Source organism: Ptychodera flava (genome assembly GCF_041260155.1).
Source record: "Ptychodera flava strain L36383 chromosome 23 unlocalized genomic scaffold, AS_Pfla_20210202 Scaffold_23__1_contigs__length_28996876_pilon, whole genome shotgun sequence".
In the NCBI taxonomy this organism is placed as follows: domain Eukaryota; kingdom Metazoa; phylum Hemichordata; class Enteropneusta; family Ptychoderidae; genus Ptychodera; species Ptychodera flava.
Window position 1 is genome coordinate 22,908,380 of NW_027248277.1, and position 144,179 is coordinate 23,052,558.

General features: G+C 38.1%; 6 protein-coding genes and 1 long non-coding RNA gene across 15 annotated transcripts; 5 read left to right on the top strand and 2 right to left on the bottom strand.

Annotated features, from left to right (window-relative positions):
- The first annotated feature begins 20,069 nt into the window (after positions 1 to 20,069).
- On the top strand, positions 20,070 to 22,333 carry LOC139123624 (uncharacterized). Its single transcript, XR_011549734.1, has 3 exons — positions 20,070 to 20,336; positions 21,314 to 21,386; positions 21,830 to 22,333. It is a non-coding gene; the product is annotated as an uncharacterized lncRNA (long non-coding RNA).
- Positions 22,334 to 32,889: 10,556 nt separating this feature from the next.
- LOC139123625 (zinc finger protein 85-like) lies at positions 32,890 to 108,848 on the top strand. 3 transcript variants are annotated; one of them, XR_011549735.1, is made up of 4 exons: positions 32,890 to 33,125; positions 49,957 to 51,543; positions 60,712 to 61,647; positions 107,405 to 108,848. XR_011549735.1 is itself a non-coding variant. In XM_070689789.1 (3 exons), the coding sequence occupies exons 1-3, from the start codon at positions 33,036 to 33,038 to the stop codon at positions 61,150 to 61,152; spliced, it is 2,118 nt and encodes a 705-aa protein (XP_070545890.1). In that variant the 5' UTR covers positions 32,890 to 33,035; the 3' UTR covers positions 61,153 to 62,074. The 3 variants fall into 3 exon arrangements, 1 of the variants encoding a protein (XP_070545890.1); XR_011549736.1 differs by having other exon boundaries at positions 60,712 to 61,327; positions 106,919 to 108,848; XM_070689789.1 differs by lacking the exon at positions 107,405 to 108,848 and having other exon boundaries at positions 60,712 to 62,074.
- LOC139123626 (zinc finger protein 85-like) lies at positions 73,676 to 98,016 on the bottom strand. 2 transcript variants are annotated; one of them, XM_070689792.1, is made up of 3 exons: positions 97,858 to 98,016; positions 77,686 to 79,272; positions 73,676 to 75,851 (listed from the first exon to the last, which is right to left on the bottom strand). In XM_070689792.1, the coding sequence occupies exons 2-3, from the start codon at positions 79,258 to 79,260 to the stop codon at positions 75,417 to 75,419; spliced, it is 2,010 nt and encodes a 669-aa protein (XP_070545893.1). In that variant the 5' UTR covers positions 79,261 to 79,272; positions 97,858 to 98,016; the 3' UTR covers positions 73,676 to 75,416. The 2 variants fall into 2 exon arrangements, with proteins under 2 accessions (XP_070545893.1, XP_070545891.1); XM_070689790.1 differs by lacking the exon at positions 97,858 to 98,016 and adding an exon at positions 81,024 to 81,120.
- LOC139123628 (uncharacterized) lies at positions 92,583 to 96,145 on the bottom strand. Of its 5 annotated transcripts, none has more exons than XM_070689795.1 (3): positions 95,617 to 96,145; positions 94,426 to 94,542; positions 92,583 to 93,978 (listed from the first exon to the last, which is right to left on the bottom strand). In XM_070689795.1, exons 2-3 carry the CDS (start codon positions 94,436 to 94,438, stop codon positions 92,972 to 92,974), a joined length of 1,020 nt encoding a protein of 339 aa, XP_070545896.1. In that variant the 5' UTR covers positions 94,439 to 94,542; positions 95,617 to 96,145; the 3' UTR covers positions 92,583 to 92,971. The 5 variants fall into 5 exon arrangements, with proteins under 5 accessions (XP_070545896.1, XP_070545899.1, XP_070545895.1 ...); XM_070689798.1 differs by having other exon boundaries at positions 94,426 to 94,615; positions 95,234 to 96,145; XM_070689794.1 differs by having other exon boundaries at positions 94,426 to 94,545; positions 95,617 to 96,144.
- On the top strand, positions 97,226 to 108,848 carry LOC139123627 (zinc finger protein ZFP2-like). The gene is made up of 3 exons (XM_070689793.1): positions 97,226 to 97,371; positions 100,391 to 101,977; positions 106,303 to 108,848. Exons 1-3 carry the CDS (start codon positions 97,303 to 97,305, stop codon positions 106,531 to 106,533), a joined length of 1,887 nt encoding a protein of 628 aa, XP_070545894.1. The 5' UTR covers positions 97,226 to 97,302; the 3' UTR covers positions 106,534 to 108,848.
- A 3,939-nt stretch (positions 108,849 to 112,787) lies between these two features.
- On the top strand, positions 112,788 to 118,204 carry LOC139123629 (zinc finger protein 37-like). The gene is made up of 2 exons (XM_070689799.1): positions 112,788 to 112,897; positions 115,367 to 118,204. The coding sequence occupies exons 1-2, from the start codon at positions 112,829 to 112,831 to the stop codon at positions 117,638 to 117,640; spliced, it is 2,343 nt and encodes a 780-aa protein (XP_070545900.1). The 5' UTR covers positions 112,788 to 112,828; the 3' UTR covers positions 117,641 to 118,204.
- Positions 118,205 to 121,645: 3,441 nt separating this feature from the next.
- On the top strand, positions 121,646 to 138,410 carry LOC139123630 (uncharacterized). 2 transcript variants are annotated; one of them, XM_070689800.1, is made up of 3 exons: positions 121,646 to 121,956; positions 127,580 to 127,699; positions 132,191 to 138,410. In XM_070689800.1, exons 1-3 carry the CDS (start codon positions 121,755 to 121,757, stop codon positions 134,575 to 134,577), a joined length of 2,709 nt encoding a protein of 902 aa, XP_070545901.1. In that variant the 5' UTR covers positions 121,646 to 121,754; the 3' UTR covers positions 134,578 to 138,410. The 2 variants fall into 2 exon arrangements, with proteins under 2 accessions (XP_070545901.1, XP_070545902.1); XM_070689801.1 differs by lacking the exon at positions 121,646 to 121,956 and adding an exon at positions 125,433 to 125,933.
- The last annotated feature ends 5,769 nt before the right edge of the window (positions 138,411 to 144,179 follow it).

The following is a 144,179-nucleotide window of genomic DNA, read 5'->3' on the forward strand; positions in this document are numbered from 1 at the left end:
AATTATCATCCAATCCTGTTTTTCGCACGTCCTGTGTTTCAAGTCCATGGTCATTTGTTTGGTTTAACTAGCCTTAATGACTTTATGTCTTAATTTGCAAGTTTTTCTTGAAAATATTTGGTCCAACGCAGGACCGAATGGAAGCCGGGGAAAGATGGTTGACAGATTACTGTTTTAACAGCAAATGCACGCAGTGAATAAAAAGCCGCATGCATGATGGGAAAATAGTGTACTTGATCGTTTCAAGTTTCAAATCGTTTCAAAGATAGGATTACAATTTTTTTTCATTTTGTGTCACTATGTTAAGCAATAAATACAGGATAATAATTTGTCGACAGTGTTTATGACCAAAACAAAACCCCTCTTCAGTCACATCTGATTTTAGGTTTACAGTGACTGTCGAGAAAGAGTATTTTCTTAATTCGTTCATCTAATAAAGATTTTGAAAATTACACCAGTTGTCGCCGTAAATTCGTAAACAACATGATGTCATTTAGCTCGTCTTAATCAAAAATTGCTGAAGGTGTTCGCAAACCAAATACAAGCAAAAATATTTGTTTTTATTTTCAAAGTTGTAGCGATACTTGTTATCGGAATCGCTGGCTACTGGTATGTACTCCTACTTACGTAGGGTCGGGTCATTTGAAGGGTCTGCCTATAGTTCCATGTAAACTTTTTGCTGCTTTATATTTCACCCTTATTTTTTGTTGTGATGTCATACGAAAAAAAAACATCCCAGCAAAAAGAACAGCCAATATTTGCATTTCAGAGAGCGTTTGGTCATTTTGCAGAAAACATTTGATTCAGAGCGGAAGTTTAAAAACAGCCAGATTTGATAAAGTTGCAAAAATATTTCCTGGTGAAACAGGGATGAAATGATCCAATGCGATATAAAATGGTCAACCGTTATTTAATAAAGCCAGTGACTGAGTAGTGGATCAGTGAATGCTATATCCAGATATATTCTAATATGTTCACTGATATGTCGACTTGAAAACGGGAGCTGTTAAGATTAACATATCGACAGCGATAAACATTCCGTTGCAGAAGACGCAAAACCTGAGAACAAACCACGATACACTCAATCTTCACTGTCTATGCAAATCTTACTGGATTGCAGAAAAGAAACTGTCTTTATCTTATAGGGGTTATATGTGTAAGAACTGCTTGGTCAACTCATTATGGCTGGAAAAAACTCATCTGTGTTTTTCACTGACGCAGTGAATAATATGTGCAAAGCATTCACTTTCAAACTTAATACGATGTTATTCGACAACAACACTGACCTCGAAAACGGTCTTTCTATGTCAACCTACTCCAACAGAAAAGTATCTTCAAATTAAGAAAACAATCAAACTATGATTACACTTCTTGGACAACGTCTCTTTACTTTTACTCGATATATTCTCACTTAATCTTTCTAGACACGACAAATGATGCTCGATAATTTACGGAATTGTCCTTGTTTCTGCTGGAAGTACATTTTGAAAATTACCAAACCTATACCCCTATCTATAAAGCAATTATTCTATTTCATTGGGCTATCGTCCTTCATCATTGAGATATCGAGACTGATCAGTCACACACTCACTCGTACCACATTCTGCTCTATGAAATGTGCACGTACGTCCAATAGAGAAGAGTACCAAACAGAGGTAGTCAAATGATATTAAATATTTATTATTCTTTGTAGATGACATATATTTCACATTATACTTAGATATTATTCCCTAATATTTTTCTTCGTTCAGCGAAGGAAAATACGAGTGACGCAATGACCGTGTCACCACGAGTCGAAGACTCGTGGTGACACGGTCATTACGTCACGAGTATTTTCCGAGCTAAAAGAAGAAAAATATTGGGGAATAATATACTTATCACATGCACAAGCCAATAATTCGTTATTTTTTGCAAAATAAAATAAGTTTTCCATGACGATTCCGCGTTTAAACTTTTGAACTACTTTAGGAATAATATCAGTACGCCGTGAACAAGTTGTCAATCATTATCAGTCGTCCGTCGCATGCGTGAGCGTTCACGTTCGTTCGTGTGTGGAGCAAATGACAGCTCTCGGTCTACACGTAGGCTACCTTCCGCAAAGTTATACTCTATTTCAAAGATAGCATAGTCCTAGAAATTTATCACAGACGAAGATACGCTATTTTTCGGGAACAAATATCGACTGAATCTCGACGGCGCGAACACTGTAAACGTCGCGCCTGACCCTGTTTGCAATGCTTACGGAACCCACGGTAACGCGACCAGCTTCGAGTTCGTTGTTTCCGCAAATTATTCACGTAATTTCTTCGGAATATACAGGCGGTACACTCTTGTGTTTACATTGTTCGGATTATTAATGTCGTAGTCTGTGAAAATATCGATTTCATTACCTGACTTTTTGAGGCACGGACACCGCACTTGACCCCATTGTTGAAGTGGAAACCTTATGTCTACCGTGGTCTACCACATGGAAATACACAGTGCGTCGAAAGTTCAGGCGTCGGCGGGGTCCATACGAATACGAACCCCCATGCATATCGGCGACAAAACTCAAACACGAGGTCTCAAAAATTTGCCTTGTTGATGTATTGTCAGACTCTAATAATCATGACTAATGTTTGCGATATTTTCACGTCAGACACAGTTTGATCGTGGGAGAAACATCGGCCGCCATGTTGATTGTTTACATATTTGCAAGCACATCGAAGATCGACAAAAAAAGGTCCGACGCACCAAAATTGACGACATAGACGCGGGTTGTCGTGACGTAGAACGACCAGAGAATAAATACCGTATTTTTTGTTCGGAGACGACAAACTTGGCTTGTGCATGTGATAAAGCCTGTTTACTTAGAAGTTTTCATATTGTAGCGCAAGGCAGAATGAAACAAAAGCCTCACAATTCAAGTATTTTTCTACCGTTTGCAAAATTCTACGCATTGGTATATCATAAATCGGCGCTTATGTCATTTGTAATGCGTCAGACAAGCGACTTCGGCCCGTGTCTGACGCAGCACAAATGATACTCATGCTAATACAAAACAGGAAAAGGCGATATTTGCTAACGACATGTGTGTGTTACAGTGACAATGCGAAATGAGCTACATTAATTAAATATAATAATTATAAACAACTTGGTCACGTGATTGTGTCTGAAAGTACTTGTTCACGTGATTGCGTTTGAAAGCTATTGCAAAAGAAGGATGATCATTAAGCTGATTGTATTATGGATATGATAAGTTTTTAGCTGTTCTCTTACTTCAAGTGGAATGACGTCGTCAACTCAATAAAAGATAAACGTCTTTCTCAAACTAACAACCCTTGCAATTTTTCTGCTTGCTTTATTTTTGATGTTGCTGTAAATTTTCATGCACTTCCATATACATTTATTAAAACTATTGTTATATGTGTTCCTTCTAGTCGCCCAGAGGCATCGGCCGCATGTCGCGAAATGTACTGAAAATCCTCTTATTTACACATCTTCACAGGGGGCGAGGATGTCGCGTCAGTAATATATAATAATATATTAGCCTCCGCCACGTTGCACATATGTGTTTTAAATCTAGAATTTGCGTCACAGTAATATACCGTACCTACACTAATAAAGCAATCGTGAGAGAATGGAAAGTTGGCCTTTGGTATCGATCTTTTGAACCACTATTATCTCGACTGATGTAGGCAGCTTAGTCAAGAACACTCTGTGAGCTGTATTTATACGAGGTAAATACTTGTTTGATTAGCACGGCATTTATCTGTTGTCGGCCTGATTGTATTGTAAAATCATATGCGTCACTGATTAACGTTGCTGTATTATGGTGACGCAACATTTCCAATAGTCAAGAGTAGGGTTTCTTTTAACGTGTACCTGCACCATTCATTAGAAAGCTGGATACAAAAATACTGACGTTTTGCGTTTATATGTTTCAAGATAAAATGTTAAAGGGTTCCTTATTTGATTTTATTATCGGTCTGTACTGTTTAACATGTTTGAGTCGATATTTTTGTGCTTGTACATATGCATAGGACATGTACTTGTACACAAAGATTTGATGTTTTGTTGCTGTAAATGAAACATTAGTCGTTCTGCTCTCACAATTACGTTTCGACGGAAAGACCAACTGCCAACATTGGATTTACATTTTTTATCGGTGTATGACTTTCTCAATCTGATAATAAGAAATGTTATAATATTTCAAGTTAAACCTATCTGCCACAATTTCCATTGATCTTAATACTGTAATCTAGTGTCGAAATATCAAATGAGAGCAAACCTAGTTTAAACGTTTTTGGAAAATCACCATTCAAAAAGGACCGTGAGTTTAATATCATGGTGAGACTGAAAAGCGGCGCAAAAGTGGATGATTTTCGGCGAAAGAATCGAAAGTGAGATTGCAAATTATCAATTAATTAATCATTATCAATAAATAAATTATCAAGTAATTAATTATTAGTTAATTGAACAGAATATATATACCACAACCAATGATGACACATGACTCCGCATTACCTATTGACGTTTTCAACAATGACACATTCTAAATTTCTAAGGAGCTCATAAAATATCGGTGTCTCATAGAATGTTAACTCGGATAAAATGATTTAAGTATAGGATAAAGCCCGAGTACGAGGGCTCTTCTGGTATATAAAGTCCAACCCAACGATTAAATGTCGAGGCCGCAGGCCGAGACATTTTATCGTAGGGTTGGACTTTATATACCAGAAGAGCCCGAGTACGAGGGTTTTTTCCGACTTAAAAACTATCGCCCCTAACTGATATATTTTCGTTTTCAATTTGTTTACGTCAACCGTCCCCTTTGTCAATGTAACATGTTTAGGATACGAATTAAAACTTTTATTCGTGAAATAGCCTTCCAATGTAATGGAACATCCTATAAATGCCCTAGGGCACATTAGTTTATGTTTTTACCACAGCAGATTTTGTGTTGCAGCTGGTTTCCGCTGTGTTACCAAATTTGAATATTAGGGTAAAAACGTACCAGACGTCTACAGAATATGACATGTTCACCTTTGATTGGACAGTACTTTACTACGGCGCTGTCATTCGTTTCTGGAATTTGGTGACCAGGGCTTTACGAGTAAATAAAACACCCTGAATTGAGCACTCTGATTGGTCAATCAACAGTAGATAGTTTTTAAATTAAGTAATTAAGTAATCCATTATGGGCTTCAGGGCCATTAGGGGCCAAAGCAATCTTTTCAATAAATAATGTACAAAGCAAAATCAAGTACATTATAAAGATCAACTTTAGCTATTATAGGACGGGAAGGGGGTATATTATTGCTATTTTTATGGTTTTGGCAAAGCTTGTGTATTTGTGGACGTAGAAAATATCTGGGCCACAACACTGGATGATCGGATATATTATCTGTAATGATCGGGTAGGGACAGGTGGACGTTACAAAATCCACAGGTATTGACAGAGTTGAAAATACTAGGAATGCCAACACAAAATGAAGATCATACTCAGGAAACTATCCCTAAAGATCAATAGACATCAAATCAGGTCCAATAATCGTTATCATTCAAGGTAACTAAGAAAGTTACCAGGTCCAAGGAACATATTGAAAATGATAAAGGCAATGGGGTCATCTTGAACCACAAAATAGTGGTGGTACCAGGTGTCCGGAATGGGACATATTATTATTCGACATATCGTATATTATTTGATATCATTCTGCTGCCTATAATAGTATTTTGAACATATTTGCAGGAGAATGTAATAAAGAAACTATACAAGACATTTGGAAATTGTAATTCTTCTTAGGAGAAGACAAATCGATTGGCGAAGAAAGTGAATGTCGCATTATGGGCTTTAGAAACGGAAACGACAGATGTCAACTTTATAACTTCCATGTTGCCTGGGGACATTGGAAATCGAAAAGTCTTTTTGTTATGCTATCTACATCATGTCATATTCAATCAACACACATTACAATGGACATTTTACTTTGGACGTTTTTGTGCAAGGCTTTTTAAAATTACCACACAATATCTTTTCACACCAAAATGTTGAACTATATTTATTTTTTTCTGGACAGCCCCTCGCTGTTAATCATTGACTCGAGTAGTTGGCAGACGTTAGCCAAATTTACCCTCAGTGAGGACATTTTAAGTGAGCAAAGTGGGTGTAGAGCAGCGCTACAGTGGGTGTAGAGCAGCGCTAAAGAGGGCGGTAAAGGTTAACAAAGCCCATGGCCCGTAGTGTCGGCCTTGTTTAGCAGCTTTGAAGCTACCGCGATTCCACTTTCTTTTATAAGAGACGTTATTCAATTTAGATTCAAGCAATGGCATATGCTGGCAATTTTTTTCAAATGTACGTAGTCAACATTATATGCGAATCAGATGAAATACCACTTTCTAGCTATTGTTAAAATACGATAACGGTTTACTCTCGGCTTCCATCAGATAGTTTATCCGAAACAGGGATTATTTTTCCCTTAAGGTAAGGAGGTTGCCTGTTGTCTGGGAACACTGCTGGCGTCGGAATAGTTTATAGGGGTCGACATGCATTCTGAAATGCGACATGAATAATAACAGCAAAAGAACAAAGAAATAAATATAAAACAAAACCAACAGGCAAAAGATAAAATAATCGACACGTGTTTATTAAGCCCTAAGGAAAGGGTGGTCTACATATTCGCAACCCTCTCAGTATGCATCCAAGTAAATCTTACCTCGATCAGTAACTTTGTAACTCCTACACTATATAATGAACTCGACCATTTCGTCTATCTGGAAGAAACTTGGTAAACTATATAGCATTTACACAAAAAATAAAAAGTTGATGACGTACAACAGAGGTAATATGGATTTCTTATCTGTGCTGGTCTACATCACACAGGTGGCGATCCGGGCCACTTCATGTGATAGACTTACATATTACAGATACTGTATAGCGAGTTCTGTCAAGGAAAATATTCAATAGTTTACATGCAGACTACCGTGAGAAGTTAAATGATGATTTTTGCCTGAAATTTCAATATCGTACTTCTTCATATCTGAACTTTCAAACACCCTATTTGAATCAAGTGCATTTTTGTCGATTGCCAAAAACTTATAAAAGTAAACATTTAGTCAGTTTAGTATTATAAAAAATATTCAAAGTTTTCTCATAGACCAAAATATGCACACACTAAATCGACGTTCTCGGTGAAATTCTAAAATCAAATTTTTTTGTACGCATATTTACTTGTAACCACAATATTCTAATAAAGTACAGTTAAGTCACTTATCCAACGTCTATACATGCACAAATATTGCAAGTTTCAAATTGGCAAAAAATTATGAAGTTTTGTCATAGACTCCCATGTATAGTGGATAAATATTTTTGGTAATTCCGAAATCACATTCTTCAAATGTACAGAATGGTGACAGTGTATATTGTTTTTTTGGTGGGTAGGGGGAAATGTTTATGGTTTGTCAAATAGATTCAAATGTACAGAAATTTGATATTTTTGGTCGACGCACTAAATCTGCTACATTTTACCGTCTAATAGTTGCCCAAAAATGGCGACCTACCGCAAAGGCATCTGAGAAATTTCATGGCCCTTCAAAAGTCTGGCGCAAAAAATGCGGCCCTACTGTAATTCCTGTCTAATCGCTTTGAGGGGGTGGGGATTACAACATTATAGCCGGTTAGAAGCGGAGATTTGTACGCATTGTGAGTTTTTGTTGCGCGTTTTTCCGCCATCCCTCCCCCTTCAGAGGTGTTTGTGAATGCCGCCCAACTAAACTCTAGATCAAGTGTCTGTTGACTTTGACAGCACTCTCTTGCTTACCGTTAATCAGCATACATACAAGATATTTAGGTGGCAAAGTACCGATCACAGACACAAAAAATAGCGACATTGGGAAAAAGAATCTCCGCTTTAGCAAATAATTGCTGAAGCTTTCACGTTGTTATTATGCAAATGTACGTCCATCACATTGCATCCTAATCCTACTCTCTGCCTGTTTATGCCTATCTGGACTACAATTACAAGCTAACGTGCTGCTCTGAGAGTTAAGACTTCATTTATAGAACACAAATGCGGTAATCATCGGATGGAGTTAATGCAATCAACAAATTTGATACCAAGTATCTCAATAACGGATTTGACCAGTTCTCTACTCTTTGAAATTAATACACTCAAACAAGACAAAAACTATCTCAAATTTCATACGAAATCAAACGTTGAAAATCATACTTGGACTTCATCGATGAACTCTGTTTAGTTTAACCAACTGTCTTCTCTTTGATCTTAACAGTCTTTGCAGGCGGTGCGGGACAGTGAAGGATGATTTACGCCTTGTTCAATTTTCAACGCTATTATCGGCAAAGGAGTGCTTCCTCATTATGAAATTCCATATCTCGGTGTTGAATAGCAATTATCAGACATCCTTAGACTACGATGAGTCATCGATAGTAGACCCTTTACTGAGAATTGCCATTCAGTGTGAATTAATAGTCTAGTAGAAATTGAAAAAAAATGACTGCTCATTTCTCTTCTACTTTAAATGCAAAAGAGGTGAAATTACAATCGACTTTTTAAACACAGAGACGATATAAAAATGACATTTCATACAAAAATTATCATCCTGCTAATTTTAGGATTTTCATCATCTTAATAAAATTGCTCTTGTTATTCCATTTTGTAGGTTAAAGAATGGAACACAGAAATGTCTCTCATACACACACGCATGACCTACCAATGAAATTATTAGACGAAAATGAGGACAAATTAAACAATTTAAAACATTTATTGCTGATGAATGGCATACTTCATGGTTTCATAAATATTAATGGTTTGTACAGCTGGATTGAGAAAACATTTCCATTTCTTTTATTCGAAATTAAGATCAATTCAAAGATACTTTTGAAAGCAAGCCGAGAATAGTGCTTGTTGTTCAGAAAATGGATTTTTAATAAAGTTCAGTCGTCGACAAGGGAAGTATTTTTCACTGATATCAATTCTAAGTGTACCGTTCAGTCTCGTTTTAATTGCGTTTCAAGGCCTGCGGTCCATATAAAATGAGGGTGTGTGAGGAAATACGATGTTAAATGTTATTACTGTTAAAAATGTGAACAAAATCACAGAGGCAACGAAGATAGGTGTGTGGCATTGTGGTGTACATGTTTCAACATTTGCTAAAATGAATCAACGTTAACTATCATGACAAAACTGATTTTCTAAGCGACGGTGCTTGATAAATTAAGTTGCAGAGTTAATAACTTTTAATCCTTTCCTCATCTTAATATTGATGATATGCAACGAGTACAGCATTAAGAAATAATTTACTTGTGATGCAGCTTGATGAAATATCAGTATATTAAGGGCACTGGATTAGTGCCAACGTAACGAGTTCCCCTTATGCCTCTCCAGTCCCTTAAAAACAAAAACGCTAAAATGCAAAGTTGTGTTCATAAGGCATCATTCTATTTGGTCATCGTGACTTAACCAGGATTATGATGGTATTGGCGATCACTTGGTAGCGTGTCGGAGCCGGCAAGGATGGTATTCCGATGTTGAAGGGGTGTAAAGAGGACAGGAGGCAGCGAGTATTATAAACCTAAAATGCTGTTTTATTCCATTCATCATACACTATGCTACAGTGTATAGGCTGGTGACTAGCTGTAGACTAACCTGTACACAGATATACATGGCGTCATGAATGGCAATGACAGCTCATGAATAATAATGACATGACACTATGTCACATTAATTTGTCTCAAATGTGGTATATTTGCAGCTATATTTAAAGCAATGACATTATCAAATATGTTCAAATGTTTCAGTGACTGCAGAAAATCTCAAATTAAAACAATAAAGCTAAATAACCTCACAGGGCGTGACAAACTCGTCAACGATACAAAAAAATTCACAAGATGACTTACTAATTGACAATTCGCAGATACTTAAATTGAAGAAGAGCAACATTTTCTGATAACCATTAAAAAGATATTTTTCAAATGTTATATTTAACATGAATTGTGTTTATTTCCAATAAAAGCGTTACACAAAGAACAGACTGAAACTAAAAAAAATGTTGTGGAAAAGATCACATAATCACTTCATTCATGCAGTGTTAACAGACAACTAATAAACTTCGATTCTATTTCGATCCTCAAACATTGCCGTATAAAAAGTGCCATGTATATGTAATGCTCATACACTTTGTCTGCGTATGTGCGATGAAAATATTCCAACAGGTTTGCTATTCATGATCATTATATGTCAGGCCTCCAGATGAGCCTGTAGGTACGATGGCATTCTAGTAAATTTGTATTGTGTTGCCACGCTATGGTATAGGACATTGTCATTATATTGGATACTAGTTTATACTTTTATAAAGTAATCGTAAAACACTTGAGTTCAAGGAAATTTTACGAGGTGACAAACAATTGTAACACATATTTTACTGTCTCTCAAAATGAGAATATTTGTCATTTTTGCATTTTTGCTTGTATCTCCTATCCTTTTTTCTACTTTAATTGTTGTTCATTTCATTTCGTTTCATATCATTGTTACGTTGTATGAGTTAATATAACTAGGCTCATGCTGCGCAGAACTTTCAATTATTTTGTAATTCACTGTTGTCATTGTCTCTTTGAGTACAAGCAAACCATGAATAGAAGACTTTCTTAGCAGCTCGTCTATATTTCGAGTTGCACAGCAAATAGATGAACGGATTAATTGAACTTTGCAACAACTGTAAAAACGTGACAATGCCATGTATGATAAGAAAGGTGCACATATTAGAAAATAACGGTGAAAAAGTCAGATGAACGGCCAAGGTCGTGGCGACTTCTGTAATTGTGAATGGGAAAACACAGAGAATATACACAGCAGTTGTGATGACAACAGTCCTAAACACTCGCCTGGAATCCTTTAAAAGAGACAGTTGTCGAGGTAAAGTAGCTGATTTACCCCTGCAATTTATCTTTTTCGCCACCAAAACGTACATTATTGGCACAACGATCAAAGTAACCACAAAACAGATGGGATTACAAATATCAACTTCCAATACGGGGAACCAACTTGTATGCATCTAGGCAGAAAATACATGGGGAAAATAATACTCAGCAACCAAGTCATACAGACACCGATAACGATTATTCTCGCCTTCAAGTATACATGTGCCTTAAATGGATGGCACACGGCAATATATCGTTCAATTGCAATCAACATAATCGTAAAATTCGACTCAAGTAATGTGATCCATATGATAAGGTTTGAACATGAAACTAGAGCGTTGATATAACCATGCAATGCATGAACTAATATCAATGTAATGATGACAATATGACAAAGCATATCTGACACAGCTAAGTTAACTAAGAAAACATTTGACTTTGTTTGCATTTCCTTAGTTTGACATATTACGAGTACAAAGAAAACATTGTTAAGGAGCCCTATAATCGATATAGCCCCCTTTATATAGTCCGTATACGAGGATGTTTCGCAACCAAAACCAGAGAGGTCGATTGTAGAAGTGTTTCCTTCGTATCCTAAAGATTCACTCGAGGGGATGTCGGTGAAATTCATCGTTAGAAGTGTTTTCCAAGGATGCTTGCAATGCAGACGATGACAATGTTGATGTTTCCTGTTTTCAAGCGTCAAATCTCAGATCCTACTGGACGAGTATTACCTGTCCGAATTCTTCTCACGGGACGAGACGCTCAGTCTTTTGTACAGTCTAACAGTACATCTGATATACCGTGTTGCAGCTGAAGTCGTCCTTACGTTTGTAGTTTGATAAGAGCAAATTTATCCAGTGGTGCATGAAGCAGTCACTACCTATATACTGTAAATGCAGATATAATTTATTACGTTCATTCAACAAAGATTATTTTCATTGACAGCTTTAGCATTCTCGAGCCATTCAAATTTGACCTTTAGTCAGAAATGTGCATGTGAAATTTATTTGCAGGTTCATTGAATTGGAAAATACTGTTTGAGTACACATAAATTGCAGTAACCAATGATGTCTAGATCTCTCCCAAACATTAATGAGACAAGAAACATGATGGGCAACTAGTTACGGTAAATAACAGTAACATAGCTAACATTTGTGTTCAAAAAGCCTATATTTTTTAATTCTTTCTTCTCAAATTGACTTTGAACACACTTGATTCTGCCAATGCAATATTAGGTGTAAAGTATATGTGCAGTTTTATTCTTGATGAATGATCGCGAAAAGAAACGTTGGGAGAATACGTAATTAGAGCATCTGACCCGTCCCTGTAAATTGTGAGGTCATCGTAGAGAACGTGACCCAATTTCGCTAGAATGAGGTTTTTAAACGAGCTGAGATCCTTCCTGCGTACTTTACAAACCACGAAAGCCATGCGGATCAAAGGCTGAACAAGGACAGATAGGTCAGTACTCTCTCTCTCTCTCTCTCTCTCTCTCTCTCTCTCTCTCTCTCTCTCTCTCTGCTCAAATAGCAAATACATGTATCATGTTTCAATGATGTTGCGTGGCCTGACATTCGTTTTCAATTGACGTAAAATGATCTCTCTCTCTCTCTCTCTCTCTCTCTCTCTCTCTCTCTCTCTCTCTCTCTCTCTCTCTCTCTCTCTCTCAGGATTTTCAAAGACTAACTTACAAATACTGGCAAAACTTCCCTTGCCAGCGGTCTTGATATTGACATGTAGTACAAGCATCAAGCTCAGTGTTTCACCATGTCCTACATCACTGCATTGCTGAGTTGTGTCCGGTATGTAGTGAGCGAATCATATAGATACTCCTAAGTCACGTGCTTTGTCTGGAACCTATCAAACCATGAATTTGACGTCACGCTGTTTTTAATGCAGGGTCTGTCCTACTGTGGCAGTTTTGATGAATAAACATTGATTTGATAGCCTTAAAGATACGATTTGACAAACACAAGAACAGATAAATATTTTCCATTTCGGAGAATTAATAAAAAATAAAGATCACTGATGCTGCCGTTACGGTGAACTAATAGACATAGCAACAGGAAGAACAGCAGTTGTCAAGGTCACGATATGAACAAATACGCATGTCAAGAGCATGCATTTAGTTTACAATAGTAATGTGCAGGATTTGTTGTATGGAAGCAGAATTTCGAAACGCGTTGCTTAGTACGCATTTTTGTGGTCAAATAAATAAGCCTTCTTTAACGTCATTGCACCTCTCTCCAGAATAAGTGGACGTTTTGCTCTATTAAGAAAAAAAATCTTTTGAATTTTTTTATCTATAGTTAAAACAGTAAATAATAACACCATTTTATTTGTTACAAGTTTATGTCGATAGCAGATCTCTCAAATGAAATTTCTATTTTCTGTATCATTGTTTTGATTTTAAAACTACAACTGACAACAGCTTGACTTAGACCTACAGTAAACCAAACACAGGGTTATCTTGCTAATGGCCAAGAGATTGACAGAACACCATTTCATTCATATATATATAGGTGTCATATTAGTAATAAATTTTACCTGTTTACTTTCCCTACCTTAGAGAAATCGTCGTCTTGCGATCTGTGATGTATTGTTTTTACAACTTCTTCACTCAGGTTGAGGCGTAGGTTAATGCTGTGCTCAGACTTACACACTTTGTGCTGGCATATTATTTCATTATTTTTCTCTTTGACTACCTCGATACGGGTGCAACCTTCTTGCCCTTTGACGCATCTTTGAATAATTAAAACAGCGAATCTAGTCATATGAAACACGTTTTCATTCTATACAAAAAGTACGTTTGAATGAGTTAGTCGAGACAAATTTACCTCACGATTTATATGTCCTCAGACAAGACAGTACCCCGGAGACCTTTACTTTGACGCCCTAGTTATAGAAGCTATCGTGCGTACCTTGTGGATTACTCAGTTTATAAAATACGAACACTTTGAATATTCCTGTGTGGCTTTTGTTCCCTGTTTTGGTTTGATTGTTTCCCTGAGTGTGTACGTGTCCGGTGTTGCTAAACCTAGTTAAGCAGCAATGCATCGGCGAAATAGACAACGATAGCAACATTGGCAAAAAAATTACATCTGATACAAAAATGTTTACCTTAGCCTTTAATTTCTGAAGCCTTAATGTTATTAAGTCAACAACGATGCATCCTAGTCCTACTCTCTGCCTGTTTATGTCTATCTGGGCCACAATTACAAGCTAACGTGCTGCCCTGAAAGTTAGGGCTTTTTTTATAGAACACTAATGCGGTAATCATCGGGTCGAGCGAATGTAATAAACAAATTTGATACCCAGCGTCTATATGACGAATTTGATCTGTTAGCTTCTCTTTGAAGTTAATATACTCAGACGAAACATGAACTGTCTCAAAGTTCATTAACGATCAAACGTTGAGAATAATACCAGGACTTCATCGATACACTCTGCAATTAAGACATTGTCTTCTCGTATCTTAACTGTCTTTGCAAGTGATGCAAGATAGTGAAGGATGATTTACGCATTGTCTAATTTTCATCGTTATTATCGGCAAAGGCGTGTCTGTCCATGAAATTCCATATGTCGTTGAAAAGCAATTATCAAATATCCTCAGACCATGATGCGTCATCGATATTAGACCGTTACTGAGTTCGAAATGACAGTCTGAGTGGAAATTTCAAAAATGATTGCTCACTCATTTTCTACTTTAAATGCAAAATAGGAGAAATTTCAATCCATTTATCTCACAAAAAGGTTGATATAGAAATGGCATTCTACAGAAAAATTATAATCCTGCTAAATTTGTGATTTCTACCACGTTAATAAAATTTGCGCGCTGTCGTTATTCCATTTTGCAGCCTGACGAATGCTACATTGAAATGTCTTTCAAAACACATGCCTGACGTGCCAACGAAATAAAATAACATAACTGATGATTAACTAAACCATTTGGAACATTTATAGCTGATGATTTATGGCTTATTACATACCTCGATGTGAGTGCAAATCAGTGCATTGATTTAAAATAGGAACACCGGGGAGTTAGCGGGCCGTTGACTGACCGGTTTCCATGGTTACCCGATCTAGTGAAGCCCTTTGACGTTTTCGACGTCAAAGTAGACGCTTAACGCTAAATGTAAAATATTTTGACTTTCGTTCAAATGTGTTTGATGCTGGTCGATAATGGTAAAATTGTTTGAAAATACCCTGCATGTAACTGAATGTCATATGGCATGAACTGTGAATAAAAATGTAATACAAATATTATTGCCTGAATACATGGGTTTATGTGCCCTCGCAGCAGGAGACAATTTGCCCACCAGGCGACGGGCAAATTGTCACCTGCTCTCGGGTATATAAACTCATGTATTCAGGCAGTAATACGTAATACTTCATGGTTTCACAAATATCGATGGTGTTTATTGCTGGATTGAGAAAACATTTCAATTTCTTTCACTAGATATTAAGAACTTGCACTAAATTCAAAGGATATTTATGATACCACACGGAAAATAGTGCTTGTTGTTCAGAAAGTGGATTTTTGAAGCAAAAATAAATTTCAGTCTTCGACAACGAAAAGTTTTATTAGATTATATCAATTTTAAGTTTTAACGTTCAGTATCATTTTATTTGCATTTCAAGGCCTGCGGTCCATATAAAATGACGGTGTGCAAGGAAATACGAAGTTACATGTTATTACTGTCAAAATGTGAACAATGTCACAGAGGCAACGAAAAAGGGTGTCTTGCATTGTGCAATACATATTTCAACACTTGCTGATATATTCAAAATACAGTGCATTTTTTGTAGTTTGTCTTCATTTATTTCTCGTAAGAAAAAAATTCAAATATATTATGAAATTCTTCAAATTTGCAAAAATTGTGACAACAAATGTTGTTTTTTTACACAATTTCTTAATTTTGGGGCAATCTAATGATCCAAATTTAGTTCCATTTGTTTTTTAAAATAGAATTAACCTAAAATATCACAGCAAAATGATTTTCTAAACGACAGTTCTTGATAAATTAAGTTTCAGAGTTGACAATTTCTAATGAATCTCTCGTCTTCATCTTCATGACACGCAACAAGTACAGAGTTGAGAAATTATTTCTTGTGATGCAGCTTGATGAAATATCAGTAAATTAAGGGTACTGGATTAGTGCCAACGTAACGAGTTCCCCTTATGCCTCTCCAGTCCCTGTACAAAGAAAAACACTTAAATACAAAATTGCCTCTATAAGGTATCATTCAAATTGGTGATCGTGACGTGACCGGGTTATGATGGTGTTTTTGATCACTTGCTAGCGCGTCGGAGCCGACAAGGCAGGATTTCAGATGTTGAAGGGATGTAAGAAAGACCGAAGCAGCGAGTACTATACGTCTCAAATGCTGTTTTATTTCACTATACACTATGCTACAGTGTATAGGCTGGTGACCAGCTGGAGACTAACCAATACATGTGGTGCCCAGACAGATAAACATGGCCTCATGTATGGCAATGACTGCTCATGAACAATAATGGCATGGCACTATGTCACAGTAATTTGTCTCAAATGTCGTATATTTGCAGCAATGACAGTATCCAATATGTTCGAATGTTTCAGCGAAGGCATGAAATCTCAACTTAAAAAGGTAAATAACCACATAGGCCATGACTAGCTGGTCCACGATAACAAATAACTCATAGGATGACTTAATAATTGACAATTCTCAGATTTTTAACATGAAGGCGAGCAACATTTTCTGACTTACACGATATTTTTGAAATTTTATATTTAAAATGAATTGTGTTTATTTCCAATGAAGGCGTTACACGGCGGTTGATTTATACACTTCATTTTTATCGACTTTAATTTGACTTAGACATTTGAGGTTTCTTTTTTATTCAGTTTGATTATTGGCCTTGCATTTATTTCTTTATGTCTTTATGATGTTATATTTATTTCATTGTCGTGTTTGTTTTGCAGGTTTATTATTTCTTTATTCATTTTATTGCTGTTCTTTATTTCGTTTTCACTGCTGTTTTTGGTGCAGGTTTATACTTTCATATCATTTTTTTGCATTAGAACAGTTACTCGAAAGAGTGGCTGTTGAGGATGTGGATACTTCGTGTTTGATATTTATTGTTGAATTTTGTCGCTTGCTACTTTTTACACAATACCAAAGTTATGTGTTCACTTTTTGTCATAATGCAGCTTATGTGAAATATAAATTATACTATAACCCAAACGGGATTCGAAACCCCAAACACTCACGGCAACATCGCCTAGCTGCTAGGCCTCACACAAAACAGTCGGCCACTGCTTCCAACCCAAAAGAGTTGGTCACAGTAACATACTTAGATGTTTCAATTCTGTGCGCGACCGGACAACACGGTATGCGTGGAGCAGACGACACACAGACAGTACACACATATATAGTAATCGGAAAAGCACGAAGCTTTTTAGTGAGCTATCAGAAAATTGTCTATCACTGAATACGTATCAAATGCAGTTTTTCATTGCTATCGGAAGAGAACACGTTAACAACCTTCGTGGAAGATGTCACTAGAATGACATTATGAAAAGTCCACCAATTGATGCAGTGAGTTAATTACAGAAGCGCGCAAAATCAGCTGCCAATGTGTTATGAAGGGTGCATATACTGTCACTAGCACAGGATTATTTGTTCGTCAAGCTTGTGCATCCCAAGTGTCACACATCCCGTATGAACATATCCGGAGTACCCCTCCCGGACAAAATGGAGAAATACCCCAGCAAAAGCAAACGTTGTGAATGACGTACATAGCTGGACGTCGTAGGCCTAACAAGGACAACATTACCAAACGGCCTTCTTAAAGGCCAACACATACTCAAAGAGATAGTAACCGTATTAACACTGTGCCAAGCCTCATCACGCAAAAAGTACATGTAATACACTACATTTCCAAACAAAACCATTAAAGGAATATAGGAGGCCAATGTAAGATGACGCAGAAACAGAGAACAAAAAAGACACCACGTCGAAAAAATATCGCAATACACGACAAAAAGTCAAACTGAACATTGATACAAACAACAATCTCAAATTCATGTAAATTTCCCATTCCAAGACAGAATAGAAAACATCTCATGGCGAAGGCATGGCACTGAGAATACTACCACACTGCAAATTCTTCTGGCTTGAAATATAACCACTTGGTTTTTAGGTGGCTTGCGAGTAAACCAGTGTGTATATGTTTGAAATATTTCGGTTTGCCCGAAATCCACTAAGGTTTTTATGGTTTGAAGTCACGCCACCACACAGAGTATGGATGGCGTGTATTTCATACCAATACATTGGTGGCTTATTATCAAGCCCGTCATGGTATAAATTTAAGCCGAATGGCTTCTTTTTAAGCCAGTGACAATATAATTTATCAGTTTAAATTTGAGCCACTGGCATCGTTGGTTTGTTCATATACCGACAAATTCATTGGCTCATCTTTAAGCCAACCACAAGTGGCAACTTTGTGGCATGGTTTGAGTTTAAACCATTCAAGCTTAAGAAATTAATCGGCCTGTTTTCAAGCCATTGTCATCATCACTCATGGTTAATTTCTAAACCAGAATTTTTGACATCACGTCACGACTTGACAGGCCTTTCTACCTCCATGGGAGGACCATGCGCATTCAGTGCAACAGATTGGTTAGCTTAATTTTGGGCGATACAATTTTGTGAAGTTTTCAATTGAACAGAAGACATGGACTTGCTTGAAGTCTGTGGGCGCACACACTACCGGTACATATCAAAACAAATTGAAGGAATTAGGCCTAATTGACAATAAAAAACGTTGATCTCAAATGACGTCATGTTTCTTTCATTAACATGCAAAAATAAATGTAGGGCCTATACGTCGGATTGTCAACATTTCCAAGACAACGACGAAAGTAAAAACCACAATAATTCATGTTTCAGACTAAAGCTACCACAACCGTGAGTCACGCATGCAACAACAAACTTTGGCCGAATGCGCGTGTGCAGTCGTATCAAAGCTGAAATCGCGATCAATTCTATTCTCCGTAGGCCCGGATTGTAGCCTAGGCTAGCTGTGATATCGCAGCGGTACTTGTGGCGTGTGTCGAACGCGCTCGGGTCATTGGGGTCATCGCCACAGTCCCGCTGCGAGCCAACGCATAGGCTTCGTTGGCAGTTTACTACGACACCGACCGGTGTCGTAGATTTAGCTCGCAAAATAATGAACTATATTAGCTTTTGAATAAATAAACTTGTATCATCTTTATCATTGACTATCTGAGACTCATTCTGTACGCCTGCTAACTACCTTGACGATAAGAACACGTATTTTCGACCATTTCCCGTGAGCCGTCGACGGTTTCTGCGATGTTGGCCCGATCACGCGTACAACGCACTGAATACGTTGGAGGTCAAAAGTTCAAATTCGAGCAGGAACCATCGACGGCTCACCGAAAAACCGTCGAAAATACATGTTGTCACAGTCGGGTTCGTTAGCAGGAGTAGAAGATGAGTCGCAGGTAGTCAGTGATACAGTAGGTATAATTTGATTTATTCCAAGCTTTATCTATTTTATTATTTTGCGAGCTAAATCTAGGACACCGGTCGGTGTTGTAGTAAACTGCCAACGAAGCCTATGCGTTGGCTCGCAGCGGGACTGTGGCGATGACCCCAATGACCCGAGCGCGTTCGATACACGCCACAAGTACCGCTGCGATATCACAGCTAAGCCAAGGCATGTCCTGAATTTTTGCCGAGGCCACAGCATTGATCCTGGGACAAGTCCGACGCATTTTATTAATAAGGACATGTTTGAAATGGGTGTTCTATGCCTCTCGAATACGCCAAAATATACACAAGCCATAGCAAACGCAACTGATATTCAGATGGTCGTTCAAATTACCAAAACAGCGTACAAGGAGGAAGTCCTTAACCTTTGACCGTCGTTTCACCCTTTGTAACATTACACTTTAAAATAGTTCAATTTTACACAATGATTCACCAAGCCAATGTTTAAACTTCGTTATAGATATTATATCTCCGTGACATATGTAAGAATTATAGTACTTGTTGGTTAATCGTAATCTTAAAGGGACCGCTGGCTAGTGGAATCCCCATCCCTTCACTTTAGGCAGTTGCGTATTAATTCCTGTGTGGCACAGATACTGCTGGGCGCGAAAATTCCGAATTCCACTGGCCTTCGCACCGTAGCCGAGCATGCCGAGGCGTTATTGACGATCGTATCAGCGCTTACGATTCCGTACTCCGGCACAAGTCGACAGTAATGGCTTCCGTCACCGATGAAGAATTACTTCGCAAGCAAGAACTGGTTATGTACCTCAACGATAGCTATTCGCCACCACATATACACGGGTCATGATGCAAGTTGCAACCGACGTCTTGGAATGCACAGCCACAAATCAACGTAAGTAAGTTTGTTTTGCATATTCCGTGGAAGATTTGCAAAGTCATTGATTTAAACCGGGCTTGTTTTTTCCTCAAAGCATATCGGTTAGCTTGAACCATTTTTAAGTAACATACATGCGTTTGAGTATTGTTGGAAAAACTGAAAATTTCTTTGACATACCGCTACACCATCATGACCATGGACGGGTGCACCAGCGAAAATTGATAGCACTGCTCATTATCAATGATCATTGCCAAGGATGTAACAAATTAGCCTTCAATTCATTTTATCAGGCTGTGTTTGTCCGTTTTGTATGTTATCGTGTTTGTATGGCTTTTCACCACCGCGAATGAATGTTTTTCCATGACGGTGAATAATCAAATGCGTTTCCACTGTGTCAGCTGGTCAGCGACAAGGAGCTTTTCTAAGAGTAGCCCTGAGTACAGGTCTGTGTGTTTCCCGGCGTTATACGGCCTCCACCACTAGCTAGCCCTGCAACGGTCTATGGAGATAACTGGGGTTGTTGCAGCGAGATTCAAAATGGCGATCCCCATGGGTAAACAACTTGTCGAGTACGTTATGTTTCAGAAAACGAGCGGTTTTGGATGTTAGAAGTTAATCGCATCTTTCCTTGGGTTGGTAAGGAGGTAAAGGTAGGCAGGGAAAGGATTTTGGCCAAACAGACCGCGTTTTCGTTGCAGTCCTCATCCGGACCGCAGAGACCCCAGTTATCTCCATAGACCTTTGCAGGGCTGTGGCGGAGGCCGTATAACTATAAGTTATAACGCCGGGAACACACAGACCTGTACGCAGGGCTATTCTGAGAGGTGGATCATGGATGCGTCGTCCGGTGTACGTCGTCCGTAGTCCGCTGTACATTTAATAACCCCTTGCCATTGTCCATCCTGAACGGAAAGATGGCAATCATTTAAATTTTGTCATCCATCAGTTCACAGGAAAATTGCATTTAATAACCCTTTGTCATTATTGTATAGGACGGAGACACCAACAAATAGCTGCAACAAGAGCTATTGCCACAGTAAAGAGATGCCCATTTTACCAGAAAATGTGAGTAAAACTGCACATTTCTTTCACGCTACCTTTCTGTGTGACTTTCAGGCAAACTGACTTGCCACAGCTTATTTGCAGATATCCTCTTGCCATTCTTTCATAACAAACATAGACTGTTTCATGGATGATATTTCTTGTTTATGTTGATAATAACCTCAAACTGGCAACTTAGATGATTTAATACAGACACATACCTCACAAATCCTTTGGCCAAAATGATGTAATGGTTGATTCTGTTATTCAAGGCAAATTTATGTTTCCACAGCATGATTTGAACTTGGGTCCTTCAACATTGCTTACACAAATTTTGTGAGCCATCTTGTCACTCAAGACGGGTAAATATTAAAGTGATTCATTTTCAGCAAATAACTTCCTGTACAAATGTGACTATTGACTTCCACTTACCGGTAATAGATAATTATTTGTTTCTTTTTCAACAGATTGTCCAGGACATAATATACTTGATACAGAAAATGCCTTCAGCTCCACAAATTAACAATGGATTCTCTGAGTACAATGTGTAAGCAGAATGAAGACTCTGCCCTCAGATATGGAATTCAAAGAACGGATATAAAAGGTGATCAAGTATTGTTATGTGCAGTGATAATAATTACATCAGGCATGAATGTCCTCATATTGCTACATATTACACTAAACTTTGGGTTTTTTTAAATTTCAGCTGTTATTACAATGTACATATCTGTGACATATTATCTTTGTCGTGGTCACACAACAGACAGACATGTTTAAACTTTTTATTGTTATAATCAATCATATGAGGGGAGCCACTTGCTTGCACCTAGTTTATGATATTGAATCTTAGTCTGTTGTATCAAAACATAATTTGCCATTTCCCTTATTTTTAAACAGGCATCAAACATTTTGGTTCTCAAGAGTGTCTTTGGTGGAAAAACTGCAGATGGAAAAATGGTAACAATTGTGACGTAAGTATTGCTTGTTGAAAATTTTTTTTACTGTGATTCAGTACGAACTAGTCAAGGCACATAATGTGCCTTGACTAGTTTGCTCTGACATTAGCTGTAAGTTTTAGCAATTTTCAATCTTCATTGTTGTGTGTACAAACTGCAGTTTTGATAGCTATATAACAGTCTCTTGAATACCAGTGTTCTGCTTGACAATGTACTGTGTACATGCTTAACAACCATTGTTATTGTTGACAAATGAATTCTATTCCAGACTGAAATTAGATTTTTAACAATAACCATGCTATACACATATGAACTGGATTGATAATGTATGTTAGACATTCATTATGCCTTAAGAAGTAGAACAAGAAACTGCAGTATATACACACAACAAAACTACTTGGAAATTGCCAATGGCTGCAGCTGATGGAGTTTTCATCATGCTGGATTTATAATTTCTGTCTGATTCAGTACAACAACGTCTGTGTAACCCTACACTGGAAATCTCTCACAGCCCTGTTACATTCTGAGGGCTGGTTCAGGGATGTGCTCATACCTGTACCAGCTCTGAGAAGCTACAGAGACTACAAGCTATTAAAATACTATCCTCAGTATAGTATAGTCAGAAAAATAAGTACCACAGCTGCATTTCACATCCATGTACTTAGTGTGTAAACAGTCCTGTACAATAGTTTTGCAAATAGTACATGTAACATGGGTTTGAAAAAAGTGAACTTGAAAATTTGCTTCGAAATCAACCTTGTAGAAGCAATGTGTACAGTTCTGTAATAGGGAAATTCCAACATAACTGGTACATGAACGTCTGCATAGACACAATTGCACTTTGTGTTTACAATAAGGCTGGTACAGGGAGGTAAGCTTTATATGACCAGGGTAAAAAGGGGCTGAAAATTTCAACAGGGCTAGCTGGTATGTGGATGTGTTCATCACTGTGCCTCAAATGCTGAACACAGGTCCTGGTACAGGGAGGTGATCAGCACTTCTGGCACATGCATATAGTGCTAGGCAGGTCACATACCTACAGCACACATTTCTATATCAGGGCTGTGTATAAATTACCCCTGCTACAGTGTTGTCAGGTACATGGGGGTGGTACACAGAGTGCTCGTCAAAGCTGTGCTAGGATGTTGTACAAAGGACATGGCCATGTCAAATCTGCATTTGTCAATTTGTTTCAAGATAATTAGATATAATTCCCTAATATTTTTCTGCGTTCAGCGAAGGAAAATACAAGTGACGTAATGACCATGTCACCAAGAGTCGAAGACAAGTGGTGACACGGTCATTACGTCACGAGTATTTTCACTATGATGGCTGTTGCATAGCCAGAGTGATAAAATGCTTTCTCTCAGTCTTTTCAACTTCTTTGTAAGTCTCAAAAGCATATTGCACTGTGACTCTAATATATCTTGCCTTGTAATATATTCATTTTGATATTCTGGATTTGAAATTCATTATCATGACATTCAAACCATAGTTTTACACATATTTTGTCAGGGCTGTGATGTAGCAAGGCCTATGACATTGACAATAACTTGTAAGAGCTATCTTTTTCATGCTAAGAGACTTTACCCTGAGTAGTCATGTCAGATTATTGGTGCAACAAGAAAGACTTGATAATAGTGTACCTGCAGTCAAATATGTGTTTAAGAACATGACTGTAATTTAGAGTGCTACCAATGAACATTCCAATATACTTGTACAAATTCCCTAAATATACCAGTAGATAGGCCTTGCCCTCATTGTACTAGTAGCTTGGCACTGAGTGTTTTACCATGATCTAATCTTGTGCCTCAAATTTTAAATGTTTACATCTTTTATATTCCAGGATACTGGAAAACTCCGAGGAAGAGATGCAAAGCAGCAGCCCTGTTTAGGTATGCTTGTCTATGAAGGAGCAAGCAGTTTGTGTTGTTTCTTGAAGGTGTTATATTCTGCAGCATGGAAAGAGACAATGTTATGCTGGGTTTGCTTAGTTATCTCGGGTTTCAAAGTTTAATTACATCAGATGTCTGAAAGGAACTTGTCAATTTGTAGAGTACTTCTGGCTTGACAAAGCTGGGATGTGAACTAAATGTGCTGACAATTATGAGTGGTCTGTAATGCACAGGGGATTTCCCGGTGAAACAGCTAGCAATTTTGCATCAGATGCATGAGGTAAACTTTATAACATCAAATTATGTTATCAGTATGATCTTACAAGTAGCATTCATAAGAATATCATTTTCAGTGAGTATACCCTTGTAAGTATTAGATTTAATTATGTTGCATCAATTGCTGTTTCATTTCTTGTAAATTGCAATAAATGTTAATCTGAAATTCATTTTGATGATTGTTGTTGTCGATTTTTTAATGTAGCTTGCTAACTATTTCAGCTGTTGTTTGTGTTTCAGATATTTTACAGTCCTGCTTTGTGTAGCTCAATCACATAGAGGACCCAATAGGCCATTCCATGGGATGATAATCCTCTGTGTCTACAAAATTTGAAGACATCCAATTTAAATTTGAAGGATGGTCAGAAATAATTATCCCTCCCCCCCCCCCCCCCCCCCACCCCCAGCAATATTGCTAATATTGAACTGGTTTTTCAGCAAGCCATACAAAAGCCCTAGAGTGGCATGTCTGCAAGCCAGCTTGTAATGGCTTGTTGGTAAACCAGAGGAATCCGTATAGTGGCTTGCTTGTAAACCAGAATTAGTCAGAAATTGGTTTGTTGGTAAGCCACATTGCAGTAATATTGGCTTATCTTCAAACCAGATGGAACCAGAATTGGCTTACTGTTGAGCCAGAGAAGTGTGGTATTGGTTTACAAATAAGCCACTGTTCAGCATTATCTGGTATATGGGCAAGCCACAGTATCTGAACATGGCTTGCTAGCAAGCCTAGTTCATATAAGAGTGGATTGCCTGTAAACCATTGTTCAGTACAGACTGGCTTACTGGCAAGCTGAAGTGATCTTTGCTTGGCGTGTATATATGCCGTATCAAAAACAAAACTGGCATGCACAGAAACCAGACTTGGCATGCCAGAAAGCCAAATATAAGCCAAAATTCACAACTCGAAACAATCCGTTTACTGACAAACAAGCCGGTTTATTTTTGGCTTGAATTTAGCTGGCTGGCAAACCAGAAAAATTTGCAGTGCAGGAAATGATGAGATACTAATCAAACCGTTAGATAAAGGAAGTAAAACAACAATCTAAGTACTCTTTGTTCTGAAAGACCATGCGTGACGCCCTCTCGACACATTCACAATTGACGACGCTGATTGGTTGGTCTATACATATTGAAATTTCATCATCCCTCATTGACCGGTTCAAAGAAAAACAAGTGAAAATGTAAATAACAAAATTCGATATTTTACACTAACTATAACAGAACAGATTCCTGATGCAGTGGGTAAAAGCATATGAACAATATCGAGCAATAAAAGGAACCTTTGACAAATCCAAGGCCACAAGAACGCTGAACTGAAGTTGTTACTCTATCCATCGACCCCCGAGGGTCTATGGACCAACCACATTTAATGTGTACAGGCTAATCAGCAAGGAAGATCAATTGGAGGACAGGTGATATCACTGTGGCAATGCAAACAAAACAAAATCAATGTTTATTACACCTGCAAACAAGTGACCTTGCATGAGTAGTGTCTTGTTGCTTCTGTCAATATTGTAAACTTAGATTGTGTAAAGAGCGAAAAAATACTTGGCGTCATTAGCTTCATTATAACCCGGATTGGTCAATTTGAATGTAACAGAGGCCATATTTAATCAATATCCCTTTTTATTACATTATTATAAAAAGAAATAGTGATTCATGTTTACATAAAAATATCCATACACTCCCCTTACTGTTTTTGAGGATACTAAGCTATTCTAGTCGATTCGACATTTCATGAACCAAGAAATGATGTTTCCTATGAAGTTTTTTTTGTATTCAGTCACTCTCCTACAACTCACGGCTAATTTCAGGAGAGTGATTTTCAGCTCGCCAGTCATTTTCAAGTCACATGCCCTGCGATTGTACATTGTCATGTAGAGAACACTATACTCCATATAGAAAAAAAATACATGTCAGTGATAAGGAGATAATGAAATGCAAATTAATCAACAAACCAAGGGATTAGAAAAAGATACAAATTACTTTGTTTATTAAATGGTTTCCTAATTCCAGTTAAACCGTGGCCTAGACTCATGTGATATCGCACTGTATATATTTTTTGGATATAATTATCAAAAGTCAACCAAACGTGCGTAGTATTTGAGACCTTGAATCACTCAAACTTCGTGTGGCATCAAAAGCAAAGGCCTAGAAATTTACCTCATACAAAGTTAAGCTATTTTTAGACAACAAAAGTCGACTGACGATGGTTGCAATGCTTGCGGAATGATACGACCAGCTTCGAGTTCGTTGTTTCAGAAAATTATTCACGTAATTCCTTAGGAATATAAAGGCATTACACTTTTCCATTATTCGGATTATCATTGTCGTAATCTATGAAACTATTGATTTCAAGTCACAGCTTTAAGAGTCTCAGCATGCGGCCTGGGCGCAGCATTATTGTATACCTACCCTGTCTACTGCATGATGAAAGTACCCTGCGATACGGGTTCAGTTATGGCCTATACAAATACAAATTCAGATATTGGCGACAAAACTGAAACACAAGAACTCAATATTTGCCAAGTGAATGTATTTTGTCAGACTCCGATTTTTCAAAACATTCATGTCGGATAAAAATTTGATCGTGGGAGAAATACGGGCCGCCATGTTGACTGGTTAGGCCTACATTGACGAGCACAACGAAGATCGACGCAAGAAAAGTTCCGCTGCACTAAAATTGGTGACATGTAAACAATATAAACGGTGGTTGTCGTCATGTGGAGCGACTAGAGTATAAATCTTGATATAGACGAAGGAGCTCTTTACACTCTTTACGACAATTAGCACAGCCGAAAATGTACAGACGTCAAATACCTTTACGAACTGCAGCCGTTTATTCCGGAACGTTGATTTTACAAAAATACTGGATGTAACACCAACATTGTAAGCTCTTACATACCTCGAAACTCCGGAGCTCAATGCCCCTAAAGCTCCTAAATTCCGTAACTCCGTGAAATCGGTAAGTTCGTAAAAAAACTGACAAACTCACGGGCCGTGACCAAAAAGTCTGCAGTGGTCGATGCAATGCTTCTTCCCCCAATGTCAATAAACTAGCCCTATATGGCCGATGGGGGCGCACAAACTCGAACACGGGCAAATTTGGTTCGCTGATCACTGCGTCTCACGTGACAAGGTAGACGCAGCACTTGTCACTGAGGCGGGGACCAGCCAACAAATTTGGTTGAGGCGTCCATTGGTATTTTTGTTCACAGAGGACAATCTTGGCTTATGCATGTGATAACCGATGTTCACAACTCCATCGATGTTTTTTTTAATGACTGATGTTGCTTGGTATTGAAGGATTAAATGAGACAGCATTCAATGCTTAATATGTAGTCTTCAGTCCATTGGTAATTATATACAAACATTGTGGAATATATGGTTTCTGTAGATGACTAAATATATCGGAATAGATTATATATCGAAATAGATTATTTTATAAATGGGATTAAATATCTATTTGTCGTCAGATTTTAATTCTTTTTCGAAGACATATTAGAGCCACCGTCGACTATATCATTCATTAAATATTTTTCCTATTATTCTCTTCTCCTATAAAAGTCACGATGTGGTAACGATTTCATATTGAGTTCAAACACCTCAACTTTGTTGCTTAATGTATTTATACTCAAGCGATTCTTTCCTGAGCAATCACTTCATATGGTGCGCATTTGATGACAAAATTATTTACTACTGGCTTCAAGGACGGTCTTTCCTTGCCTGGTGCCGGGGAGAAAGAGAATTGCTGAAATAAGGAAGCAAAGAGGAGAATCATTTGATTAATTGCAACGGTTTCCCCTGGGCAAACACGACGTCCTGCAGAGAACGGCAGCATGCTGACAAGCTTTGGCAAAGCCTTTCCATCATTGTCCAAGAATCGCTCTGTAAAAGGATGGAAACATATTTAGTTTGATACCGACAAAACGTCTTATTACCTTGCATCTTCAAAATATATTTCTCAATTGCCAATACCTTTTATAATATCGATCATATCTTTTAGGCAGCTAGAGTAAAAAGCTAGGTGATTATAAAGGCGACAATTACCATTAACGCTCAAGAGCAACTGAAACAAAGCCAAGTCGCTGTATCACTTTGCAATTTAATTACCAAAACTACCATCCTATCTTTGGAGAGATGTCGTCGAGCCCCGCTATTAAGCCATATTGCCTTTGCAAATGCCAATTGCATAAATAGTGCTAGGTCATTTTAATTAAATTCAGACGCGTACGCATACATTTACATTGTCCAATTAAGTCTCACCTCGAAAAAAAGTATTTAGTCGTTAAAGTATACGTTCGTTCTTCATCAATGTTTGAAAATTGCCCTGGGGTCACAGATCAGTTAGCATTTTTACATAGCTGACATTTGATTTCGCATGATCTTATCGACAAAATTTAAAACGATAAAGCTAATGGGGTTGTGATAACAACCGTAAACGCACCGTTACTCGTGCGATAACCTATACATAACACTACACCGTCTTGACCTTGCAGTCGCTACACATGCTTCATTTTTTTACTCTCATAGCTCAACAACAAAAAACCCGGCTTTTTAATTTTCCATGACGTCTACGACATGACTGGTAGGTATGTTATTTATGGGTGTATAATCAAATATCTCTGTTGAAATACTAATCTAATTGCAGAAGCATTCTATATTGTCGTTACAGAGAACACGTACAAGCAGAAATTTGAAATCGGTCGCGTTTTTGTGAGAGAGAGGTCACACAAATACCTCGAAGATGTCGCATTCTGGAAAATAATAAGGCCATCAAAGAGGAGTGTGGCGAAAAATTGACGGGCCAGCTGGAAGAGTGTTAGCATGTCAAAATTACAAACACAGAATTCAAACACTAGTCTCCGTTACGTTCACCTGGAGGACGATCTTCAAGAGGGAGCAAGCATATCTTTGACATTTGATAACAAGTTGTAATATAAATTTGATAGGGTAAATATTGCTGTATTAAATTTATCTTCTGATGTCATTTGTTGCTCTGTCTTCTTTTGTTGCATCACATTAACGTGTTATTCCCGTCGCAAAGGCGCCAGCTGTTCAAAGTTGGACTCGTTTGCTCTGGTTCTGCAAAATCAGATATTGCACCAGTGTGGTGCAATATCTAGATATTGCACGGCATTGCTTTAATATCGAGTAATTACAGAGCGACTAATCAGATTCCCTCACGTGTAAACCCACCTTTATTGTTTTAACTGTGTCCATTTGAGTACCAGTATCAATGTCAATATCAGTAAACTTCTTTTGTCCGTATTTAATGAAAAGTAAAGCTGTTGGTGTTTTCCAGTCTCTTTCAATTGACCGACGGCAGCTGCATTGTATTTTAATTAACACATTGGCGATGATACAATAAAAGAAACAATAAAAGAAACACCTGTAATGATTAATCAAACAAAGACCTTCCACGTTTTACCGACTGCAAATGTTTCTATTCCCACCCACCAAGTCGAATGTTTGTCAAGGAATTAACATAATTATATATATCTCGTGTAAGACTTTTATCGAAAAATTACCATCGTAACACTACTGCCTACGGGCTGTGTCACTGTCACTGCATACCAGCAGTGACAGTGACAGGTCTGATGTCTGATGTACCGTAGTTTAAGAAAAGTTTGGGTCATAGTAGGGCCTACACTCAACTGACAGTGAAACATACAACATGTACTTGTACACAAGATCAGGCCAGAGAGCAACGCATAGAGACTGGGAGACTTAAACATTTACCATGGATTTTTGAATTCTGACATATGAGAATAATCAGACATTGGAGTAAAAAGATGGGGTAATCACTGGTGCTTGATTTTATACAAATCTACGATGAAAAGTCAGTTTTTTCTCATATCACTTAAAATCAATATGTAAGACAATTCATTTCAAGTTCATGCAGTCTCGATCCAGGGTCTTTGATGCTGCGAATGAAAGTTTAACATGTCATCGTACAGTAACAAAAAGTAAACATTTGAACACTGAAGAGTCTAATTTAAATGAAAGAATGTGTGACTGACTTAATGGAATCATACCAAATTTGCCATTATCACACCCAAAATTTTTGAGATTAAAACATTTTTTTGACGGATCCTTTTACCCTTTTGTTAAAAAATTGTCTTGTACTTTTGGTAAAAAAATTCGGTTCGTCAACCTTGCTCAGTTTGTCACTATTTGGCAAAATGTAGGAATTCACGATTTGTATACTCTCTTATGATTGTCGTTTTGTGTGCTTTTCAGCTGGTGTCATTGACCTGGCCAAAGTTGGATAAACTCAAGTCGGCTTGGACTGATAAATCCAAAAGTCCACTAATGTATTTAAAAATGAATCAATTTATATACAGTAAAACGTCGATTATCCGAACGTCAATTATCCGAATTGTTCGGTTATCCGAACCGCCACCGTGTCCCCCTGAAATAAGTCATTGTTTCCTGTCACTACAAACAGACGGCCGCCGCCCCAAGTTGCAGCAGTTCATACAGTTCTTTGTACTTTATCAATAAAGTTATTTCTTTAAACAACCTTACCGCCCATTCGCCTTTTGTTTTAAGTTTTAATGTGTGAATGTTATGAACCAGTTGAGTGCGATCGCATGACGTGTGAAAATAACACCTGGACAGAGTTGTCAACGATGTGGCCACATTCATGCTTTGTCGGCCTCACTGGAAGGTCACCGCCGAAGTCGCCCAACTTGGTCGTTTCTACGCCAAACGTTCGCGGCATTTACATCAGACCTTAGAAGTGTTAACTAGCTTGCTGGAAGGGTATAAAGTCTGGAGTTTTGAGCGATGTTGGCATTCGTAATTCCAAGAGTGATCTGGTAACATCGAATCGATAATCTCTCCGTGCTTCCGCTATAAACTTTCTGCAGCTTTCTGTCAACGTCATAATGGCTACGTCATCAGTGAAACGTAAGCGTCACGTGCTTGACCTCGACACTGAGTTATCCATCATCGATCGTCTTGAAAGCGGTGAAAGTGCAACCAAACTTTCGCGTGAGTTTGGTGTTGGTAAATCGACCATTACCGACATCAAGAAAAGTAAAGCAAAGAGAAGTTCATTTACATCTTTAGTCAGTCAGATAAATTACCCCTTGTTAAGTATATTTCAAGTACTTTACTTTCTCCCCCAGCAGCAGCTACAACCAGTGTTTGTCCAATGTTCTATGATATTCGTTTGTTTTTTTATCTTTTTATGTCTGTCTGTGTGTTTTTTATTTATTATGTATTTGTATGCTTGTTTGAACGTTTTTCATTATTTTGTTTGTTTGTTTCCCGAGTACCCTGTGGTGCACGCAGCGTATGCTTGGATAGTTGATCGACACAGGCGCTAGCTTGGTAGCTGAAAGTCGATCGATTTTCGGCTCGATCTATCGATCCTGTAGTCGATATGCCCGTCACTGTGAGTATTTAGGTTGCAATGGCGGGCATATCGACTACGGGATCAATAGATCGATCCGAAAATCGATCTACTTAGCAGACTACCCAGCTAACATTTAACATTTAATATTTTATTAGTACTCAACATACACTATCAGAGAGTGTTGTAAGGTACAGTACTCTTAGTACAAAGTGGAAAAAATTACATAAGTACATTACTGAAATGCATCAGTGAATGCAATAAATGCAACAATGAACATACCGGTACATGAGTAAACAACTTTGCAAAGTATCTAATTACCAACTTGGGCAGAGCTAGGAGCGCCTGTGTTGATCGAAGGCCCGGAATCGAAGTTTGATGCTGATCCTCGGTGGTAGTGTGCGCCATCCACTTCAATCCGGATCCCGGGCCTTCGATCGACTATCCAAACAGTAGACGCTGTAGTAGCGCAGGCCTGTGGTATTAATACCCACCCCATCCCCTGGCCTCCATGGCTCCTTGGGTCACAGTCACTCGTGAGCTATTTAGCTCTGGGACTATTCGCCCCATAGACGTGAGTACATAAGCGAGTACACACGTCTATGCACAGTCCCCTGTGATCTATTCCGCTCTTGGACTATGCACCCCATAGACGTGTGTACATATGCTTGAGTTTTCTCGCTTATGTACACACGTCTATGGGGCGAATAGTCCCAGAGCTGAATAGCTCACGAGTGACTGTGCTTGGGTCAACTTGACACAGCTTGTGAGACAGCGCATGCGCGTGTGGACCAAACATGAATCGAAATTGGCATCATCATCATCTTCAGATTCAGGTTCACAGACCATTTCAAGTGACCTGGTAGCTCTTGCATCCAATGTGTCAATTCAATGTGTCTAAACGTGTTCTGAATATTATCTAAATTGATCTAACATTTCATACACTAGGTGGGAATATTCAATTCGCCAATCATTCCGTCCGACAATGGACGTAAAAATACGTCCATGATCCTAGCTCAATGTGACCCCGAATCTAATTCCAATTCGTACGATGAAAGCAGTTTTCCTCCACTGAATGTGCATGTAGACTTCTGTTCTGCCGTTTCAAACATCTCGCCTGCGAAACTCTCCACGCTTCCCCAGCCCCCCACCCCACCCCCGGGAACAACGGAAAGTAACAATGGCCGAGCAAAGAACCATAGCCCAACCTCAAGACTTAGAAGAGACAAGATCTTCCAGGACATATATGATTGACGAGCTGTTCGATCAGGTACGTACGTATCATCGTTTATTACACCTCACGTATCATTCAGGTACTGTGATTGGCTGAGACTCACTCACGTGATATAGAACAAAAAGTGATAGAACATGGCTTAGGTGATATAGCCCTGTCGCGTGCGCTGATATAGCCCTGTCGCGTGCAGTGATATAGCCCGCTACCACGTTCTGGAATACCGCGCGTCCTTTCTGCGCGTACCACATCATCGCGTACATTTGCTTGGTATTTTCAGTAGGCCCCTAAAGCAATGTCTTTTGAAAAGGTACAAGAAATTAGCTCGACCTGAAGTACACGACCACGTTTAGTACATTAAACGAGAAAACCTTGAACAACACTTTCTTTGTTTTTAGACGTTAATTCAACTTCATGTAGCAGTGCGATCAAGCAATAAATAGAACGTTTCACTGTGGCGAGTCTCGATCGACACTTGACTGCATTCTGAGCAAAGTTTCGAAAACAAGTGTTTGTTCGGTGTAATAAAATTAATAACACACGCTAGCACGGGCAAGATCACGATTTGTTGCCTGCCCTCGGGCTGGTGCTCATGACGGTAATATTGATGATACCCTCGCCTTCGGCTCGGGCATCATCAATATTACCGTCATGAGCACCATCCCTTGGGCGGGCAACAAATCGTGATCTTGCCCTTGCTGGCGTGTGTTATTATTTAAATGTAATGTATACCGTAGCCCTGCGTACGATGCTGTGTGTTCCGCTACAGCTAATAGCCCCGCTCACCACAGCCCTGCAAAGACCCGTACGTAGAGTTGGCGACTTCAAATCCATTTTTGGACTTGACGTAAAAAGCCAAATTACTGCCGAAATTCAGCGTTCTTGGGCCCAAGTCGTATCCCTGCCTACCTCAGCTACTCGATCGCTTCCAAAAATGCCAGTCTTTTATTCTTTTTTCGTAAATAACCGTCGATGTCGGCAACTCTCTCGCTAGCCCTGCGTACGTACGCAGTGTACGCTGTGTGTTAGGAACGCACACAGGGAATGCCACAGCGTACACTGCGTACGTACGCAGGGCTAGCGAGAGAGTTGCCGACATCGACGGTTATTTACGAAAAAAGAATAAAAGACTGGCATTTTTGGAAGCGATCGAGTAGCTGAGGTAGGCAGGGATACGACTTGGGCCCAAGAACGCTGAATTTCGGCAGTAATTTGGCTTTTTACGTCAAGTCCAAAAATGGATTTGAAGTCACCAACTCTACGTACGGGTCTTTGCAGGGCTGTGGTGAGCGGGGCTATTAGCTGTAGCGGAACACACAGCATCGTACGCAGGGCTATGTATACCGTTGCTGCGGATCCGTAGCCCTACCACTCCCTTCGCTGGTTGTGTTGGGGGAGTGGGGCAACACAACCAGCAAAGGGGGTGGTAGGGTTACGGATCCGCAGCAATGTATACCGGTACTTGTCGTACGTGCACCCTTTGTCGCACCGTTGCGGTCTTGCGATGTGTGTGTTTATGGAGGTTGGAGGCGTACTACGCCGGGAACACACAGCATGCAGCATCGTACACAGGGCTAGGTCTTGCGTTGCTGCAGTTTCGTAGCCCCGCCTCTTGAAGATTCCCAACACAAAGAAATCTCCTAGGGGAGTTGAGAGGTTACGAAACTGCAGTAGGGTTTTGCGGTGTGTCCGTGCACAAAATCCAGTCCCACCGCGGTTATCCTCGTGTATCTCAGTCATTTGCATCTGTATGCTTTTATCAAAAGTAATGTAATCGCCTGGATCCAGCCAGGCCTCTCCTGCCTTCATTTTAACACCCTGATGTGGATGAACACTCTTGGGAATAGAGTATTTCTATCATGACACAGTCAGACCATGGATGTACTACCTCTTGTGGTACGCCCATGGTCTGACATGTCCAGTTCCAACCCAAACTATATTTCCATGGTCTGACATGTCCAATCCCAACCCAAACTATATTTCCATGGTCTGACATGTCCAGTTCCAACCCAAACTATATTTCCATGGTCTGACATGTCCAATCCCAACCCAAACTATATTTCTAAAGATGAGACGACTGAAGAATAGTGAACACATCTTAACCCTAACCCTAGGTTATCAACAATTCAAACGGAATTTCTTTATGTACACTAATCTTCAATCTTGCCCTAAAGTCTTACCAGTGGTGAACCTGACCCTATAATCTCTTTATTAGCTCACATTTGGTTATACCAATGTGAGTTTATGTATAGGCTGAAGTCGATGGTGTCTGTATGTATGTGTGTATGTATGTATGTATGTATGTATGTACAGTATGTCCGTCAACATCAAAAACATGCAAACCGCTGCACGTTTCAGCTTGATATTTGGTGTGTGGATGCATCCTGGGCTATAGATGGGATTTTGTCCAAATGAAGTCTGCATTGCCAAAATTATGCAAATGAGCTTACAAAATGTGAAAACGGTTAAGAATGAATAACTTAAGAACTGCTTTTTTGATTGCTTTGAAAATTTGTGTGCAAGTACCCTAGGTGAACCTTATACTAGGGAGTTCAGAATTCAATATGGCGGCCATACGAATTCTCCGCCGCAGTAACATTTTGGCAATTTTTAAAGTCGCTGTTTCACTTATTTTGAGCATCGTACTTCAGTAATTTCACGCTAAAAACGGAAAGAAAGTTGTTTTCCATTGATAGAATGCATAAAAAGATCGGTATGGTAAATGCTTATGGTATACTCCCGCCGGAAATTTTCTCCGCTGCTCAAGCCTGCACAGCCACTAATACACACGGCACTACAAATTTGAGGGGTGGCTGATAGAAAACGGGAAAGCAAACGGTGAGCCAATGACATAGAGGCTTTCAAATGTAGTTCAAAATATAGCCAATAAAATGAGCTTTAAGATGATGTCAGTTTAATAATTAATGACGCTTTTGAATATTTAGCAGAGCAGGTCAAAGTTTTCGCTCAGAGTTTTCTTACGGAAATACGGTATGTAATTTTTTTAAACGCAAATTTATGGGTAATTTATCATTTCTACCGATTTTAAAAAGCATTGAAATGATTTTCTACTGACCAGCTCACCGTTTTTTATTGCCGTAAAAATGTTGGTATCGGCGAGGCCTGGGGAGGTCAGGGACGTCCCCGCGAAACTGGGTCAAAATGGCCGGTACGCGACGACAACGTCTGTATTTCCGGGATCTTTGTCCCGCGGTCGGCCTTTTCCTGTCTACAAATGAACTGATTTCAATGAAACAGATGTAGTTTTGAGGCAACCTTGAGAGTTACTGACTATAAGATTCAAAATTTGACAGCATGCTTGTGATTTTGAGTGAATTTTACGGCGACGATCGTGTTGTGTCTCAGTCAGATAGTCATCAATGTTTTCCAATAGTCGGTAGTCTCGACAGACCGTAACGTACATTGTAAATTGACACGGTCGAGTTTTGTATTTCACTGAAGTCAATGTACCATGTAATGAGAAAAAAAAAACGCTTCAGTAAATTTTGAAAATGATAAATGTTTTTCAAAGCTTTGAAGGAGATTTTGTTGAGACTGCACAAAAGTGTATCAGCTGGAAAGTGAGCTTGGTGTTGCCATGGTAGCATTTTTTTTCTTCCCTTGTCAACAGTCAAGGTTCAGTTTTTCCCTTGGCATTTTGTTTATATTTCCCTTTATTGTATTTTATAGCCTTCTCCTCAGATAAATTTGTCATGATTAAATGTTATTATTTTTATTTTAGGGGTCAATTTTCTTTTTTTCCCCTATCACAAAATTGGTTTTGGAGTCTTTCAGTTTCAATATAATTTCATGTAAGTGTTATAGAATTAGTTAAAATGCAGTCACCTTGTATTTTTTTCCTAATTAGAAATATGGAGACAATACTTCAGATAAGGGATAATCTAGACAGCTTAGTGACAGGACAGAAGACATTAGCTGATATTAATTGTGAGGTTCCACTGACCTACAACTTGTATCTAAGTTTACATGATGGGCTGCAGGCAACTGGAATTAATATTCAGCAGGCTTTACCTCGCATCATTAAACTGTTTGATCCTGACATTGTTTTACCGGCAAAAATAAGTAATTTAACAAGGCAAGTTAGGAAGAGAGTAGAGAAAGGTAGAAGAGAAGGAAATGAAGACGAAGTACTGAACACCATTATTACAGGCCAGGCTGAGAGTAGGTTGTCAGATGTTTTCAGTGAGAATAATATCACCAAGCAGAATTTGCTCACTTGCAGCTTCTCAGATAGCCAGGATAATAGTATCAACCTTCAAATCAAGCATATACTTGAATTGAGAAATTTTCTTGTCACACACCACCTTCCTTGGGATCATGCGTTGAAATGGCTGCGACAGTTTATGTCTCTGAATGAAGACATGAAACCTAGCCTAACTGCAATTACTCGACAGTGGACAAGATTACATGATAAATATTTGAAACTGAAAATGAATAATCGTGAAAGTGAACTGGAGAGTTTTGTTGACCAAATATATAAACTGCCACAGCATAAGGTGTTTGCCAATGTACCACACACACATATGAGTAACATTATTGAACATGAAAGTGAACATGACACTGATGACATAGATTTGAGAAAGATGCTGGGAAATTTGACAAACAGTCTGATAGACAGTTACCAAGAAATAAGTATGTTAGGTGAAGCTATGGAAGAATTAGCGCAGGAGAAGATGGAAGTGTTAGAGAAGGTGAAAGAACTAGATAAGCTGAAGCTGAATTATAATAATAAGATCAATGATATCAGACAACTCAAAGAAAAACTTGCATCATTAGCACCAAGAAATGTAAATAAGAAATTAAAAAGAAGAGATGAGAAAATATCAAAGATGGAACTTCAGATGAGAGAACAGAATAAACTGATTGATGATCAAGTATTTCAGATAAATCTACTGACAGAGGAAGCAGAGAAATTGCAAGTGAAATTGGATCAAATATTAAAGGAAAAGACTAATCTACAGAAGAATAAAAGTTACTGGAAAAGGAAAGCCCAATCTACAGATAAACAGGAGTCAATAGAATTAAGAGGTGCTAGGGATCAAATCAGTCAGTTGGAAAATGAAAATCAGGAACTGCACGAAAAGATAACACAGATGATGAGTGACAATCACATACAGACATTTGAAAATGGAAAATACACAGACACAGTAAGACAGATTTATTATGATTTGCTCTCACACAATGTTTCAGTGGACAACTGCACATCAGTTGTGAAATCTGTACTTAAAAATCTCCTGAACATTGATGTTGAACGTTTGCCAAGCAAATCACTGACATCAATGTTGCAGGTAGAGGCACTGGTGGTTGCGCAGGCCCAAGCAGCTACAGAAATTTTAGAACAGGAAAAACACAATACTCTACACAGTGATGGCACAAGAAAAAAATTCATTGACTATGCTGGTCTTCAAGTGACACTGCCAGATAAATCTTCTCTGTCTCTTGGATTTCAAGAACTTTTGCGTGGCAGTGCCGATGACTACATAAATGCTACAATACAAACATTTCAGGAGCTCAGTGAAGCCATTGCTGAGGATGATAATGATAAATTGTATATATATGCACAACTACTCCTTCGTAGTAAAAACTTTATGAGTGATCGTCATATTGTAAATAAAAAATACAAAAGCAATTTGGAAGAACTCAGAGAAACATTACTACCAATCATTGAAGAAAACTGGGATAAATTAAGTGATGATGAAAAATCAAAAATGACAAAAGTAAACCATCTTCTGTGCGGTATGCATGTCTTAAGTAACATGGCTACAGCAGTGAGTACAGCTTGTGGAATCTTTGAAAATGAACACAAGAGTCAGATGAAAACAGAAAAGTCGCCATTCAGTAATCAGTCACACTGTTTTGCTCTTTTATATCAAGCCAGCAAAGGTTTCACTGACTCTGGATGTCAAAAATCAGGTGTTTACACTGATTTTGCCCCATATATGGATGAAGTGAAAGAAAAACAGTATTTAATAACATTTGAACATAATAGATTTAATGTTGCTTTTCATCAAGGTGCTGCTGTGTATCATCACAGACACCATATTTCTGAGTTTTTGAAGTCTGGGCGTTGTGAGTCAACAAATAAATTGATATGTCATGTTCAGGAAATTTTGGATGAATCCATAGTAATGGCCGAGTGTAGAGCTCTCGGAATAATATCTAAGTTAATCACTGGCCCTTTAATGCGCCTGCTGGAAAGAACAGATATACATTATTATGACATGAATGTCCATTGGTTGGAATTGAAAACTTGCCTGGCCGATAATTCATCAGATGCAACCCCTCTATTGAATGAAACAGTTTATTTGTCAGACACAACCACCACTAAAGATGAATTGTATTCAAGTCTGTTTGGAACAGAACGAGACACACATTTTGATCTTCTGACACTGGATGCCTTGCAAACATTTTGCAAGGCTATGTTACCTATTGTGGAAAGGCAGCTCGGCAACCAACTCCCAGGTGGGTTAGAGAGCCAACCATCTGACATACTGTGTGAGCAGGTAAAAAGTGCACCACTCACAAATATTCGATCAGAAAGTGATTTCTCTGACCTTGACAGACAGATTAGACATGCACCACAAAAGAGTAGGGTAGCCAAAGCTGGTGTCATTTGTTACAGCAGAAATAAAACTTCTGATTATCTTCATAAGCTACCACAACATATCAAAACAAAATATTTACGGATAGCTCGAAAGCAAGCACCAAAACGAAAAAAGAGAGAATTCATGCATAGTAAAGATCTCAATAAGAAAAGACTTGAACTACAGAAATCAAGAATGGAAAAAAAACAAAAACAACAACAGAAAAAACAGCAGAAACGACACCAGTTAGAGCAGAGAATTGTAAATAAGTGGGGTGTTTGGGAAAATGAGCCTGAGGTAGATAGGAAGCTGCAGGAATTAAAACTAAGTGAACAAACCAAGGCCATTAAGGACCAAATCATGTATAGAGTAACGATCCTTAAAGATTGTATACCAAATAAAAAGTTGACAAAGTGGCAAGACAGTGGAAGAAAACTCACTATTAAGCAACTAACAGAGAACTTAAAAACTATAATGCATGCAAACAGCAGTGAAATACCAGACTTTGCCAAAGAGATTAATGATAATTTAAGAAAAAAGAAAGCAGATACTGAACAAGTACATAACATGAAAAAGAAACACAGGAGTATCAGAAAAAGAAAAGCTCCTAAATTTGGCATACAAAGAAAATTGCAGGCTGGAATGTACATTGCTGTAGCCTATGAAAATTGTTGGTTTGCTGGTGAAATCAAAGATGTTTACTTAAATCCTGCAGGAAACCAACATGTCACAACAGCTTTTCTGTCTCGAACAGGTACAAATTCATTTAAATGGCCCACACGAGAAGATATTGCTAATGTTGAATCAAAATTTATCCTAAAGGAAATTCATATTGAACCGAGAGACTCTTTGCTTCGTGCATGGTCAGTCCATGATGTAACTGAAATAGAGCAACTGTACGAACAGTTTAAAAGTCAGTATTTCTGAACCACTGAGAATAATACTGATACTTACCTTTATATAATAGTGAAATTAATAATTTGCACTGAATAGCTGTTTTAACTCATTTTAGCAAAACCTTTGTATACTTCAGATTTTTTGCAAGGTATCACATTAAACAATTTGTCTGTTGAGTGTCATTAAGGTCACTCAAATATAGATTTGTATGCATATTTGCCATTTTCAAGTATGTCACTTTCTTTGTGTCAAAGATTAAAATAATCCATGCAATAATTTCTTTTTGCATGTCTACCACAGTCCTTGATGGTACTGTAAGTCAAGGTCGTGCCATATTGGGTCATAATACCGTGTTTACTAATGCTGAATTGTACGATGCTTTTCCTGCATTGTTTATTCCAAGTATTCTTATCAATAATAAGCCACTCATTCTCATGAGAAATAAATAGTACAGCTGATGTAAATAATGCAAATGATACATGTAATGTTATATTTGAAGGCTTACCAACATTCAGCAGTATTCCTCACAATTACCGTGAAAATTTAAGATTATACCGCCACAGCTAGCGCCCCTGGCAAATTCAGATAAAAGTGATTTTTTCTGATTTTCAAGCTGGATAGAATGTAAAACTACCTCTGTTTTTACATCCATGACATAGCATACTGAGAGTATAGGTAAATATTGGTTTCCACAGAAAATTTCATCAGGATTGTGTGGATAGTTTTTGAGTTACGTGTATTTAAATTTGGTGAATTATCTAGTTTTCCCATGGTGCCGTGCGTGCACTGACAGAAGTGATTTTTCTGATATTCAAGCTGGATTAAGTATAATAATACAAGTGTTTTTAGATCTATGACTTAGAGTACTAAGAATATGGGTAAATGTTGGTTTTCACTGAAAACTTCATCAGAAATATGTACATAGTTTTCAAGATACATGCTTTTGAAATTGATGAATTTTGTAATTTTCCCATGGTGCCGTGCGTGTAAAAACTAAGTCCAATAAAATATTTTTGAACTTTAAACTTGGATTTATAAATTTTTTTGTCAGAATTGAACATGATAACTTGCATAAGTTTGACAAAATAAACTTTCCAGTAGGTTTGACCCAAAAAATGAGATTTTTAACGAATGACATTCAAATTTGGAGTCTCAAAAGTTGCAGATTTCATAGTTTTTGCACATTTTTGTGCAAAATTTCACAAAAACGCCACTTTTTCGCAACATTTAAATTGCTGTAGTTCAAAAACTACTCAACGGATTTTTAAAATTTTTTTTTTGTTTTGTTTCTCTTACATGATATTTCAAAATTCATGTAATGCAATGAAGCTAAAATGAATTCTAAATTTTGCTTGAACTCCCTACTTATACAGTTTTATGAATATTGTGAAGATATCCTTAATTTTGTATTTTTGCTGAATTTTTTTGTGATTTTTCTCATTTTCAGTAAAAATTCTTCTACTCTGAAACCGCCCACCCAATCGCTCTGAATTTGGGTTGTCTCTTTACAAGGGTGTTACTCTTCTAATTTGTTGAAATTGTGACAAAATTGGGAAAATTACTATTTTCAAGCAATTTTGTCATTTTCGGTCAAAAAATCTTAAACTGTATTTCCTTTTTAAAAACCCTGGACAGACAGCTTTCATATTTGGTATGCAGACGTACAGAGATGACAATAGTTAGATATGTGGAAATTGTCCTGAAATATAAAAATTTGTATTTTTAAGACAATATTGTCATTTTTGGTCAAGAAAACTTTATCTCAAAATTACTTGTTTGATAGCTTTGTAATTTGGTATAAAGTCCCTTGTTTGATAGCTTTGTAATTTGGTATAAAGTCCCGAAAGATTTTATTGGGTAAATTTTCTGCTCAAAGTGTTGGGAAACCCCAAAATTTGTTTATTTTAGGTAATTTTCTCAGTTTGTGACCTTAAATGACCTACACTAACCCAGGATATGTTGTGAGACAATTTTGAAGGCTGTGAACATAATGTTGTCATATTTGGTATCAATTTGTAGGAAAATTTGATCCAGAAAACAAAGCTGAGATTGTTTTTTCATTTTGGACTAATTTTTGCAACTTTTCTTTGTAAGACATACAAGAACTGATGAGAAATTTGGATCCAGGATAATTCCAGATGTTGTAATCACCGCCAACAGTGGAAGGCATTTCACTATCTTTAACTACCTTAAGTGCTGTTTACATTAGAATGATAACACTCATGGCATTAATTAAAAAATCTCCAAGGTTGTAAATGTACTTCCTGTCATTTGGTCTTATGTAATACCAAGGGGAGAAACATTTGATATTCAGGAGGGAATAGGGTCTAGAAGATTAATGATGTAGCATTACTTTTTTACCAGATCCCTTGTGCATTTTTTACCCACTCCTACCTTTTCTTTTTATCAAGTCTTCTCTGTTTTTTGTTGTTGACATTTGCTCCCATTGCTATAGAAGTTGATATGCATGTTCCTAAAGATGACCTCCAGTACCTAAGTTGGAGACCTTATTTGCTTTTGTCATTCTTGTTTTTCCTGGTTTAAATATTTCTCGAATGGACCAATTCAAACCGAATGTGAGCACATAGTGTCCTTGACGGTATTTTTAGCTCCCATAGCCATATGTATATATGGCAATGGAAGCTATTCTTATAGGCTAGGAAAATGTCTGTATGTATGTATGTCTGTATGTCTGTATGTCTGTATGTCTGTATGTCTGTATGTCTGTATGTCTGTATGTCTGTCTGTCAACATCAAAAACTCCAAAACCGCTGTACATTTCATCTTGATATTTGGTGTGTACATGGATGATGGGCTGTAGATGAGATTTTGTTCAAATGAAGTTGTCATTGCCAAAAATATGCAAATTAAGTGAAAAAATGTAAAAACAGTCAAAATTGAAAAAACTCAATAACCACTGAGCAGATTACATGAAAAATTAGCATGTAAGTACTTTGGGCTGACATGAAATGATTGTGCGTATCTTGGGTCAGTATCTTGGACTTGCTATTTTTCATGAATTTTTTTGTAATTTTCTCCCATTTTTGGTCAAAAAATCTCCTGCTCTGAAACCACAAGTCCGATTGATTTGAAACTTGGTATGGAAGTGCATAGGAGTGACCTTTCCCAAATTTGGGCAAATCGTGGTGAAATTTGCATATTTTTAGTTTACACGTCCATAGACTCCCATGTATAAGGCAGATCTCCATAGACTCCCATGTATAAGGCCACAAAAAATAAAAATTTAGTTTCTCATCGTATTCATATTGCAAAAAGGAGGCAGTGACACAATTTTTAGTCCCCACGGATGAAGTCCAGTGAGCTTATAGATTGGGTCATGTCCGTCTGTTCGTCCATCCATGAGTCCATCCGTTCACGCAGATATCTCGGATATTTTGACAAAATGTCATGTGACCTTGATGACCTTTGATCTCAAATATACATATTTGTCCATAACTCAGTAACCACAAGTGCTACCACCCTTCATATATGGTATGATGGGACAGCTTATGACGCCACAAATTGTACCTCATTAATTATGCACATATCTAATTTTGAGCGAGCCAATAGAGCTAGAGGTCTGATTTTTGGTATATAGGGATAACTTAGCAAAACAATTTTTTTGACAAAATGTCATGTGACCTCGGTGACCTTTGCCCTCAAATATACATATTTGTCCATAACTCAGTAACCACAAGTGCTACAGCCTTCATGTATGGTATGATGGGACACCTTATGACGCCACATATTGTACCTCATTAATTATGCGCATATCTAATTTTGAGCGAGCCAATAGAGCTAGAGGTCTGATTTTTGGTATATAGGGATAACTTAGCAAAACAATTTTTTTTGACAAAATGTCACATGACCTCGGTGACCTCAAATGTTCATATTTGTCCATAACTCAGTAACCACAAGTGCTACAGCCTTCATGTATGGTCACAGGGGGCTGTCTACATGTCCGTCCCCAGGGGTGGGTAGGTGTTTCGTTATATCGCTAATAAAGATATATTCTACCAACCTTTGGTGTTTCGGTCTTAACTTAGCACTGCCCTTGACAATCTTGCGTATACGTTTTATCAACATGCTGCGTCTATTATCTGCCTAATTAGCCAAAGTAATCAAGGGTAAATTACTAATCTGTGGACGCTCTCACCAGATTATCACCGGATTAATTTGACAAAGTCAATAACGAACGCACCAGCAAGGTATAACTGAAGAAAGGGCTGAAACTCTCAAAAGCCGTGTCCAGAGGTGGTCCGTAAAACTAGTGGACACTTTATATTCATGTATTCATAAACAAACAGAAGGCAAAACAAACTTGAATATTCATTTGTAAACGAACAGGTCGGAAAGGAGGACCTCCCAGGAATGCGTGGTATGTGTTCAACACACCTTGGTAACGTATCGGAGATGTGTTTATACTCTTCCTGCATGCTGGCCCGGCAAAAACCACGTTGGTCGACGTGTCTAACACCGCATCGAACTGAATCAGACTTGACGGGTATATTGAACAATTCCGTGTTAGTCGAGAACAAGAACGGAAAAGACTTTATTAACTCGACGTTCGAGCTCGCCTTCAACTTGTCCAGTTTATCAACTGCGTTCTTGCAATACGTACACTTTTGTATTAGTCTTTTTTTTCAAATAACAAAGACATGTTTTACATACGACCGATTGTGTGCTCTGCAGTACAAGCAGTGTTGTGGGTTGGTGACTACATGCCTGCAGAATTATACACCGCGGTATTTTGCTTTGAATTTTTAGTGTCGCGGAATGATTTTCACTAGGTTTGAGAACTAATAAATAACTGGTCGTCAGTGTGTCTTCGCATATCAAATCGACAAGTGTATTACTAACTTCGAGGGATCACATCCTTCACTGTAAAGTTGTTTTTATACAAAACACATTTTCGAGAAAGCTGACGTACAAGGGAAAGACACAGCGACTGAGTCCGACGGAGGCGAAAAAAACCCCAGTGCATTCGCATTTGTGTCCGATGTACACATCTCTGTTATTCCATTCTATCAGTCAACGAAGCCTACGTCAAATTGTAGTGAACTCCAAGCAAAGTCCCACATAACATGTAAAGGCAGGCCAGTGGCCATATGATGATGGATTGCATAAACTTCGAAGTCTAACATCCTTAACTGTAAAGCTGCGGTTTTTATACAAAAAACACATTTTTGGTAAAGCGAATGTGCGAGGGAAAGACGGGGAAAGACACCGTGATCGCGCGACTGAGTCCGACAGCGGCGCAAGAAGTGTTTCCCCGACAGTCAGACATATACAGTATGCTATATCATGCATTTCTAAAGCGTGTCCAAACGTTGACATAAAAAGATATGTCCAAAAGGTTTTGTATAGTTATTACATTGTTACGCAGGGTTTCACGCGGGTTCAAAACTGACATAAAAAGATATGGTGTCCAAAAAATTCGTTTTATTCAGCTGACTGATTTATCGTCTTTGCTATATCGTCTTTGCTATGGCTTAAACATCCCCGTTTTCGTTCGACAAGACTGTGACATCAATATCTCCCCAACGTATAGATCAACCTGGTTGAGTATTACTATGCTTTCAATGTGTCTTTGCAGCTTTCATCTCGTCTGGAAACGAATAAGCATATATAAGGCATGAAAATACTTTTGCCGACTAGTCAGTTTTTACGTTTACAAGCGGCGACTTTCTTCCCGCAAACGATGACCGGCTGTAGTCAAAAATACATAGATTGTCATGTCCGTGTTTATAAACACCGATGAGCTTGACCCTCGATCCCAAAGCATGTTGGCTAATTTGTTTACCTCTATCGATCATGTGGGCTTAAACTAAACATTTCTAAGGTTAAAGGTTTGTAGTTCCGGCTTCCGGTCTGACGGACCACATCGGGACACTGACTCCACCGCTTCGATTAGCGTCCTACAGCTCAAAGAAGCAACCGACGAAGGCATAAATTGGCCTGTCCCCGTTTAAACATGTCAGAAAACTGTTGACGTTCGAAAAATTAGGAAATGTTTATTGTAAAGTAGATTTCTGTGAACACGGCTTTTGAGAGTTTCAGCCCTTTCTTCAGTTATACCTTGCTGGTGCGTTCGTTATTGACTTTGTCATATTTAATCCGGTGATAATCTGGTGAGAGCGTCTACAGATTAGTAATTTACCCTTGATTACTTTGGCTAATTAGGCACTCAAACTCATCAGATAATAGACGCAGCATGTTGATAAAACGTATACGCAAGATTGTCAAGGGCAGTGCTAAGTTAAGACCGAAACACCAAAGGTTGGTAGAATATATCTTTATTAGCGATATAACGAAACACCTACCCACCCCTGGGGACGGACATGTAGACAGCCCCCTGTGGTATGATGGGACACCCTATGACGCCACATATTGTACCTCATTACTTATGCGCATATCTAATTTTGAGCGAGCCAATAGAGCTAGAGGTCCGATTTTTGGTATATAGGGATAACTTAGCAATACAAATTTTTTTGACAAAATGTCACGTGACCTCGGTGACCTTTGACCTCAAATATACATATTTGTCCATAACTCAGTAACCACAAGTGCTACTCCCTTCATGTATGGTATGATGGGACAGCTTATGACGCCACATATTGTACCTCATTAATTATGCACATATCTAATTTTGAGCGAGCCAATAGAGCTAGAGGTCTGATTTTTGGTATATAGGGATAACTTAGCAAAACAATTTTTTTGACAAAATGTCATGTGACCTCGGTGACCTTTGACCTCAAATATACATATTTTTCCATAACTCGGTAACCACAAGTGCTACACCCTTCATGTTTGGTATGATTGGACACCTTATGACGCCACATACTGTACCTCAATAATTATGTGCATATCTCATTCTGAGCGAGCCAATAGAGCTGGATGTCTGATTTTTGGTATATAGGGATAACTATAGGAGAGAAATTTTTTGACCAAATGTCATGTGATCTCGATGACCTTTTACCTAAAATATATGTTTATGTCAATAAATAAGTAACCACAAGTGCTATGTCCTTTGTATTTAGTAGGATGGGAGACCTTATGACAACACACGCTTTACCCCATTAATTATGTACACATCTAATTCTGGGCAAGCGAATAGAGCTAGAGATCTGATTTTTTGGCATATAGGGATTAATTAGCAATATAATTTTTTTTTTCAAAATGTCATGTGACCTCGATGACCTTTGACCTTGATTATACATATATATGCATATTTCAGTAACCACAAGTTCTATACCCTGCAATTTTGATAGGATATTAGACCTTTAGATGTCACATCTTGTACCTCATTTATAATGCGCATATGTATTTCTTGGCTGGCCAATACTGCTAGAGGTCTGATCTTTTTTTCCCGATTTAGAACCATAACTTAGACATGCCTCATGTGTTTCAAATTGGGAACAACGACATAGACCTATGTGCCCATAGATCTCAACATATACACTCCAATGATACTTCTTAATGACCACATTTTCCTACCCCATCAAGACTAATACTCCTATTACAAGTGGGGACTATGTCATTGTAAATGACTTGTTGAGTTAATGGTTGTATTACAGTATTCGATATATCTAATTCTGTATTTTTTCCATTTTATATTCTGAATAATTACATTAAACATATTTCACTGTCTCCAGTACATTTCATTTAAATATTTTCACTTCATGCACTTTATCCCTTTCACACATGTTCAAATATCTGACCAGAGAACAAACACTAAATAGTCCAGGATGGGAGCTACAGTGTCATTGACGCTATTTTTAATATAGGACTTTGCAAAAATTGAGTCTGAGAGTTTAAAGGACTGCAAGTGAACTGGCCAGAATCGACCAGAGTAGGTCATCAACGTAAACAAAAGGGTACTAAGGCATGGACCATTAGAACTTGGGAGGGAGGTGGTCAAAAACAGAAAAAAAAATGTTCAAAGCAAAAAATTAGGGAAAAATATCTTCAGACTAGTTTGCAAAATAAAAAAGAAATCAATCATGCAAAAAAGTGATAAATCTGACAGTGTACTAAGAGAAAAAAAATTACCACATCATGACAATCGTAAAAAAAAAATCACAATTTCTGATTGTGACCACCCCCACCTCCCAAGATTTAATGGTCCGTCCTAAGACATCAGCTTGAGTTCTCATAACATCAGTTCTCCTATCACAACCTTTGTATGTCAGTGCAAGCATGGTCCCTCTAGTGGTGACAGTGTGCTGAAACCTCTCAATCTACCTCACAAGTAGGATACTGTCTGCTGTGCTACCTCTACACTGTGTGCATTCTGTGTGTGTGAACTTACAAAATTGATTCTATGTCATCTGCCCTGTTCCTTATCCTTTCTGGTAAGTGCGATTGGAGCGTTAGGTGTTCTGGATTTTCAGCAGGGATTTTGAACTTGTTGAAATGCCAAGTTGTTTCAGTATACAGTACCGGTATACTTTTGAGTTTTTCATTGAAACTTCTTTCTGTTGTCTGGCAGTTAGCACTACGTTTGGCCTACATCAACGAAGAGTACTGATGTAATTTGAATTGTATTTATGGTATTTATGAATCGTGTTTAAAGTAGAATGCGCCTTTGGGACCTGAAACTTTTACAAAAGCGTTGATCGCGATTCCGGGTTTGTTACTAAATATAGCTGCACGCGCGCAACTTTTGGACAAACATGCTGAAATTCGGACAAATTTTGTCGTTGTATGCGCGGCTGTTGTTGCAGCTTTTTCATACGAATAAGTGTGACGCTATACATGTATAGCCATTCTACATGTAACACTCGCAGGTTTTATTTTCGTCGTTTATGCTGAAAATGCAGACAAATATTTATTTTTGCATATTAATGAGAGAGAACTGTGACGTCATTCTTTTCTGGTCTGCCATATTTTTTCAAAAACTGAAAATTTTATGTTTCTCCATACAGTTAACGCAAGGATGGTGACCATTTTATAGGTGCATGGACCTTGAAGGGGCAGTCCTCAATCCCAAGTTTTTCATTGGTCCTTGTTGACATTAACCCTTTGAGTGCTGTAATTTTTCCCGCCAAAATTTAGTCCAACATTTTACCAACTTTTAAGGTTTTTAGTAATTATTTTGATAATTTTGGACCAAATGATATTACATTTCATTGGCTACAGTTTCTTATCAAAGTTGTGGCCAAAATGTAAAAAAATTTGACTTTAGGCTGCAAAAATTGACTTTAGCACTCAAAGGGTTAAACGGTGTCGGCTCTTAGTTTTCCATTGAAATGTTCCTCAAGTTGGTCATTTTACTGCTAGATAGCCTGCTCCTTTATACGGTATATTTGCATTTCACATGTAATTTTTCAAGCAAAGTAAACTAAATAATGTGTATCTTTTTCCAGGGAGAAGAATTAATGGAAAAACTTGGATGTCAGGTGTTTATCCTTGTCTCAGAAGATGGAATCTGTTCCAGTTTTATGGGAAGTGAAGTCTTCCTGAAAGAGTTCTGTTCCTCTGGACTGAAAATAAAACAACAGGATGTTCTCAGAATAGGGAAAAACATTGAGACGCAAACCAATTATTGGATTGCAGAGGACAATGGATGTGGACAACAAATATTACTGAGAAGTGTACTACAGACTTCATACGATGAGATGCCAGCTAACCACTCGACGAAGGAAAATGCAGCTGGTGTCACCATGGTAACAGGGACCAGTGTGTCGTCTTCAAATACAGGCAACATGGCCGATATTGAGCAAAGGTCGGTGTGTGAGGAGGGGAATGCTGTTGCCCTGTTGGAAAGCATGATGTGTGGTGCTTTGGAGGATGACAGTATTTCAAACGATGATGATGACGACTCTGGGGCGTCAAACAGTGCAGGCGAAGAAGGACAGCATGAAAGTAAGGACGATGCTACCGGGAAGGCGGGAAATCCCGTGAATGACATGGTAGACATGAAAGAAAATTGTCCTTTGAAGAAAGACACCATATCTCCCGTTAATGACAGGACGGAAAGGGAAGAAAGATGTTCATCAGACAAAGAGATCACACCAAGTAATAATACAGATTTGGTAAGAAAACAGCGTAGAAAAAGGAAAATCGCTCAAAAAAAACGACACCTCAGATACTACGAATTTTCGCCAAGTGATCCGGATAAACACCGCAGAGGAATACAGAAGGTGTTCAAAGAGTTTTACGAGACAAAACCAAATTTATGTGACAAGTGTGGATTTTCTTTTAGAAATCCCCATGGATTGGAAGTTCATCAACAGAGGGCGCAGTGCCCCGGACACAGATGTCACATTTGCGGTGCAAGTTTTCCATTCAAGCAGTGGCAACAACATATGCTCGATGAACATGTTGCGGAAATAAAAATTTATGAGTGCCACATCTGTGAGAAGCAATTCTTGCGATATTATGAGCTCAAATATCACCTGCAGATGCACGAGCCAGAGAAAACTTACACTTGCGATATTTGCGGAGCTATCTCAAAGACTGAGAATAGTCTAAATACACACAAACTTCTGCATCAGAGTAAGCAGTACAAGTGCGACTACTGCGATTATAAGATCTTCAGGAAATGTGATCTGACAGTCCACATGCAGCGACACGTTGACAGATCCAAATTGGAGTGCAAGGAATGTGGCAAGCATTTGCTCAATGCAAACAGTCTCCGGACACACATCAGGCGGTTCCACACCAAATTAAAATATCAATGCAGTGATTGCGAGAAAGAGTTTTCCCTGCCATGGGAGCTGCGACATCATGTGGAACGACACCACAGTGGCGACAAAAATCTTCTAATGTGTGAAAAGTGTGACAAGGGATTTCATACAAAGACACTGCTGAACCAGCATTTGACAGTGGTTCACAGTGAACACCCTGTGAAGTGTCAGATTTGTGAGAGAGAGTTTTGTCATTTCTCACGGCTTAAATCTCATCTCAGAGTTCACAACAAGTCAAAGGTCAAAAAGTCAGAGGTCAAAAAGGTAAAGTCTTAATTCTGTTCTGAATAAAGTATGATTTGGTTAGAGACGAAAACCTGTATACCAGTAATGCTATTGAAGTGATTGTACCCCATAATTCACAATTAGCTTGTAGTGGGTATTTGGTGTACAGGTAGATGCAGGGGTTGAGATGTGACGTTGTTCAAATGAACACGTCAGTGTCAAAAATGTGCAAATGAGGTAAGAAAAAGCAGGGCTTGACAATTCCCACTCGCCGACGCCCGGGACAAGTGAAATTTAGGTTCGGACAAATCAAAAATAAAATCTGGCCCCCCGCCGGACAAGTTGTTTATACAACTTGTGGTGCAATCAACGCGCACCTAAGTTGCGGTTTGTGCACATGTTTCCTGATTTGCGTTGTCGTTCACACAAAATAAATGTCAATCACTGACTTTTTATCACAACTGGAAGTTGTGATATAGAGGTGGTTTCAACCGGTGTTTGATGTCGTCCATTTCCGTAAACGACAAAAAGTCAAAAACTGCTGAACAGACTGCGTTGATATTTGGTACCAATACATAGACTGGTTCCAAGGTTCCAATTCGGAAAAATGGAGCCAAACAGAGCAGAGGTTATATAGTTTTGGGAAATTTCTAACCCCCCCTTTTTAACTAATTGATTTTAGGGGTCTTTCATATATGTAGTTTTGGAATGTACACCAATCCTGCATTGTGGACTGTTTTATGAGTTGTGGAACAGAAATGAGGTTTTGATGAATGTTAGAAATATGCAGGATGGCTGATTCAAAGTATAAGAGATTTCTATGCTCTTTTGGGTATCAAAAGCAATAAAAAAAAACATATTTCATAGTTTAGATTCTCACTTTTGAGATGACCCTAAGCATTTGTTATGTAAACATCCTTGAGTCAATATACAGACTTTGACATTCCTGAGATTAAGTATCAACGACCTCACATGTTACAGTCTTTCACTACCATGGTATGGCCCAAACCCATTGTTATCAATGGTGAGTGTGGACCTGTCTACAGGAAATTGGGGTGAACAGGTTAAACAATGCCGTTACAAGTTGTAGGTTAGTTATCAAGGTAGCACCAGCATAGAGTCCTAAGCATGTCCATGTGTTCTCACAGGAAATTACAGGGAAAAAATTATTTAGAAGTTTCTCTCCTTTAAATAGAAGTATATTACAATTTAAACCTGTCATGGATGGATGCTCTCAAATGATCTGAAACACAGTCTTCTGCTTTTTTCTCCATATACATATACATGTCCCTTTTCTCATAAAAATGGACTTAAAATCGCAATGTGAAAAATAGTCTTTCAGCTGTATGTTGCTCATTGACTTCGTGGTCTGTCTAATTAGTCCCAACGGACACCGTCCGGGGGGACTTATAGGTTTGGTCATGTCCGTGTGTGCATGCCTGCATCCGTGTGTGCATCCGTTTGTCTGTTCACGCAGATATCTCAGACATGCCCTGGTCAATTTCTTTCAAACTTTGCACAAGGATAGTACCCTACCCCATACAGATGCACGTCAATTTGGCCATGTTAGAGGACTTTTTAGTTTACACCACCATAGACTACCATGTATAAGTCAGCTGTCTATAGAATCCCATGTATAAGGCCAGTAAAATAAAATTTAGTTTCTCATCATATGATATTGCAAAAAGGATTCAGTGACACAGTTTTTAGTCCCCATGGATGAAGTCCTGGGCCTTATAGATTGGGTCATGTCCCCTCCGTTCACGCAGATGTATCAAATATTTTGACAAAATATCCCGTGACCTCGGTGACCTTTGACCTCAAATATACATATTTGTCCATAACTCAGTAACCACAAGTGCTCACACCCTTCATATATGGTATGATGGGACACCTTATGACGCCACATATTGTACCTCATTAATTATGTGCATATCTAATTTTGAGCGAGCCAATAGAGCTAGGTCTGATTTTTGGTATATAGGGATGACTTAGCAATTCAATTTTTTTGACAAAATGTCACATGACCTCAGTGACATTTGACCTGAAATATACATATTTGTCCATAACTCAGTAACCACAAGTGCTACACCCTTCATATATGGTATGATGGGACACCGCATGACGCCACATATTGTACCTCATTAATTATGAGTAGTTTCACAATGTGCCAGTTGTGATCAAGTGCCATTGGCGCTATTTTTTAGATACAACTGTGACGTTCTTCTGAGATTCATCTGCCGACTCACACAATGTTGCAATTTGTCGAAGATCAACATGAAATTGTTTCACAGTCCAATTAAAAAAGACGCTTAAAATTTGGCGTAAACAGCATTTCTTTGTTGTATGCTGACTGCTCCGCCCCAACAAATTAGGTAAAAAATTCCAAAACCCAATCATATTGCTTATCGGCAATGAACTGTGCAGTGTACTTCAAAATCATTTATGCGGCCTCACGAGGTAGACGAACATTGTTGGCAGATAGGGGTGATCGCTGTAAATATGAGTATTTTACGGTAATATTTCCACTAACGCAAACAAGGGATTGTGCATTTTTGCGAGCCAGGGCATAATTTTCGCTCCGCAGACCGACGCAAAAATCAAGCAAAGCTGTTGCCGCAAAGAGGTGTGTGGTTTACGACGATAGGCATTGTATAATTCTGAGAGCATGAGTGGGATCGGGGATCGGGGATCGTCTGAGAATCGACGGCTCGATTTGATGATTAGAACGATGTTTCTGACAAAAGATCTAAACATAAGCGTTATGATGAGGAAAAAGGCCATAGATGTTATCTCCTGAAATGGAAAGCACAGTGGTCTTGGTTGAAATATGACGGTTCCAAAATGTTCTGTACGTTGTGTCTCAAATAACCCACCATTCCCTAACCACTGGGAAAGCAAAATACTTTTCTTGACGGATGCGACATATTTCGCGTTGAATCGATAAGGTCTCACGAGTTTAGTCAACCACATTTGGACTGTTTGGCGCATCACCAGGGGTTTCATTAAGTTTTGAAGTAGGGGGCAAGAATGGAAAAGTAGGCGGCTTGCAGCTGCCATTACCACAGAGCGGTTGTCGCCGGGGGAGGGTCCGGGAGGGGGTGTCCCCCCTCCCAGCCGAAGGCCGGAAACCCTGTAAAATGAACTAAAATGTACTTTTTACAGCTCACAGTCACTTGAATTTCTAGTATTTTCAGGAGAATTGTGGGCAGTGTTCAAGGACAATTTGTGTTCATATCATAATCATAAAAGCCATTTTCCTGGGAGATTAGGCCTAAATATGATAATTCATTATTAAAAATGATAAAATGTGGTAATGTTGACGATAATTTGAACAAAGAAAACAAACAAGTCTTTAGAGCCTCTATACTTTTAGGAGGTAAACTATAATAATTCACTATTATTAATGATATAAATTTGATATGTACCGGTAGATGATATTATACAGCGTTACATCTAGACAGGGGGATAGGGGATTCCCCCTCTGCTGAAATGTTGGCACCCCAATTAATTTGTCAAGGGGACCACTCCCCCACTTCCATGAAATGTTGCCAGTCACAACTTAAAGGTACAAGTAGAACACATGAACTGGTGAAATGCCCCCGAAATTTTCTGGTAAAGGGGGGGAAATCCCCTTTATTGATGCCATCCTGGATGAAACACTCATAATGTTATGCTTGAAATTAAGAACCCTGATGTTTGGCATGGAAATCTGTAGATGAAGAATTTTGATACCACTGGGGAGGTAAAAAGGATAATTTATATAACGAATAATGATAAAAAATGACAATCATTACCATAGTTCGCAAAGAGAATCAAAGACCCTCAAGGTTATTTGACTACCGGGTATATGGGTATGCAAAGTAAGAACCTTGATATAGGATATGAAAATTTGTACGTTCAGAAACTCACATTTTGATTTCACCAGACGATCGCTTTTGAAGTAAATTTAGAGGTCTGATTGTATTGTAACCACTCCGAGCGACGTTCTTATTGGTGTCGATAGACCGAAGAGCAGTCCATATCATACGTCCAGCTGGTTATACTCCTTCACAATTACGCCTAACGCAGTGCAACGCACATCGGCTTACTGAAATTCCAACTGTAATCGGAAAGTTTTTCGTGAGAAAAAAATCATCTCATTGCCTTCGAAAACAGTTTGAATCCACGTAATTATCCTTCTCTTGTTTCTTGGTCCACTTCAAAACCGAGGATCGTACAGCGAAGCTTGACCTTGCGATCGCTTCCATCTTCATTTGTTCATTGACCATTTTGAGTTGAGCTAACGACGGCCGACAGATGTAGTATGCACGTTTTCATTAGCGTATATAAAGGTCACCAAATAGGAATCAGCAATTCAGGTAGCCAATAGAATCGTCAATTGCAATTCCGATTTTTATTGAGGCAATATACGCAAGACCGTGCTGCATCATAGTACAAGGCGATCGTAAGTAGTCGCTCGTCTTCTAAATTTTGTTTCACATAAAAGCCGTTGAAAAGTTTGATTAAACAGCTTGTGAAACTTGTCCCTATCATTTCAGAAGGTAAAAAATATTTTAGCTATGAAAGAGTTCAAATTTCAAAAAAAGTAGCCGGCAAAATCGTGAGAATAACCGGTCAATTTCGCCGGCTGCCGGCTCTTAATGAAACCCCTGATCACAGATGAGATCATGACGGTGACAATGATTGTGGAAATTTTGTGGGTCCCGCTGAGCCTGATACGATTTCACTTGCCAACACCCTGATCGCATGCACTGACAATGCGCAAGCCGAATGACGACGACCAGCGACAGAAACTGACCAATCTTTTTACGACGGCATTTATGCTTGCCAAACATGGGAAACTGATGTATGATATGTACCTTCAATGTTAGCCCTGCGTACAGGTCTGTGTGTTCCCGGCGTTAATATATGGCCTCTTGTGGTGGATGCCGCATAACGCCGGGAACACAGACCGTATGCAGGCTACTTCAATGTGAACTTTTGAGAAAAATTGGCGTCAACATCGGTGAAAATTACCAAAATAAGAAAGCCCTGAAAGCCGCTACGGAATTCGTCGCAAGTATTTTGGTCCTGATTATTACAAATGGAGGACAAGTAAAATTTTTTTGAGGACAAGTGAAATTGAAAATCCACTTGTCCGACGGACAAGTGAACTGGTAAAAAAATTGTCAAGCCCTGGAATAAGGGAAATTCCGCAAATGTTCAGGAGTGGCATGCCAATGACTGAAGCAGGATACTCTGGACACTGACCTTGAGTCATTTCCTGTCATTGTTTATTAACTGTTACATATTAACAGACCTGCTCAAACTAATGAACGGGCCATTAGATCTTGGAAAGGGGGTGGTCACAATGAAATTGTGAACATTTTCAGCTCACATTTCGTTTTACCAATGTGAGTTTATCGTATAGGCTGAAGTCAATGGCGTCTGTATGTATGTGTGTATGTATGTATGTATGTACATGTATGTATGTACAGTATGTCTGTCAACATCAAAAACACGCAAACTGCTGCACGTTTCAGCTTGGTATTTGGTGTGTGGATGCATCCTGGGCTATAGATGGGATTTTGTTCAAATGAAGTCTGCATTGCCAAAATTATGCAAATGAGCTTACAAAATGTGAAAATGGTCAAGAATTAATATCTCGAGAACCGCTGTTTTGATTGATTTGAAAATTTGTGTGCAAGTACCTTAGGTTAACCTTATACAGTTTTATGAATATTGTGAAGATATCCCTAATTTTGTATTTTTGCTGAATTTTTTTGTGATTTTTCTCATTTTCAGTAAAAATTCTTCTTCTCTTAAACCGCCCAATTGCTCTCAAATTTGGGTTGTCTCTTTGCAAGGGTGTTACTCTTATAATTTGTTGAAATTATGACAAAATTGGGAAAATTACTATTTTTGTGCAATTTTGTCATTTTTGGTCAAAAAATCTTAGACAGTGTTTCCTATTTAAAACCCCTAGACAGACAGCTTTCATATTTCGTACACAGACGTACAGAGAACAATACTTAGATATGTGGAAATTGTCCTGAAATATAAAAAATTGTATTTTTAAGACAATATTGTCATTTTTGGTCAAGAAAACTTTATCTCAACATTACTTGTTTGATAGCTTTGTAATTTGGTATAAAGTCCCTTGTTTGATAGCTTTGTAATTTGGTATAAAGTCCCGAAAGATGTTATTAGATAAATTTTCTGCTCAAAGTGTTGGGAAACCCCAAAATTTGTATATTTTAAGTACTTTTCTCAGTTTGTGACCTTAAATGACCTATACTAACCCAGGATATGTTGTGAGACAATTTTGAAGGCTGTGAACATAATTTTGTCATATTTGATACCAATTTGTAGGAAAATTTGATCCAGAAAACAAAGCTGAGGTGATTTTTTTTTCATTTTGGACCAATTTTCGCAACTTTTCTATGTAAGACATACAAAAACTGATGAGAAATTTGGATCCAGGATAATTCCAGATGTTGTAATCACCACCCACAGTAGAAGGCATTTCACTATCTGTAACTAACTTAAATGCTGTTTACATTAGAATGATAACACTCATGGCATTAATTAAAAATCTCCAAGGTTGTAAATGTACTTCCTGTCATTTGGTCTTATGTAATACCAAGGGGTGGAACATTTGATATGCAGGAGGGGGTAGGGTTTAGAAGATCAATGATGTAGCATTACTTTTTTACCAGATCCCTTGTGCATTTTTTGCCCACTCCCACCTTTTCTTTTTATCAAGCCTTCTCTGTTTTTTGTTGTTGACAATTGCTTATGTATTTAGGATCTGCTTCTCCCATTGCTATAGAAGTTGATATGCATGTTCATAAAGATGACCTCCAGTACCTAAGTTTGAGACCTTATTTGCTTTTGTCATTCTTGTTTTTCCTGGTTTAAATATTTCTGGAATGGACCAATTCAAACCGAATGTGAGCACATAGTGTCCTTGACGGTAGTTTTTTAGTCCCCACGGACACCGTCCGGGGGGACTTATAGGTTTGGTCATGTCCGTCCGTGTGTGCGTGCGTGCGTGCGTGCGTCCGTCCGTCCGTTCACGCAGATATCTCAGACATGCCCAGGTCAATTTCTTTCAAACTTTGCACAAGGATAGTACCCTACCCCATACAGATGCACGTAGATTTGTTTCACAATGCGATCAAATTTGGCCGTGTTAGAGGACTTTTTAGTTTTCATCTCCATAGACTCCTATGTATAAGGCAGTCTCCATAGACTCCCATGTATAAGGCAGTCCATAGACTCCCATGTATAAGGCAGTCCATAGACTCCCATGTATAAGGCAGTCCATAGACTCCCATGTATAAGGCCAAGAAAAATAAAAATTTAGTTTCTCATCGTATTCATATTGCAAAAAGGATGCAGTGACACAGTTTTTAGTCCCCATGGATGAAGTCCAGGGGGCTTATAGATTGGGTCATGTCCGTCCGTGAGTCCATCCGTTCATGCAGATATCTCAGATATTTTGACAAAATGTCACGTGACCTTGGTGACCTTTGACCTCAAATATACATATTTGTCCATAGCTCAGTAACCACAAGTGCTGCACCCTTCATGTATGGTATGATGGGACAGCTTATGACGCCACATATTGTACCTCATTAATTATGCGCATATCTAATTTTGAGCAAGCCAATCGAGCTAGAGGTCTGATTTTTGGTATATAGGGATAACTTTGCAAAAATACAATTTTTTTTGACAAAATGTCACGTGACCTCGGTGACCTTTGACCTCATATAGTCATATTTGTCCATAACTCAGTAACAACAAGTGATACACCCTTCATGTATGGTATGATGAGACACTTTATGACGCCACATATTGTACCTCATTAATTATGCGCATATCTAATTTTGAGCGAGCCAATAGAGCTAGAGGTCTGATTTTTGGTATATAGGGATAACTTAGCAATACAATTTTTTTGACAAAATGTCATGTGACCTTGGTGACCTTTGACCTCAAATATACATATTTGTCCACAACTCAGTAACCACAAGTGCCAAACCTTTCATATATGGTATGATGGGACACCTTATGACGCCACATATTGTACCTCATCAATTATGCACATATCTAATTTTGAGCGAGCCAATAGAGCAAGAGGTCTGATTTTTGGTATATAGGGATAACTTAGCAATACAATTTTTTTTCAAAATGTCACGTGACCTTGATGACCGTAGACCTTGATTATACATATATATGCATAACTCAGTAACCACAAGTTCTATAAGCTTCAATTTTGATAGGATATTAGACCTTCAGATTTCACATCTCGTACCTCATTTATTATGCACATATGTATTTCTTGGCTGGCCAACACAGCTAGAGGTCTGATCTTTTTTTTTAGAACCATAACTTAGACATGCCTCTTGTTATAAATTGGGAAAAATGACATAAACCTATGTGCCCATAGATGTGAACTTATACACTCCAGCGATACTTTTTAATGACCACATTTCCCTGCCCCATCAAGACTAATACTCCTTTTACAAGTGGGGACTATGTCATTGACAATGACTTGTTACAATTGTAAATTTCTAAAAAAAAATTTTCCAAATGAGAAAAGCTGTGCTAATTTTTTTTTCTGAGTAAATTTTTCAGATTTATAATTTTTTTTAGTTGGACACTGTCTGAGGATACAATGTACATCCAAATCACTGGCGCAAACAAGATTGCGTGCTGTAACTACAACATACATATGGCCTAGTGATTTATATTGCTGATAGATTCTGCAAAATGTTGCAGATCATCTTTTGACAAGCTGAGATTCTGTTTGCAAAAAATGTGGTGAAAATTCAATATTTGTGTTTTTAGGACAATTTTTGATCAAAACATTTCTCTGTAGCAGCATGTCCAACTTTTGTCATTTCTGTTTTTGTGGTTTAAATATTTCTTGTTGTCTTTCTGGTTGTACTTTGCAGAAATCATTGTCATAACATCAACGTAGAATTTTCTTGCACTGAACAGATAGGAACAACATTTGTCGTTGATCGTTGGTACCCATACTGGTATGTGCCAATTCTGATCAAATGTGAGCGACACCATATAATTGCGGTATTTTTTTAGGGTGGGGATTTGGCCAAGTAGTTTTGAATGTGATATCTTTGCTAGGTGACTGGGTGCTGTTCATGTACCCTGTGAGTTTGACTCCAATATACTGAATTTTTTGATCTTTTATCATTCCAGGCGGATACCGGTATTTGTCAGAATGGTTCATCTGGATCAACAAGTGGTGTTGCCATAGTAACAGATACAAATCAGTCCTCTTCAGATACAGGAAACACCGCCAATCAGCAAAAGTCAATGGATAAGAGAAAAGGCAGTACTACTACAGCGCCTGGTAACTCCAAGAAACAGAAGACAAATGCTGTGAAAAAGCACAAGTTTCCTGCCAAAAAGCCGAGGAAGAAACAGAGAAAAAGAAAGAAAACGCCCCCAAAATGTTCTGAGACCATCCTGAATGCATGCACTATGTGTGGATTTCCGTTCAAAAAACCCATCAGCTTGGATGAAGCAGAGACGAGCTCCAGACGCAGGTGTCACTATTGTGGAACAAGTATTCCAGTCAAAGAAAAGCAACAACATTTCTTTGATAATCATTCAGCAGAGATTGAAATCCAGGAGTGACATATCTGTGAGAAGCAATTCTTGCAAAATTTTCATCTCAGTAGGCAAGCTCATATGTGTAAACGAGTCCAAAAGAGATAATATTTATTTTATGAAAACTTTGATATATTTTTACATCTATAGGCTATGGCATTCATGCAAAGCAATGAAGTTTGTGTGATCACAGTGATTATAAGTTTTTCACAGAAAATGATCTGTAAAATCACACGCAGAGCCAATTACTATTATAGGAATATAGGAAAATGATCTGTAAAATCACACGCAGAGCCAATTACTATTATAGGAATATAGGAAAATGATCTGTAAAATCACACACAGAGCCAATTACTATTATAGGAATATAGGAAAATGATCTGTAAAATCACACGCAGAGCCAATTATTATTATAGGAATATAGGAAAGTCTGACCTTAATTAACAGGTGAAGCATTTGTTAAGCACTGACAGTCTAATCTTAAATATTCAGTTTGCCATGAGAGTTTCTAATTTTGATTAGGTGCAGTCAAAAAATAGGAACGATTTTTCTGTTCATCGGGATGTACAAAACTATGTGAAAGGACACCATAGAGGATACACAAAAACTTCACATGTGTGGAAAACTCAAGAAAGGATTTCATACACAAATCTCCGGCATAGCCATTTGAAAGTTTTTCACATTGAGCATTCTGTCAGACTTGTGGGGAAGAATTCAGACATTGCATGCTCAAACCTCATCTGCTTGCTCACAATGGGTCAAAGGTGAAAAAGGGCAAGAGTTAACATACATATTTCTGGAGAGCTCATCAGTTCAAACACACATACCACTACACCAGCATTACCATGGATGTATAATATAGTCAGCAGCAGGCAAATAGTGAGCTGACTAAAATTTGCTAGTTGTGACAATTATTAGTTTAATAAAAAACACTTCACGTTTGTACAAAGAGGATTTTATTCAAGAAAACCCCTGCACTGTCGTTCAAATGTTTGAGGTGTCCTGATTTGTGGAAAAATGACTTGGCATCATTCTATAGACCTCATCTGCTGGGTCACAATGGGTCAAAGGTCAAAAAGGTCAAGAGTTACCTTTTCCTGGAGAGTTTGTCAGTCTTATGCTACTGTTGCTGTAAGGGCGATGGTCATCGGAACGGGGCTCAAAGGTTGCTAGGGACCCGTACGACTGATATATACACTGTATCCAAGCTACATCGGCGATTGATGAAAGTTAAAATGTTTGTCTTAATATACTTTGTAAAATTTAAATGTTGCACCTATTTTGATACAATGCATCTATATACAGTGCATTAAACAATGTATGTTAACAAGAAGGTTGCACATATGCGCTGTTCCGATGACCACCGCTCTTTAAGCATTCTCTTATCATTAGAGTGGTAACAGGGTACTTGACTTGCTATTGGACAGCGCCCTCAGACATTAACAATGGATTGGGAAAATCCAACTGTACATATTTTCTAAATTAACCTTCAGCTAATTAAAGATCCATTAGCTCTAACTTTGGTCATTTTTAGCTACTATAGACTATAGTCTATAGAAGCTATTGGGATGGGTATCCGTCCGGCGTCAGTCTGTATGTATGTATGTATGTATGTCCGTTTGTGAGGCGTCCGTCCACTCAAATATCTTGAGAACTGCAGTACTTACTGATTTGATATTTGTTGTGTAGATGAAAAATATGATTTTGAGAAACTGTTTTTTTTAATTTTTTGATATTGTTGAAAATAGGCAAATTAATGCCAAAAAAGGTGTTTTTGGTAAAAAATCTTCTTCATAACCGCTGATCAGACAGCTTTGATATTCGGTATACAGGTCCCTAGGGATAACCCAACTTAGATTTGTTCAAATTGTGATGAAATATGCAAATGTGTATTTTTAAGGAATTTTTTTGTCATTTTTGGTCAAAATTTGACTTACATTGTATGTAATTCTTGTACTGTATAAACCCTATCAATTCACCCAGAAAAAAATAATTAATATGATTTTAAATAATTGAATTAATTAGGAAATCATCAAAGCCAAAATAATTTTAGTGTGGAATTAGAAAGTTCAACTTTTTTTGACAGTTCATAGTGAAATACTTACCATCCTGGAGGATTAAAACATGTAAAGGCAACTTTCCAGAATCCCAACTTTGACATATTCTGAACCACCATTTATGTTATCTAAAAGAAATTACTCATAACGGTTTGTCATGATAGGGTGGTCAAATAACTAGAGATAGAGAAAGTTCTAATTTCCATTTATGGTTGACTTGGTAAGGATATAATAAGATTACTTTTTGAGAGAAAAAATAGAGTGGTCAGTTAAAAGAGTGGTCAAAGTGATAGGGTCTTTATGGTAAAGCTAGGCTGTAAGATTCCTCATGTGCTATTTATAGCAATTATGCAATCTGTGTAAACAGTGCAATGAAAGTGTAACATGATTCCTTATAATGCTTTTGATGACCTTGAACTTCTTAAGTTTCAAACATTTGTCTCTTCAGTGTGCTTTCTCTGAGTACGTACAGTCTCAACTTATTCAACAGAACTTAATTACAATGTTAATTTGAAAGTTAAAATGTGCTTGATTAATAGGATGAAAATACTGATATTGAAAGATAACCAGCTCAAGATTCTTTATAACCTGACAGATATGCTGTTTTTTATGACGTAAATCTTGATTTAAGCAAGTCTTGTTCACTTTTATTAGAACGTAATTAAATCTTGTTTATTTGCTATTATAGACTAATGTAGTCTGATGAAATATGCAAATCTGTATTTTTACGGAATTTTTCTCCATTTTTGGTCAGGCCATCCTGAAATGAGCCATCAAAGATATCCACCTTCTTCATCAATACATGTGTCACAAAAGGTTATTCTCTACATAACACAGCAGAGCTCTGTCAACTGTTGAGTCGCTTGTTTTTTCAAAACCGCTGGTCAGACAGCTTTAATATTTGGTTTACATGTCCCTAGGATGACCTTAGTGAGATAATTTCATACAGTCAGGAAATACTTAATTTTGTATCCATGTCTATAGTAGCTTCAGGGACTTTGGCCCTATGTTTTTATTTTGTTTGTTTCTGTGTATCACCTGCAGTTTCTGGTTTGAATCCCTGAACCATGGAGAAATTCCTAATATTTAGCTCATAAATATACCCTATATGAGTATAATCTGCATTGTTATTGTTTAAATTTTGTATTCAGGTCCGGACTAGAATACATTTCAACAATAACAATGGTCATTTTACATATACCGGTACAGGCTGTGTTGGCAAGAAGGACACTGGCATTGGTCATGATGATCGGATTGTAGTAAAATTCTGTAGTTGATACATTGAAACAGAGTACCGGTAGTGAAGAATTAGTCAACAGTTACAGCTAACATCTCTTTTGCACCTCAAAAGTAAAAGACTTAAACTTTAGTTCAAATTTTCCTCAAGGAATCTTTCAAGCATTCACTTTCAAAATCAAGAATGAAAATTGGGGGTCACCTTGCAAATTTTGATCCACAGAAACAAATTACTCGAGATTTTATCAATATTTGAAATGCAAAAGACCTGCCATCAGTGTAATCAGTGTACTGAGAAATTAAAGTTTTTTCTCACTCAAAGAGCTTCAAAAAGTTCCCCAACAGGTGGTAGATCAGAATTGAGAGTTCAAATATCTGTCCCTGAGGCGCATTCTACTTAAATGAGAATTGTATGTCTACGCACACGACTACACATTATGTGGATACATGAAGGTTTTACACTATGGAGAATGCACAGAATACAATGAAATCTTATTAGAAAGAGAACACACTGACGAACGATGAAATGCTATGAGAAATGTATCCCCATACATGACCTTGGTGTTGAAGTTTCTTTACGAAAGTCACCTTTGTTTTGTAATGGGACACATACATATTTAAACATTCCAAAGACATTTCAGTATATGACTTCTTTGTCTCATTAGAAAGATCAAGTACAGTTTCATGCCCTCAAAAGTGAGTGACAGCCATTGCCTAAGACACCCTGTATCTTCCCAGAAAAAAAATCTTTCAGATGTTACCATTGCAGATCTCCAGAACAAGTGATATCAATGACATCAATTATTCAAGTTGTCATTATTGTATGTGTGTGCAGTGTTGCTTTTCACCGCCATGTTTATTCAGTGAGTTTACAGTTTTATTTGAGCATTGTATGTCTAAATTTGACATTTATTATGCTCGTGTGCTTCTAACCCCGGGCTTCTAACCTTTAGCATTCCTTACCGTAGAATGTGCCACCGGGGACAGATAGTTGGCCTCTAAAAATTTTACAGTTCTTTTCTGATATACCTCTTGTGGGAGCTAATTATAATCTACAAATTTGTGAAATGGCAAAAAAAGCAAAATGAAATAATAAAGAAACTGAAAAATAGAGAAATTCATACATTAATAAAGAAAAACTGAAAATATATCTAGAGATATAAATCCTACAAACAGGTAAACAGACTTGCGCCACTGGCTTTCCCCAATGTCTTATTACAGTGCCTCTATGTGGCTGAGGGACTGGATAGAATTATAGGGAGGGAGGGCCAGTGTTTTTCAAAATGACCCTCCCCAATTTTCATGTGCAACAAAGCTAGAGTACGTGACCCTCGTCCGGTGGATCACAATCCACGTCAATAATATTTTGACCCTTTCTCTTCTGGGCCATCTCTGTTTGATTGTTGTTGTCTATACCTTGCATGGACTCATAAGTCCATGGTGTATTCAATTCTTTTAAAAAAGTTCAAAATCTTGAAATAGGAGTAAGATATCGAAATAATTGAATTGTAGACTTGTTCAAGGCCGGCTCACATATTTAATGAGTTCTTTTTTGAGAATGAGTTCTTTTTTGAGGTAAATAAATTTGTTCTGACCTTAATAACAATAAAGGAAGAGCAGCATAACTGCGAATACCTTAAGTGGATATTTAATATTACAAAGTATTGGTCCAAAAAAGTAGCCATCTCAGTTGATATTAGACAGAAAAGTGCTCCAAGCGAGTCAATGTCTTGCTGGAGCGCCCTCTACGATATGGTTGGGATTGTCAGATAAGAAGGTCAGAGACGATGCTGAAATTAGACTCGGTTTCGAATTCGAATAACTGACAATAGTCTTATATTTCCAGCTTATGTTATTATTTTTTCGAAGGATATGATAACTACTGATACACAAGGAGATATTTTAACGAGATCACCTTACTGCACATGTTGCATGTATTTCATGACATAAACGTTTCGCACATAATCATAATCAATTTAGTTTAAAAAACAAAACACTTTAGGCAGTAGTGCAAGAAGCTGTAGGCATGAATTCACCAGACAAAACTGCTGAAAATTAGACAAAATTTACAACTTATGAGCAATTATGAGCATTGTGCAGTTTGGACTATTCAAGCTAACAGTAGTACGCACAATACAAAGAAATGCATTCAATGCAATCTTTTATTACACAACATATTAACTGATAGTTTAGTCTTGGAGTTTAGTATGACACATTAGCATTACACCATGTGAAATATATTGTGACATAGAAACAAATTAAAGTATAAATGTTTTTTTAAACGTCGTTTTCCTTGCTCGACACTTCCTTTCAATTTTGAATTAAAGTGCTTTGAAGTTTTATGTAATGTATAACTTTTAACCATTTTAATTGTGAATATATGCACACAATTTATGCTGAGAAATATATACTGCATCTGCCAACAGGTAATCCATTAAAGCTTGTTCTTGACAAACTTATTCATTTTTGCACACAAAAGTACTGTGGACTATTTTATTTTCACTAGAATTTATATTAGCTGAAAACAGATTTTCATTGTTTAACTGTGATATTATTTTCACTTCGTCTAGTCTGGTTGCATTTTAGTTTAGCCGATAAAAGGTCCAGGGAAGGTAACAAAAATATATTCTAAGTGAATAAAGTATTCCACCATACCGGTAGAACAAAATTAGCTGAAAATATAAATTTCTTTCAGTCACTCGAATCCTAAACCGAGTCTAACTTCAGCATCCTTCTGACAATCCCGACCATATCGTAGAGGGCGCTCCAGCAGGACATTGACTCGCTTGGAGCTCTTTTCTGTCTAATATCAACTGAGATGGCTACTTTTTCGGACCAATACTTTGTAATATTAAATATCCACTTAAGGTATTCGCAGTTATGCTGCTCTTCCTTTATTGTTATTAAGGTCAGAAAAAATTTATTGACCTCAAAAAATAACTCATTAAATACGTGAGCCTTGAAAGAGTCTACAATTCAATTATTTCGATATCTTCCTATTTCAAGATTTTGAATTTTTTTAAAAGAATTGAATACACCATGGACTTGTTAGTCCATGCAAGGTAGACAACACATGAGAGGTTAGATTCAACAATCAAACCGAGATGGCCCAAAAGAGAAAGGGTCAAAATATTATTGACGTGGATAATGTGATACACCGGACGATGGTGACGATACTCTTTGTTGCACATGAAAATTTGGGAGGGTAATTTTGAAAAACACTGGCCCTCCCTCCCTGTAATTCTGTCCAGTCCCTTAGCCACATGGAAGCACTGTAATAAGACAGTGAGGAAAGCCAGTGGCGCAAGTCTGTTTACCTGCTTGTAGGATTTATATCTCTGAAGATATATATTTCAGTTTCTTTATTTCTATGTTAATGTATGAATTTCTCTACTTTTCAGCTTCTTTATTATTTCATTTTGCTTTTTTTGCCATTTCACAAATTTGTAGATTATAACTAAGCTCCAACAAGAGGTATATCGGAAATGAACTGTAAAATTTTTAGAGACCAACTACCACATTCTACGGTAAGAAATATAGGTTAGAAGCACACGAGCGTAATAAATGTCAAATTTAGACATACAATGCTCAAAGAAAACAGTAAACTCACTGAATAAACATGGCGGTAAAAAGCAACACTGCACACACATACAATAATGACAACTTGAATAATTGATGTCATTGAGGACAAATTTAAGGTACGCCCTAGCGGAGCACACACTCACTGAGGTGCTCCCGAAAATTTTGGTGATATTCGCACACAAAGTTGGAGAAAGCCAGGGAGAACGGACTCGTATATTGTTGTGACGTGCCGAGGAGCGCCTGGTAGAAAATTTACAGTATGGGTATTAATCTGGAGGCATGGAGAGCAAAAATTGGAACTTTCCAGCAGCCGACCTCATGGCGTGGTGTTGGTGGACATATTGAAAATGATACAACACGTGGCAAGGTGGGCAACACCTATGATTCATGTCTGTGGTCAGCACTTCCACTGTTCCTTCTTCTTGTAATTGCATTGAATGCGTTGATATTATGTGCTGGGGACGTAGAATTAAATCCAGGGCCATCTACAGAAAAAGAAAAGTCGATGAAGTTACGTAGCGGTAAGGCCACGTCATCAGCGCCAGCATCACCTAGTCACCAGGCTGGTGAATTACCTAAACGGAGCTCAGTTACAGAGTCAGAAATAGAAATGAGTGTTGGAACAATGATTCTTGGTCAGATACAAGAAATGAGGAAGGAAATGAATGACAAACTGGAAGGAGTTGACAAATATCTTGGTGTGTTATTTTCTTCTAGGGGTACATGGGGTAAAGCAATAAATACCCTGGTACAACAAGCAAGTAAAAATTTGGCGACGGTGAGGACATTTTGCTACAAAATTAGAAATCTTCCTTTATCGTTATACTTTAAGTTGTTTGATTGTATGGTCTCCCCGATCTTGACTTATTCCGCTGAAATATGGGGTTATAAAAAACATGAAAATATTGAAAAGGTGCAGGCAAGATTTTGCAAAAACATACTGGCTGTAAGATCAAATACGTCAGGAAATGCAGTATTAGGTGAATGTGGAAGACTGCCAATGTATGTTTTATGTGTTAAGAAAGTTATTAAATATTGGTTGAAAGTAATTCACATGGATAGACACCGACTTCCTTTTAGAGCTTATCAAATGCTCAAAAGACTGGATGAAGATGGGAAAACAACCTGGGCAAGTCAAGTGCGTGTTGTACTTCAAAATTTTGGTTTTAATTATGCATGCATGGTTGGTACACGAAATAGGAAATCCTGAATATTTTTTGCAATTATTTATTTCAAGAGTGGTCGAAGTTTGTATTCAAACATGGTATATTAACATAAATAATGAAAATTCACTTTTTAATTATGTTCATTTCAAATTAGTGTTAGAACCAGAAAGATACATTAATATCTTACCAGAAAGACATCTGATATCAGCGATAGCTAGAATCAGATGTGCGGCGGAAAGCAAACTGGAAATTGTAAAAGGAAGGGAGCTCAAAATAGAAAGACAAATGAGATTGTGCAGATATTGTGAAGACGATGTTGTAGACGATGAATACCATTTTCTGTTGATTTGTAAATTTACACAAGATTTAAGAAGTGAATACTTACCTGTATACTACCGTGAAAATGTTTCTTATGTTAAATTTATTGAGTTGATGAAAAACAACCAAAAGTACGTGATTTTTAGTCTGGCTAAGTACATCCATAATGGTATTAAAAAAAGACAGATTGCAGATAGACCTCTTGAGTGAGACAAGTTTTATGTGTAAAAATCCTTTTGAGATGTGACCTTTGACCTCGAACTACATTTTGTGATCTGTAACATGTAACGAAAGGCCGGTGGCCTAGTGTATTGAAATAAACTACTGTAAAAACCCGATCAATTCGACCACCCTATTAATTCGACCACCCTATCTTTTTCACAAAACATAATTTTATTTGGGCCCTTTCAAATCGACCACCGACTAAAATTGGGACTTTCTCGATCTCTATTAATTCGACCGAATTACATACCCTTCAAAAACTTCCTTCAGTTGGTGAATGAACGATATTTCAAGACATCGAAAACCACCGTTACGAATACGATGAACCACGGGTCAGACAAAAAGGCAGAAATGAGAACAACAAAGGGCTTTGTAAACGGCTTCTAGATTGGTTTTCATTGGGTCACATGATTATTTTTCGCCAAGTGGGAAACCTCAGTGATTTAGTGAGCTGGATCTCAGTCGCCGCTTTCGAAATATGCGTGAAGTTTCAGCATGTGTGTGAAGTACCAACCCTCTATTCTCTGGTTTTGTAACTATTTTCTCACCTTAATATCGAAGAAGTAAGAATAAATTTCCTACTTTCTCCCTTTCTCATTGTCTTTTCCGAATTCTTACCATCCCATGTCGATTGAAATTTACAGACTCTTTCTGTGTGAATCAATATCCCTTCCTAATTTGACAGATATTACAGTATGTTCTAAACCACACGTTGCTTGTTCCTAAAACACATAGACAGATGTGCCCCGTGCACTAAAAGAACGAGTTTGCGAAATCTTTTGCGAACGCTGAAAAAATTGCTGAGGAAAAATCGATGTTACATGTCGGTAAATACGGCCGCCGCGCCGCGTGCGTTCTTACCGACTGGGAACAGACTAATATTTTCAAACGCAAATGGGGACAGTGTCAAGGAAAGAGTAAGACGACGACTTATTTTTTCAAGCTGAAGAAAATGCTCTTTCTGGCTGTTTTAATGACTCAATAGAATATTTTGTACCCTATTAATAAATCATAGACAATCTCAATTCTCGGTTTTGTGGCAATTTTTGTCGACCGATAAAAGTCTTTTCATCTTCAATATTCCATTCTAATTTCACCTATATAATATGCTAACCTCCTGTGACTTTCTTTCTAAACGTTGATTTGCCTTGTGCACCAAAAGAGGTGCTGTATTTTATGCCAAACGATGAAAAGATAGCTGAAGAACCATGCATCAGTCAGTACACCGACGGCAGGCGAAACCCGGACGGCCATACCGATTGGGGACAGAGAAGAGTAGATCGAAACGCAAACGGGGTGTTACTATAGGAAAGGCGGTGACTTATTTTAAAGCTGCATAAAATGCTGTCTCTGGTTGTGTAAGTCTGTCGATCGAAATATATATTTTGTTCCTAGTTGATTAATCATGGGGATGGCAGTCTCGATCACCCCTTTATGGATTGATATTTACTGACTCGTTCCTTCTCATTTTTGTCAATCGATGAAAGCATTTTCGTCTTCCTTATTCACTCTTACTTTGACCGATGTCATATCCTGACCTACAGTGTCATTAGTTTTGACCAACGTACAAAGACGTTGCCCATGCGCCCGGCTGACGAGATATTTTGCAAAACGGTGAAGAAATATTATTTATTTATTAGCCGTGTTCACAATAATGACACTGGTACTTATATATATAATTGATGTCATTGATATCACTTGTTCTGGAGATCTGCAATGGTAACATCTGAAAGATTTTTTTTTTCTGGGAAGATACAGGGTGTCTTAGGCAATGGCTGTCACTCACTTTTGAGGGCATGAAAACTGTACTTGATCTTTCTAATGAGACAAAGAAGTCATATACTGAAATGTCTTTGGAATGTTTAAATATGTATGTGTCCCATTACAAAACAAAGGTGACTTTCGTAAAGAAACTTCAACACCAAGGTCATGTATGGGGATACATTTCTCATAGAATTTCACCGTTCGTCGGTGTGTTCTCTCTCTAATAAGATTTCATCGCTATTCTGTGCATTCTCCATAGCGTAAAACCTTCATGTATCCACATAATGTGTAGTGGTGTGGGTAGACAGATACAGTTCTCATTTAAGTAGAATGCGCCTCAGGGACAGATATTTGAACTCTCAATTCTGATCTACCACCTGTTGGGGAACTTTTTGAAGCTCTTTGAGTGAGAAAAAACTTTAATTTCTCAGTACACTGATTACACTGATGGCAGGTCTTTTGCATTTCAAATATTGATAAAATCTCGAGTAATTTGTTTCTGTGGATCAAAATTTGCAAGGTGACCCCCAATTTTCATTCTTGATTTTGAAAGTGAATGCTTGAAAGATTCCTTGAGGAAAATTTGAACTAAAGTTTAAGTCAGACTCTTTTACTTTTGAGGTGCATAAGAGACGTTAGCTGTAACTGTTGACTAATTCTTCACTACTCTGTTTCAATGTATCAACTACAGAAGTTTACTATATTCTGATCATCATGACCAATGCCCAGTGTCCTCCTTGCCAACACAGCCTGTATATGTGAAATGACCATAGTTATTGTTGATAAATGTATTCTAGTCCGGACCTGAATACAAAATTTAAACAATAACAATGCAGATTATACTCAATGACATATAGGGTATATTTATGAGCTAAATATTAGGAATTTCTCCATTGTTCAGGGATTCAAACCAGAAACTGCAGGTGATACACAGAAACAAACAAAATAAAAAAATACCGCAATTATACGGTGTTGCTCAAATTTGATCAGAATTGGTATATACCAGTATGGGTTACCAATGATCAACAATAAATGTTGTTTCTATCTGTTCAGTGGAGGAAAATTCTACGTTGATGTTATGGCAATGATTTCTGCACAGTACAACCAGAAAAACAACAAGAAATATTTAAACCAGAAAAACGAGAATGACAAAAGTAATTAAGGTCTAACTTTAGGTACTGGAGGTCAACTTTAGCAACATGCATAACAGAAACAAGCCCCTCTTAGTTTAGTATAAACGGTCTTCCCCCATCTACTGTCTATGGTTGCAGCTGGTCTGTTAATATGTAACAGTTCATAAACAATGACAGGAAATGAGTCAAGATCAGTGGAGTTTGCCTGTTTCTCACTGGCATGCCTCCTGCACATTTGCAGGATTTCACTTTTTCTTACCTCATTTGCACATTTTTGACACGGATGTGTTCATTTGAACAAATTCACATCTCAACCCCTGCATCTACCTGTACACCAAATACTGAGATGGTAGCTTTGGCGGTATGGGAGCCTTTGTGTGTGACGGACATACATCCGCACATACCCACAAATATACAGACATACAGACATGCAAATCAGATGCAAATGAACTGATTTGATAACCTCACATTGGTACACCAAATGTGAGCTAAAAATGACCAAAGTTACAGCTAATGGATCTTTAATTAGCTGAAGGTTAATTTAGAAAATATGTACAGTTGGATTTTCCCAATCCATTGTCAAAGTCTGAAGGCGCTGTCCAATAGCAAGTCAAGTACCCTGTTACCACTCTAATGATAAGAGAATGCTTAAAGGGCAGTGGTCGTCGAACAGCGCATGTGCAACCTTCTTGTTAACAAACATTGTATTTCATGCACTATATATAGATGCATTGTATCAAAATAGGTGCAACATTTAAATTTTACAAAGTATATTAAGACAAACATTTTAACTTTCATCAATCGCCGATGTAGCTTGGATACAGTGTTCATATCAGTCGTAGGGGTCCCTAGCAACCTTTGAGCCCCGATCCGATGACCACCGCCCTTTCAGCAACAGTAGCATAAGACTGGCTAGCTCTCCAGGAAAAGGTAACTCTTGACCTTTTTGACCTTTGACCCATTGTGACCCAGCAGATGAAGTCTATAGAATGATGCCAAGTCATTTTTCCACAAATCAGGACACCTCAAACATTTTAACGACAGTGCAGGGGTTTTCTTGAATAAAATCCTCTTTGTACAAACGTGAAGTGTTTTTTATTAAACTAATAATTGTCACAACTAGCAAATTTTAGTCAGCCCACTATTTGCCTGCTGCTGACTATATTATACATCCATGGTAATGCTGGTGTAGTGGTATGTGTGTTTGAACTAATGATCTCTCCAGAAATATGTATGTTAAATCTTGCCCGTTTTGACCTTTGACCCGTTGTGAGCAAGCAGGTGCAACGAGCGTAAAGTTGGCGTCATACTCATCCTCAGCCTCAGTGGTCACGCGAAAATAAGGATGAGGATTACACTACAGCGTCAGCTTCACCGGCATCAGATCAATTATTCCTGAATGCGTCTGATGAAATTATAGGTGTAAAAACAACTTTAAAAATGTGCTCAAAGTTGTATATCACTGTAAATGTTAATCAAAACACAGTGGGGTTTGTATTTCATAATTTAGTAACCTCTCCTCTTAATATTCGTTTCTCACTATGTAGTTACAACGCAACATTCTCAGCCCTTAAAGTTCAAAGGTTATATGTATAATACCTTGACTTTTCAGGCCTCAAGTCATAGTTTTAGCATTTAATTGTTTTATATGTCCTCTGAATAATTAGGACTTTCATACCGCCTCTCATGGTGGCGATTTTTACACATTTCGGATCATGTATACCCTTTTTGCACCAATTTTTGGAAAATCTTAACGCAAGAGTTGAGAGGATACCAACAAACACATCCATTGATCTATGGACTGAAAATTAAGAATATTTCCAAAAACCTAGCCTGTATGAGATATTCTAACGATTAAAAATAACCTGCGAATCAGTTTTACGATTCAAAAGAAAGTTGAGAAAGAATGGAGTTGTTATTTTCTTAAGTTATGGGCAAATTTTATCATTTATCCATCATCGGGTAGCGTAACTTCGGCAATCTTCGGATACGATGCTGAAGCTGACGTTGAGTAGCATCATTTTCAGCGTCAGCTCGAAAGGTCACCTGAGGCTGAGGATGAGGATAAGGATGACGCCAACTTTATGCTCATAAGCAGATGAGGTTTAAGCATGCAATGTCTGAATTCTTTCCCACAAGTCTGACAGAATGCTCAATGTGAAAAACTTTCAAATGGCTATGCCGGAGATTTGTGTATGAAATCCTTTCTTGAGTTTTCCACACATGTGAAGTTTTTGTGTATCCTCTATGGTGTCCTTTCACATAGTGTTGTACATCCCGATGAACAGAAAAATCGTTCCTATTTTTTGACTGCACCTAATCAAAATTAGAAACTCTCATGGCAAACTGAATATTTTAGATTAGACTGTCTGTGCTTAACAAATGCTTCACCTGTTAATTAAGGTCAGACTTTCCTATATTCCTATAATAATAATTGGCTCTGCGTGTGATTTTACAGATCATTTTCTGTGAAAAACTTATAATAATTGGCTCTGCGTGTGATTTTACAGATCATTTTCCTATATTCCTATAATAGTAATTGGCTCTGCGTGTGATTTTACAGATCATTTTCCTATATTCCTATAATAATAATTGGCTCTGCGTGTGATTTTACAGATCATTTTCTGTGAAAAACTTATAATAACAGTGATCACACAAACTTCATTGCTTTGCATGAATGCCATAGCCTATAGATGTAAAAATATATCAAAGTTTTCATAAAAAAACAAATATTATCTCTTTTGGGCTCGTTCATGCATATCAGCTTGCCTACTGAGATGAAAATTTTGCAAGAATTGCTTCTCACAGATATATCACTCGTTGATCTCAAACTCTGCTGAATGATTATCAAAGAAATGTTGTTGCTTTTCTTTGACTGGAATACTTGTTCCACAATAGTGACACCTGCGTCTGGAGCTCGTCTCCGCTTCATCCAAGCTGATGGGTTTTTTGAACGGAAATCCACACATAGTGCATGCAGTTAGGATGGTCTCAGAACATTTTTGGGGCGTTTCCTTTCTTTTTCTCTGTTTCTTACTCGGCTTTTTGGCAGGAAACTTGTGCTTTTTCACAGCATTTGTCTTCCTTTTCTTGGAGTTACCAGGCGCTGTAGTAGTACTGCCTTTTCTCTTATCCATTGACTTTCGCTGATTGGCGTTGTTTCCTGTATCTGAAGAGGACTGATTTGTATCTGTTACTATGGCAACACCAATTGTTGATCCAGATGAACCATTCTGACTAATATCCGTCTGGAATAATAAAGGATGAAAAAATTCAGTAAATTGGAGTCAAACTCACAAGGTACATGAACAGCACCCAGTCAGTCACCTAACAAAGCCATCACATTGAAAACTACTTGGCCAAATCCCCACCCTAAAAAAAAAATACCGCAATTATACGGTGTCGCTCACATTTGATCAGAATTGGTACATACCAGTATGGGGTACCAAAGATCAACAATAAATGTTGTTTCTATCTGTTCAGTGCAGGAAAATTCTACGTTGATGTTATGACAATGATTTCTGCAATGTACAACCAGAAAGACAACAAGAAATATTTAAACCACAAAAACAAGAATGACAAAAGTTGGACATGCTGCTACAGAGAAATGGATGTTTTGATCAAAAATTGTCCTAAAAACACAAATATTGAAATTTCACCACATTTTTTGCAAACAGCTTCTCAGCTTGTCAAAAGATGATCTGCATCATTTTGCAGAATCTATCAGCAATATAAATCACTAGGCCATATGTATGTTGTAGTTACAGCACGCAATCTTATTTTTGCTAGTGGTATGGATGTATATTGTATCCTCAGACAGTGTCGAACTAAAAAAAATTATAAATCTGAAAATTTACTCAGAAAAAAAAAATTAGCACAGCTTTTCTCATTTGGAAAACAATTTTTTTTTGAAATTTACAATTGTAAAAAAATGTTCACAATTTGATTGTGACCACCCCTTTCCAAGATCTAATGGTCCGTCCCTTAGTTTGAGCAGGTCTGTTAATATGTAACAGTTCATAAACAATGACAGGAAATGACTCAAGGTCAGTGGAGTATCCTGCTTCAGTCATTGGCATGCCACTACTCCTGAACATTTGCAGAATTTCCCTTTTTCTTACCTCATTTGCACATTTTTGACACTGACACGTTCATTTGAACAACATAACATCTCAACCCCTGCATCTACCTGTACACCAAATACTGAGATGACAACTTAGGCGATATGGGAGCTTTTGCGTGTGACGGACATACATCCGCACATACCGGTACATACCCACATACCGGTACATACAAACAGACATACAGACGCCACTGACTCACCATATATGCTCTTTTTGGTATTTATATAAATACAAAATATGAGCCTAAAAAAGAGTGGTTAAATTACCAGGCTATAATTCACAGTCGTTTTAGTGTACACACTGTTGTAAAGGCATTCTGAATTTCACACATTGTATTTTGAGGGAATGTGTTTTTCTGATTCCAAAGTTAGCACGGAAACCCCTCATTTTTATTTTCTATGATGCAACAGAACAGTTTGAAGTTTCCTGAGAACAGTCATGGACACCACTTTCCACAGACTCCACTTTTTGTTCAAAATTTTGATAAAAAATCAGAAAAAATGTTTGGAAGTGAAAACAGCCTAGGATTTGAAATATCCCAACTTAATACATTTCTAGGTACCTGAAATACAACTTGTGAGTCAAAAAATTGTCAGGTGGTCGACGATATTTTTAATTTGGCAGATTTACAGAGGGAAACTATTCAGTTTGAACTGGAATTTAACGCCAGTACTGACTACCAAAATGTAAAGATGAATAACTTTAGCTAGGTTTACAAACACAGAACATTTTGCCGTGACACTTAATTCCAAAGCATTTAAGAGATCATGATGTAAAACTCTTGCTGTGACGAAAAGTCCACTTTTTACCCACAATGCCTATAAATACCACCTAGTTTGCCCGCCACTACAAGCTAATTGTGAATTATGGGGTACAATCACTTCCATAGCATCACTGGTATACAGGTTTTCGTCTCTAACCAAATCATACTTTATCCAGGACAGAATTAAGACTTTACCTTTTTGACCTCTGACTTTTTGACCTTTGACTTGTTGTGAACTCTGAGATGAGATTTAAGCCGTGAGAAATGACGAAACTCTCTCTCACAAATCTGACACTTCACAGGGTGTTCACTGTGAAACACTCTCAAATGGGCGTTCAGCAGTTTCTTTGTATGAAATCCCTTGTCACACTTTTCACACATCAGAAGATTTTTGTCGCCGCTGTGGTGTCGTTCCACATGATGTCGCAGCTCCCTCGGCACGGAAAACTCTTTCTCGCACTCACTGCATTGATATTTTAATTTGGTGTGGAACCGCTGGATGTGAGACCGGAGACTGTTCGCATTGAGCAATTGCTTGCCACATTCCTTGCACTCCAATTTGGATCTGTCAATGTGGCGCTGCATGTGCACTGTCAGATCACATTTCCTGACGATCTTATAATCGCAGTAGTCGCACTTGTACTGCTTTTTCTGATGCAAAAGTTTGTGAGTTCTAAGACACTCCTCAGTCTTTGAGATAGCTCCGCAAATATCGCAAGTATAAGTTTTCTCTGGCTCGTGCATCTGCAGGTGACAACTGAGGTCATAATATCGCAAGAATTGCTTCTCACAGATGTGGCACTCATAGATTTTTATTTCCGCAACATGTTCATCGAGCATATGTTGTTGCCACTGCTTGAATGGAAAACTCACACCACAAATGTGACATCTGTGTCCGGGGCACTGCGCCCTCTGTTGATGAACTTCCAATCCATGGGGATTTCTAAAAGAAAATCCACACTTGTCACATAAATTTGGTTTTGTCTCGTAAAACTCTTTGAACACCTTCTGAATTCCTCTGCGGTGTTTCTCGGGATCACTTGGCGAAAATTTGTAGTATCTGAGGTGTCGGTTTTTTTGAGCGATTTTCCTTTTTCTACGCTGTTTTCTTACCAAATCTGTATTATTACTTGGTGTGCTCTCTTTATTTGATGAACATCTTTCTTCCCTTTCCGTTCTGTCATTAACGGGAGATGCGGTGTCTCTCTTCACAGGACAATTTTCTTTCATGTCTACCATGTCATTCACGGGACTTCCTGCCTTCCCGGTAGCATCGTCCTTACTTTCATGCTGTCCTTCTTCGCCTGCACTGTTTGACGCCCCAGAGTCGTCATCATCATCGTTTGAAATACTGTCATCCTCCAAAGCACCACACATCATGCTTTGCAACAGGGCAACAGCATCCCCCTCCTCACACACCGACCTTTGCTCAATATCGGCCATATTGCCTGTATTTGAAGACGACACACTGGTCCCCGTTACCATGGTGACACCAGCTGCATTTTCCTTCGTCGAGTGGTTAGCTGGCATCTCATCGTATGAAGTCTGTAGTGCACTTCTCAGTAATATTTGTTGTCCACATCCATTGTCCTCTGCAATCCAATAATTGGTTTGCGTTTCAATGTTTCTCCCTATTCTGAGAACATCCTGTTGTTTTATTTTCAGTCCAGAGGAACAGAACTCTTTCAGGAAGACTTCACTTCCCATAAAACTGGAACAGATTCCATCTTCTGAGACAAGGATAAACACTTGACATCCAAGTTTTTCCATTAATTCTTCTCCCTGGAAAAAGATACACATTATTTAGTTTACTTTGATTGAAAAATGACATGTGAAATGCTAACATACCGTATAAAGGAGCAGGATATCTAGCAGTAAAATGTCAAACTTGAGGAACATTTCAATGGAAAACTAAGAGCCAACACCGTTTAACCCTTTGAGTGCCAAAGTCAATTTTTGCAGCCTAAAGTCAAAATTTTTCACATTTTGGCCACAACTTTGATAAGAAACTGTAGCCAATGAAATGTAATATCATTTGGTCCAAAATTATCAAAATAATTACTTAAAACTTCATAAAAGTTGGTAAAATGTTGGACTAAATTTTGGCGGGAAAAATTACAGCACTCAAAGGGTTAACGTCAACAAGGACTAATGAGAAAACTTGGGATTGAGGACTGCCCCTTCAAGGTCCATGCACCTGTAAAATGGTCACCATCCTTGTGTTAACTGTATGGAGAAAAATAACATTTTCTGTTTTTGAAAAACTATGGCAGACAAGAAAAAACTTGTAAAAGTTTGAGGGTCCAAATACATGTCCCAAAGGCGCACTCTACTTTGAACACGATTGATAAAATACCATAAATACATACTCTTCATTGATGTAGGCCAAACGTAGTGCTCACTGACAACAGAAAGTAATTTCGATGAAAAACTCAAAAGTATACTGTATATTGAAACAACTCGGCATTTCAACAAGTTCAAAATCCCTGCTGAAAATCCAGAATACCTAACGCTCCAATGGCACTTACAGGCACACAGTCCATGTAGCCGACAATGAGATGCAAATGATATGCGGTCAAGGTCCCCTCGACTAACTTTCAGCTGGTTCTTCACTTTCTACGAATTTTATAGTATTTTATACTAAGGCACAGACTTATTCTACCTTCAACTTCAAACTGATAGTGGTTTTGTAGCTCATTCTTTACTATTTTTCATAGTTTTTAGTAGCCGGTAACAGACACTTCGTGTTCGTGTCGGCTACATGGACGATCTGCCCACTTACCAGAAAGGATAGGGAACAGGGCAGATGACGTAGTATCAATTTTGAAAGTTCACACACACAGAATGCACACAGTGCAGAGGTAGCACTGCAGACAGTATCCTACTTGTGAGATAGATTGAGAGGTTTCAGCACACTGTCACCACTAGAGGGACCATGCTTGCACTGACATACAAAGGTTGTAATGGGAGGTCTGTGTGTTCCCGGCGTTATACGGCCTCCACCACAGCCCTGCAATGGTCCATGGAGATATAAACTGGGGTATCTGCAGCGAGATTCAAAATGGCGATCTCCATGGGTAAACAAACAACTTGTCGAGTACATTATGTTTCAGAAAACGAGCGGTTTTGGACGTTAGAAGAAGTTAATCGCATCATTTTTTGGGTCGGTTAGGAGGTAAAGGTAGGCAGCGAAAAGGAGTTTGCCCCGATAGAGCAGAGTTTCGGCCAAAAAGACCGTTTCTTCGTTGCGGTCCGGATCCGGACCTCAGAGACCCCAGTTTATCTCCATAGACCGTTGCAGCGCTGTGGTGGAGGCCGTATAACGCCGGGAACACACAGACCTGCACGCAGGGCTATGATGGAGGCCGTATAACTCCGGGAACACACAGACCTGTACGCAGGGCTAGCGATGGATATGCCAGTCTGCAACAACCGGCATGCTGTCGGCACGACAAAATGCCCGATTTGCAAAGTGCGCGATTTGAGAAATGGATTTTTGAGGATTTAGCATGCATGTCTGAACTTGTACTTACCCGATCGAAAAGTGAATTTATCATATCCATCCTTGACGGCAGAGAAGCAGATACGTTTTCTCCTGCCATTGTCGACACTCACCAGGCAGCGGGTGGGCTGACTTGCAGCAGTTTCGAAGGTTGTAGCTGGTTGGCCGATTCAAATTATATAATTTGCATATGTGCATAATTTACCTAGAAGCAGTAATGCATTGACGGTTGTGGGCTCTGTTCAATGTTGTCAATTAAACCACAGTAGTAAAAAATTGGGATAAGCTAAGTGTTCTTAACTATTTGTGCGTCTATTTTTTTTAAATGTAAATTTGGTACGCTTGTTCTACACTTGTTTTTTTTTTTTTGAGGGATTGTGTTGTTCACGACAGCTTGTTCATGCTTTAAACTTGCGTTCTTTTCTGTTGATCATAGCTAGGCTTTTTCTGTGTTGAGCACTGTTGATTGTGTTGATCACAGGCTTTTCTGTGTTGAGCAGTGTTGATCACAGGCTTTTCTGTGTTGAGCACTGTTGATCATGTTGATCAGTGTTAATCACAGGCTTTTCTGTGTTGAGCAGTGTTGATCATAGCTAGGCTTTTTCTGTGTTGAGCACTGTTGATCATGTTGATCAGTGTTGATCACAGGCTTTTCTGTGTTGAGCACTGTTGATTATGTTGATCACAGGCTTTTCTGTGTTGAGCACTGTTGATCACAGCTAGGCTTTTTCTGTGTTGAGCACTGTTGATCACAGCTAGGCTTTTTCTGTGTTGAGCACTGTTGATCATGTTGATCAGTGTTGATCACAGGCTTTTCTGTGTTGAGCACTGTTGATCAGTGTTGATCACAGGCTTTTCTGTGTTGAGCACTGTTGATCATAGCTAGGCTTTTTCTGTGTTGAGCAGTGTTGATCAGTGTTGATCACAGGCTTTTCTGTGTTGAGCACTGTTGATCGTGTTGATCACAGGCTTTTTCTGTGTTGAGCAGTGTTGATCATGTTGATCAGTGTTGATCACAGGCTTTTCTGTGTTGAGCACTGTTGATCACAGCTAGGCTTTTTCTGTGTTGAGCACTGTTGATCATGTTGATCAGTGTTGATCACAGGCTTTTCTGTGTTGAGCACTGTTGATCGTGTTGATCACAGGCTTTTCTGTGTTGAGCACTGTTGATCACAGCTAGGCTTTTTCTGTGTTGAGCAGTGTTGATCATGTTGATCAGTGTTGATCACAGGCTTTTCTGTGTTGAGCACTGTTGATCACAGCTAGGCTTTTTCTGTGTTGAGCACTGTTGATCACAGCTAGGCTTTTTCTGTGTTGAGCACTGCGCGATGTTGATCATGTTGATCAGTGTTGATCACAGGCTTTTCTGTGTTGAACTGTTGATGCAGCTAGGCTTTTTCTGTGTTGAGCACTGTTCATGTTGATCAGTGTTGATCACAGGCTTTTCTGTGTTGAGCACTTTTGATCGTGTTGATCACAGGCTTTTCTGTGTTGAGCACTGTTGATCACAGGCTTTTTCTGTGTTGAGCAGTGTTGATCATGTTGATCAGTGTTGATCACAGGCTTTTCTGTGTTGAGCACTGTTGATCACAGCTAGGCTTTTTCTGTGTTGAGCACTGTTGATCATGTTGATCAGTGTTGATCACAGGCTTTTCTGTGTTGAGCACTGTTTGCTAGGCTTTTTCTGTGTTGAGCACTGTTGATCATGTTGATCAGTGTTGAGCACTGTTGATCATGTTGATCAGTGTTGATCACAGGCTTTTCTGTGTTGAGCACTGTTGATCACAGCTAGGCTTTTTCTGTGTTGAGCAGTGTTGATCATGTTGATCAGTGTTGATCACAGGCTTTTCTGTGTTGAGCACTGTTGATCACAGTTAGGCTTTTCTGTGTTGAGCACTGTTGATCATGTTGATCAGTGTTGATCACAGGCTTTTCTGTGTTGAGCACTGTTGATCACAGCTAGGCTTTTTCTGTGTTGAGCAGTGTTGATCATGTTGATCAGTGTTGATCACAGGCTTTTCTGTGTTGATCACAGGCTTTTCTGTGTTGAGCACTGTTGATCACAGCTAGGCTTTTTTCTGTGTTGAGCAGTGTTGATCATGTTGATCAGTGTTGATCACAGGCTTTTCTTTGTTGAGCACTGTTGATCGTGTTGATCACAGGCTTTTTCTGTGTTGAGCAGTGTTGATCATGTTGATCAGTGTTGATCACAGGCTTTTCTGTGTTGAGCACTGTAGATCACAGCTAGGCTTTTTCTGTGTTGAGCACTGTTGATCATGTTGATCAGTGTTGATCACAGGCTTTTCTGTGTTGAGCACTGTTGATCACAGCATAGACTCGAGAGAAATCTCGAGGGTCTATGATCACAGCTAGGCTTTCAGGGCTTTTTCTGCTGTTTTGAGCACTGTTGAACATGTAAGTAAAATTTGCCAACGAACATAACACGCTACCTTAAGTGTGGTTTCAACAGAATATGACTTGATTTCCATCATGACATCGAGTGAAAAATATAGGCAAAAGTTACAGCTACTGTGACTTCAACAGTGCCAGCATGGTAGAGTTGACTTTTCAGATCCTCAGATTCAGATCCTCAGATCTCAGACCTCAGATCCTATAACTTCAAACGCAGATTCGGAATTAAATAAATAAAATATAATTTAGATTTGAAAAGGCTTTAGAAATTATTTTATTTCTATCTTGTATCTTGAACTTAAAAACTTCGATCTCAGAATCAGAATGTCATCAGTCGAAGACACGGTGCGCAATGACTCCACTTGTTATGTCATCACGTGAACGTTCCCTCACAGAGATCAACACACCCGCGATCCAAACCATCAAGACCGCGATGATCATGTAAATGCTGGCTATCGACAGTCCGTATTTTACCATCGTTCGTAATATTGATGGCGAGGAAACTAACCAATCTATGTTGGAGGCCAGTTACCCAGGGCTAAATCAGAATTCAGGGGTCGGAAGAAGCAAATTAGCTAATCTGTAATTGTAGACCCGTGTTCGTTGAAACTTGTTGAGCGAAAACGTTTACGTAGACTTGTTTTATTTTCATAACTGCCTTGTACATGTCATATTCAAATCATTTAATTTAATATTGCAATCATACTGTTAATACGGGTATTGTAAAAGGCTTGTAAATTCGAATCTGCATCTGAAGCTATAGGATCTGAAATCTGAGATCTGAGGATCTGAATCTGAGGATCTGAGGATCTGAATCTGAGGATCTGAGGATCTGAATCTGAGGATCTGAAAAGTCAACTCTACCGTGCCAGCATATCTATTAAAGCTTAGTCAGTGTTCTCGCTAAAACTTAAAAGCCGGCTGGGCAGCCGGCAAAAACAACGGGCAAAAAACAACCGCCTGGTTTGACTAAAAGTCGTGTACGTGACTTACCGGCTACTTTCAGAAGTTTCATCACCCAAAATTGTTACTTAAGTATTTTTGTGATCTTAAATTATATGTTGAAGAGTAAATGGCGAGAAAGCTTGAAAATCGCAAAGACGATCCCACTAAAACTCGTGTGAGCCGCATTTACAGTGCTTATTTGAATGTCATGACCTTGTAGAATTACCTGAATGCGTGCATACAGCCAATCACAGCGTCTGTTTTAAACAGAAGATTTGTAACGCATTGGGATTCCATGCGTGGGAGATGTAACCCATGCTATGATTGGTCATCGTGTTGTCATTGCAACAAGAGGACGTAATTCTTCGTCACATGAACAAACAATCATGGCGTTTTAAGTTCAGCGGTGGGAAAAAGAATTCCCAGCATATCAACTTTTCGTAAGAGACTAAAAAGAATGAAAGTAAGTACCACAATTATGTTTCAATTCAAGGGTTTTTCATATGAACTCACAAGGTAAATAAAGTGTGCATTGCCGATCGCGCCCCACTAAGCTGTATCGATGATAGATCATGCACGTAAAATAAATCACTTTAATCATTTTATTGCGTAACAACACACTTCGGAAAGTGCAGTATAGCAAGACAATAAACTATACATTAAATGAAACATTCTTGTTGATGTCTTTACCTTCGGCTGCTGGGGGAACTAAAGTCTTTCTAATATACTTCATTAGAGACAATGTGTCGTCTGAACTTAAAATATACAAAAACTTCTCTCTTTCATTTAAACTATCAAACATTGGATAATACAGATTCATTGCAGAAAAGAGAACTTCTCTATCACTACATCTTCGACAGAAGTTTTACAAAACTTACAATATCTTGATTCAGGTGGAATTCTTGGTTTTGACCTTCTACCCAACTCTATTTGTAAACAGTGATCAGAAATACGAAGTTTTGTGACCAATTTTTTGCAGTTAATGTTCTTAATATCTAGTAAGTAATTTTCTAAACCAAATTTAGTTTTAAATTCTCTGTATGTTCTGAGCTTATTGTTTCCCTTCCCAAGAGTCTTGTTATCATTGAATAAGTCACTGTACCAAGAAGCTTGATAATGTTTGCGTAAGTTATTCTGAACAGTTTTAACAGTCATATTAATATTACAAACAGCTGACCAAATATTACTCTCGCTATAAGTATCAAGTATGTTTTGAATAATAAATGTCGGGTCGGGCGGGATGTTGAACGTCTACTTGTACACGGACCCGTCCGATTGAAATAATGTGCATCGCGATCGATCGTATTACATGTACAAGAACACTTGGTTTACGGAGTTTGTTCACTTCGAAGTGGTTTTAATTTCACATGTCTAATCGAGGAAGCCGGTCAATGTGCTTTGAACTTACAGAAACGAGCGTATACGTAACTTGTAGGACGGAATGATCACAGCATTCTAATAAAACTTGGAAGTTCATGTAAGATGTTTTGGAGTAAAATTTCAAATAAAAACGTACCAATTATATTTATTTAATCATGTGTGTGTTCCTACTGTTTTACTTTTTTTGTATTACTATTTCATTTTTTGTAGTTCATGTACCGGGTATAATTTTTTTTAAAGTAGTGACTGGACAAGAAGTTACAAACAGCTAATATCAGTAAATTGAAAGGGACAAAGTCACTATCTTTTGACCTTTTTTAATTTTAACAAGCGACCTAGCGGCCGATAGAGCTCCGCTGTGTTTGTGTAGAGAGTAACTATTTTTGACACATGTTGATGAAGAAGGTGGAAATCTTTGATAGCTCAATGCAATGGCCAGAAAAAAGTGGCCAAAATAAGCTGCAAAAATACACAATTTCATCATACTTTGAATATATCACATCGGATCATCCCTAAGAACATGTCAATCAAAGCTTTCCGATGAGTAGTTTTTTGAGAATGTAATTTTCTGACCAAAAATGGCAACATTGCCCCAAAAATACAAAATTACAGATTTCATCAGAAATTCAATATATTACTTGGCTCATCTGTAGAAACCTGTATACCAAATTTCAAAGCTATCAGAACAGTACTTTTTGAGAAACACACTTTTTGACCAAAAATGGCAAAAATTGCCCCAAAATTACAAAATTACTGATTTCATCATAATTTCAATGAATATCATTAAGGTGATCTGTAGGAACCTGTATACCAAATTGCAAAGCTATCAGATGAGTAGTTTTGGAAATACACATTTTTTGACCAAAAATGGCAAAAATTAACCCAAAATTACAAAATTGCAGATTTCATCATAATTTCAATAAATATCATTAAGTTTATCTGTAGGAACCTGTATACCAAATTTCAAAGCTATCAGATGAGCAGTTTTGGAAATACACATTTTTTGACCAACAATGGCAAAAATTGCCCCCAAAATACAAAATTACAGATTTCATCAGAAATTCAATATATATTACTAAGTTCATCTATAGAAACCTCTATATCAAATTTCAAAACTATCAGACCAGTACTTTTTGAAAAAAAACATTTTTTGACCAAAAATGGCAAAAATTGTCTAAAAAATGCAAATTTGCATATTTCTGCACAATTTGAACAAATCTGAAATAGATCATCCCTAGGGACATATGTACCAAATATCAAAGCTATCTGACTTGTAGTTTTGAAGATTTTTAAAGATTTTATACCAAAAATGACAAAAATTGCCTTAAAAATACAAATATGCAAATTTCACCACAATTTGAACAAATCTGACTGTAGTCACCCTAAGTAAACTGCATATTAAATTTAAAAGCAATCGGACAAGCGGTTTCAGAGAAGAAGATTTTTTTACCAAAAACAGCAGAAAATGCCCCAAAAATACAAATATGCAAATATCACCACAATTTGAACAAACTTAAGTGACGTCACCCCAAGTGAACTGCATATAAAATTTCAAAGCAATTGGACTTGCGGTTTCAGAGGAGAAGGCAATTGTTGACGGACGACGACGGACGACGACGGAAAATCAACCTATTTGATAAGCTCCGCGTCGCTGACAGCGGAGCTAAAAATACATTATTTTCTGGATAGTTTTATCAAATTACGATGGTACATAACTAGCGGAAAACCTCTCATTATGCTTAACGCCAGGAGAGTATTTATTCATTTATTTTATTTTAACGTTTTCTGCTACTTACTCTGTAGAATTTTAATAATGTTTTTTTTTATCTATATTTCAACTGTTTTCATTTTTTACTCAGCAGAAATTTTCTTCATTTTTAATCCATTTACGTTTTTAGCATATTATGATTATTTCTACATTTCTTGTTTGTCATGTTTTGCTGGTATTTTATCTATTTTAAATGTGTAAAGCGCACTGAGACGTATGTGTAGTGCGCTTTAAAGAAATAAATATTATTATTATTATTATTATTATTATTTTGTTCAACTCGCAGAAGACATGAACCATTTCTATTCCAGAGGTTTCAGTTATAGACAACTACTGCTACATTGTAACGAATGTTGTCCTTATCACTGTGCCAGCAGCCACACAGTAAAAACATTGTTACAAATGCCTGCACGATATGTTGCAGTTTGTATTCAAACATTCCTGACATGACCGTTATATCAGGCTCGGGTTAATACTAGCCTAGCGTTAACCCCTGACGAGAGGGTTTTTTTTATACAGTGTATGCAAGCGAGACCGAAGTTGTGTACCGTCAACCGTTTTTGAGACCTCTCTCCAAAAGTCTAACAACATCAGTAACTTGACACTAGCAACAATATTTGTGAAAAAGGGTAAAAAAGATAGTGACTTTGTCTCTTTAATAGTGGTTCATCAGATAAAGATGACGATGTTTGTGATGTACAGTTGATGATCATATTAAAAGTAAATGAATAATAATGTAACTGGAATGTGTCATTGTCAAACCAACGCAGATATTTCTTTAATAAAAAAATTACATTATTAAAAACTACCAAAACAACAAATTTTCATAGATCCATAGTAGATAAATTTTATAAAAATCAGGTATTTAAATGCCAACAAATCATCACAAATGGAAGCTCAAAATAAAAAAATCCTCAACGGTTGGGAGGGGGGGACACCCCGGGCCCCTTTCAAAACCCTCCCTCCCGCTCGGTCGCTGCGTTCCCTCGCCAGCTACTGTTTTTCCTTTTGCCGCCTGTGAAAAATCTTAGAGATAACCCTGAAATTACTAAATATCGCAAAACTAAGCCATCATAGTGGGCTGTAACTATAACTATGTCATATAACTATGACTGTTATGACTAACAGTCATAGTTCCTTGGTAAATTACATTGGGTAATGCAGAAAATTGACCAAAAAATAACATTAGGCCAAAACTAACTTTTAACTTATTTTAGACTTTATTATAGTCATCATTAAAGATATGAAAAAAACAGTACCTGGTGATTAAAAGATTTTTTTCTTTTAAGTCAAAACAAAAACTTAGTACAAATACAAGAAATACCATTTCAGCATAGACAGTAGAGACCACTGTCTATGGTTTCTGACACTATGTCCTTCACCTGCATCACAAGACGTGAACATACACTGTTGAGTACAAGTATTCTGTGAAAAAAATAATACAAATACAAGAAATACTATTTATGACTCTGTGTCCTTCACCTACATCACAAGACGTGAACATACTTGGTGATTAAAAGTATTCTTTAAAAAAATAATACAAATACAAGAAATACCGTTTATGACACTGTGTCCTTCACCTACATCACAAGACGTGAACATACTTGGTGATTAAAAGTATTCTTTGAAAAAAATATAATAAATACAAGAAATACCGTTTTTGACACTGTGTCCTTCACCTACATCACAAGACTTGAACATACTTGGTGATTAAAAGTATTCTTTGAAAAAAATAATACAATTACAAGAAATACCATCTATGACACTGTGTCCTTCACCTACATCACAAGACATGAATATATACCTGCTGATTAAAAGTATTCGTTGTAAAAATATACAAATACATGAAATACCGTTTATGACACTGTGTCCTTCACCTGCATCACAAGACGTGAACATACTTGGTGATTAAAAGTATTCTTTGAAAAAAATAATACAATTACAAGAAATACCGTTTATGACACTGTGTCCTTCACCTACATCACAAGACATGAATATATACCTGCTGATTAAAAGTATTCGTTGTAAAAATATACAAATACATGAAATACCGTTTATGACACTGTGTCCTTCACCTACATCACAAGACGTGAACATACCTGATGATTAAAAGTATTCTTTGAAAAAAATATAATAAATAACTTCACCTACATCACAAGACATGAATGGTACAGAGATGCTGTATGGGGATGGCCACAGAGCTACAGTTGAGTTTGTCAGACACTTTGACAAGTTTTTTGATTGTCTGAACCTCCGTAGTATGACTGAAGGATTCAAGAAGAGGAAACCAATCTTGCTGCCCTACAGATCTCCAAATGATGAGAGATTAAGAGTAAGTATTTGATTTTGTAATCAAATAATCAAATCACAGTAATCAAAACATTATGTGGCATTTATTTGCATGCTTTCTCAGTGAAAAAAAACTTGCACATGTAGGATCACTTCCATAGCTTAAGCTAGAGTAATTTAATGCTATGTTCTGTACTGTACTATCATTTTTAAACATTTTTAATACAAATTTTGAGCAAGGACACTTAATATGTTTCAATTGCTTACAGTGGCTGGAAACAGACTTCTTGAACTATCTACAGAACTGGGATGAGAGAGTTGAAGCAAGGGAACACATATCAAAGCAGAACAAGAACCTGATGAAATTAAGCAGAGAGACTTTAGAGGGTCTTCGAATGACAGGTATGTGTAATGGTAAAACAAGGTACAACCAGCCAGATAATTGAGCAAAATTTAGTGTTGACTATGATGTAATCCATATGCAATTACAATTTCCTGGTCATGTGAATATGGCTAATGTATCAATGAGGAAAAAAAAGGGTGTATAAAGAACAAGTCATTGACAATGACATAGTCCCCACTTGTAATAGGGGAGTATTAGTCTTGATGGGGCAGGGAAATGTGGTCATTAAGAAGTATCACTGGAGTGTATATGTTGAGATCTATGGGCACATAGGTCTATGTCGTTGTTCTCAATTTGAAACACATGAGGCATGTCTAAGTTATGGTTCTAAATCGGGAAAAAAGATCAGACCTATAGCTGTATTGGCCAGCCAAGCATATGCGCATAATAATGAGGTACAAGATGTGACATCTTAAGGTCTAATATCCTACCAGAATTGGAGGGTATGGAACTTGTGGTTACTGAGTTATGCATATATATGTATAATCAAGGTCAAAGGTCATAAGGTCACGTGACATTTTGAAAAAAATTGTATTGCTAATTAATCCCAATATGACAAAAATCAGACCTCTAGCTCTATTCGCTTGCCCAGAATTAGATGTGTGCATAATTAATGAGGTAAAGCGTGTGTCATAAGGTCTCCCACCCTACTAAATATAAAGGACATAGCTCTTGTGGTTACGTATTTATCGACATAAACGTATATTTCAGGTCAAAGGTCATCGAGGTCACATGACATTTGGTCAAAAATTTCTATCCTATAGTTATCCCTATATACCAAAAAACAGACATCCAGCTCTATGGGCTTGCTCATAATTAGATGTGCGCATAATTAATGAGGTACAGTATGAAGCATCATAAGGTCTCCCATCATACCATATATGAAGGGTGTACCACTTGTGGTTACTGAGTTATGGACAAATATGTATATTTGAGGTCAAAGGTCACCAAGGTCATGTGACATTTTGTCAAAAAAATTGTATTGCTAAGTTATCCCTATATACCAAAAATCAGACCTCTAGCTCTATTGACTCGCTCAAAATTAGATATGTGCATAATTAATGAGGTACAGTATGTGGCGTCACAAGCTGTCCCATCATACCATATATGAAGGGACTGAGGGTGTAGCACTTGTGGTTACTGAGTTATGGACAAATATGTATATTTGAGGTCAAAGGTCACCAAGGTCACGTTACATTTTGTCAAAATATCTGAGATATCTGCGTGAACTGATGGACTCACAGATGGACTCACGGACGGACATGACCCAATCTATAAGCCCCCTGGACTTCATCAGTGGGGACTAAAAACTGTGTCACTGCATCCTTTTTGCAATATGAATACGATGAGAAACTAAATTTTATTTTTCTTGGCCTTATACATGGGAGTCTATGGACTGCCTTATACATGGGAGTCTATGGACTGCCTTATACCGGTACATGGGAGTCTATGGACTGCCTTATACATGGGGGAGTCTATGGAGACTGCCTTATACATGGGAGTCTATGGACTGCCTTATACATGGGAGTCTATGGACTGCCTTATACATGGGAGTCTATGGAGACTGCCTTATACATGGGAGTCTATGGACTGCCTTATACATGGGAGTCTATGGAGAATGCCTTATACATGGGTGTCTATGGAGGTGAAAACAAAAAAGTCCTCTAACACGGCCAAAATTGATCGCATTGTGAAACAAATCGACGTGCATCTGTATGGGGTAGGGAACTATCCTTGTGCAAAGTTAGAAAGAAATTGACCTGGGCATGTCTGAGATATCTGCGTGAACGGACGGACGGACGGACGCACGAACATGACCAAACCTATAAGTCCCCCCGGACGGTGTCCGTGGGGACTAAAAAAGATACCATTTAGTACCAGTTTTTTTATATTAAATGTTCCTGTACAATTTGCATTGGATTTTAAGTATGCTGGCTGTGGTAATGTTTCTTTACATTTTCTTTTTTCACAGTCAAATCATGTGTTGACCTATCAAGATATTTGCTGGGAAGACCTGGGGTCCATTGCGTCCTTTCAGAGAAATTCAACCAGGATCCATTGGAGTCCTACTTCGGTAACCAGCGCAGATGAGGGGAGGGAATGAAGCACCATCCGTCTTGCAATTCTGCCAGAATGCCAATGCCCTACGACTCAAATCATCTCATCTGTTAGCTGTGAGAGGGGCCAATGTTACAACGTATGCTGATGCACTTATTGACGGTACAGCTTTACCACGACGCTCATATACAGATCGAAATAATCGTGGACACATATAGAAATTCATTGAATCTGAGGACTAGTGGGACAATGTTTCAGATAACATGCAACATTCCATTCTATGTGTATGTACTTGGACAGCTCTTCGAAAAAGAAAATGATGCAATAAACACACGTTTTTTAATACAAAACAAAATAACGTGGCTTTTATTGAATTACATACTTCCACTAAACTTAAAAAAATATATTGATTACAAATGTATTCACTTCCTGAGAATACACAAAAGAACAAAACTGAAATTCAAAGTTAAAATAAAACAGCTTGGCTTTCATTGCAAAAAGTACCGGTACTAGAACTTAAGATAAACAAAATTGTCAACTTCAAAGTTAAAATAGCTTGGCTTTTATTTCAAAAAATACTTGCACCTACAAAAGATCTTGATTACCAATGTATTATCTTCTGGAGAATACATGAACAAAACAAAACTAAGTTACCTATCGCACACTTGCTTTTGTTAGTTTCAATTGTCATTATCTTGTGAGCAATTGATAATATTATAGTATTCTAATCTGACTTTTGATTTTTGAGTTCTTTTCTAAGTGCTTTATTACTTCTATTCTTTGATCCTTCACCAACTTTGAATTCTTGTATCATTTTCCTGGCAGTGGAATGGCCCCTGATATTTATCCACATTTTAGCACACATTAACATCAGTTGCAAAGAACACTTCTCACTCAGTCCTATTGCCAGTTTGGACCAGTGCTCTAGAGTTGCCATGTCATCTAAAATTTCATCACTGACTAACTCATGAATATTGGAAGCATTGTTGCTCAACAAGACCCTATTATGTTTTCTTATGAAAAACTCCACCCGTCTAAAAAACAGATATGCTGTGTCATTCACAGTGTATAACCCTCCCCTATTTTCTTTATTAACCCATTCAGTGGTGTAGGAGAGAAATGTTGCAGCAGTCTGACCTGAACCCCTCATACCTTGAAGACATTTGACCATTGAGCTAAATTTAGGCCCACGCTTTTGTAGCTGTGATATCAATGCCATAGGTATATACCCACATGCATATCGAAGAATATTTTCTTCAACTGAACTCATGCTGCCATCACAGTTGCCATTAACTTTGATTACTTTTTGTCTCTGACTGACAAGACTTTCAAAAATATGCCTAGCTAGTAGCATCATAACTGGTGGCGAAACTTTCAACCCAGCTTTCTGGCAAAGTGTCCTCAAATGTTCACGTAATTCTGTTGAAGTTCTCAGTAAATGAAATGCCCTGAACATTGCTTCACGTCTACTTGATGTAAGGCGTTGTCGGTCACCAGCAACAACTGCTACCCACAGAGTTTTGACAACATTTTCCAGCTCACACTTTACAGTCGTGGGGTTTTCTGTCAGGACTTCACACAGAGTAGTTGCCATAGTCTTCACTTCTGCCACACCAGGCAAAGTTTTGCTGTTGAAGATGGAATTTGTCTTCAAAGGTTCCATGGCTGAGCAGACTATACTTGGTGCATCCTTGATAGCATCTTCAATCGTCATCAGTGATGTGGTCGTAGCTGATATTAGAATTGAGAGAGTATTTCGTAAATAAATCGTAGTAGGAAAATAATTACATTCATGACCTATAGAGATATCTAAAATTATTCATGTGTAGCATTTTGTTGTGAATTTTACCCTATATCTATCATATCACAATCTTACCTGCATAAGTTCACATCAGACAAAAAAATTCTACCCAACATTTACATCATAAAGAAGTTTTGAGTTTCCCCATTTTGCATTATGACAACAAGTAATAAAACTATTATCCTGGTACTACAGTAATCAGGAGATCAGATTTTAATATAGAGTAATTCATTAGTATATGTAAAAATAGTTTACTTAGATATCTCCCTCCCTTCTACTCTCTATGATATGACCAAGACAGTAGACTGTCTGTGATTTGACATTTATATTTGAAATTATCTTGTTTCCATGAACGATGACAAAAAAATGATTCTTACCTTTGTTGCCCATATCATGGTTTTGCAGTTGCTGGTTTTTAGGGCAAGCATAATCTGTAGCCTGACGTTTAGGTAGTTTGATACCATGTTTTACAACGTTCTCCTTTTGTGATTGATCTGCTGAAAAAAAATACATGTATTGGTCAGTGGAAATCACAAACTAGGCAGAACATTCACGTTCCGGACATAGCTGCAAATTGTAGCGCTACGGTGAGCGGTCGGTGATTTTTGGTTTTTGCGACTTCGCTCACCAGTAGCGCTACAAGGCCGATGGCCCTGGGGAGTATCATATAAGCGCGTCGTACTCGACCAGGCGTTTTGATGTGGAATGCAACATATTTACTGCATTTGGTCGTACCGATTTATCACTACTGAAGACTAAACAGTATACTGCACTAACTTTGACGTTTATGGGGTTTGGAATTTGTTCAACACGACGATCGCGTTCTGAAACATTGAGCGTGGGGCGTCGGTGTTTGTGGGAGCCGCCATTACCGGAAGTTGGTAATGACGGCTCCCAGAAATGTTTCGGAACGCGATCGTCGTGTTTGAACAAATTCCAACCCCATAAATGACAAAGTTAGTGCAGTATACTGTTTAGTCTTCAGTAGTGATAAATCGGTACGACCAAATGCAGTAAATATGTTGCATTCCACATCAAAACGCCTGGTCGAGTACGACGCGCTTATATGATACTAGTCCCCAGGGCCATCGGCCTTGTAGCGCTACTGGTGAGCGAAGTCGCAAAAACCAAAAATCACCGACCGCCTCACCGTAGCGCTACAATTTTGCAGCTAGTTCCGGACACTACTTTCTCAGCTTTGCTCATTTATTTCATAACGACCCCGATCTACCGACAACTCAATTGGGAGACCGGTGATGCCAAACTGAAAACCACATGCTCACAAATGAACGCCTCCGGACTCAACCTTTTACAAAAGAGATGAAGTTATTCTGAGGCAGGAGGTGATATAAAATAGGCGAACCATGGTTAAAATTCCAAATTGCATCACTGCCATCGGACTACATCATGTCATATCATAGAGTTACGGTAGAGTGCAGTGTAGTGGAGGGTTCACATTCAGTATGCGTTGTTCAGTGAAACTTTGTCGCCTGACAAGACGTGTCATTTTCTCGACCATCCCGTAAGTAAAGTTGACAAAATCAGCATGTGTAATTTAAATTACATACCAACAATCTTGTGGGCCTTCAGTAAATGTTGTTTGCAGCTCTGAATTCGACTGAATGATTTCTCACAAACGTCACATTTTACAGTCTTCGTGTCGATACGCCTCAAAAAATTTTCCAAATAACGCAAGTCCCGACGCTTCGTTGGTTGGGGCTGAAAATCATTCTCTTCTTCGCTGAACGAACTATCACAGTCGTTTCGTAATCATCAGTTTTTAAAGCAGAAAACACGTCGGCAAATTCACTTTCAGAGCTCGTGGCGTCCATCTTGACTGGCAGTGATCGCTTCACAGCTATTTTGCAGAGTCACATATGCGTGAGATCGCGATATTTTTTACGAAGACAGGAAGCCCTCGAAGTTAAAACTTCACGGGGATAATCTCGTTACCGGGAATCTGATTTAAGGATTACAACATAGGTTATTTGAAAAGAAATGCGGCAGAGACGCGTCCGTCTTCCCCCCTCCACTGTCTATGGCAAAACATATAGCAGGCTCCACAAGGATTGGGATTGCGTGCTATCCTAAAACCGTTGGGGCGGAGCCTGTCACTCAAACACACCAACCATCAGATCCAACCTTGGAAAATCGCTGCGAGTCAGCAGCAGCGGGTAGTTGAGAGCTGATGGCCTCTGACCTACGATGCTGAAGTTAGACTCGGTTTCGGATTTGGTTTCGGATTCAGTTTCGGATTCGGTTTCAGATTCGAATAACTGAGAATAGTTTTATATTTCCAGCTTATGTTATTATTTTTTCGAAGGATATGATAACTAGTCATACACAAGGAGATATTTTAACGAGATCACCTTACTGCACATGTAGCATGTATTTCATGACATAAATATTCGCACATAATCATAATTAATTTAGTTTAAAAAAAACAAAACACTTTAGGCAGTAGTGCAAGAAGCTGTAGGCATGATTACACCAGACAAAACTGCTGAAAATTAGACAAAATTTACAACTTATGAGCAATTATGGGCATTGTGCAGTTTGGACTATTCAAGCTAACTGTAGTACGCACAATACAAAGAAATGCATTCAATGCAATCTTTTATTACACAACATATTAACTGATAGTTTAGTCTTGGAGTTTAGTATCACACATTAGCATTACACCATGTGACATATATTGTGACATAGAAACAAATTAAAGTATAAATGTTTTTGTAAACGTCGTTTTCCTTGCTCGACACTTCCTTTCAATTTCGAATTAAAGTGCTTTGAAGTTTTCTGTAATGTATAACTTTTAACCATTTTAATTGTGAATATATGCACACAATTTATGCTGAGAAATATATACTACATCTGCCAACAGGTAATCCATTAAAACTTGTTCTTGACACACTTATTCATCTTTGCACACAAAAGTACTGTGGACTATTTTATTTTCACTAGAATTTATATTAGCTGAAAACAGATTTTCATTGTTTAACTGTGATCTTATTTTCACTGCGTCTAGTCTGGTTGCATTTTATTTTAGCCGATAAAAGGTCCAGGGAAAGTAACGAAAATATATTCCAAGTGAATAAAGTATTCCACCATACAACAAAATTAGCTGAAAATATAAAATTTCTTAAAGTCACTCGAATCCGAAACCAAATCTGAAACCGAGTCCAACTTCAGCATCCTAGGTCAGAGGCCATCAGCTCTCAGATGAGCAAGCTTTTACTGCTTAGTGAGTGTCGACAATGGCAGGAGAAAACGTATCTGCTTCTCTGCCGTCAAGGATGGATATGATAAATTCACTTTTCGATCGGGTAAGTACAAGTTCAGACGTGCATGCTTAATTCTCAAAAATCCATTTCTCAAATCGCACACTTTGCAAATCGGGCATTTTGTTGTGCCGACACTCCGACAGCTAGCCCTACTATCTATAGTACGAGTATGGCGAGAGTGTCCGGCTTTGGCTATGCTGTCCGGAGGTGGGAGGCGGCGTAGCCAAAGCCGGACACTCTCGCCATACTCGTAGGGCTTTCCGACAGCATGCCGGTTGTTGCAGACTTGCATATCCATTGCTAGCCTAGCTGCAAAATTGTAGCTCTACGGTGAGGCGGTCGGTGAGTTTTGGTTTTTGCGACCTCGCTCACCAGTAGACTGTAGAGCTACAATGCCGAAGGCCCTGCAGCATACAAAATAAGCGCGCCACACATGGCGCGGCATTTTCATGTGAAATCCCACATATTTACTGCATTTGGTCGTACCGATTTATCACTACTGAAGATTAAACACTATACTACACTAACCTTGTCGTGTATGGGGTTTGGTATTTGTTCAAATACGTCGATCGCGTTCCATAAACATTGAGCGTGTTTCTTGGAGCCTCGCTGTCTCGCTGCCTACCTTTACCTCCTAACCGACCCTAGAAATGATGCGATTAACTTCTCCTAACATCCAAAACCGCTCGTTTTCTGAAACATAATGTACTCGACAAGTTGTTTGTTTACCCATGGTGATCGCCATTTTGCATCTCGCTGCAGATACCCCCAGTTAGTTCTCTGCATGGCAGGGCTTGTGTTACCGGCGTTACACGGCCTCCCACAGCCGTGTAACGCCGGTAACACACAGCCCTGCCATGCATCGCTGCAGATACCCCAGTTATCTCCATGGACCGTTGCAGGGCTGTGGTGGAGGCCATATAATGCCCGGAACACACAGACCTGTACGCAGGGCTAGGTCTAGCTGAAAAATTGTAGCGCTACGGTGAGGCGGTCGATGATTTTTGGTTTTTGCGACTTCGCTCACCAGTAGCGAGCGAAGTCGCAAAAACCAAAAATCACCGACCGCCTCACCGTAGCGCTACAATTTTGCAGCTAGGCTAGGTCTTGTGTTGGTGCAGTTTTGTAGCCCAGCAACTCAAAGAAATCTCCGAGGGGAGTTGCGGGGCTACGAAACTGCAGGAGGGTTTTGCGGTGTGTCCATGCACAAAACTATTATCCAGTCCCACCATGGTTATCTTCGTGTATATCAGTCATTCGCAACTGTATGCTTCTATCAAAGGTAATGTAATCGACCGGATCAAGCCAGGCCTCTCCTGCCTTCATTTTAACACCGGGATGTGGATGAACACAATTCAGAATAGACTATTTCCATCATGACACAGTCAGACCATGGATGTACTACCTCTTGTGGTACGCCCATGGTCTGACATGTCCAGTCCCAACCCAAACTATATTTCCATGGTCTGACATGTCCAGTCCCAACCCAAACTATATTTCCATGGTCTGACATGTCCAGTCCCAACCTAAACTATATTTCTAAAGACGAGACGGCTGAAGAATAGTTGACACGTCTTTAGTAGCGACAGAAAAAGGATTTTCTTAGAGGCCCAGGGCTCTAAATTAACCCTAACCCTACGTTATAACAATTCAAACGGAATTTCTTTATGTACATTAATCTTCAGTCTTGCCCTAAAGTCTCTGACAATAGTGGTGAACCTGACCCTATAATCTCTTTAGTTAAGTATAGAATTCTGTGCAAAAATTGAGAGTTTATAGGACTGCAAGTGAACTGGCCAGAATCGACCAGAGTAGGTCATCAACGTAAACAAAAGAGTACTAAGGCATGGACCATTAGAACTTGGGAGGGAGGTGGTCAAAAACAGAAAAAAATGTTCAAAGCAAAAAATTAGGGGTAAAATCTTCAGACTAGTTTGCAAAATAAAAATCAGAAGGCAAAACTGATAGATCTGACAGTTTACTTAGAAAAAAAATTAGCACATCATGACTCTGATCTGAAAAAAAGATTTCAAAAATTTACAATTGTGAAAAAAAAATATTCACAATCTAATTGGGACCACCCCCAACCTCCCAAGATTTAATGGTCCGTCCTAAGACATCAGCTTGAGTTCTCGTAACCACAGTGCTCCTATCACAACCTTTGTATGTCAGTGCAAGCATGGTCCCTCTAGTGGTGACAGTGTGCTGAAACCTCTCAATCTACCTCACAAGTAGGATACTGTCTGCAGTGCTACCTCTACACTGTGTGCATTCTGTGTGTGTGAACTTACAAAATTGATTCTATGTCATCTGCCCTGTTCCCTATCCTTTCTGGTAAGTGCAATTGGAGCGTTAGGTATTCTGGATTTTCAGCAGGGATTTTGAACTTGTTGAAATGCCAAGTTGTTTCAGTATACAGTACCGGTATACTTTTGAGTTTTTCATTGAAACTTCTTTCTGTTGTCAGTTAGCACTACGTTTGGCCTACATCAATGAAGAGTATGTATTTATGGTATTTTATGAATCGTGTTCAAAGTAGAATGCGCCTTTGGGACATGTATTTGGACCCTCAAACTTTTACAATTTTTTTCTGGTCTGCCATAGTTTTTCAAAAACAGAAAATGTTATTTTTCTCCATGCAGTTAACACAAGGATGGTGACCATTTTACAGGTGCATGGACCTTGAAGGGCAGTCCTCAATCCCAAGTTTTCTCATTAGTCCTTGTTGACGTTAACCCTTTGAGTGCTGTAATTTTTCCCGCCAAAATTTAGTCCAACATTTTACCAACTTTTATGAAGTTTTTAGTAATTATTTTGATAATTTTGGACCAAATGATATTACATTTCATTGGCTACAGTTTCTTATCAAAGTTGTGGCCAAAATGTGAAAAATTTTGACTTTAGGCTGCAAAAATTGACTTTGGCACTCAAAGGTTAAACGGTGTCGGCTCTTAGTTTTCCATTTAAATGTTCTTCAAGTTGGTCATTTTACTGCTAGATATCCTGCCCCTTTATACGGTATGTTTGCAAAGTAAACTAAATAATGTCTGTCTTTTTCCAGGGAGAAGAATTAATGGAAAAACTTGGATGTCAGGTGTTTATCCTTGTCTCAGAAGATGGAATCTGTTCCAGTTTTATGGGAAGTGAAGTCTTCCTGAAAGAGTACTGTTCCTCTGGACTGAAAATAAAACAACAGGATGTTCTCAGAATAGGGAAAAACATTGAGACGCAAACCAATTATTGGATTGCAGAGGACGATGGATGTGGACAACAAATATTACTGAGAAGTGCACTACAGACTTCATATGATGAGATGCCAGCTAACCACTCAACGAAGGAAAATGCAGCTGGTGTCACCATGGTAACAGGGACCAGTGTGTCATCTTCAGGTACAGGCAACATGGCCGATATTGAGCAAAGGTCGGTGTGTGAGGAGGGGAATGCTGTTGCCCTGTTGGAAAGCATGATGTGTGGTGCTGCCGAGGATGACAGTATTTCAAACGATGATGATGACGACTCTGAAGCGTCAAACAGTGCAGGCGAAGAAGGACAGCATGAAAGTAAGAAGGATGCTACCGGGAAGGCAGGAAGTCCCGTGAATGACATGGTAGACATGAAAGAAAATTGTCCTGTGAAGAAAGACACCATATCTCCCATTAATGACAGGACGGAAAGGGAAGAAAGATGTTCATCAGACAAAGAGATCACACCAAGTAATAATACAGATTTGGTAAAAAAAGAGTGTAGAAAAAGGAAAAACACTAAAAAAAACCGACACCTCAGATGCTACAAATTTTCGCCAAGTGATCCCGATAAACACCGCAGAGGAATACAGAAGATGTTCAAAGAGTTTTATGAGACAAAACCAAATCTATGTGACAAGTGTGGATTTTCTTTTAGAAATCCCCATGGATTGGAAGTTCATCAACAGAGGGCACAGTGCCCCGGACATAGATGTCACATTTGTCGTGTGAGTTTTCCATTCAAGCAGTGGCAACAACATTTGCTCGATGAACATGTTGCGGAAATAAAAATCTATGAGTGCCACATCTGTGAGAAGCAATTCATGCAATATTTTGAGCTCAAATATCACCTGCAGATGCATGAGCCAGAGAAAACTTATACTTGCGATATTTGCGGAGCTATCTCAAAGTCTGAGGATTGTCTAAGAAGTCACAAACGTTTGCATCAGAAAAAGCAGTACAAGTGCGACTACTGCGATTATAAGATCGTCAGGAAATGTGATCTGACAGTCCACATGCAGCGCCACGTTGACAGATCCAAATTGCAGTGCAAGGAATGTGGCAAGCATTTGCTCAACACAAACAGTCTCCGGACACACATCAAGCGGTTCCACACCAAATTAAAATATCAATGCAGTGAGTGTGAGAAAGAGTTTTCCGTGCCGGGGGAGCTGCGACATCACGTGGAACGACACCACAGCGGCGACAAAAATCTTCTGATGTGTGAAAAGTGTGACAAGGGATTCCATACAAAGAAACTGCTGAACCAGCATTTGACAGTGGTTCACAGTGAACACCCTGTGAAGTGTCAGATTTGTGAGAGAGAGTTTCGTCATTTCTCACGGCTTAAATCTCATCTCAGAGTTCACAACAAGTCAAAGGTCAAAAAGTCAGAGGTCAAAAAGGTAAAGTCTTAATTCTGTTCTGAATAAAGTATGATTTGGTTAGAGACGAAAACCTGTATACCAGTAATGCTATGTAAGTGATTGTACCCCATAATTCACAATTAGCTTGTAGTGGCGGGCAAACTAGGTGGTATTTATAGGCATTGTGGGTAAAAAGTGGACTTCGTCACAGCAAGAGTTTTATGTCATGATCTCCTAAATGCCATGGACTTGACCCTTTCACCACCATGGTTTGTCCCAAATCCATTGTTTTCTATGGTAAAGTTGGACCTGTATACAGGGAACTGGGGGTGAAAGGGTTAAGTGTCACGGCAAAAAGTTTTGTGTTTGTAAACCTAGCTAAAGTTATTCATCTTTACATTTTGGTAGTCAGTACTGGCGTTAAATTCCAGTTCAAACTGAATAGTTTACCTCTCGGGTCAGTCACAATCAGGGTGCGCTAGAGTGTGTCACTTAGGTCAAAATTTCAAGTTCATGATAACTGTCCAGTTAAATAATATGTTGAAAGGTTATTGTATGGGGCATATCTTCCTAAAATTTGGTGAAGCAAACGTCATTAGTTTTACCACAGTGCACGTTGTTTTATATGGTCGACACAGTGTCACGGACGCTACAGAAATGTTGTACATGAAACACAAATGTCATAATAAAATTTTAAACAATGATTTGTTAATGCTTTCTTATGTTATTACAATATAAAAGATGCATATTGGCATTAAAATAAGCTATACTTGGTATGATTTACTTAATTTTTCCATGAATAAACACAACCTCAAGTTTAGTGAGAAATACAACAATATTGATCATATTTTTTAATAGGACTTTCAACTTCTCTATGTCCTTCCGCTGGTATGCCGTATGTAAAAGTTTTATTGTCATGAATTAACCATGCTATAGCAACAATATTAATACCATTCAGTGTTATCAAATGAACTTCTTTCTAAATTATTTTCTGTTTAGTATGACATGTAATTTTGTCACGGACGCTACCAAAATCAAATTTGAAAGTTAGGTCAATTTGAAATATAAAAAGCAATCAACAATCTGGTTTTTTCTTTCTCTTTTCTCCAAAACCTTTCTCTATCAAACATTTAAATTGTGAAAATTGTGTCAAAACATTGACAATTTCTTTAAATTGAACAAGAAAGCTATAGCAACTACTGCAAAATCAGTTGGAGTATGTGAAAAATGTCCATACCAGTAATAAACTTTCAATACGTCAAAAAACACAGAAGTTAACATTGCTTGTGCCTTACTTAAAGTGTAAAACCAAGATAAAACTAGACACCTAGATCAGGCTAGAGGGACAGGTTGTTAAACTTTGACCTGTGGTCCCACAATAAAATTTGCTACACTGACACACCACCCAAGAAATCCAAATGGCTTGCAGCTGTTCTAACACACTGTCAGGATGGGGGGCACACACACCTAGGTGAGGCTGGAGATCAGAGACGTAGTCTGCCAACCTTTGACCTCTGTTCTATAATATATCTGTACTCTCTGACGAGCGTAAAGTTGGCGTCATACTCATCCTCATCCTCAGCCTCAGAGGTCACGCGAAAATGAGGATGAGGATGACGCTACAGTGTCAGCTCCACCGGCGTCAGATCTGATTATTCCCGAATGCGTCTGATGGAATGATAAGTGTAAAAACGACTTTAAAAATGTGCTCCAAGTTTCATATCACTGTAAATGTTAATTAAAACACAGTGGGATTTGCATTTCATAATATTTAGTTACCTCTCCTCTCAATATCCGTTTCTCACGTTGTAGTTATAACGCAACATTCTTAGCCCTTAATTTCCTTAAAGTTCAAAGGTTTTATGTTTAATATATTGACTTTTCAGGCCTCAAGTCATAGTTATACAAGTTAATTGTTTTATATGTCCTTTGAATAATTAGGGCTTTCACATCACCTCTCATGGTGGCGATTTTTACACATTTCGGACCATGTATACCTTTTTTGCACCAATTTTTGGAAAATCTTAACACAAGAGTTAAGAGGATACCAACAAACACATCCGCGGATCCATGGACTGAAAATTACGAACATTTCCAAAAAACTAGTCCATATGAGATATTCTAACGATAAAATATTACCTGCGAACCAGTTTTAGGATTCAAAAGAAAGTTGAGAAAGAATGGAGTTGTTATTTTCTTAAGTTATGGGCGAATTTTATCATTTATCCATCATCGGGTAGCGTAACCTCCGCAATCTTTGGATACGACGCTGAAGCTGATGCTGAGTAGCGTCATTTTAGCGTCAGCTAGAAAGGTCACCTGAGGATGAGGATGAGGATGAGGATGACGCCAACTTTACGTTCGTACTCTCTGCCTTCATAATATGTGAAAGTGGTGGAGACAGAGTTAACACAAATGTCATTTCTTACCCCCTTGATTTTTTAAAATTCAAAATGTGATAACAAAACAATAAAATGTGATGGTTATTTCACATTTAGATTGGCTTATAATCTGAAAAACAATGTTTGCATTTTATTGTAGCATCCGTGACATAATGAATTGAAATGGAATACACAATAATAAATGCATATACAGCACAGAATTCATTGTTCTTTTCACTAGAATTCTAATAACATATTCAATATAATTACTGCATTCTTAAAAACACCAATCTAAGTGTTACAGTTGAGGCTCAACATAACTTTTTGAGTGTTTTATTACTTTTTAAAAAATCAATTTTGTGCAAATTTACAATTTTATGCCTTGAAGACATTTTGTAACCCAACTCCATGTATGTACACACAATACACACTAGTATTTGTATTTTCAGTGGATTAACTGCTTTAAAATGTTTTAAATAGTTATTAATTATTAATAATGTAGTAAACACCGTCACGGATGCTACACCGTCACGGATGCTACATTTCCATATTTTAGGAATATTATAGTGAATGCAAGGGACAGCAATTATATAATTTATTTATTTAAGGTAGGCACCTATTGACACTTAGGCCTGTGACATCAGATCTTTTATAACTCCCGTTGTCCTTAAGATATGAGTGTGTCACGGACGCTACAAGAAATTCCGACCACAACTATCTCCATTTTCATTTATTCACAAAACAATACAATATGCAATTTTATTTAATTTTGGTGTATAAAATGCTTGCCATGGATGTTGAGGTTGGAATTAAATTCAATATTACAATATTTTACCCATTTTCCTACATATAAACTAAAGGTATATGTACTTATGGTCATAAAACACAAAAAACATAACGATGGTACAGTTTTGGTAAAATACCACAGTTTCTGTTCCGATGCACATAATCACATGAAATAACTTGTGAAAGAAAGATTAGGTATTCTGCAATAACATATGTAAGCTAAAAATTCCACAATTTTAACACTGTGTTCCAAAAAAACATTTTGAAATTAAGTACATTTTGAAGTGAAACAGCATAACGCTACTTTTTACAGTTTTAAAGGCATTTTTGTGGATGTACAACCAAACCTGCACAATATATGCAATATTTCTTTATGTGACCAAGTTAGATACAACTATTACTATTTATTAGAAACAAATAAGCATATAATATCAGTCTGAATAGCAGATATATGTCCATAACAAATGAAAATCATCTAGCGCACCCTGATTGTGACTGACCCGTCTGTAAATCTGCCCAATTAAAAATATCGTCGACCGCCTGACAATTTTTTGACTCACAAGTCGTATTACAGGTACCTAGAAATGTATTAAGTTGGGATATTTCAAATCCTAGGTGTATAAAGGAATAGGTATAAAGAAACAGAAAATTGGTCATGCTACTTTTAACTTTCTTGAGCGTCCCAAGGCGACTCAAATGCAGTTTTCACTTCCAAACATTTTTTCTGATTTTTTATCAAAATTTTGAACAAAAACTGGTACCTGTAGAAAGTGCTGTCCATTTGGTCCAAAATGATCAAAAGAATTATGGAAAAAATTACAAATATTGGTAAAATGTTGTACTAAAATTTTGGCGGGAAAAAGTACAACACTCAAAGGGTTAATTCACTGTTCTCAAGGAAACTTCAAACTGTTCTGTTTCATCATAGAAAACTAAAATAAGGGGTTTCCATGCAACGTTGGGAATCAGAAAAACAAAATTCCCTCAAAATACAATGAGTGAAATTCAGAATGCCTTTACAACAGTGTGTACACTAAAATGACTATGAATTATGACTTGGTAAGTTAACCACTCTTTTGTAAAAGGTTGAGATTTGGCCAAGTAGTTTGACTTTGATATCTTTGTTAGGTGACTGGGTGCCGTACCTTGTGAGTTTTAATCCCATTTACTGAATTTTCTCATCCTTTTTTTTTCCAGACGGATATAAGTCAGAATGGTTCATCTGGATCAACAAGTGGTGTTGCCATAGTAACAGATACAAATCAGTCCTCTTCAGATACAGGAAACACCGCCAATCAGCGAAAGTCAATGGATAAGAGAAAAGGCAGTACTACTACAGCGCCTGATAACTCCAAGAAAAGGAAGACAAATGCTGTGAAAAAGCACAAGTTTCCTGCCAAAAAGCCGAGTAAGAAACAGAGAAAATGAAAGAAAACGCCCCAAAAATGTTCTGAGACCATCCTGAATGCATGCACTATGTGTGGATTTCCGTTCAAAAAACCCATCAGCTTGGATGAAGCGGAGACGAGCTCCAGACGCAGGTGTCACTATTGTGGAACAAGTATTCCAGTCAAAGAAAAGCAACAACATTTCTTTGATAATCATTCAGCAGAGATTGAAATCCACGAGTGATATATCTGTGAGAAGCAATTCTTGCAAAATTTTCATCTCAGTAGGCAAGCTCATATGCATGAACGAGTCCAAAAGAGATAATATTTGTTTTTTTTTATGAAAACTTTGATATATTTTTACATCTATAGGCTATGGCATTCATGCAAAGCAATGAAGTTTGTGTGATCACAGTGATTATAAGGTTTTTCACAGAAAATGATCTGTAAAATCACACGCAGAGCCAATTATTATTATAGGAATATAGGAAAGTCTGACCTTAATTAACGGGTGAAGCATTTGTTAAGCGCAGACAGTCTAATCTAAAATATTCAGTTTGCCATGATAGTTTCTAATTAAGCAATAAAGCACACCCAGCGATGGTATACCACGAGATTTTGACCAGTTCACAACATATATGCACGAGTGATAGCGAGTGTATATATGAAGTGAACTGGTCAAAATCGAGTGGTATACTGTCGCTGGGTGTGATTTATTGCTATTATATCATAACAGTATATTGAAATTGTCGCATAGAACGCCCAAAAAAAAGGATTTTGGCTCTTGACGAGAGCTCACGCCTGTGCCAGCCATGGTATATCGCCAATATACCACGGTTCTTTTCGCATCTCGACCCTCAGATCGCTGCATTTGCGCGTTCAATATACTGGTATTATATAATAATGACTAGTGCAGTCAAAAAATAGGAACGATTTTTCTGTGCATCGGGATGTACAACACTTTATTACATGCCTCGTATATCGAACGTTGCGCGCTCCATAGGATTCAATGGTAACTCGCCGATGACGTCGCGGGCCGCATAGTCATCACTGGACTGAAAGTGAACCGGAACTATTTTCAATTTGAAAACTTTTCGACATAAAGTCTTGAAATTGCATGTTTTGCACAGAAAATCCGGTTTTTGGAAAATTTCGCATAAAAATATTGATAAACCGCATAACAGTGGTTTAAATATATCAATGCGCCATTCGATGATGAAAATCGTTCTATTTTTAACCGTTTTTCGTCTAAAATGAAAATAAAGCATTTGACTATGATTTGCCAATAAAGGTAAATATTTTTGGTGCAAACTGAGTAAGAGAGGCATGTAATAAAAACATTACAGCCCAAAAAAGGGACTATGTACCCTCGGGGCAGGAGACCATTTGCCCTCCTTACGTTGGGCAAATGGTCACCTACCCTCGGGCACATAGTCCCATGTTTGGGCTATAATATATAATGTGAAAGGACACCATAGAGGATACACAAAAACTTCACATGTGTGGAAAACTCAAGAAACAATTTCATACACAAATCTCCAGCATAGCCATTTGAAAGTTTTTCACATTGAATATATTCCGTCAGATTTGTGGGAAAGAATTCGGACATCATTGCATGCATAAACCACATCTGCTTGCTCACAATGGGTCAAAGGTCAAAAAGGGCAAGAGTTAAAATGTTACTTGAGAGCATGTCAGTTGGAACACACATACCACCAATGTTACCATTGATGTATTATAGTCAGCAGCAGGCAAATACAACGGGCTGACTAAAATTTGCCAGCTGTGAAATTTTTTTGTTCAGTGAAAAAACAACATCTTCACTTGTGAGGAAAAATTTAAAGGATTTCTTCCAAGAAAAAACCTGCACTACCATTTGAAAGCGTGTTATAGTGTGTGAGCATTCTGTGATCAGATTTGCTGGAAAAATGTAATGGCATCTTTCCATGTTCAAACCTCGTCTGCTGGTTCACAACTGGTCAGAGGTTGAAAAAGTCAAGGCCAACTTTTTCCTGGAGAGCTCATCAGTCTTTATTCTACTGTTACTATATTGTTACCTAACCATAGAGTGGTTATGGGGGCAAACATGCTATTGGATGGCGCCCTCAGACATTGACCTTGGATTGGGAAAATCCAACATATTTTCGAAATTAACTTTCAGCTAATTAATGAGAACTGTATCTGTCTAGCCACACCGTTACACATGAAGATTTTACATCATTGAGAATGCACGGAATAACGATGAAATTTTATGATAAAGGCATCCTCAATGACATGACCTTGATGTAGAATTTTCTTTACAAAAGTCAACTTTTTGTAATGGGACACATCCATATTAAAAACGTACCAAAGACATTTCAGTGTTATGACTTCTTTGTCTCATTAGAAAGATACTTGATCCTCAAGTACAATGTCATGCCCTCAAAAGTTAGTGACAGCCATTGCCTAAGACACCCTGTATCTTCCCAGAAAAAAAAAAAATCTTTCAGATGTGACCATTGCAGATCTCTAGAACAAGTGATATCAATGACATTGATCATTCAAGTTGTCATTATTGTATGTGTGTGCAGTGTTGCTTTTCACCACCATGTTTATTCAGTGAGTTTACTGTTTTCTTGGAGCATTGTATGTCTAACTTTGACATTTATTATGCTCGTGTGCTTCTAACCTATAGCATTCCTTACCGTAGAATGTGCCACCGGGGACAGATAGTTGAACTCTAAAAATTTAAAGTTCTTTTCTGATATACCTCTTGTGGGAGATAATTATTAGTCCCCGCGGACGAAGTCCGGCGGGGACTTATAGATTGGGTCCCGTCTGTGCGTCCGTCCGTCCGTCCGTCCGTCCGTCCGTCCGTCCGTCCGTCCGTCCGTCATCAACAGTTTCTCAGACACTGCTGAACCAATTTCGTTCAAACTTGGCACAAAGGCATAGCACTATGACCTACAGATGCACGTCGATTTATTTTGTGATACGATCGAATTTGGCCGCGAGGCGGCCATTTTGTTGCGATTTTTCATGTCTTTGGACCATAACTCAGACATCCTTGAGCAGATTATGTTCAAACTTGGCACAAAGGCATAACACTATGGCTTTCATATCCATGTCAAATAATTTTGCGATATAATCCAATATGGGCGCGAGGCGGCCATTTTGTTGCGATTTTTCATGTCTTTGGACCATAACTCAGACATCCTTGAACAGATTCTGTTCAAACTTGGCACAAAGGCATAACACTATGGCCTACATGTGCATGTCAAATTAGTTTGCGATACGATCCAATATGGCCGCGAGGCGGCCATTTTGTTTGCGATTTTCGTGTCTTTGAACCATAACTCAACATCCTCGAACTGATTCTGTTCAAACTTGGCACAAAGGCATAACACTATGGCCTACACATGCATGTCAAATTATATTGCGATACGATATATATGGAGTAGCAGCCAATATGGGTCGTGAGGCGCCATTTTGTTGCGATTTTTCTTGTCTATGGAGCATAACTCAGACATTCTTGAACCGATTCTGTTCAAATTTAGCACGAAGCAAAACAGTATGCCCTTCATATGAACACCAATTTATTTTGTGAAATGATCCATATGGCTGACAGGTGGCCATTTTTTTGCGATTTTTTCATGTCTTTGAACCGTAACTCAAACATCCTTGAACCGATTTTGTTCAAACTTGGCACAAAGGCAAAGCACGTACTATGGCATGCATATGCATGTATCAATTACCTTGCGATAGGATCCAATATGGCTGCAGAACTGCCATTTTGTTGGAATTTTGCATGTCTTTGAAGCATAATTGAAAGGTCATTACACCCATTTTGTCCAAACTTGGCACAAAGATCAAGCACTATGGCATACATGTCAATTTACTTCGTGACATGTTCCAATATGATGCCAGATTGTAATTTTTTTCCAATATCTCTGCCCGATGATCTTTTTTGGATTTTTTCATGTCTTTGAGGCTTAATCATATGCAAATATTCCTTCACCAATGTTGTTGAGACTTGGTACAAAGATAAAGTACTATGGCATACATATGCATGTCTACTAATTTTGTGCTATGATCCATATGGTCAAGAGACAGCCATTTGATTTCAATTTTGGTGTGATTTTTTTATGTCTTTGAAACATAAACATAGGTCACTGTCCCTCGATGGACTGATTTTGTTCAAACGTGATACAAGATAAAATACTATGGCTGCATTCTTGTGCACATTAAATTGTTGCATTATATGATCCGAAATGGCTGATGGCTGATTACAACAACATACCCAATCCCATAGCATTTCGAAAATTCCACCAAACCATGTGTATAGTATGTGCCGTCATGACACTAGAGGCAGTGAGGGCATCGTTATGTGTGATGTAATCAAAAGTTCCTTCAGTGGTCATTACCGGCAGAGATGAGTCATTTATTGAACGTTCCTCAGATTACTTTATTATGCAAGTCACAGGCCTGATGCACCCGTTGCATCAATGTCATTCCACAGCGACCTAGACCATAGCTACCTAGACACCAAAGATTATAACAAAATGGACAAGCGGGGACTGTGTCATCAACGATGACTTGTAATCTACAAATTTGTGAAATGGCAAAACAGCAAAATGAAACAAAGAAACTGAAAAATAGAGAAATTCATACATTAATAAAGAAATAAAGAAATTGAAATATATATCAAGAGATATAAATCCTACAAGCAGGTAAACACACTTGTTTGTGCCACTGGCTTTCCCCAATGTCTTATTACAGTGCCTCTATGTGGCTGAGGGACTGGATAGAATTATAGGGAGGGAGGGCCAGTGTTTTTCAAATTACCCCCCCCCCCAATTTTTGTGTGCAACAATGAGTAACCCTCTCCCTATGTGTCACAATCCTGCATGGTCAATAATACCGGTTTTGGACCCTTTCTGTTTCGGCCATCTCGGTCTGATTGTGCAAACTCACAAAAGAAAGAACTATGGTTTCATGGTACAACTTGCATAATTTGACAACTCGCAACCACTACTGATTTTATATTGATGTTTGGTCATGATATCTTTAACCCTTTCACCCCCAGTTCCCTGTACACAGGTCCAACTTTACCGTAGAAAACAATGGATTTGGGACAAACCATGGTGGTGAAAGGGTTAAGGACCTCCAAATAGAATAAGGCCTGTAGTTGTGCAGGTTTATGATTTATAGAGATTTGAAGAGGATTGTCCAGTTGGCTTTGCTCTGATAAAAGAGATGTGCTGTACCAAGGAAAAGTATATCTATAGTACTATAACCCTTTGAGTGCTGCAATTTTTTCCCGCCAAAATTTCAGCGCAACATTTTACCAATTTTTATGAATTTATCTGTAATATTTTTGATAATTTTGGATCAAATGGACATCATAGTTCATTGGCTACAGTTTTTCACCAAAATTTTTGGCCAAAATCTGAAAAAAAATTGACTTGGGCACATTTTATAGCGGTGACAAAAATTGACTTTGGCGCTCAAAGGGTTAATCCTTTTGCATGTAATAATCCGGTAGTAATACAGTCAAATAGATATTTTTTTTTTCTTTATTATTTATGGAGGAGTGACATGTATATATGTGTGTCTGTTTGTTTTGGTAGTCATCAATACCTACAGACAGGAGAATAGCTAGGAACATCAGAAATATGGCATCCGGCCATTGGTGGGCTGAGCTTTGATAGGACATCCATGTGTCATGTCTTCAACAATCTACGATTAGCCAAACTTACATTAGTTATGAAACTGTAAAACTGCTGTATTCACAGCTGATGTGAGTGTGTGCACAGTACAGTGTAGACAGTGTTTGAGATGCAGTGTTATATTCCTGACTGAAGTACAAGTAATACAGAATTTTCTTATCTTTCAATATATATATATATATATATATATATATATATATATATATATATATATATATATATTATATATAATATAATTATATATATATTATATATATATATAATATTTTTTTTTTTTTTTCTCCTTCCATCATGGTCTCCTGATCGAACTTGGTCTAACCTCTCAGGTTTTTTCCTCCTTGCATGGACTCACAGGTCCTTGATGTATTTAATTATTTAAAAACAAAATCGAAAATCTTGAAGTATGAGTAAGATATTGAAATAATTTAATTGTTGGACTCGTTCAAGGCTCAAAAGTAGCCATCTTGATATGAAATAGGAAAAGAGCTCCAAGCTGTATCCAAGTGAGTCTATGTCCTGCTGGAGCGCCCTCCACGATAGGGTGGGGGATTGTCCGATCAGAAGGTCAGAGGTCATTAGCTCTCAGCTGAGCAAGCTTTTGTTGAGTGTTGACCCGCGGTGTTGACAATGGCAGGAGAAAACGTATCTGCTTCTCTGCCGTCAAGGATGGATATGATAAATTCACTTTTCGTTCGGGTAAGTAAAAATTCCGACATGTATGCTAAATTCTCAAAAATACATTTCTCAAATCGCGCACTTTGCAAAACGGGCATTTTGTCGTGCCGACAGCATGCTGTTTGTTGCAGACTTGCAGATCCATTCCAACCTCCATCTGTATCACAGGAAAGTGTATGTGATAGACATGGTCCAAGTCTGTGAATAAAAAAATACAATTAGTAAATGTGATACCGCTGCTGTTTTCTTTGTGACATACGATATAGTGTAGTTAGGAAAAAATAATTTGATTTCTGGGGGGGGGGGTGTTAGAAAAAAATAATTTGTCGGCAGGTGAAGAAGAAGAAAAAAACGATTCAGTATTGTCTTGAGAAAAAAAATGATCATAGCCAAGCAAAGGAAGAAAAAACTCTCAAAATTTGGGAACTCTCAAATCTCTCAATGCCTGGAGGTGTGCTGCCTTTGCCAGGCTAACATTTTTCAAAATACACGAGCAAGTAAAATGTCTTCAGTGTTGAATTGTTGACGAATGTTACTCCAACACTGATCGTGCAAAACATATAATAAAAATATCAGTGTCCAATGTCATTTTGAAACAGCCTTAGTGCAAAACAAATTGAAACACCTCAGATTGCACCTGGTCCATTGTACACATCAATTTCTCAATTTTTTTGTGCCAGAGTGGGGACACCCCCTCTCGTGCCCCCCCTCCCCCCTTGGGTGTCCTACCGGTATGTCATTTTCAAATAATTTTATCTAGTGCAAACATATTGAAAACGCCCCTCAGATTGCATCATTGCCATCATCGTTTTCAAATTTTGTTATGCGAGAGATGGGACACACCCTCTTGCGCTCTCCCCATGTGGTGTCCTATATCGTTTTCAAATAGTTTTATCTAGTACAAACAAATTGAAACACCAATCAGATTGTACCAGATTGCATCATTACACATATCAAGGTTTCATCATTTTGGACGTGAGACATCTTTGCCCCCCCCCCCCCCCCCCCCCCCCCCCCCCCCCCGCAGCCTCTTGGACCCCCACACCATACTCTGATAGTTTTTCCTTTTTATTTACTATTTAATTTCAATAAAGAATTCATTAGAAACAATATTTTGTAAACCTTAGTTTTACAAAATCTCTGTCTTTTAATTTAATATCATCTCTGTCCTGTGCTCACTATTTGAGTACCTGGCCACTGGTTATTTTTAGATTGTGCAGCTGTTAACCAGTGACAAAACAACATATCAAAAAAACTGGCAATCACAAAAAAAAAAAATTGCATTGCTTCGACATTTGGAAAAAAAAAATTGATGCAGGGCACACAATAGCCAAATTGCCGCCACAGTGGCGGGAAAAAAATTGACATACCCATTTCCTCCCGCTCCCCCTCCCTCCCGCTCCCCCTCAAGATCAAATGATTGTCCCCTTATCACTTGTCTCAATTGACAGTAAGATACCGGTACAGTTAGTCTAACAGGATGTTGTCTTGCATTGCAATAAGAAACTAAAGGATATGTACTTAAGGTAGAACGTGCCTAGGGGACAGATATTCAGACTCTCAAACTTTTTCAATTCTTTTCTGATCTTCTGCTTGTGAGGGGTCATTTTAAATCTCTTGATGTAAGAAAACTTTTCACCATCTTAGTTTTTCGAAATTCGAAAATTTAACAGTTCTTTTCTGATGTACCACTTGTGGGAGCTAATTTTAATCTACAAATTTGTGAAATGGCAAAACAGCAAAATGAAACAAAGAAACTGAAAAATAGAGAAATTCATACATTTATAAAGAAATAAAGAAATTGAAATATATATCAAGAGATATAAATCCTACAAGCAGGTAAACACACTTGTTTGTGCCACTGGCTTTCCCCAATGTCTTATTACAGTGCCTCTATGTGGCTGAGGGACTGGATAGAATTATAGGGAGGGAGGGCCAGTGTTTTTCAAAATATCGAAATAATTTAATTGTCGGGCTGACGTTCAAGGCTCACATTGAATGAGTTCTTATTTTGAGGTAGGTAAATTTGTTCTTACCTCAATAACAATAAAGTAAGAGCAGCATAACAGTAGAGTTAACCCTTTCACCCCCAGTTCCCTGTATACAGGTCCAACTTTACCATAGAAAACAATGGATTTGGGACAAACCATGGTGGTGAAAGGGTTAAATCAGGGATGGTGGCCATTTTGAATTTCAAATATCGGTAAATCTTGGGTTATTTGTTTCTCTAGTTCCAAAATTTGCATGGTGACCCCCAATTTTTATTCTTGATTTTGAAAGAGAATGGTTGAAAGATTCCTCAAGGAAATTTTGAGCAAAGTTTAAGTCTTTTCACTTTCGAGGCGCAAACTGCCTTAACATTAATTCAAGAGACAATTTAACTGTCTATGACATCTCTGTAGCTATAATCACACAGGAATGATAGCTGTGCTTTAACTTCTTCATATTTTAAAGTCAAAGTACAAATATTGTGTTGTTTTTTTTTTCCAGGGTGAAGAATTGATGGCAAAGCTTGGATGCCAGGTGTTCATCCTCGTCTCAGAAGATGGAATAAAGTCCAATTATGCGGGGAGTGAAGTCTTTTTGAGGCAGTTCCATACTTGTGGGCTGAAAATAAATCCTGGCGATACCGAGAGAACTCAGGAAAAAATTCACACCCACATGTTGAGTGAAAAAAGTGTGTACAACAGAGATATAACATACCGGTATGGAAACTCACAACGTGTACTAGACAGTATCGTGCAAAACAATCAGTCTTTGAACTTCCTGGTAATAAAAGAAGAGGAGCCTCCGTACTCAGGGTGTGCAGTCTCCGTGGTAACGACTGAGACTCCAAGGACAGACAGTTACCTAGCAACGGATGTGGTGTCTAACGTTGCAGCAACTGAACAAAAGGATGACAATATTGATGCTGATAACAAAAGGCAAATAAGTGTCAAGGAATATTTTTCCGCAAACAAGTCTGTCCAAGGGTCAAACGTTGATGAGGAGGAAATGGCAACAAGTGTTACCATGGAAACTGATGCCAACATGAAAACTTCAACTCCTGAAAGTTCATCATTTACTGAAGAGGAATCAAAGTATGCAGAAAAAGATGAGAAAGATGATGCTGTGTTGTTGCCAGGTAACCAGAGCTGCTGTGAAGAAGACTCGGAGGGTAGTGATACAAGTGATGGAAAGAAAGTGTTAGGAGATGATGAAGAAGAAATAAAAGAAAAAGATGAGAGCGATGATACTATGTTGTTGCCAGGTAACCAGAGCTGTGGTGAAGAAGACCTGGGTGGTCGTGATACAAGTGATGGAAGGAAAGTGTTAGAAGATGATGAAGAAGAAATAAAAGAAAAAGATGAGAGAGATGATGCTGTATTGTTGCCGGATGACCAGAACTGTGGTGAAGAAGACCCGGATGGTCATGATACAAGTGATGAAAGGAAAGTGTTTGATGATGATCAAGAAGAAACAAAAGATGAAATACAAGACATGCAAGAAATTCCAAGCGAAAAGTTATATGTCCCCCTGGAAAGTGGAATTAAATTTCCATTGAATAAGAGGAAATCTAAGGAAGGTAGTTTTACAGAGATGAATTTGAGGGAGAGAAGGCCAGGCAAGAGAGAGAAAGAAAAATTCAAGGCAACTGAAGGAAATTCTCCAAAAAGGAAACCCAAAAATCAAAAGAAAGGGGATGTAAACAAAATGAGGGAAGAGCAATCAGGATCAGTTTCTATGGAGAGAGAATGCCTGAAGCGTTTGAAATGTGACGAAGCAGACGATCCTGAGAAATTCAGAGATCTAGTGAAGAAAATCTTTACGGAATCAAACGAGAGTAAGACAAATTTGTGTGAAAAATGCGGAATTTCATTCAAGTCGCCCGGTGGATTGGAATGTCATAAAAAAATTGTCGACTGTGCTGAACGTAAGTGTCAGTATTGTGGGTTGACTTTCTGGTTTAGACCATGGCAGCAGCATGTTATTAACGATCATTTGAGACGAATCGTCATCTACGAGTGCAACACTTGTGGGAAGCAGTATTTGAAGCGTTTAGATTTCAACATACATTACGAGACGCACGAGCCGGACGAGACTCCTTGCGTGTGCACCATATGCGGACTGGAACTCCAAAATGTAAGGTCGTTAAAAAGCCATGAACGATTCATGCACCATGTTACAGAGATGAAGTGTGACTTCTGCGACTACAAGACTGTGAGGAAACATCAACTCGTCAAGCATATGCAGCGCCATACGAATGGCGACAAATTTAAGTGCAAGGACTGTGGCAAGCAATTGATCAGCGGGAACAGTCTACGTCGACACATGGAACGCTTTCACCTCAAATTAAACTACCATTGCAGCGATTGTGGTAAGGCATTTGCTTTGAGGCACGCGTTGAACTTGCACGTAGCCCGCCACCATCAGGAGAACCCGACACTTTTCATCTGCGAAAAGTGCGGGAAAGGGTACCACACCAGAACTCTCCTAACTTCCCACCTGAGAGTAACTCACAGCGAGGAGACTGTACAGTGCGAGATTTGTGGCAAGGCGTTTACACACGTCGCCAAGCTGCGCCAGCATCTTGTGATTCACGACAAGGCCAAGTTCCTGACGATACCGTGCGAACGTTGTCCAAAAAAATTCAGACACAAGTCACGCCTCAAAAGACACATGGTCGCAGTCCATTCTGACATAAAGTATCATTGTGAATTCTGTGAGTATTGGAGTAAAGTCAAAGGTAACGTAAAAAAACATATGAAAGTACACAAAAGATGAAGACATGTGTATTTATTATCGTAATGGCATTGCTTATAAACGACCAGTAGCTGTACATAACTTATTTATATTTTGCTGATTCAGGCCTGTGACAGTCCCCCACAGAGCAGATCAGAAAGATCGACCATTGACAGACCCATAGATCAGAGCTGTTGCAGTTCAGTTCTGAACGATCAGGCCTGTGATAGTCTGACAGATACGACCTGTTGGAGACCTCACAGCATGCATACTAGACCTGATACAGGCCAATACTGTCAGGCGTAAGTTTCACAGCATACATATCAGACCTGATACAGGCCAATTATGTCAGGTGTTAGTTTCACAGCATGCATATCAGACCTGATACAGGCCAATACTGTCAGGCGTAAGTTTCACAGCATACATATCAGACCTGATACAGGCCAATTCTGTCAGGCTTTAGTTTCACAGCATGCATATCAGACCTGACCTGTGCCAATTCTGTCAGTTCTGTCACAAGTGTGACAACATATTTGGAACATGTGGTAAACCACAGGTTGCACGCACATGGGTGTCAAGTCAGATGTGCATCATCTGTAGTAGGTAATCACGTGGCAGACCTGTTACAAACAGACACTGACACAGCTCTGTCAATCTGTGTGGTCTCAACTAGACTGTATTCATTGTACACCGATTGTTTTGTTTGTAGGGATACACGTTACGCTGCACTTTGTATTTTAAAGCCCCAACGGCTGCGAATTTTATGCATTATTTTCATAATTTTCAAACCAAAATTGGTTCGTGTAAATGTGCTAACTGAAGGATGTGTACAGAAGTATCACTGCTCGCTGATTTGGACCATGCCTACACGTTTTAACAGGCTGAATAATAAACGAGTGCCGCACTCATAAAATAGCGCCCTCAGTGGAAAAGTACAAAAAACAGTATTTCGTGCACATACGCATCCTGATCATACCAGAAAGAAGCATGGTGCCGTTGCCTTGAATTCACAACACACGATGGCCAACATTTTGTTGTTGTAATCTTTATTTTCTCTGTCATACAAAAAATGTATGATTAGTTTTTGGCGGGAAAACGTTTGAATTTACATGCCACTTTCGACACTTGTGACAGTGTTATACACTTTTTCTGTCATTAACAGGGCTCATTCAAAGAAAACTCTAAAACTGAGGATATTTCGAGATTGGCTTATTACACATTCGCAGCCATTGGGGCTTTAAAGTGACAAAGTCGCTATCGTGTCACGTTATTTTTATGTGAGCAACTATTCATGTGTTGTACTCACTGAAACTAATTACCACTCATTAGATCTCTACTGCATCTGCACTTCTAGATAAAGTGTGATGAATGCTTTAATGACATAATTTACGATGCGTGCCAGAAATTATGTCATTAGCATACACATCTTATGTGTATATGCAAGGCATGAGTAGAGCTCAGATGATTAATAATTTAACATGTTTCAGTAAAGCAGTACATTAGGGGACAACTGCATTAACCTGCATGGCACCTGAAACCCGAGTCCTTGCCTGAGCAACTGGGCTGACAAACAGAAGACTTTTAATCCCCAAGGTGTGAATGTTCCATTGTTATGTTTATCTAATCCAGCTGGTGCCATTGTAGTGCCATTGTAGGAAAGGCAGGTCTGTGAAATTGATCCTCTAGGGAAGTAGGGTATTCCTAAGTTAATGGAGCCTTCCCGTAATGGCTCCCGGCCAATACGTTGACCCCAACAATCTACTTAACAGCCTATCATTAACACAGTCTGCTAAAGTTTATACTTTCAATTTAATGTATTTTAATATTTATACTCCCAAAGACTTGGAGCAAGTCTACCACCATAGCAAAACTTGTGGTTTTTGCACTTTTAATTAATATCGGTATTGTTATCACCTTACTTTGATGTTTTTGTGAACAATTTTTTTTTCAATTTGTACGACAGTATGTCTTTTCACTAATACACAAAAGACACTGTAATGGCATACCAGTACCACCGGATGGTGTTTTCAACAGCCCTTCATTATCATTGAGACATATAATAAAAAAGAGACTTTGCACCTGACTAAAGGTTTTGTTATGGCCAGTAGCTGTAACTTTGGAAATTCCTTCACTACTTTTGTTTTGTACGTCATTTGCAAAACATGTTAAAAGAGCAACTATTTTACATGTCATTGCAGCGTCTGTATGTGTAAAATACACTGTTGTTGTTTACATTTGAATTCTAGTCTGGACCAGAATTCACTCGTCTACAATAACAATGCAGTCTACACATGTACAGGTCGAGAAGACAAGCTGAATATCAACATGCTTTGAGGAGTAGAACAAGGAACTCTCACTGACATTAAAACAAAAAAGTGAAAAAAATTGTTGAAAGTTTCACCTACTGGCTTACTAACCAGTTGTCTTTTTTTATCTTAGGATGTCACAAATAACACGACAAATTACTACATAATCTTTCATGTTGCTGAGTAACATGCATCAATATGAAAGCAAACCGATTTGTAGAAATGTCTTGTAGTATAAAAGTGTCGTTAAATATACCAGGGTATATTCATACATTTGTATAGATAGCATTGTTTAAAATCTGTCCAGATCACCAGGGCTGCTAACTTTCAAAAGTTACTCGTCTTTCCAGATGCTTGCCAGACCTGGTGATATATATATGTTTGCAGACTAACTTGCAAAGTTAGACTCCAAGAATTTTTATTCTGAACAAATCATTTGTGTTGTAAGCTTCATGTGAAGTGGGCATTTCAGCATAATTAGCATCAATCAACACTGAGTGTGTTTCACTTTCAGTTGCAATGTCACTTTCTGCAGCGTCATGCAAATCATAATCTTTGTCAAATGCAGCAGTGTGTTGTATATTTGTATTGAATTGTGCATTAGTACGTTGTTCTTCCTTCACATCAATATGTTAAAAATTGTTAATAATAATAAGTATTTTGTCTTATTTTCGTACTTGTTTATCTAGCTATTAAAAATGTTGGACATCCAGAAAGACCAATGTTTGGATTGTTTCATGTCTTTTTAAATTCATTTCCTGGCATTACAGTTTCTGACTACCTGTTGAGTTTCACTGTGTAGTGTATCACATAGACGTAATCCTGAGAGAGAGAGAGAGAGAGAGAGAGATCTGTGAGCAACGTCTGATTGGAGGAAAGAACACAACTGGAGATGTGACATGACATCAAATCATACTGCCTCCACATTCAGCAAACACCAACAAATTGCATGGTGACCCCTGATTATGAAAGAAAATAAAACAGAGGTCCTGTCTCACCAAATTATTTTGATGACTTTCTAGCCTCATGGGTTTGTTGAATTTTGCTTGACAGGTTTTGTTTACAATTATTCTCAAATTTATGAATTTAATGAATTTCTTTGTTTCTCACATCCTTTTTTCACATAGTAAGGGAAAAAATTCATCAACCTGATAAAATAAGTTTAGATTTCTATCAGAAGTCAATCACTGTAACAGAACAGAAGTCAATGACTTTACAGTAATGGAAGATCTTATTGACAAAATTTACAGATGTCTTAGGACCCCCCCCCCCCTTTCTGAAAATCCAGCAATATATTTACGTAATGATTGCAATGTAAAAGGACAACAGAAGACACAAAGACCTCATAATCTTCATTAACACCATAGTTAATCCCTGACCTTTTCAAGCAGACGTTTAGCTATGTACTAAATAATTTTATATTCTCAGCAGCGTGTGGCAAGCTTTGGGGAGAACCATTTGGTTGTCGCGAGATGCAGAAGGAAAAAGAAGTAAGTCGATCCTGTAATTTATGGCTTGAGCCACGAAATAGTTTGATTAAAAAAAATGCTATCACAGTAAAGGGAAAATTTGTTCAATACCAAGTAACCACACTATAGAATTATTGTTTGTTTGAGACAAGTGTATGCGCTAGAACCCCGAGACTCGACATCGATGCACAGGATGCGTGCACAGACCCGACCTCGTTCCGAAGCGCCCTCAATAATTATCCCATAGTGCATTGCCGAGCGATAGCAAAACCAGCTGTGAATGTGTGTTGGTGGATAGTGTGCGAACCCATCCCTTTGAGCCGACTGTCGTGCCGTCTTCTCTGCCGTGCCCAGGGCCAGAGTCACCGCTGCGCCAGCGACATGGCTCGCCCCGAATTCATGTCACTGACTTCAACCCAAGGACTGAAATTGACGTTTAGTCTGGAATGCAAGAAAACCCCCTTTCTGCCCGCGGTCGGTGGAATGGCAACGTTGACTGCGGGTCAGATCGTGGGTTACGGACTTGCGGCCAAGTCGTTTGCCGGGTCGTATCTCAGTGGCCACTTACCAATACACCCAAAAGGTAAGACTTTGTTCAGCTTCATAAAAATCTTCAGAAGCCTCACAACATCGCGTCGCGATTTTCAGCAGCTGTGGCAACATAATGATTAACTTGCCTTACAACAGTTTAAAGTAGCTATTTGCCCTGGAATACGCGTGCTTTACAATTTACTCGTGTATGTAAACATAACCCCGGAGGTCAAATCCCGCGGTTCTGCACTGCCAGACACTACACGAATTGAACTTTGTTTCGGCATGGAGGTAGTAGGAGCCTACTACCTCCATGGTTTCGGTGAATGAAAACAGCTGTTCTGGACAGTCTTCTTGCGAAGTCTCACTGATTCCATCATTGCACATGAGAGAGAGGTATCGGTCGCCAGACCGTGAAACCTTGCAAGGGCCATTGCCAGATCCGAACTTAGTCTCTGCGATCATACGGCTGCCTTCGGGGCTTACAAAATGTATGATAATGTAGATGTATTCGGTCAGGCCATAAAATAATATATATCAGTAAAATGTGAAATGTTGAAGATGTTCTCTGTTCACAGAAATGAGAAATCAATACACTATTATTATCATTATCATGACGACCCATGATTTGTTGAAAAAAATAAAATTGTCCGTTCGTGTGGCTGCGCAAATGCCTGTCGATAGGATATTGCTGCAAAATATAGTGATTGAAAAAAAATCAAACGCCTGAAACACTGTGTATATAACAGTGCCATAACACAACAAGGATACCAGGAAAGTGACCCTTTTCAACGATTTGTGTCACTGTGTTATAAATTATTATAATATTTTAATTTTTCATTTGTTGTACTGATGAATCAACTTGAAACTCGCATTTATTTGAAAGCACTGGTGCTTTGCCTCTGTTATATCATTAGTGTTATGGTAGCTTGTGACTGTCCAAAAAGATGAAATATTTGTCAGTTCTTGCATTTCTTGGCTGAATGCATTTTTTAATAATCAGACATGTTTCAAGATCGAAACACAAAGACATATTTCGGTATTGAAACAGATATCTATTGATGAAAATTCATGCAGTGTCTAATGGAGGCCCTTAATCCCATGCAATGATGCATATTGAATAGTAATTTGCATAATTGATGACATTTTGTTTTTTTGATTAATGAGGTTTTGGTAATTAACTAGCAAGGAGGCATAGTGAAGGGTTTTTACTCAATGTAAAATGTCGTAGTTTATTAGGTTTTACCTCATTATCTCAATTATTCTATTGCAAATAACATGCCAATGTTCTTGACAGGAAGTAACCCGTTTTGTGTGGATTTTTAACACTCATAGAACACAAAAGGAATTATTGTATGAATGTAAAATAAATTATTAGATATCTTTTGTGTCATTAATGAATGTTGTCAAACATTTGGTTTCCCCCTAAAAGAAAGGGCTAACAGTAACACCATTTAAATACAAATATCAACAAGGACTTATCAGAGAACCAGGGATTGAATATCAAAGAAATTTAGGGACGTGAAGTAATTTCATTGGGTCTTGCAAATATGTTTAATGCAGTTAGGCCTTACAGCCATATTCTGTGACCTCTTGGAGTTAAGAATGTTTTACAAACATACAAGTTGACCAAAGCATTGGTTGGTGGTATTTTTGCAGTGTTAATGACAATTATTCTGCAAAATGAAAGTGTTGCAGTGCATTGTTTGCTCAGAAATTGGGAAACGTAAGGGTAACAGAATTGAAATTGTGAATAGTCGTTCCCTATGTCGGTCACCCATTTTGATTGCTCTCATGTGTTGTTGATTTTGTGTGCTTGGTACAGTATTACATGGAAGGCGACTTTCAGAACCAGTGAAAAGTACTGTTACGTCAATTTGCATTAGCAATGAGCCCTTGATTAAAACCTTTAATAATCCAGATTGTTAATCCCCTTAGTAAGGAAAATATGTAAATTAACAATTTAATGGGTGTTCTTCATAAGCTGTGTAAATTTTAATGATGGATGTTACGTCACTGCTGTAACCATCTGTAGTTTATTCATTCTGTATTAAACAATAGGAAATTAGACCGAATGACTAGTATGTTACATTTGCATTTTTAATTGCTCATTAGCATATTTCATTTACTCAATTCAACGCCATGAATGATTAACAGCCTTTGCATTGCAAATGCAACCAATTTTACATTCTTGGCCTTTTTTTTCTTCTAAATTTGTTTAATCGTAAGTTTTACTCATTACCCAACTAAGATGTTTTTTCTGAATGTGGAATTGTAATTATGAACTGCATAAAGAGCTACAGGACATCAGATTGGAATAGAGCTTTAAGCAAAAATTATACTTTGTTTTTGGTTTAAAATTGTCTCGGATTGTTCTCCTTACTGATACATCCATTGTGAAATATAATTATGTCGTCCAATTTTACTGTAAATTTTCATTAAAATGTAAATTTTATTACTCTTTTGCCATCTTTCTGAAATGATACTCATAAAAGGTGTAAGCTGTAGTTGAATTGTGTTGTTTCTTATGTTTGGCGCAGGATAATTTTATAAGCTGGCTAATTTCTTTTGCATATTGACAATATAAAGATTTGAGAGATGTTTGACTGAGAGTGTAAGAAAGCTGGGAGAGAACATTTTTTCCAAGAAAATTTGGTAATAAAAAATGTATGGAATCTGTATCAAGTCCTTTTGACACAGTGATAGTGAAGCCCAAACGGTCAAATGCGAGATACGTATCCAATTGCAGATGATATCATTAAGAAACGTTGTGTTATGTGAATTGATAATGACAATATACATGCAATTTAAATTTTGTGCATAAATAAGTTGTCATTGACAAGATGTCATTCCGTGCATGTCAAATTTGACACATCTCATCCCAATGGGGCCAGATGTTACAGTTTTAATTCATTGCTGATAAAAACATTCCAGTGTGCTCTTTAATTTGTTTTAATAATGTTGATTGTCAGATATTACATTCGCAATGGTGTTCCATTGATGTTTATTCCAGTTTTGTTTTCTTGTCTGTAAAATATAACTGTTCTATCATCAATCGTGTTCCATTGATGTTTATTCCAGTCTTGTTGTCTTGTCTGTAAAATATAACTGTTCTATCCTGCTCTCAAATAGTGGCAGCAGTACTCAACTTCTCAGTACATGTGTATTTATGTGCAATGTTGTTTATGATATCTGAATTTTGGACCAGGCTGGAATTCATTTGCCAATAATAAAATCAAATATTTTACTCACTGCATTGTTTTGGGAAACTTTATTGATTCTGTGCATATCAACACACCTTTTGGATAGATCAATTTGGGCTACAAAAAATGCTGAAAATTTGGAATGTCACCACTATCATGCTTTTACTGAAGAAAAAGCCTAAGCCGAAAAAATCAGTTATTTCTTTTGTGTGTTTTTTTTATTTACATACCTCTGTTTACTGTGCAAGTTAGTCTTGCTCAAAGTCTGTGGGCATGTACTAGTATATACCAAAATATTATAAATTGAAGCATAGACCCTCGAGAAAAACGGGACAGGCAACTGCGATAGAGAACAAAGGGTCTATGGGATTAGCAGCTTGCAATCTATCTTGGAATAATTAAGAGGTGTTAATGGGTCGGGGACTGCACAACGTCCGGTTCATAGACACGTGCATGCGGGTATACGGTAATAATGTTTTCGGATTACAAGTTATTTCAGATTACCCGCAAGTCCATTTTTAGAAATAAAAGTGTTACAACTACTTTGAGAAGAATTCGTCAAAATGGTTTTAAAGTACTTTTTACATATTGGTAGCGAGATTCGACGCAACTAGAAGTCTGCAGGGAGTCAGTATGTTGCTGTAAAGTGACAAAGTTTCGAATAGAAATCCGAAACACATACCGCTGCAGTTCCAGACTTGACAGCAGTTGACATCACAGAGTTGTTTACATTCTGCAATCGTCCGTGTATCTCCGAATTTTCCCTCGTTTTTGCAGTTTTTTAATCGTCGGAATATTTTCTGTGCGAGGAGTGCTCCATGATTCGGTAATGTATGTATGTTAACTACTGAAATGTTGTTGTTTGAAAACTGTGAACAGCCAAATTTACGAGGACAGCGTTCAGCTTTGTGTAAATGCATGTCTACCTTACTGCTTCTGAATCCATCAACCGATGGATAGTCCCGATTTATCACGAAGTTTCTCCTGACAGCGAAAGTCAGTGTTGCAAATGTATTTTCTAGTACTTTGCGGATGTAAACATGTGTAGCTTATCCGAACTTTGGTGTTTATTTAGGCTAAACATACCAAAATGTTAGAGGTCGTGTATTTGAGCTCCGATGGAGTAGTCATTTTTTGTGTTCCCTGATTTTCGTCAAATGTTGCGTGACAGATGAAATAAAGGTCAGATTTTCGTTTCGCAGGACTGGGGAAGTGTAAACCTGTCTAACTTGTAAATGTTTGTTGTTATCGGTGATTTTTATGGTAGGGAATGTAAACTTATATTGTCGATATCTAGCAAGAGTTTTCTGTAGCGTCTATGGCTAAATGTACACAGTTTTTATCGTCTAGTTTTTCCCCGTTGGCTTCGGCTTGAAGCCAAAATGTGATCTTCATTGTTACCAGAACATTCACCATGACTAGTATCAAAAACCCTCAAAATTCTCTGTGTCATTACTCGGAACGTGCCATGCAAGAGCAAAGTGTACATATTCAGAACGTCATTTGATCGTTAATGAGATTCAGTGTTAAGTACGAAGTATTGTTGTGGGGGACCGCTTGGCAAATAAACTTTAATGTATTCAAAGATAGATCACACAAAGAAACCTCAGCAGTTGCCTGTCCCGTTTTTCTCGAGGGTCTATGATTGAAGGAACAACTTTAGCAGACTGTGTCGCATTAGTTGTAGGTTGTCGTGTAGATGGTGGGGTGAATGCTTTGGCCCTGCTTGGCTTGCTAGTAATTGCTGCTGAGAAAAGCCAAGCGACTTGGAGCTAGTCAGCGTGTATTTACAAATCTAACAAAGCATCTTGTGTATCACCAGTTGTCTTGAAACTGCACTGACTGACTAAATTTTTAAAAGCAAAACAGGAGGCCAACCAGTTGTCTTGAAACTGCACTGACTGACTAAATTTTTAAAAGCAAAACAGGAGGCTAAACACCATGCCAACAGTCCATGTCAAAAAAACTATCGCGAGAAACAGGGATTGATATGTGTTTCACTCCCCCTCCCCTCCCCCTGCCCCTCCACCGATGGAAAGTACCATGGATAAAGTCAGATGGGAATCTATGGTACAGGAGGACTTGGTAAATTTTTCAAAGCCAAATATGAGAGGTAGACCACTGACACAGTCAATGTCAACTTACAACAGTGAACTAATGAGAGAAACAGGAATCAATTTGTGTTTTGCTTCCCATTCCAATTCTCACTCTCCCAACCTCCTAACACACAAACACACACACACAACTACGCATACTGATCAGCAATTGCAAATCCATGTTAGAAAAGGGGAATGAAGCTGATCGTGTCAATAGAAGGGTTGACATTGAATATTTATTTTCACACAAACAGACACTGACACGATCACCATCAAATTATCAAATTGCAAAAGCAATGGATGAAGTTTGATTGCAATAAAAATTAACAGGAAGAATTACTAAAGAAATAATTTGTATTCTCTTTTTAACCGTCAGATTGTCAGAAAGTTTGGAACGTTGCCACTATTCCACAGTTGTTGAAACTTCAAAAGTGTTTTGAAAAGTCAACGCAAGATCTGATACGCCGGTTACGACGTGGAAGACTGGACTATGGAGGTATGAATTGTTACATTGAGTCTACTATGGTATATCTAAGCAATAAAGCACATCCAGCGATGGTATACCACGAGATTTTGACCAGTTCACAACATATATACACGAGCGATAGCGAGTGCATATATGAAGTGAACTGGTCAAAATCGAGTGGTATACTGTCGCTGGGTGTGATTTATTGCTATTTTATCATAACAGTATATTGAAATTCTGGTGTGGAACGTCGTAAATGGATTTCTGCTCAAGCTGAGAGCTCGCACCTATGTCAGCCGTGGTATATTGCCAATATACCGTGGTTCTTTTTGCGTCTCGAGCAATCAGATCGTTGATTTGCACCATCAATATACTGGTATGATATAATGCAGCTTGTCTTATAATGTACAAACCCTTGTTCCTGTCAGGCCCAACTGTTGAGCCATTGTATCAGGTCAGGTTGGTTAAAGGTACAAGGTCACAGTAAATTTGTATATTCCATATATGGTAAAGGGAATGGGGCTTATCGTACATATATCATACGTACTGTTGACTTATTGTTGTCAAGGATGCCCTTCACCTCAAGTTTAAATGTAACCAACAGTCAATTATAGCCCTATTTACTGCAATTAAATCCAGTACGATCAAAGTAAATGAAGAGGTAACGGGGTGTAACCTAACTGTTGCAGAAACCCAGTCTACTTGTAGCAGCAAGGGAGCTGTCAGTCCTCCATATTTGATATGTCAAAGGTCATGCAGACGACTCTGCTAAGTATGCCATGGCTTGTTGTAAAGTGGCCACCAGCGTAAAATCTCTGATTGGTTATTAAAAAACAGGTGACCAAATACCTTTAATATCTGAAAAGTGCAATACTGTAAAACATGTCAACTTGAATTAGCTGCATTCCTCTTTTGGCATTTGCAGCCTTTTTTTGCAATCATGAGGCTTTTAATTTGGCTAAAACGACACCATAACTGTAGTATATATAGGGTAAAATTAAAATTAGCATTATCGTAAATTATCAAATTTATAGATTTTGCTAAATTTGCTGCAAAATGGTGCAAGCTAAAAAGACGGATTGTACAGTACGGTATGTTCCATTAGATGTATCATGTATTAGTTCAAAAAAACAGGTAAACATTTTGTTTATTAAAAGTAAACCTGTAAACATATTCATTTCACTGACTTGGCCTGATCATGTACCGGGGGTATGTACCGGTACATCATGTGTCACACACATTTCATAATAGTGATCTCACCATACATTAATATCAATTCATTTTCGAATGATTTGACCTAAGAATCGATACCGCTTAACCCTTTCAGGCCTGACTTTCTGGTAACTTACCAGAGCTACCCCTATATATAGGGGTGTAAGAACCACTAGATAATTTTCATAGAAAACACAATCTTGCAGTTGGTTTGCTTGCACACAAATTGAAATGGTGTTTGGACTTCTCATGAAAAAACAAAGAGTTCAATCACAAGTTTACAATTGTGATGCTTAAGCTGAAGAGAGAGAGAGAGAGAGAGAGAGGGATATTAATATTTCAGAAACTGTGGCTGTCATCTGTCCACAAATCTACTTCAGTTTATACATAATCTGATTCAGTGCATATAATTTCTGAATATCTCTTGAGGCAAAGTCTGTCATTATAAGATATATCTGTCAGTTACATCTGTCGGTTACCATGGTAATAATTGCACTAAATTATGAGCAAACCTATCAGAGTAAGTGTTTCTATAAAATCAAACACAACTTGCATGGTTTATAATTTTCATCAATTTGAAATGAAGTCACTTCTGGTAGCGTTTGCAGCCATGCATCGGTTACATGTAACAATGCTATTGTGTCGTGGATGAATTTATTTCAAGGATAAGGAATGCCAGGTGAAAATCAAAGAAAGAATTTAAAAAAAATTGGCATTGTAATCTTAGACAGGACAACTTAGATCCATTATGTTTGAAAATGAAGACTACCGGTATGTAATATGTTAATATGCAAAATTTCTAAATGGAGTACCTGAAATCTGTCAATTATTGTCAATTGAAACGGTGACCATTTTTCATTAATTCTTTCAGAAATTTCTCTGTACTGCAGTATCGTTGTGTGTAAGATTCAACTACTTTAGTGAAATGGCAGCTTTTCATTTCACTGACAAAGAACCAGTATGCTAATATGCTAAATTTATTCGTTATGTTGTTATGGCAACCACTATTGAAGATGTGTACATATATCTCTAAGGTTGTAAGACTGGTATTGACATCTACCCCTTTTCAGTGCAGTATCAGTTGCCATGGATACAGGCACACCCCAGACAGTTTAGGAAAGAGCAGATCTGTACTGAAAGTGTTACGTTTCAGGCATTTGTGAGGGAAATTTCAATCAATTTGACATCAATATTCACACAAAATGGCGTCCACAGAAGAGATGAATACTTGTACAGCAAAGGTTTACCATGGAAATGCCATCAATATTTAAACCAATTACACAATAAATTTTCCATGCCATAATTACATTCAGCTTTGTAAATATATGATATATGCGAGGAAATGAAATTTTAGTAACATTATTCGCGATACTGATTACATTCAGTTAATGATAAAATGTGATCATATCGGCACAAATCCATACATCATATAATCACTCATTCATTAATTTTCATATGGAAATTTTGTTTCCATGGCAGCCAATTATATTAATGTCCATACCACAGCAAATTATTTCACAGTGCCCTTAGGCGAACTTTTCAAATTTACTGAATCTATCACAAATGAACACATTGAATGAGGATGGGAGATGTAAATAACGTGGTTGTGTTTCTGAAAAATGCATGTTGCCCATTACTTACATAGGGAGCAATTATAATTGACAATTGAGAAAATGATGTGGAAATGGCTGCCAAATGTTAGACAAAGAGATGCGTTTGGTATATTTTCCATTGTGTCATACATGCCATCGTATGGCTGCTTGCTTGGTGTTTACAGGCAATGCACTAACATCTCTGCCATGGATTAGACTTGAAAAAACACTTGTTGTTATGATCAAACATACTATATCTTTCCATCCTGTGTGTTCTTTTTGCAAGTTTATCAGTTCTTTGGCTTTTTCAGAATTTTCGAAAGTTTCCTAATGAGAAATGTTGTTGTTTTGTTGAGGTCAGTACCATATATTGTATGTTTAACCACACCACTTATGCCTATACATGTTTTTAATTTGTAAGGAGTGTAATATTGAATTAAGTAAGTAAATGAAAGTACACAGTATATACACTTTTATTTACTTACTAAATTCAATATTACAAGCCTTTATGATTGAAAAGCATGGTATTTCATCGATTGCTGAAATTGTAAATTTAAAAGCTGTGTTTACAGTACGACACAAACCAATATAACTGTCATCATTTTGTTGCCATGGTAAAGAGAAAAATACGACAATTGCACTCTAATGTTTGTAACTTGTAAATTCGGTATCCCTAGCACTATGCAGACCACGGCTATCATTATTGAACAACTTTTACCTAGAGTTACTGCGACATTACCAACCACGATAAATTTATATTTCTGTATCCGTTTTGATCGTGAATGCCGGACAGTGCATGTAGTCGGTGGCCAGTCATATCAGCTGTCTTCTTGAGCTACTCGTGATAGCTGAACTGAATTTCAATCAAACTTTCCACTTCATGTGAGCACAGTTATCTCCAGGTTTCTTACGCAAGAGAAGTATAATCCCCCTATGCGCTTTATGCTCTGATTTTTCTTCTTTTTTTTTTCGAGGGGGGGGGGGTATATGGTTCTGATCGTGGAGCATCACAATAAATTATGTAAATTCGGGTTTTTCAAAGTATTAGTAAATTCAGGTCATATCACTGGTCAAATATCTAATGAAATGTTTTCTTCTGTTTCATGCTCATATCCGTCCAGCAGATAACTGATATTATTACAAAACCATCCATGGTCACTCATACCATATTAATATGAGTTCAAACAAAGTTTTTTAACCGAAAGGCAAACTCTAGTTGACAGTCTATCAGTTTTTAGTAAAATATCACATTTTTCTGTGGATTTGAAGCCAGGTTTTGCATTGGCAGATAATGGATTTAATCATCAATTATGTGATCTAATTTCGTAAGCAATGAACAATTATATGCGCATACACATGTACCATAATCTATTCATTACATAAGATAATTCAATTCATTGACACTCGCATCGCCAGGTGTTGAATGTGTATATATTGGTGTAAAGCTTTTTTGTCTTCAGTCTCGGTCAAAACTTCTTCAATATCAACAGAAGCATTTTTAGCTCATATTTGGTAGATGTGTAAATACCAAAAAGAGCTTGTATGGTGAGTCATTGGTGTCTGTATGTCTGTATGTTTTTTATATCTCCTCTCTATTAATTAGGTAGAGAAAACAATGCATTAGCCTTGCTCAGTTTTATAGTTACTTTGTGTGTAATGAATGAATGCTGTGATAAATTCTGATTCTAATGAAATGTTTTATTTTTCTAATTTTCAGAGAAGACACTGATCGTGAACATGCTTCATCATGCTGGATATGTTGCCGCTAGCAACGTGTTTGATGACAGAGAGGCCCTCAAAGAGAAACCGCGCATCCCCAAACTCTATGCCGACGTCGAGAAGAGAAAAATCAGCTTTGAGCAAAATATTCCAAATAAGGAGAAAGAAGCAACCAATCAGAGTGAGACCAAAGCTAAGAATGTTAAGGTCAAAGGTCAAGGACAAGTGAAAGGTCAAGTGACAGTGGGTCAGGCCGGGTCATCGAAAGAAGCAGACAAGCAAAGCGTACGTGGCAGAGGTTTGGAGATAGTGCCGCCAGCTATTCAGTTGCAGGATTTTAATGAAAAGGATAGAGCAACCATTGTAGTACACCAGCAAAATCCGGTGGACTTGACCAACTACCAGCCTGTCGACGACACTGATGCAGGGGGCCAAACAGTTGCAATTACAAACCACCAGCCTGTCAGTTACACTGATGCAAGGGGCCAAGCGGTTGCGATGAGAGAGACGGTCACAGACAGTGCCTTTGTTCCTATGACAAGCAACCCTGTACCACAGCCACAAATGCACACTTTTACCACTGAAAACTATGAGGCTTGTCAATACACTTCTACCGTTGACAGAAATACTCCAACTTTGACACAGAATTGTGCAACATCTGCAAGTTGTCGTTCACGTACCCTTCCGCCAGTAACTGAAGGAAACAACTTGTATGGATTCCGGAGAAATTCGGAAATTGTTGACGCGGAGATCGTAGACACACCGCCCCTGCTTGTACCCTGCGCGTCAAGGGCGTATCTGGTAAACAGTGAATCTGAACTCATCAACATTGCTACCAGCCAGTTCAACAAACCAGAAATGAATAATTCCCCTCCGCCAGTCTTGGATAATATCGTTAATAGTGCAAACATTTGTAGACAAAATGATCTTGGAGAATCAGAAAGTTTGGAGAGCACGGGTAATGTTTACTACGCCGTTTCTCAAAGTGGAAAATCAGATGTATATAATTCAGATCCAGAATTGTTTCATCAAGGTAGATATGCAGATGTATCCCAAAGTTCTTGCATGTCCATGGATGTGAAAAGAGAAACTCAAGCTGGATCAACGGGTGATGTTAAGATAGAAGTAGCTAGTGATGTGGACATTGCATTGAACAATCAACAAGACTTTCATAGCAGAAGTATTGCCACACCAGACAACTCAGAACAACCATGGTCTATTGAAAGCCGTGGTGTGAGTATCAAGACAGAGCCTGTAGACACGGGATATGAGCAAGCTGTACATGAAAGCGTGAGCCAAGGTTCCATCAGTGTCTGCCGACTTTTCCCTGATTCAACCAATGTTTGCCGGGATTTAAACATTAAGGATGAAACACCACATACACGTGAAGGCTCATGTACCAGTAGAGTGGCGTACTGTGGTGCAAAGAGTATCAAATCTGAAACGACAGAAAACTCTAGTTGTGGTGAACCTATGCAGGCTTCAGACTGTGAGCAAGAAAGTTGTGCTACAGATGAAGAGGATGATCAACTGGATGGTAGCCATGGTGATGGTAGTCATGGTGATGGTGACCATGGCGACAAAGAGGATGACCAATGCAGTTCAGATGACAGCACTATTGTCAGGAGAGTGCACAGAGTGAGGAAGTCAACTCGGCGCAAGACTCACAGTTGGATTTCAGATTCGGATTCAGATTCAGAGGATTCTGGTGTTTATAGGAAACGAGTCAGAAGATGTGGCCAGAGGCGCAACCAAGCAAACCCATACAGATGCAGTGAATGTGGTCAGTTGTTCAGAAACCGAGGGAACTATTCAAAACATAGGCGAATGCATGCTGCTATGTCACCAATCGAGTGCCCTGACTGTGATAAGGTGTTTAACAACAAATTTGTTTTTAAGAGACACAAGCAATTGCACAGAAAACGGTACAAGTGTGAGACGTGCGATAAAGATTTTTGTGGAATAGCAAGTCTGACGATGCACATGCGAATTCACACTGGTGAGAAGCCCTACAGCTGTCCAGAGTGTGGGAAATTGTTCACACAGAAAGGCCACGTGGGCGTCCACATGCTGGTCCACCAAACTGAACGGCCGTACCAGTGCAGCGAGTGTCAGAAGTGTTTCAAATCTACCCACGATCTGAGTTCACACATGAAGACTCACGACAGGGAGAAGCGGTTCGAGTGCGAGATCTGCGGGAAGAGATTCAAGTACAAGGGGTACAGGAAAACGCATATGAAAGTGCACGCGAAAGAACAAGTCTGGAGGGACAACATTGAGACACAGTACAGAGAAAATCGCGAGAAGGTGTGGGGGAAAGAGGCCAGTAGATTGCTTGAAACCTCAGGAACAGTGTTCAAATGGATAAATCCTCTTTATGATTAACCCCTTGAATGCTGTAATTTTTTCTGATAAAAAGTTGAACTATGACATTTTACCAATTATTATGAATTTTTCTGTATTTTGTTGATAATTATGGACCAAATGGACATCACATAGCATTGGCTACAGCTCTTTATCAAAATTTCGGCAAAAATCTGAAAAGATTTACTGGGCTGTATTTTATGAAGGCGACAAAAATTGACTTTGGCCCTCAAACTTCAAAGGGTTAAAAACTTTATGAGCCAAATTTGGTCATATTAAACTTTGCAATGGTCTCATGTTCATCAAGGTAAATGCTCCATTCATGGGATACTTTTGCACAAATCGCCTGGGAGGGCGCCACATACTTGTATGTATGTGAATGGTGCTATTTTTTCTCATAAGGGCGCTCATACATTTGCTGACGTGAACACGAGACCATTACCTATGAATCTAAAATTATGTCATGGTTCCCAGGTTCAAAGGTCAGTGTTTCACCTTTGACCTGGCTTGCTTTTGTCCAATCACAAACACCTCATATTACATACATGTGCATAAAGCATCTGTAGGTTTTGTTTATAGATTCTGTTGAGCACAATGGTGAGCTTGTTAACAGCATTGGAACCGTAAGATTAGCAAATCCAAGGTTCCTGACAGGTTTAATCTGCTTGTCTCAAAGTGCAGTTCATAGAAGATGAACAATTTACATATCCCTCACTGCCAGTCTCAAATTGTAACATAGCTTAGCGTACACCAGTATTGATAGCATTGTCATAATGGTTAATGCAAAGAAATGTTTCTCAACTCCAGTCCAATAATACTCCTAATTTTTTTGTAAAAGATAAATTTATTCCAACAAAGCGGAAAAATTTATTCCAACAAAGCGGGAAAATACACAGATCCACAGAACTGTGAACGTGTCAAGTGAACAAACTTGTCAGAAAAAAATTGGTCATTGTATTTCCAAAGGAAGTGATACAGTGAATGTTTGATGTTGCATTATTAACCTTTTCAATTCCTGCAATTGCTAATCTTTTGATGTTGGTATTGCGATCAAAGTTGTGTTTTCTGGCAAAGAAAGAAATACATTTCTGCCAGATTTCTTTTACACATGTACACTCAAATAAGATGTATTCCAGTGTTTCTTCTTGGCCACAAATATGGCATTTCCCATAGCTTGAATTAAATGAAAGTTTTGGCCAAGCTTATTGTGATTAGGCCTCTAGGAAATATCTTCCAACTTAAATCACTTATTGAATTGGTAATAATTCCTGTTGAATTAAGAGGACTGAATAAAGTAGCATTGTAATTGTTAGTGAGAATGAGTTTCTCTGCCCATCCTTGACCAGTTTGACCTTTGACCTCATTCCATTTCTTATCAGCCAATTTCCAATAGATTGACCGGGTTTTGACATTACTTTTTTAGACCAAAATCCTCTAAGTCTAAAATATCATAGCTCTCTTCAGTTTGGATGTTTGAACTGATGATTTGTTTCCAGGAATCTGGAATAGCATTGAGGAGTGTTTCATACTCTGTCTTGATTTCCTCTTGCACATGTCTATTTGTGCCCCCTCTAATTCTTGCAATTATTTCCCACTGTTCAAGCCACTCAATTCTGTTATCGTCCCAGATATCTTTCAGCCTTAACCTACAGTACTCCTTGACCATGACACGTGATGTCATTCCCAACATGTCATATAGTACCACCTATGGCCTGTCTGAGCAGAATCATACCAATTATCCCGGTCTCTCCACAAAAACAGTCCCTCCATAAAAGTGGAGGGACCTTGCAGTTATAAACCACTGACTGTTCCCTTCACAAGAACATGTTGAGTTGTTACCATGTTGAGAAATTTAGGTTGGCATGGTAGAGCAGTGATTAATATTTTGGCTTGCATGGAAAGTGGATAGTTAGTTAAAAAAATGACAAATGACCCACAATTAGAAAAAGAAACTGACAACTCTCTGTATTCATTTTGCGTAAGAGTTCCACATGATAGCAAAGGCACACAGTCATAATTCTTCTCCCCCTTAACTTGTCAGCTGTCACACTCACATCACACTAGAAACACTGGTGAGTGGTTCAACATATGAGGCAGTGTGAAACAGTTACTTTACTGAAAAGTTACCCTCGACAAAAGAATTGTCAGTTTTCAACAATGGTGGCGCTCTTTATAATAGCCAGCATTGTGAAGATAAACGCAATACATCCACTGCATGTCACAATAAGATACTTTAACGGAAGGAAATTTCGTCAATGGTTTTTGCACTAAAGCAAGATGCATATTGAGCAAAAACACATGAGTTTACATCTTTTTTTCTTTAGTACAGTTGCCTTGCATTGGATTATTATTAAATTGTGGCTCATTAAGACAATAGTGCAAGAGTTGTCAAGAGCGCCACCAGTGCTGCTAGTGTGCTCAAGCACATGATATATTTCACTGCTCTATACTTAAATGTTTTCTAAATTGAATGCATCTGAAAAATTGGCAGAACTCATATTCAATCTTAGCAGAAATAAATGATGTACTATTTTTCTTTATACTTTTCATTTTTCCCAACACAGATACTTTTGAGTTCACCATCTCATATATTGAGCTCTTACATAGAGCACGATCATTGTGCAATATTTTAGATCCCTGTGCTTATATCATGGTCGACCAATGTTTGATCATATGATGTTTTCTTTAATGTAGCAAAAGGGTACGTATAATTCTGTCTTTGTATGTTTACTTACAGGTATAGTACAGAGGCTTTAAGCAATAATTTTAGTCCCCACGGACACCGTCCGGGGGGACTTATAGGTTTGGTCATGTCCGTGCGTGCGTCCGTGCGTCCGTCCGTCCGTCCGTGCGTCCGTCCGTTCACGCAGATATCTCAGAGATGCAAGGAGCGATTTCATTCAAACTTGGTACAAGGATTACTTCATATGTCATACAGATGCACGTCAATTTGTTTTGTGATCTGATCCAATATGGCCGCCAGGCGGCCATTTTATTACGATATTTTCATGTACAGAGCCATAACTCAGACATGTTTCAACCGATTTTATTCAAGTTGGTACAAGGACATTGACCAGTGTCATAGATATGCATGTCGATTTGTTTTGTGATACAATCCAATATGGCCACAGGCAGCCATTTTATTACAATTTTTTCATGTACAGAGCCATAACTCAGACATGTTTCAACCAATTTTATTCAAAGTTGGTACAAGGACATTGACCAATGTCATACATATGTACGTCTATTTGGTTTGTGATACGATCCAATATGGCCGCTAGGCAGCCATTTTATTACGATGTTTTCATGTACAGAGCCGTAATACTCAGACATGTATCAAGCGAATTTATTCAAAGTTGGTACAAGGAGATTGACTACTGTCATACATATGCATGTCAATTTGTTATGTGATACGATCCAATATGGCTGCCGTGCGGCCATTTTGTTACGATTTCTTCATGTACAGAGCCATAATACTCAGGCATATGTCAAACGATTTTATTCAAAGTTGGTACAAGGACATTAACCTATGTCATACATATGTAGGTCTTTTTTGTATGTAGGTCATTCTTGGCCATTGAGCGCTATCTGTATCAAAGTATTTTTATCACAGACCTAATTGATGAAGAGGACTCTATCCTCTCTGAGGACATGTAATCAAAGTACCCATTAACAAGTGGGGACTGTGTCATCAACAATGACTTGTTAGTCATGTTTCATGCACTTTTTTATATCAGAACATTTCTTATCTGAAATTCTGACTCACTGCTGCTGCTTTTGATGGAGATTAATTTTAGTCAGTCCTCATTTTGTTCCACTTTTTATCCCTGTTAGAGAATAAACTCATCATTAATGTCGTTCTTGGTAAACGTGTTATTTTTTTTCTTTTTTGTATACATGTAAATACACCAGATTGACATGAATACTGTAATATCACTTCATATGCTTATTGAAGAGAGACAATTGTTAAATTATCAGTTAAAACTAGGAGAGGACTTTCCCCATAGCTGTCATACAGTAACTCTCATGAGTCTCTTTGAAGTTTTTGTTTTACTTTAAGTTCAAAGAAAGCTGATATGTTAAGTCAATGGGGTCTGTATGTGTGTGTGGGTGGGGGGTGGGGTGTGTGTATGTCCGTCCACATAAAAAATGCCAGAACCGCTACAATCTTAGTATTTGGCGTAAATGTGCACCCAGGGGTGGAGATGTTAATTTATTCGAATGAACATGTCAGTTTCAAAATCTGCAAATTAGGTAAAACAGGGAAAATCCTGCAAATTGCTAAAACTCTCTATCTACCGGCCAGATTTGATTGAAACTTGGTATGCAGCTTCTCGAAGATCACTTTAGTTATTCAAATTACAATGAAATTTTCATAGTGGTATTTTTGTGGCAATTTTTTTCCGATTTTTGTCAAATTTTTTTTGAGACTGCTGGTCATACTACTTTGAGGGTTGGCTTCTGTCAGATTTGTTCAAATTGTGGTGAAATTTTCATAATGTGTATTTTGGGGAATTTTTTCCATTTTTTGCTCAAAAAATTATTTGCTCCCCAAGTTTTTGTTAGATTGTTTTCAAACATTTTATTCTTGATCCTTGGGTTCACTACTCGCTGATGACGTTGCGGCCCGCATAGTCATCATTGGACTGAAAGTGAACCGGAACTACCGAACTCGTCCAAGTATAAGCCCCTGACGGTCCGGCAACACTAAACAGCGGTAAAACTAGGGGAGGGGCTTATACTCAAGCAACCCCATGTTATCTGGCATGAACGCTTAATTTATGCTAATTTTATGCACGATTTTTTTCAACACCACTCGATCTTTCTATCGCTTTCAAAATCGACTTACACATCCAAAGAGATTGATTGTAAAATCTCTAAATACAGAAGTGATATTTTGGTGAAATTTCGGCGTCGAAAAAAAAACCCAAACTTGAAACAAAGACGTCATGTATGCTGCTGCTGATCAACACCGACAACAGCAATGTGAACAGGCATGTATTGCCTACACGGAAAGGCAATTCAATATTCCAGTATCAAACTGTCTACATCTTGTGAAAACAACAACATAGCAGTGACAATTGTTATAGTCACCAGGAAAAGTCTTCACAAATGAAGGGATAATGGTTTCAAACAAAAGAAACTGCATGTTTCAAGCATGAAAACATCGTGGCCAAGAATGAAAATAAACAATGGCCGACGTGAGTGAGACTATTCTATTTAGGCGACGGGGGTTAGCAGGGTCAAAGAATCAAGATAGTACTGGAAAAACGTGTCATTTTCCTTACGATGCTGTCAAGGGAACTCCAGTTTCCCATTGTTTTAACATCTTTTAATAATTTCTTTATTATCTAAAAGTCATTTTACCAAGTTAAATGACCAAGTATTCTCTCCTAACCTTTCTGTATTTGAGTTACACTAGGGTAGGGGCTTATACACGGATGTAATGCATTATCTAAAATCCTCTGAAATCAGTAGGGGGGCTTATACACGAGCAGGGGCTTATACTAGGACGAGTACTGTATTTTCAACTTGACAACTTTTGATGTAAAATGTTGAAATTTCATGTTTTGCATAGGAAAGCCGTTTTTTGAAAAATTTTGGAGAAAGAAATTGATAACAGTAGTTTAAATATATCATTGCGCCATTTGATGATGAAAATCATTCGATTTTTAACGGATTTTCGTCTAAGATGGAAATAAAGCATTTGTTCATCATTTGCCAATAAACCTAAATATTTTGAGTGAAAATTGTGTAAAAGAGGCATGTAATAAAAAGATTATAGCCCAAACATGGGACTATGTACCCTCGGGACAGGAGACCAGTTGCCCTCCTTACGTTGCCCATGTTTGGGCTATAATGTTTTTATTACTAAATCATTTCTTATCATTAATACCAACATTGAGATTTTCTACCCCAAATATGTATCCCTTCATTCTTTGAGTGAACTATTGCTGCCTTACTAAACTTTGGATTCTCTGCGTTTAGAAAATATATAGGATGAGGGTTTTCATGTCATCCTTAGTAAGAAATTTTATTTTGAGAAAAGTACGTACGTTACATAAAACGTTGTCTCTCGTGATTTTCTACAGAAATCAGCATGTCAAAACTGTATGCAGTCTTTCTCGCCTAGTACGTCTAACCAAAAGTTAACCTTGAGTAAGTTAGCGTATTTATTGACTTGGTAGTAAATCAAGTTGCTACTAGTGAGACGATTTCCTTTTAACTGACTTCAGAAATCTTCTCAGATGTCCGGGGATTTGATTTTGCCTGGGCGATCGTCATAAATCTGTTGTCGCAGTTACAAAGATATCATCATAGTTATAGTAAAACCAACAGGGAGAGATAATACAGTCATGACCTAAACATTACAATGTGTTACAGATATTGAAAAAATCAAACAGGATATAGTCTTGTTATCGGTAGGAGAAACGATAGTTCGACGGGAAAATAGAAACGCCGACATAAAAGTCAACTTCATATTATACTTTGCAAAGTGTAAAATCTATTAACATGTCGAGCATAGCTGGTAGAATTTTGTCCGGTCCGATTCAACTTTCTTTGCAATATGACATTAAACTGGTCCAATAATCATTCCCATTCAAGGTAATACATAACCAGGTCCAATGGACATTTGAGATTTACAAATTTAAGTAGGACCATCCTGAGCCACTGATAGTTAGTGGTTGTAAGAGGTGTCCGGAATGGGTAAGCGTACCCTGCTAGCATGCTACACCCGTCAGGATTGGTCCCGAATTTGTCTAAATATTGTATGAAGTGATACAGTATATCAAAGGTTAGCAAGTATGCCATAAATGTATCGATCAGGTTTTCTTGAACTAGCTGTCTTGCCCTCACCCCAATAATCCATATATAACAAGTACCTAGCATTTTGGTGTTCAATTTTTGTTTATCACAGGCTTGGACCGGACAGAATCTACCAGCAGTGTTATCATGACATTAGTCGGTTTGCATTAAAGAATATGGGGCAAGTGAAAGGCAACACACACACACAGCTTAGTCTACAAAAACATGACAGTGTGGGGTGACGATAAGTTGGTTAAAGCTTATCAATTGTTTAAATCAATGTTCCTTAATATTTTGTAGTAGTAGTAGTAGTAGTAGAGGTTGTCCATCTTTTCATATTTGTTTTTACTTGTTATAATACAGTTTTAGAGCGACATATCCAATTAACAGATGTCACATGACTTAATTAAACCGACTTTGTAACCATTGTCTGATTTCGTCCGTCATCAGTTGAAATGGAGACAGGCGTTGAGCTACGATGTCCCTCCCAACGTATAACAGTCGGCCATTTTCAAAGATGAAAACTCTATCAGGAGAGGCCCAGAACATGTTATCGAAAGTTTCTTCCATGCCATCGACCAAAACACGAATCTTATTAGCATTGTTGAAGTCTGCTGTCAGGATATTAGGATTTAGTAGAACCATGTCACTGTTGATAAAATGATAAAATAATTTTACAAAATCTGTTCAAACCTAAGTATGCTGAAAACAGAAAACAACTTTACATAAATACAGAATTTCTGCGACAAATTAATATTTAAGCAATAAGCCACACTCAGCAACAGTACTAACCAGTTAAAGACATATATGCACAAGCGATAGCCAGTGAAAATATAAAGTGAACTAGTCACGATTAAGTGGTATTCCGTTACTGAGTGTGGTTTATTGCTATTATATAATGCTGTATATTGATATTCTGGTGTGAAATGTCAAAAAAGGTATTTTGCTCATTCTGAGAGCTCGCACGAGTGCCAACTGTGCTAAATCTAGAACATAAATTAATTTATATAGGATTATTACCTTGTGAGTATATATTACATTTTTAAGACAGTGTAACCAACATAAACATCATAGGTTTCGTGTATAAAACTTTTAATACCCTTTATTACCTTGCCCTCTGGATTTTTTCTTCCAACGTCTTCGGCTGTGGCAAACTGCTAAATGACTGCCCCATTCTCCGACCATCAGAGAGATGAGCTTCCCTTAAATACACAATCATGAAGTCAGCCGTGGTTTTGTAATCGTGGAGCAGTGTCTCAAGACTGCCACCATCGATGACAGCCTGCAATGAGGACAACATGCAGTTGATGCAGTGTGCTGGCAATGTTATATTGCACTGAATCGCAGATGTAACCATCACTGTCTTTTCTTGGTTAAACAATTTACTAATTAGTTTGGAAAAAGCCTACTAAATGTCAAGCAGGGTAACCATACTAGTGCGCCATAATTCCAACTTACAAGCTGCTCACAACATAAAGAAACAAAGCCAAACCCTTTGACTTTCTTGGCTCGGCTTTTATGAAATTTAGAAAGAAATGGTGTTTTCGCCAGTTTGCAAAGTGCTAAGTAGACAGGACCTAGTCCTTCACTCTCAGATCAACAATATCAATACAACATATTTATGTCACTAATCATGGGAAGACCGGTGACCATTTTGCACGATTGTAGACAAACTAACTCTCGTATCGCATGGCTTTGATGCAATTAAAACGTCGTGAATCCCTGATACAATAGTTAATAACAAAGAATAGAGATGATGTAAACTCCTACATCTCATTTTGAAACTGGGTCATTGCGTCCTATAGTAAGTTTGATATCGTTTTAGTCTGTTCTCTTCAGGAATGATCCGCCTATCTATGCAATTGTTAAACAACTTACCCTGAATGGGGGTCAGCTTGCAGAAGATGAAATGATACAAAGAGGTCTGTCTTCACGGCAATGCAATCTACTGAATGGTATCAGTTCCTTGCTTTCCATGGCAACCAAATTGAATTCAGGGACGGAATCCCCTGATTTAACACCTGGTGAACCACGACCTATCTTCTTCAATAAAGAGCGAGGTGACATCTTCATTGCAACCGCCATAACCTATAGGTAAATAGTAATTGAAAAACTATGAACTTGAACAATCACCAAGAATGTCACTATAGAAAAGAAATATATATGACCATTTACAAGACTCCGTTTCGGAGTTTTGATTTGCGCAACTTTTTTCCATCGCAATTTTTGAGTGTTGTAGAATATAGTTGTCGTCGTGACGGTCCAAACTGTGTATATCACTAGACATGTAAAAAAAACTAACGATAACGCGGTGACACCCCCAATATTTTAATTGTGCTTCGCTCAACGTTTTTTTAACGCTTTCGATGAGATACTTTTACCAATATTGCTACAGAGACAGTGAAGAATATTGAGTCATAAATTTGTTACATCTATCATTTAACCTGGAAGCATCCCGTGATATCGGTCTTACAAAGACCACCACATGTTGGACAAATTACAGAAGGGCGTGTTGTAGTTCGTTACCTCCGGATCATCCGGAAATTTTGCTACAGCTATTCCAGCCAGACGAAGGTTCTCTGGAATGTCGGATTCTTTCACACCATAACTGATGAGTACGTCACGCTGTGGCTGCGACAAGAAATTGTTGAAATGCACCATAAAATCGGCTTTCTTTGTATCGATCTTTCCCTCGGCCGTTCGTTGATAATCATCTGACTGCTCTAGCTTTGAATATTTTGTTATTATATCGATTGCTGTTTTCTTGTCCGACATCAGACTGTCTATAGTTGCCATGACGCCGTGACTGAAATAAA

Bases quoted from the DNA above. Each gene is read 5' to 3' on its own strand.
- LOC139123626 (XM_070689790.1), bottom strand. From the start codon at position 81,092: ATGGCAGGAGAAAACGTATCTGCTTCTCTGCCGTCAAGGATGGATATG. The intron at 79,273-81,023 runs GTAAGTACAAGT...ATCTTTTTCCAG, and splicing joins TAAATTCACTTTTCGATCGG to GGAGAAGAATTAATGGAAAA. The intron at 75,852-77,685 runs GTAAAGTCTTAA...TTATTATTCCAG, and splicing joins AAAAGTCAGAGGTCAAAAAG to ACGGATATTAGTCAGAATGG.
- LOC139123625 (XM_070689789.1), top strand. From the start codon at position 33,036: ATGGCCGAGCAAAGAACCATAGCCCAACCTCAAGACTTAGAAGAGACA. The intron at 33,126-49,956 runs GTACGTACGTAT...ATCTTTTTCCAG, and splicing joins TTGACGAGCTGTTCGATCAG to GGAGAAGAATTAATGGAAAA. The intron at 51,544-60,711 runs GTAAAGTCTTAA...TTATCATTCCAG, and splicing joins AAAAGTCAGAGGTCAAAAAG to GCGGATACCGGTATTTGTCA.
- LOC139123628 (XM_070689798.1), bottom strand. From the start codon at position 94,561: ATGTATTTTTTTTCAGCAGATCAATCACAAAAGGAGAACGTTGTAAAA. The intron at 93,979-94,425 runs GTAAGAATCATT...TTCTAATATCAG, and splicing joins CCATGATATGGGCAACAAAG to CTACGACCACATCACTGATG.
- LOC139123629 (XM_070689799.1), top strand. From the start codon at position 112,829: ATGGCAGGAGAAAACGTATCTGCTTCTCTGCCGTCAAGGATGGATATG. The intron at 112,898-115,366 runs GTAAGTAAAAAT...TTTTTTTTCCAG, and splicing joins TAAATTCACTTTTCGTTCGG to GGTGAAGAATTGATGGCAAA.
- LOC139123627 (XM_070689793.1), top strand. From the start codon at position 97,303: ATGGCAGGAGAAAACGTATCTGCTTCTCTGCCGTCAAGGATGGATATG. The intron at 97,372-100,390 runs GTAAGTACAAGT...GTCTTTTTCCAG, and splicing joins TAAATTCACTTTTCGATCGG to GGAGAAGAATTAATGGAAAA. The intron at 101,978-106,302 runs GTAAAGTCTTAA...TTTTTTTTCCAG, and splicing joins AAAAGTCAGAGGTCAAAAAG to ACGGATATAAGTCAGAATGG.
- LOC139123630 (XM_070689800.1), top strand. From the start codon at position 121,755: ATGGCTCGCCCCGAATTCATGTCACTGACTTCAACCCAAGGACTGAAA. The intron at 121,957-127,579 runs GTAAGACTTTGT...TTTAACCGTCAG, and splicing joins CTTACCAATACACCCAAAAG to ATTGTCAGAAAGTTTGGAAC. The intron at 127,700-132,190 runs GTATGAATTGTT...TCTAATTTTCAG, and splicing joins TGGAAGACTGGACTATGGAG to AGAAGACACTGATCGTGAAC.